This window comes from Pinus tabuliformis, chromosome 6 (assembly GCF_031772625.1).
Source record: "Pinus tabuliformis cultivar Carrire ecotype Pingquan chromosome 6, CPIR1, whole genome shotgun sequence".
Taxonomy (NCBI): Eukaryota; Viridiplantae; Streptophyta; class Pinopsida; order Pinales; family Pinaceae; genus Pinus; species Pinus tabuliformis.
Window position 1 is genome coordinate 918,570,667 of NC_142292.1, and position 144,179 is coordinate 918,714,845.

The 144,179-nt window shown below is 36.6% G+C and overlaps 1 pseudogene; it reads right to left on the reverse strand.

The window, feature by feature from the left end:
• Positions 1-13,281: 13,281 nt before the first annotated feature.
• Positions 13,282-78,273, reverse strand: LOC149261939 (alpha N-terminal protein methyltransferase 1-like; annotated as a pseudogene).
• Between the last annotated feature and the right edge of the window lie 65,906 nt (positions 78,274-144,179).

A 144,179-nucleotide genomic window follows, 5' to 3' on the forward strand; every position in this document is an offset into this window, starting at 1 on the left:
AGCTTTTATGAATACCCTCAGGCTGTCGCCTATATCTTTTAAGGTCTCCTCGTTCCAGTATTCCAGAGGAAGAGAGTATATGCATATCCATACTAGAGCCCAACTGAAGTCTTCTTTGTCTGCGTTAAACCTCTCTCTACATTCTCGAAGGTACAGGCCTGAAGAGTTGAAAAATATGGTCCTCCCTCGAAAACGCGAGATTTGTCCTCCAAACAGTTGAATGTGGCAGTGAAGAAGCCCTTGGGGCCAAGCTGCAGCGTGACTTGTCCTTTGGGCTTCCATTTGGATGTTATCCATCCATGCAAGGCCTTTTCAGTTGGCCAGAATCCGAGAAATTTGCCTATAAGCGCATGATCCTTCATGTATTGGATCTGGCTGTTGATTCTTTGACTGGGGAGATCTACTTTGATTTGTTCTGTAGTCTTCGGGATGCAGGTCACAGAAGACGCCTTTGGCTGTGACGTTGCGGCTTTTTGATCTGTGCCTTTTTCATTGACAGCTGCAGATCCTGCAGCGGAGTTCCCAGCGGCGTCTATGACAGGTTCAGGGTCCTGATCGGTCTGTGGGGGGACTCCTGGATTGTTTAGAGAGTCTGCGTGGCCTGCTTTGTCAGAGGAAGTACTAGTGGGTGGAGGGTGGGATGAGCCTGCCCCTCCCAAGGGCGAAACCATGTTGAAGAGCTCAGAAGGACTACTGAGACGGGGGCGCCAAACGCACTGAGAAAGCTGTTCAAGGGATTGACGATCGAACCCTAGTGCTGACCACATCCAGACCCAGCTCTAGCGCGTAATGAATTCTTTATGTGACTTATAATTCTTATTATTAATATTATTAACCTATTAATAATGATTTAATATAATCAAATGTAGTTGACTAAACCTTATTATTAATAAACATATTAACCTTTTAATAAACATATTAACGTTATCGCCTTTAATATTAATATTAGTAATAAACTCCAAACTTTGTTATTGAACATATTGAATTTAAATATTAATAATTTAGCTGAAATGTAAATACAATAATATAATGGAAAAAATAAATGGATGTCTAAGAGGACATCAAATTTATCACATTGAATATGTTGGGATATAAATATAAAGTTTCTACAATAAAGAACAAAACAAAATTGTGTTTGAAATATAATGGAAAAAATAATCAATGTTTGAGAGGACATCAAATTTATCACACTGAATATGTTGGGATATAAATATAAAGTTTTAGCAATAAAGAACAAAAAAATGTTTGAAATATAATGAAACATAATTAGATGTCTAAAAGGACATTAAATTTATCACATTGAATATGTTGGGATATAAATATAAAGTTTCTGCAACACAGAACAAAAAAAATGTATGAAAGGATTGTGATAATGAAAGAAGTGTAATCGTTAAAGGATTTCACATTCGCATAATACATAAATCTTAATGAAATAATTAAAAAATATTTGGACAAATCCTTAGTAAATCTAGGGATAGTGTAATTTGATATCCATAACAATTAACTCCATGTCTTAAATTTTGTTGAGTTTTCAGTCATCTTCAAGTATAGTTCCATGTCTTAAATTTTGTTGAGTTTTCAGTCATCTTTAAGTATAGTTACCGATCAAATGAGAAAATGAACTGACTCATTTTCCTGAGGTAGCAAAAAATCACCCGATTTTGAAAAGCGGTGATGCCATAATACACTTTTTTTTTTAGCATATTTTTGGCACATTAAATTTTCTTATGTATCAAGTATTAACATTTTTTTTTGGTGTTAGTGATTTTGATTCTGATTTTGAAAAGTGTTGATGCAGTATCAACCCTTTTTTTTAGAGAGTTGATTTTTGACACTTTAAATTTTTTTATGTATCAAGTATGAACACTTTTTTTAAATGTTAGTGATTTTCATTTTGATTTTGAAAAGTGTTGATGATGCATCAACCATTTTTGTTTAGACGGCTTATTTTTTACACTTAAACTTTTCTAATATTAGGTGTCAATATCTTTTTTAAATGTTTGTGATTTTCATGTTGGTAAAAAAAAAAAATTAATAATAATACTAAAAAGAAGAAGCTCAAATAATAAAAAAATATATTAAAAAACAAAAAAAACACATGTAAGAAAAGAAAAAAGAAAATTAAATTGTAAAAAAAAAAATTAAACATTAATATATATATATATATATATATATATATTAAACATTAAAAATAAAACTATATGGACCCCCTTTGGGGTTTGAAACGTTGGCAGAATGAAATGAAAACTGTGGATAATCCGGATCATGAATCAAAAAACTTCCACAGAAGCCTAAAATCTAATATATATATATATATATATATATCACAAAAAACATATAATTGAAAGGAAAAATTTGAAAATTAAACAAACAAAAAAAACACATTTATACAAAAAAAATTTAAGCTAAAAAAAAAAAAATACAACCAAATGATAATAATAATAATAAAATTTAAAAAAAAAATTAATAGTTAACTTAAAATACTAAAAAAATCATAAAAAATTATTAAACGAAAAAAAAAGAAAAAGAAAGAAATTGAAATACAAAAAATTAAAAAATTAAATTCTAAGAAAAACAAAAATCAAATAAAAATCAAACATTTAAAAAAATAAAAAATAAAAAATAAACTAAAAAATAAATTAAAAAATGAAGTAAAAATAAAAAACGAAAAAAATTAATAAATAAAAATTAAAATGAAAATGAAAAAAAAAAAAAAAGAAATTGGGCATGGGTAGCGTGGTGGCAGCCCACCTCCCCACCTATGCTCGTGCCCAATTTTTTTTTGTTAATTAATTTATTTATTTTTTTAATTTAATGTTTAACTCTATGAGAGATTTTTCGGCATAAATCACAAGATATTTCATTTGTCGACGTGCTTCGAACCAGCTAGTGTGGTTCATCGTCAAGACAAGTTGAATGAGCATATCAGGCTTTTCATGTTAAATAGATAGAGCAGACACTCCAATGGCTGAATTCCTAGACCAGGAAACGACTATATAGATAGCGGCTAGATTTGGTATTAGCCGTTATCTATATAGCCGTTACTTGGTCTAGGAATTCAGCCGTTGGAGTGTCTGCTCTATCTATTTAACATGAAAAGCCTGATCTGCTCATTCAACTTGTCCTGACGATGAACCATACTAGATGGCTCGAAACGCATCGACAAATGAAATATCTTATGATTTATGCCGAAAAATTTCTCATAAACTTAATATAGATCACAGAAGCCTCAATACAATAATTTTTAACTTGTTTATTTTTTATTTTTTTTGTTTTCCATTTCTACTTTTTTCTTTTAACTTTTTATTTTTTATTTTCTTTTGTTTTCAATTTTTATTTTTTGTTTTCAATTTTTATTTGTTAATCTATTTTTATTTTTTTATTAGTTTTATATTTATTTTTGTCAATTGTTTTATTATGATTTTTTTAATTCAACTATTTTTTTAAATGTTTTTCTTATTTTAATTTTTAATTGTTTTGTTTTGATTTTTTTTAATTGTTTGTCTTTTTATTTTTATTTTTAATTTAATTTAATTTTTAGTTATGTATTTTTTTATTTAAAAAAAAAAATATTTTTATTTTGTTATTTTATTTTTAAATTATGTTTATTTTTGTTTTTTATAATTATTTTATGATTTTTTATTTTTCTTTTTTTTTTAACTTTTTGTTTAATTTTTTATATTTATAAGTTAATTTTATTTTAATTTTTACATTTTTATAGTCTTTTTTGTCTTTTTTCTTTATAGTTGATTTTTTTTTGTCATGTTTTCCAATTTTTTTCTATGCTTTATTTCTTGTTATTATTTTTAAAAAACAATTATGTTTTTTAATTGTTTTTTCTATATTTGAATTTTTGGTGTCTTTTGTATTAATTTTGTGTTATTTTTACTGTTTTTAATTTTTTATAATATTTGATTTTTTTCTTTTGTATTATTTTTTGTGTTTTATTGCTTTTATTGCTTTTATTTTTTTTCAATATTTTAATTTTTGTTTTCTTTTGTATTTTTCATTTTTATTTCTTTATACATTTATTTTTTACTATGGTTTTTATTTTTATTTTTTTTCTACATGCTCCTTGTTGATGCTTGTCTAGCAACCCAATCCCATTATGGGCAATTTGATAGTTGACTTAAAATTTTTCATTATAATGAATCGAGTCTTCCCCCACAATGTATCAATTTCATGGTTGGTCTTTAAGTTTTCAATACAACAGGTCAAGATCACCTACACTGCGTGTTAATTTGATGGTTGATTTTTAAATTTTTGTTGCAATGTATCTGGTTGTCTTAGGGTAAGATTTTAAAATCGCTATATTTAGCATTTAAAGAATAAATTATTCTTGGGTGCTCATTTTTAAAGTTTTTTGTCATAAAATTTTTCCATAATGTCACACTTGAAATATTTTTAAAACTTGAGATATTTTTGTAGTCATAATCTTTGGTTTTAATTGCATGGTTGAAAAATTGTCAAGATTTTAATGTTTTTCTAAGTCAAAATATTTTTCTTTAATGCTATGGTTGAAAACAATTACAATTTCAAGGTTTTTAGAGTCAAAATATTTTATCTTTAACAACATGGATAGAAATAGTTGGAATTATCAAGATTCGAGACATGATATTTTATCTTTAACATCTTGTCTAAGAATGGAATTTTATAGTTTTTCAAAGTCCAAATATTTTCTCTTTAACTCCATTGCTAAAAAATGTCAAAGTTGTAACCCGATTTTTTTCTTCTTATTCCAGAATAAACACTTTTTTTTAGGTTGTTTTTTCCATCCATTTTTCAAAAAAAAATGGTTTTTACTTCCATTTAAAAAAAATGTTGAAAAATTACCCTAAAAAAAAACATCGTTCTAGCATAAACAATTTTCATTTTTGGTTTGTGTTTTCATGTTTTTTTTGGGTTTTGGAGCTAGAGTACCCATTTTGAGGTAATAATTCTCGTTTGATCCGTAACTATGTTTTCATCATAAATTTATATACTACAATCTAGGTGCTATATTATATTTCTTATATCTCAAATCAAGTCAAATTAAAGAAACATAATCCATTCCCCTTTATAAATATTTGTATTAATAAAACCAATGGGTAGGGTTTTATTATGGATTAGAGAGTTGTTTGACGACCTTGTTGAGAAGCTTTTTCCTTTTTGCTTCTTTCTTGACCCAAGTCTCTAAGATTTTGTTCTATCAACTCATAGGTTTAGGGTTTTTATACATGATAAATCACGATTTACTCCACAATATTGGAACTATGGAATTTATCAGAAAATGATGATTTGTTTGGGCTCTTTATCTTAATTTAGTTGGATTCCATGATACCGAACTCTTTTTTTTTCCAATAGAAAAAACCATGTTTCATTGAAAAAGGGTATTTGAAAAATCCATAGATCTGTGTCTTCAAGGAACCATAGTTCATCATAATATGTCTATTGTGAAGAATTGCTCTTCTTTATGTAGATATGAAACCCCTTGAGATCTTAAACTAAACTCGAAAACCAAAAACTCCCAACAATCTCTAAGATTAAACATTAATCTAACTGCAAACCAAAAAACAGAGCATCGCACCACAATCACAAGGACTAGTATTACTATGACCAAAATGTAAACATAAATTGTTACATACCAACTTACTTATGAAACAAATTACTTGCACTATGTGAATCATGGATACCATCACTTGATTGATACCTTAGCCACCTTCACCTAATTGATACATGTGCGATGAGGGATCCTCTGGAGAGGAAAGCCACATGTGGCACATACCTACGTCCAATAGAAGACCATAAACTGAAGAAACACCATTTTGAAGAAAGAGACCAACATTCTGACCTTTAGAATTTGAAGCACCTAGAGTTGTAAAGGGATCCTTCAACAAAAACCTTGTAGTATATTTTTGTTGAAATTGTAGCTAGAAAAGGCTTCACTGAGAAAAATTGATTTTCCACATCACCAGGATGACTTGGATTGCATTTAGCTAGAGTGACATGGCCTTGTCTCCTAGTTAAGTCAGTAAATTTGATTTTGTAGTCTAGAAGTAGAGTTGTGCATGAGTTGATTACAAAGATCTAACAACCTAGTTGAGTTATTTTTAGTCTAACTCAGTTAACTGAGCTCTAGTCATTAGTTAAGTTGGTTGAGTAATTATTACTATTTTTAACTCATTAATCTCTTATTTAACTAGTCAAACAACTAAAAATAGACCTAGTTATGCATGAAATTTGAATTGCCTAGTTGAGTGGATGCAAAAGGCACATTTGTATTTATAATTACATCGTTGAGTGTACAATTCTTTGGCACTGAGTAGGTAATCAATTCCCTTTGGATTTGCACAAGAAAATAAGGAATTTCCCTATTATTTAGGAGCTTAATTCCTCCAGGATTGTGCAAGAAAATAGGAGGTTGGATGAGGCTTAAATTAGCTAAGTGTTGGCTACAGTAGGTAAAGAAGCAAGAGAGCAAGTTTACAGTGTAGGGTGTGCTTCAAAGTTGAAGAAAAACATTGTCATTGTTTCTCTTTCTCATCTGAATTAATCCAAAGCAATGGAGGGGTTTTTCCCATTTGGGTTCCCCTGTAAAATCGTTGTGTTCCTTGTGATTATATGGTTGCATGTGTATCTATCATGTATTTTTCTTTTCGCAGAATAGTAGAATAAATTTTTGTCTCTTGATTTCAACTCGGTTTCATTAACAGTAGCAATTTTATATTAATTTCTACATGGTATCAAAGCCTGAAAACACAATAGAAACCAACCAATAGATCTTCTCCTTCAAAATTTCGATTTGTAGATTTAGTGAAATAATTTTCCTTCATGTGGAAAAAATTTCTTTCAATGGATTGAGATTGGAGTATGCCCTAGAGGGAACCTTAAAATTCATAGCTTGGAAGGACAGGATGGAAGTTGTACTCGATGATAATGGAGTACTGGAATATAAACAAACTAATATTCCAAAACCAACAACATCAAATGCACACGCACTTGTTCAGTGGAGGAAATACACAACAAGAGCGAGGATGATTATTCTAGAGGGTGCTAGAGAGCATGTGGTTTTGAACTTGCATGGAAAGGAGACTCTTTTGTAATTTTTAAAACTATCATAGATCTTTTCCAGAGAAGTAGTGATTCCATGAAATTGGCATTGAGAGAAAAACTCAGGAGAATTTGAATGTAGAAAAATGAAACCATTCCTTAGTGCCTATCCATATTCACTTAGGTTCAAGATAAACTTGGAGGAGTAGGAGAAAATGTGCCATCATCTGAACTTGTGAGCTTAGCTCTCTTGGCCTTCCAAAATCTCAGCACAACTATCAAGATTCAGTCAATGGAAGAGACAAGCTACGAGATTGGGAGAGACTTTGGTATTATTTGCTGTAGAAGGAGATAAAACGAAACACTAGACATGGTGTCACATATATTATAGATGAGGAAGAAGACTATGCTCTAGTTGGCAAAGGAAAAAAGGCCAAAGGCATGAAGGCTTAAGGCAAGGCGAAATCGAGCTAGAACAATGGCAAGAAGAAGGACTTCAACAAAATAAAATGTTTTCACTGCCATGAATCTGGACACTATGCAACCAAGTGTTTGCATAAGAAATCCAACAAGGAGCCTACAGGAGGAGGAGGAGGAGATGCTCTCGCATCTCAATTTGAGTTAGAATTCACCCTCTTTTCTTGCATGGAAAGCACAGTTAGAGGGAGTGGGTGGTACCAATTTTCTAGTGCCTCTTATCATATGACCAGAAACAAGGAATTCTTCAGTAGCCTAGAAGAGAGGATGTCAAATCACACATAGAATTTGGAGATGATGGGAGGTATAGTACCAAAGGAATTGGTATTTTCACCTTTAAGAGGGAGTTAGGCTCCCATATTCACTTGAAAAATGTAATATATGTGCCTGGGCTGAAGAAAAAAATGATTTTTGTAGTTGTATTGGAGGACAAAGGTTATGATATGGTGTTCAGTAAGGGAAAAGTGGTGTTTAGTAAGGGAAAAGCTTTTCTGAAACATGTTGCTACTGGACAAGTGAAACAAATTGGATTTAGAGTGAGAAATATCTACAAGCTAGAGGTAGATTTTCCCATCCATGCAACCATACCTCAAGGAGTGAGGTGGGGCAATTAGAGCTTTAGTTCCAGAGTTGCAAAGATTTGGGCAGGGTTCAGAGGAGAGGAGTAGTAGTTTCAGTATACTCTTCTCATGGATCATTACCCTTGCTATAGCGGCCCACAATATTCAGTAGAAGGAGGATACGTGTCAATTGGAGCAGTCAGATACTAAGGAGCACATAGAAGTGTTGACAACATAGTAGGAGGCTCAGCAGAAGAGTCAACAACAACGCAAATTTCCCAGTAGATAGTTGCAACTTAGAGACATGGTTGATTTAGTATTTTGGATGCTTCTTAGTTGTAGTTGTTGTAGTAACAACAACAAAAGTGAGAGGGGTTTTTATTATAGTACATTCTTACAGGACCAAGAATGGGGTTGTACAAATCCATTTTCTTACTAAGAGGGAGTGTTGAAATTGTAGCAAGAAAATACTTCAGTTGACTAGTGCCTTAGTTGAATGGAGAAAATTCGATTGTCCACATCAGTAGGATGACTTGGATTGCAATTAGCTAGAGTGACATGACCTTGTCTCGTAGTTAAGTCAATAAATTTGAGTTTGTAGGCTAGAAGTAGAGTTGTGCATGAGTTGATTACTAAGATCTAACAATATAGTTGAGTTATTGTTGGTTGTACTAAGTTAATTGAGCTCTAGTCCTTAGTTGTGTCAATTGAAATTCAATTGAGTAGTTATGATTGTTTTTAACTCGTTGATCTCTTAGTTAACTAGTCAATTGGCTAAAAATAAACCCAGTGATGCATGGAATTCGAATTGCCTAATTGAGTGGATGGAAAAATCGCATTTGTATTTATAATTGTATTGTTGAGTGTATAGTGCTTTGACACTGAGCAAATGGTCAATTCCCCTTGGATTTGCGCGAGGAAATAGAGAATTTCCCTATTATTTAGGAGTTTAATTCCTTCAAGATTGTGCAAGGAAATAGGAGGTTGGATGAGGCTTAAACTAGTTGTGTGTTGGCCAGAGTAGGTTGCCGAGCAGGAGAACAATTTTATAGTGCAGGTGTGCTTCATAGTTGAAGCAAAAAATTGTAATTGTTTTTCTTTCTCATATGAATTAATGCATAGCAGCAAAGGGGTTTTTCTCAGTTAGGTTCCCCTATAAAATCATTATGTTCCTTGCAATTTGATGGTTGCATGTTATTGCATGTGTTTCTATCATGTGTTTTCCTTCCCATAGGAGTAAAAGAATTTTTTGTCTCTTGATTTCAGTTCGATTTCATTAGCAGTAGCAAATTTCTTGATATTTCTACAATTTCGCTTGATTAAGCAGATTGACCTTGTTTGGACAAGAGATCGACCACCATGTTTTTCTCTTTGTATATATGGGGGAAAGAGGTGTGCTTGAAAGACTCTGATACGACTCTAATGTGTTGCATCCAATGAAATAGAGAGGACGACCCAAAACCAGAATGCCCTCGAGCCCACTCAATAGATTTAGTCACGAACCACCTCTAATTCCTCAATTTCCATCCAACTAGTGCATCCAAAACACCCCATAGAGAAAGCAACTATGCTTTGCAATTACTTCCTATAACCCCAAACCAACTCATTTTGTAACAAAACATTGCGCAAGGTTCCCAAATCCCGATTGAGGTTCAAAATGCCATATTTTTGCCATTGTGTAAATGGAATGAAATGGGTTTCTGTAGCTGTGTGTGATAGGGTAGAGTGAAGGCTTAAAACATGAGATTTCATGTGATAAGTCCATGCAAATGCAACACAATTGTGAATGGAGGGACAATGAAACAGAGGGACAAGGGAAGAAGCATGAAACAAAGGGCCTAAGGATCAGACAAATAGATGCATCTATTAAATTTTCTAAATTATCGATAAATTTTTCAACTTTCAAAATGTAATTTTAACCCTTGATCTGTGATGACGACTAAAAATATATTCTCCTCATTGGATCTCATTTACACACCTAATTTTTTTATTTACAAAACAAAATTCTAAAAAACCCATTCTAATCATAAAATAAAGAAACTATAACAGATTTAATGAGCCATCTGCGGTTTCAAGTATGAATATAGAATGCATATCAACAAACTAACACAATTACATTAATAAAGAAAACTTAAATTTAAATTTGTCCCGATTAAATATAATATTCGCATATATTTTTATATTAATAATATTTTGTGGAGGGTGGTGAATCCAAATGTAAACTGTGAAGAGCAGTCAATGCTTCAAAGCATCCAACTCGCTGTCACGGCCACTAGAGGGACTGGTAGCTGCCCTCCCACCATTGTTTCATCACTTATGTTGCGTTTTGAACTTCAATTTACAATCAATCATTCATTATCTGCCCCTCTTTCTCGAGATGCCACCATCCCCTATTGCCACGTCGTTCATGTAGTTTTACACGTAAGGTCAGTCATTTACTTCAACCTCTGAAAATCCACGTCACGTCGGGCTACATACGGCAAGTGGAGCCTTTTGAATAAAGTGACGAGGCGACGTAGATGTGTCTATATGATTGTTAGGCGCAGACTTTGTAGCGAGAGGGACCCGCTCAGATCCCTCACGCAAAATTCGCATGCAATAATTTAACTTTATCTGTTAGTTGGGTTGCTAACGTGTGCATGCATTTACCGGATATTTTGAATGGATTATCGAATTGCTGGCCTACGTGTAAAAAGGGACGTATGAACTTTAACGACACCCCGCGTAACGGTCGCTTTCACATGAACGAAGTCACAAACTTAACCTATGAAGGTGCATATATTCTCGGCGTACAAGAGAAATGGTTGCCTTTACCCCCTATTACTGCATTACGGTTGTAGTATTTTTTTTTTCTTTATTCTTTTTTGGGTCAATTGCACACCTTCAATTCCATTTTACATACTTCACTATTTAAAGATAAAATAGCATACACTCAAAAATATTTTATTTTCTTGCATCAAGGAAATTACATACATATTTATATAAGCAAAAGTCTCAAGATAGGAATTTTATCGTAGACGTACATTAGTGTGGTTGAGAGATTCTCTCAACCACACACTAAACTAGGAGAAACTATATTCTAGCTAATTCCTATTATGTAGGAACAAACTCCTCAAATGGAGAATTACAACCATAGACAAGTAGGAATTAATTATTTCTAACTCCCCCCCTTAATGACTACTTGTCATGCTAGTGATTCACAAAGTCTGGTTGTGGTCAAACATAACAAAAAATATGTTGACGTCCATATAAAGAGCAACCATCCACCAAAATGTATGGGTACCAATCGTTGCAACCGTTAGTCCTGTAGGATGTCCTTTGCATACATGATTCTGTCGAACATTATCACTGCATATATGTACCTACAAATCCACCACCATTGGGCGAATTGCATGTGCAGAACTTCCCAAAAAAAAGAGATTCTGTCGAACATTATCACTGCATATATGTACCTACAAATCCACCACCATTGGGCGAATTGCATGTGCAGAACTTCCCAAAAAAAAGAGAGATCAGTGCCTTTCTGAGCCAAATATTCATGTCCAAATAACAATCGCAAACAATTGCGCTGATTGCGCCTTTCGACGCAACTGTCAGATAGAAAAGTGCGCCGACCCTCTTGTGCTCAGACACACCAATATCTGAGACCGTGAGCCAGGTGTTACTGCAGTCCACCTCCTCTTATGAGCACAAAGCTCCTGTGTACACGTTAGCCACTCAGGCAATATGCCACCACTGGGCAAGTCCGATCTGCCACCACCAGGGAAATCCTGTAGCCACTAAGGCTCTGCCACCACCGGGCAAGTCCGATTTGCCACCACCGAGCAAATCCAGAACTTAAATGTGCCACCTCCGGGCAAATCCTGTAGCCACTAAAGCTCTATGGATGGTTTCTGGCTCACCACCAACCAGCCACTAAGGCAATCCATTACAAAGTGGTTTTAAGATCACCACGAACTTTCAAATACCTTTAAAAGGCTTACATTTCATTCAACATTTTGGAGTTTCTGGGTACATACAATGACCATTACAACAACTGGACTTGTTTATAACATGCTAGGGAGTCTATTCCACAAACCACACTAATTCAAACAAACATCTATTTTGTTGTCCACCATAAATGTTGTTGTTGCTGCTTTACCTCATTTGTTCATTGTTCACATCTTGGGCATCCTTGTCTGTTCAAATAACTTCTTGGAACTCCATGCTTAACCTGTCATTCGTTAGAGTTGCAAATTCTAACAAAATAACTTTGCCTGCATTGAGTTAGCTAGGCTCAATAAGGCTCAATAATATTTAAACATGATTCCAAGAAAATACAACATAAACTCTTCAAATTTAATTTCTCTATCTCTGCCCATAGATGATTATTTTTGAAACATACCAGCAACCATTTTTCACAACCGATACCTGTGAGGGGTCTACTGATAAAGAAACGGATTGACGACTTTTCACCTGGACTCAATGCAGTGCATTCAAACACTGATGATCCAGACATAGGCACACATCCATACGAAGAGAACATAATTTTCCCTTCAAGAAAAATAATCCAGGACTCCACGGTCCATTCCTCTATTGTGTTTCAGTATCTACTCCCTTGGAAACAATGCACCTTCCCCTACAGTATCAAAGCTAGTCACTGCTCTCAAGCATGCTGCCTTATGCTCACTACTTTCCATCACAATCTACTCCCCTGATCACACAAACGCGATCATCATGCAGCTCCAACCACTATTCTTTGATGCCATTTTCATTGTCATGTCATCATCGTATCTGGTAGTAGAACATTCCTGCAAATAAATTTGTCTATTGTTGGAATGGCAAATTCCAACATAGATTTATACTCGTGACAATAGTTTGCCAAGCTAAATGTCACAATAAATAAATTAATTCTTTCAACCAGATTTACATTACTCACATGACCATTCTTAAAACAATATACAACATGACATCATGGCAACACTTTTGATCTGCACCAAACATACTAGTGAATTGCAAACAAACCACGTAGCAGACTGGCGTAGTAGCAAGGCATCAAGAACGTTGAGGAGATTCGCACTCACCAACAGCTCACCAAAAAAAATTTACCCACACTGCTTTCTTCTCCACGCAACAACTCTTGTTGACTTCCCAATGTAGAGGACTCAAACTGCTAACAATTTACTTGAAGTTGATCAATGCCTACACATCACTCTGATTGCATTGCTCTTAATGATCATTGAGCACCTTTCGCAACTAGTCCTGCTAACATGATTGGGGATTTCTTAGTTCGTCTCTTTGATCTTCTTTCATTGGAAGCCTTTTGCACGATTGCAGGTGGCTCTATTGTCAATGCATACATTTTGACTGGATACAATTCTTTGAGGAAAGCCTTTCTGGCCTTCGTTTTGTATATATATAATCCCGCCTTGGCTCGATTAAAAAAATGCAATGAAATCAGCATCTGTAAGGTGACCAATACACCATTGAATCCATATAACATCATATCTACCTTCGTCTGGGGTGAATTCCCGCAGAGAAATACAGTAACAATTCACAAAATGATTTGCCACTGATTTGGACTAACTGCCAACCTTCATCTTTTCAGGAGCACTTTTCCAGAAAATGTGAAACAGGTTCTACCAAATCCACCTCATGAAAATGCTTTAGAAGTCAGCTCTTTGTGACCCTCCCAACGCCTGCTCCACAATCCAAAGCAACCAAATGCCCATTCTGTGTTAAGCGTTCACCAAGAATGTCAACAAGGAACTCATTGCTGTCTTTCATGTCTTGGCCATTGACATGCCCATGGCCCTGACAGGAACTGATCATTCCTCTGCTGGTTGCCCAGAGAAACCAGCGCTCCAACGTTCTCCAATGCTCTTTCCACGGCACTCCTTTACTACCCACTGCAATGGCACAACTCAGATCGTTCAGATTTGGGCAGCATCCATCTCCACACAGCCAAGAACAATACAACAAACAGATCTGCTTCTTGAGATTCGATTTGTGCAGCCTTGTAGAGCTTTTACCAATAGTGCTCTAGGCTCAGTCCTACGCAGTACTAGAACTGCTTTCACGCTACAGCTGTTCTCCACGCTCGACAATGAGCAACGATTCTCATGGGCTCTAAAGTAGAATAAGTAGCTGCGTATCTGGTGATGCACATTGCTCCACTTTGCACCACAGGTGACCTCAACTCCTCGATCATTAGCACTAAGCTCTCTTTCCGACTAGTACGCAGCCTCTAGCAGCTTGATCACAACAAATCGATCTGCTTTCTCTAGCGGCTCGTTGATAACAACAGAAAATATCTATTAGCAATCACCCATGACTGCATACATGTCGATCTCTGACTTTGAAGATGCCACAAATCCAGCAATAGATCTCGAATCCCGTTTTAGCGTGATGCACCTTCCACAATAGATCTCAATTCTTCTAATTCACTTTCCTACCGACGACCAATCTAGCAGCGCAATCTGGCAATACTAGTGCAATCTGGCGATAAAACACGGCGCTACGAGATATTGATGAGATCGACTCACTCATATCAAACACGTCACTGCGAGATATTTGGCGAGACTAGGGAGATCTCTTTATCTAAGATTCACTTAATCTGCCGATATGCCGATCTGATTTCCTTCGCTCAATAAAGACGCCCACAGGTATTTATCAGCAACCAAGTTTAGAACGTCCTGAATACGCTGGATCTATGCAGTGATCCTCTCGGATCTCGCAGATCTCATGATCTAATGCGGGAGCAGTCAGCAGCAAACATGGACCAGAGGATCAGAACAAAGGAAAGTCTTCCTTAAAGCAGAAAATTAGATTTAAAGCAGAAAAAAAGAGCTAAAGCAGATTTAAAGCAGATAAATTTAAAGTAGCTTTAAAGTGGATATGTCTTGAGGAGACTTGCTATTGATAACAGCCATGCACGCTTTTTGAAGAGCTTTCATTGTAGAAAAACTAGGAGAAGATCTAATCGATCCTACCTAATCCATCTTATATATATGTGTAGTGTGATAGGGTGTGATATATCTGTTCAGTGAGGTAATTTGTGAGTGGCAAGATGTAGCCGAGCGTGAGCTCGTTCTTAAGGCTGGAATGCCTTAATTTTGTAACCGTTTTGTTTAATGTATAAACCTGGGTTTTGTATTGTTGCGTTTATATGTGTCTTATAAATAAGTCAAACCTGTGTTGTAAATTTGTTGATCAGCCGTCGATTGCTTCATGGGTCGGTGGAAATCTAAAACTGTTGTTTAATTCTTATATATGGAAATCGATTATAGTTGTGTGTGTATAATGCAGTTTAAGTTAATGTTGAATCGCTACAGCCGAAGGTTTTTGAACAGAGAGACGCTGGATCGACTGAGAGATGTTCACCTTGTAATAGATCTCGGCATGAATGTGATAAGTTCTTGTTCGAAGTTAAATCGGACCCAAGAAATATCACAATACTGCAAGCGTGATCACCGATTGGTATTATATCGATGGATGCAAATGTTAAATAAAGTTTGATTAATGTGGAATCCGAATTAGAGAGTTCGGCAATAATCAATCGCATTGAAATGTCCGACTGGCGATTTTTGTGAATGCCGATTTCTGATTGCGATTGAATCGGATCAGGAGGTAGGAGATATAGATTGGAGCGGATTTTACATGGTTCCCACATAATTGCGTTATGTGTGGCTGTGGGGTATTAAAACTTCACACATATATTGTTTTTATATTGTTTATCTCCAATGCATGGATGTTCCATTTTAAAAGAGATCCACGGTTGAATATTTAAATGAAGACCTATGGTTTAACAGTTAAAAGGTTTGAAGTTCTTTAGAACGCTTCCGTGGGCCATAACCCACAGGCCCAGGATCGAATTTTATTTGGGAATTGGGATTTTGGGCAACCCCCAAATTCTCGTCCCATCAGTTTGGTATCAGAGCGAGAAAAAGATTCTGCGGAAGGAGGTACAGTTCTTGATAAAGTATGTCTGGTCTTTATATTTTGTGTAGGTAGCAATAAAGGAAGGTGAGAAGATTGCAGAGGAAGGTGAGAAGATTGCAGAGGAAGGTAAGAAGATTGCAATAGCCTAGAGTGATTACCAAAAGACCAAGTCGAGAGGAGAGCTTGGTGAGGTAAGAGGCAGCAAGGAGGACTTGCTGTTGTAGAGGTAGATTGCAGCTCACAAGTTAAAGTTATTACGAAGACCAGGAGAAGCATATGACCAGGAGGTCATAAATTTTTGTGCCTCGGGAGTCTGATGCGGGAGCAGTCAGCAGCAAACGTGGACCAGAGGATCAGAACAGAGGAAAGTCTGCCTTAAAGCAGAAAATTAGATTTAAAGCAGAAAAAAAGAGCTAAAGCGGATTTAAAGCTGATAAATTTAAAGTAGCTTTAAAGTGGATATGTCTTGAGGAGACTTGCTATTGATAACAGCCATGCACGCTTTTTGAAGAGCTTTCATTGTAGAAAAACTAGGAGAAGATCTAATCGATCCTACCTAATCCATCTTATATATATGTGTAGTGTGATAGGGTGTGATATATCTGTTCTGTGAGGTAATTTGTGAGTGGCAAGATGTAGCCGAGCGTGAGCTCGTTCTTAAGGCTGGAATGCCTTAATTTTGTAACCGTTTTGTTTAATGTATAAACCTGGGTTTTGTATTGTTGCGTTTATATGTGTCTTATAAATAAGTCAAATCCTGTGTTGTAAATTTGTTGATCGGCCGTCGATTGCTTCATGGGTCGGTGGCAATCTAAAACTGTTGTTTAATTCTTATATATGGAAATCGATTATAGTTGTGTGTGTATAATGCGGTTTAAGTTAATGTTGAATCGCTACAGCCGAAGGTTTTTGAACAGAGAGACGCCGGATCGACTGAGAGATGTTCACCTTGTAATAGATCTCGGCATGAATGTGATAAGTTCTTGTTCGAAGTTAAATCGGACCCAAGAAATATCACAATACTGCAAGCGTGATCACCGATTGGTATTATATCGATGGATGCAAATGTTAAATAAAGTTTGATTAATGTGGAATCCGAATTAGAGAGTTCGGCAATAATCAATCGCATTGAAATGTCCGACTGGCGATTTTTGTGAATGCTGATTTCTGATTGCGATTGAATCGAATCAGGAGGTAGGAGATATAGATTGGAGCGGATTTTACATGGTTCCCACATAATTGCGTTATGCGTGGCTGTGGGGTATTAAAACTTCACACATATATTGTTTTTATATTGTTTATCTCCAATGCATGGATGTTCCATTTTAAAATAGCTCCACGGTTGAATATTTAAATGAAGACCTATGGTTTAACAGTTAAAAGGTTTGAAGTTCTTTAGAACGCTTCCGTGGACCATAACCTACAGGCCCAGGATCGAATTTTATTTGGGAATTGGGATTTTGGGCAACCCCCAAATTCTCGTCCCATCATGATTGGTGCCACATTTCTAGACCTCCAGCTCAATGAACCTCGGAGCACCTCCGCAACCTTCGTTCTAAGTTGAGTTGTCGCCCTATCTCCACATAGGTCGCTCCCACTAAGTGCAGGCCGCTGCAACCACTATACCAATTATTGCCTCCACACCAACTCCAAATCCATGACGTGTATCCCAGCGGCCACACCAGCGATCTTTTACACGATGGGCCACCACTCCAAAAACATAGCAACAACGCTGACAGTTGGCCTCTGCAACTCCTCCATGGATCTGGCAACAAAGATTCTCTATCGAAGCTAAGACCACAAAAAATAGCCACAGGTTTCGACAAATGATGGACACTTAAAAAACTAAAACAAAAATATATTCTCAATTATTTCCCTTAGCCTAGGACGGGGCCGAGACCCAGGCCCTTACGGGCTCTGACGCTCTGATACCAAGATAAAATAGCACACACTCAAAAATATTCTATTTTCTTGCATCAAGGAAATTACACACATATTTATACAAGCAAAAGTCTCAAGATAGGAATTCTATCTTAGATGTACAGTAGTGTGGTTGAGAGATTCTCTCAACCACACACTAAACTAGGAGAAACTATATTCTAGCTAATTCCTATTATGTAGGAACAAACTCCTCAAATGGAGAATTACAACCATAGACAAGTATGAATTAATTATTTCTAACTTTTAAGTGTAAGGAGGTTTATAGAGTGGTATTGCATTATATTTTTTACCACTTATGAGTGCAAGGATAATGATACTGTGGTATTAGATTATATTTTTTCACTATTTATGAGTGTAAGGATAATATATAATGGTATTAAATTATAAGGATGGTGATATAGTGGTATTAAATTAATGTGTAGTGTAATTAATAGGTGTTTATTTTTTTCATATAGATTTGGAGATATAATTTATGTGATATTGTAATATTGTAATTAATAGATGTTTGATCTTTTTCACATAGATTTAGAGATATAATTTTAAGTGAGATTGTAATTTTTTGTTATTTAAAATGTGTTTTTGAATGTATAGTCTTAATTTTTTTTAAGACACTCAAATTTTATATTTTACAAAACTCAAATTTACTACTCTAAAAAAATTATGGTGTATGTCACACAAAACTAGCCAAATAGATACTCAAAAATTTAAAACATCTATAAATTAAAATAAATAAATAATAAATAAAAAATATTTTAAATATAAATAATCAATACTAAAAAAAAATTAATATGACATTTCTATAATTAAAGATTTGTTTGCCTTTTAAAAGTAATTATTTCGTAACTCATTACCGTGTTACGTTAGTGTAACCCATGCACTAGCTTCGCTGGTTTGACCTTTTTAAGAATGGGACATCTTTCTAGAGTTTGAGAGAGAATGGATTCAATTAAATGTTGTTCAACAAAATTGTCTATTAAGGGTATCATTGTCTAAGAGAAAATAATGAAATTGAAGGCACAAAAATAACTATTTAAAGAAATAAGTTATAAAATCAAAGGAACATATTAATAAAAAATTTAAAGAAAGAGAACATTAAAGTGACTTTCTCCCCTTCTAACATATTAAAGAAAATGCATTGTATAGGAGAAAATAATGAAATCGAAGGCACACAAGTAACTTTTCAAAGAAATAAGTTATAAAATCAAAGGAACATATTGGTAAGTTCTTTTAAAGAAAGGGAACATTAAAGTGACTTTCTCCCATCATCACATATTAAGGAAAATGTTGGATACTCGAACATTAAAATGACCTTCTCCCACCTTAACATATTAAAGAAAATGTTGGATATTGTAAAAGTCAACATCGATTTGAGGTAATAGGAAGGATTTTACACCATTCCTTATTCATGTGGTAAAGAGTATGTAGTTGGGACTAGGAGATCATTCAAGTAAGGTATAAAGAATATTATGCAGAAATAGTGTAAATTATTTTAATAAATATTTTTTTGATTGAACACTCTCAAAAGATGAAGTTATATTTTTATATTTATGTAAAAAATGTTAAGAACATTGTAAAACACAAACGAGAAAAAGGTAAGAGAGACATTTGAAATTAAAGATTTAAAATCAATGAAATATGGAAATAATTAATTCATTGTTTAAAAAAAAAAATTCAACAAGAAGACAATTAATATTTTCTAAGTGTTGGTTCTAAAATATAATAGTTGGTGGTAGTGTGAAAATTCTTGGAAGGTGTACTAAAAATACTTCGCTTAATTCATTAGGTTAGAAGTGACCCTAACAACAAGTTGATGGTTGTTGTCGTCTTAAATCTGAAGCACAAATAGAAAACATGTAGTAAAAGAAGATATAACCCAAAACAGAAAGCAACAATATAAATTATCCAGTACAATAATTCAATTGGAAAGACAATTTTAAACGAATTAATATTTTATTGATAACACCTCGTAAAAAAGATCTACATATTGGTTTGTAAGTACCCCTCTGTGGGATGGGTCCTTTGATATCCTTGATGCTTCAGAAAATTGATCTTCTCTCTCAATGTGAAAAACCCAAACAAAAGTGAAGAACTCAAAATAGGAGTTCAAGAAAAATGATGATAATGCTAACGATGATTATGATCATGGTCAAGAATGAATGAAAACCCCTCCTTATATACCAAAGTATGGAGTTAATCTCGAAAATGGAGAATAATAAAATATTATTGACCAAATTCAGTTCTAACTACTTGGAATAATTATTATATTTATTAGAGAGGGAAAATGAATTTAAAATAGGTAAATACCTTTATTTAGAAATAATTAACAAATTAAATGATTTATTAATTATTTCATGAGAAACAAGAAAGGTGTGAATCAAAATAGTTATTAAATAGTGATTTAATAATTATTCTAATAACATAAAGAAGGAAATTCAAACAAATAATGATTTATTTAAATATTCATATAGGATTTAGTCAAATGTGACAAGGAATACTTATTAAATAATGATTTAATAATCATTCTTAGATAAAATTAAATAAATAATGATTTATCTAATTATTCTCATGGGGTTTTTTTATTTAAATCAACAAATAATTGAATAAAAGTGGTTTACTAAATTATTTTCCACACTGAAAGTGATTTTACTATGGTAAAATTAAATCTACATGGTGTATTTTGATACACCTAGTTAGAAATGGCTAGGTGATCATTTTTTGGTGATAACAGATTTCCCCAACACGTATGAGTGTTAGGAGAAATCATATGACCAAAATACATTGTAGATTACATTTCCATGAGACACTAAAAGGGGAGTCAGAGAGAGAGAGAGAGAGATTTGAAGCAAGTCAAGGACAGACAAATAATGGAGGGGGCAAGACCTATAAAACTAATAGAAGTCTCCTTTTATGTGGTAGTACATGATCTCAAATGAAGTAGGGGAGGCATATCCATACCTGCCGAGATAACTGCATTCAAAGAATAATGGTGAGCCCAACAATGTGGGTCTAAGCTACAAAATACATGATATATGATACATGATACACTAACAACAATGAGCCAGAAAATAATACAATGAATCCCATATACAAAATGAGTATGGAAAACATAGGCAAAGACTGAATACAATAACATCTGAGTACATGAGATATAATGCCTGTCAAGCTAACTTGGGGAGGGGGGATCACAACCAAGGAAGACCTGCTAAAGAGGAAAGGGCTTTGAAGATCTGAATGGATCATTTGGAAGAGACATGCATGCTATGGGGGTTGTAATTGGAGGAAACTAAACCCTTCAAATATGTGGAACTTCATCAGAAGATAGATCGACATATGTGATCATCCAGGCATGTGGGGGGCTACCTAAAGGGCCACCCCCTCATGAGGTTTGAAAACATCTCACACACCCCCCAGAATTATTGGGACAATAGTATGGATCACCAAACTATCAAGTGTACAAATCTCAATCACGTGATAAGGAGTTGATGTCGAGCACGTGAGAAACAACCAAGTCAAAGGGCATTGATGAGTCCCTTTACCTAATTTGAGGCACTAAAAAAATATGGAGGCTAGAACCAAGGTACATTGCCCTCTAGACTACTCTTCTAGAATAAATGTGTTGAGGTCAACAAAAGAGAGCATGCTAGAGTTGAGGCAATGAGGAATCCTCAATAAAGGCACGAGGGAACATAGTAGAGTGAATTATGGAATGACACCAGGGATGATGATGGAAGGGGACAAGATGTATGGCGGATTGACGACTTCCCTTGTCAGAGCATAAAAAAAAAATTTGGTTGACCTGGCAACGAATGACTCAATTCCAGAGGGGATGGTCAATGACTCAAACATGGGTTTGGCAAAGACGAAGCAGAAGTACTGGAGGCCAAAGATGAGTAAAATGGGAGAAATGTGACACGAAGACAAATGAAACATAGTAATGAGACTTAAATGGGGATGCAGAACAGACTCCATAAGTACAAGGGTGACACATCTCATATGATATGAACAAGGGTGACTTGATGATGCTACCACGTGGGGGAGGTCTGGTGGGGACCATGAAAACATGAGTAAATGATGGTTACTCATGACGAAACTCGACATGTGAATCAAACAGAACAGTTCATCAAATAGACATATGGTTTGGTTGCAATGGGCAACAGAAAAAACTAGGGTTTTTCCTATAAAAGGGCTTTTTGCCTCCAAATCCAATTTGTTTTCATAGTGAAATGTGGAGAATTTGGATAGGAGGAGAAGGCCCTTAATCTGGTGGAGATTGTAGTGGACAAACCGACCGTCACAATTAGGATCTGCGACTTTCAGGTAGATGGCCTTACTTGTCTAAAAACGACCTTAATACTTCTTGGAAGGTTGGTTCCTCGTGAAGAATTAAGGTAAGAAAATATCACAAGAATGAACTACTAGAGGAGGTATAGAATCATTTCCGCCCACTAAGTCAAACCTGGGGACTAGGTGGTAAGTGTGGCATCACATAGAGCAGAATATTTGAAGATATGGTATCAAGCATCTACAATACGCGATATGTACATGGCTCGTCGGAGAGGTCAGTAGGACAAACTACCCAAGGAACGAAAGGATAATTGACCATACCTAGATCAGTGGGTTCTAGGTCGAGACTTATGTTGATCAAGTGAGAATGTGGCTAAGGCGGTAACCATCATGCCCTCAAGCATGGGATAATGTTGCCCAATATATGTCATGGAGGGGACTAATTTGGTATGCAAAGGTGGGAATGATGCCCCCTAGCATGAGGAGGTTGTGGAGTGTCATTGTGTTCCAAGTGCTCGAATAAGGTATTCAAGCATCTTGGCCCAACTGGCATGAGATCCTCCAAAGGATGATGAGGAGATGGAGGGGCTTGTGTGCCCCCCATTTTGTATGGATAGATGTAGTATGCTATGGGAATACCAGATGTAATTAGAGTAATGGACTCCAAACACATTTGATGATGTCAGTCGCCATTTGTTAGTGTAAAAATTCTTGGAAGGTGTACAAAAAATACTTCACTTAAGTCACTAGGTGACAAGTGACCCTAACAACAAGTTGATGGTTGTTGTCGTCTTAGATCTGAAACACAAATAGAAAACTTGTAGTAGAAGAAGATATACCCCAAAAGAGAAAGCAACAATATAAATTATCCATTATAATAACCCAATTGGAAAGATAATTTTAAACAAATTAATCTTTTATTGATAACAGCTAGTGAATGAGATCTATAGACTGGTCTGTAAGTCCCCCTTCATGGGATGGGTCCTTTGATATCCTTGACACTTGAGAAAATTGATCTTATCCCTCAATGTGAAAAACACAAACAAAATTGAAGAACTCAAAATGGGAACTCAAAAATATCTCATGAATGATGACAGGTAGAGAATAGGAGCAGAACTTTCCATCATCTCAACATTAGGGGGAGGGATCACAATGGGGGTTGGAGAGACCTCCTGATCTAGTGTAGAAGTGGGACCAGAACCCACATGTAAAGGAGAGGTGGAGTCATTATGAGTGGCCTCTAATTCACGAAGCACTTCAAATGTATCTTGAAAATATTCGAGACAGGGACATTGATGGGAATAATGGCCATAGTTATCACACAAAGCACAAGGGTGGTTTGTGCATAACGATTAGATCTTCTTAGTTGACTCAGGTAAGGTGACTTGCACCTCGAGAATGTTAGAATCATGCAAGGTATTAGTGATCACATCCTTAACAAGAGGGAGTTTAGGACAGCTATTGGCGGCGTGACCAAAACATCACACAAAGCACAAGACGAAGAGGCTTCAGTGGCTTAGGAGGAGCTGGAGTTGCAGGGGAAGATTTGTCTTGGGTTCCCTTCTTTTAGGCTTTTCCCCCCTCGTTAGATGCTTTCGCAATAGGAGTATGCTCCTATTGAGGTTGATGAGGAATTGAAGCGAACTCAAGGGTAGGAACAATCGGTTGGACCGAGGTTAAAGTAGTGTAAGGTTTCAATTGATTAGGTGGAGTGTTTGCAGGGGGATATATGTAATAGACTGGGATCCCTAAGGTAATATTGGGTAGACTCAATGTAGCCATGATAGGTGTAGAATAGACTTTGGGAGGTGGGAATAAGAATGGTATTTGACCAAATGGATAATGGCCTGGAGGGGTTTCTCCACAATGGTTAAGGCTTGGGGGAATAGTTTCGGGTGAAAATGGATTAGGAGAGATACTAAGAGAAGGAAGTGATCTTTGAGGAGTTGTACTGGTAGGTGGAGTTAAGTTAGGCATAATAGTTTGTATAGGTGTAGACTGTTTTGAATACATAAGCTCAGAAGGAGTAGGTAGGGGGCCATAGTAAGCACCAAGAAAAGAGGAATCTTTATAGACTTCGGGAGAAATAGACAAGACAGCCTTATTGTTAGCCATGAAATAAATGTTGGTCTGAGGTGAAGTTTAGGCTTTTAGATCATAGTATGTCAGCTGATCTATTGTTACAATCTTTCCATTATGGGGAAATCACATCTTTTGGTGAACCACTGATTCAACAGATGACATGGCGTAAGTATAAATACGACCCAAAAGTATGTTATAGTCTAGGGGAGCATCAATGACTTCGATATCAATACAAATGGTCTTGTCAGCAACTATGATTGAGTAGTTATGATATAAGCCAAGGGGCTATGAGGGGTGACTATCCCATGCACGCAAAGTGATGGTGGATAGAGATAGATCAAGGGAACCAAGTTGTTTCCAAACACTAGTGACCATCACACACATGGATGTGCCTTTGTCAATGATACACCACTGGACAGTGGCATTCTGAATGGAGACTAGAATTTTGAAAGCAACAAATGAAGGTAAGGGAGGGTTATCCAACTTGTCAACATGAAAGACAATCATTTGATCATCTTGAGGATCCACAATGCCTAGAGAAGATAGTATAGATTTTCATTGTGATGGGCATGTCTAGAGAATTTCCAGCATTGACATGGTAGTAGGAGACTGTGCCAAGTCATCTACTATGCTATATTTATGGGTGGCTTTGGTAGAAGCAACATTTCAACATAACAGACCTCTAGGGATTTTAGCTGATCCGAATTGGATCCATGAAAATTATCAAAGTGCTATGATTGTATCAAATCAGACAGACTTCAAAAACTTGTGAACAAAGAGCTATCAGGAAGGACCCCTGAACAGTGGTAGTTTGTAGCCAGCAAGGAACGAAGAGGACCTCAATCAAAGCGCATTGACTGAGGTCCATGGAGATCGCGCAGGACGCAAACTAGTAGTTAGGAAATCCAGAACAGAAAACAGAGGTTGTTTCTAATGCGCGATCACGCATCGCTAGGAAAAACACCTTGAGAAGGAAAAGCCCTGAGCACTTGATCACATGGGAAGCCAGGAAACTATAGGGAAAGCGCTAAAAGCAAAAGGCGGGTCCTGCGCTCAAAAAATGGCAGAATAACGGAGGCACTTTGGGCGGTAAGCAAATTTGGCAGGAGAATGAGTGATTCCACACATTGCACAACTTGTGTCCAATAGATGAGAGAGGAAACTGCCTCTCATCTTGGGCTAATGGTCGAGCAAGTCAACCACACGATAAGAGCGAACATCATAGGATCTGGGGGCTCCAGATCTAATGGTTGAGATTATGCCCGATGAGAAACCAGATCTGGAGGGAGAATTAATTTGTGGCATATAAAAGTATAAAGTCTAATTTGACCGCTGAGTTGGCGGATGAATCATTTCACAACGTAACTGAAATACTGAGCCATTTGAGGAAGAGATGGCGCAGTTTGTGAGAGGACAAGTGGCCACTTCCCTGTGAGACGTTACACAGTGGCGATGACGCAGAGGTAGGGAACTCCAAGCGAACAACAGCAGGCAATCCGAAGAGGCAGAAGAGGAAGCAAATATTCAAGGACGTCTTGGCTTTAAGCCATGAACAGACAGAGAAAAAAAAGAGCGAGTATAGAGAATAAGAAAGAAGAAGAAAACATAGAGCTGAGCTAACCTCCAGAGTAAGGTAGCATCGAGCAGACAGAAGGCTTGAGAGATTCAAGCAATCCCTGAGAGGATATCTGTCAGGAACTGAGTACCAAATTGGACTCACTCCATTCAAGACCAGTTGAGGTCGAGACTTGGTAAGGAAGAATCTGTGCACTCTAGTGGCTTAGGGGAATCCAAGAAGAACCCTACTAAGCATTATCTGTTTCAGGAGACTCAGATTGATCTCCTCATTGTAAAAACTCTGCTTTAAAGACACAATAAGAAAAAGCCACCACTGAAAGCTGGACCGGAGATGTAGCCCAAGAGGATTGGGTGAACTCCTTATTAATTTGTTGTGTTCTTGTCCTTGCTTACTGTGTTTCTCTTACTGTTTTCCATTTTCTAGTGTCTGTGTATTTTGCAATCTGATCAATCTGTTACCTAAGATAACATAGACAAACACCAACAAATGAGTCTGTAATACCTTCATTCATTAATTATTTAACTGAGATCACTCACGAGTGACTTTCAAATCAAGTGGTATTAGAGCAAAAGGTTGTTAAGGTTAGACAACTTTGTGTTGGATTTAGCTGTTGAATGCTAACTAGATCAAAGCTCAAATTAGGAGAAGGAGAGTTGGTCGAAACTAATCCTGAAATTGGGAGAGTCTACCTTAGAAGACAATGTTAGAAGAAGGTTCTATGGGGCCAGACCCTTAATTCATACATAGTTTCCTAGCCATAAATTCCATGGTAGAGGAAATGTATAGGGACTTTAGAAAACACAAGGATGAAGATTCATCAGGCTCCAAACAAGACAAAGGAGAAGATGAGTCTCACTTCCATGACCACTCAAAAGGCAAAGGGAAAGAAGAAAGGCATCTCTGATTAAATTAGATGTTAAATTTGATTTACCTATATATGATGGAGAGTTTAATGCAGAAAAGCTGGACAATTGGATTAGGAAAATTGATGTTTATTGCAAAGTGCAGAATATCGATTAAGACAAGAGTAAGATTTAGCTAGGAAGCCTACACCTTGGAGGCACTGCCTTGGTTTGGTAGGAAGGCAGGACCCATGCTAACCTGAAGAGACATGGTAAGACTATCTTTGTCTGGAGTGTATTTGTTTCTGCAAGCAAAAAAAGTTCTATCCATTAGCCTACATGCAGCAAGCCATGATGAGCTAGCAAACTCTTTCGATGGTTGAAAGGGCAAAGTGTACAGGGATACACTCAAGAATTTATAAAGAGAGCATTGATTCTAGGAATCTCATTAGACTCACCTGAGACTCTATTGAAGTACATTGGTGGTCTACACAGCTACATGAGGCACACTATCCTCATGTTTAATCCCACTGGTATAGATGAGGTATCTGTACAAGCTACTCATGTAGAAGCTAGAGGAAAGAATGGAAGCTTAGAAGTTGGGGGATCATCTCAGCCCACTGCAAGCAAGAATAAGGAGAAAAGAAAGCAGAAATGGAAAGCTAGGAAGGCTAACACTACACAGAAAAGCAAGGCTTTATGCACTCACTGTAAAAAGAATGGGCATGATGATGAGCACTATTGGATTCTGCATCCGGAGTTGAGACCTAAGTAGTTCAAGGGCAAGAAGAAGAAGACTGCTGCAGTTATTCAGAAAGATTTGGGGTCATACTCAGGAGATGAAACAACTATTGCAACCACAGGTATAAGAGGTAAGAATTCTGAAGCATCTACTAGTAATTCTGCACAATCTATTATTGATGAAGAAAATGAGAGAAAAGGATATGAGCTTTTCCATATTCGAGTCATTTCCAAACATCAAAAGATCGATACTTTGTTTGATAGTGGCTCACAAGTAAATTTGATTTTTGAAGCAATTGTAAAGAAGTTGGGATTAGAAACTACACCTCACAAGAAACCATACCCATTAGGATGGTTAAATGATAAAGCACAACTACAAGTGACTAGACAATGCAAACTCAAGTTTTCTTTTGGGTCAGCATTTGTAGATGAGGTTGAGTTAGACATAATTCCTTTGGATATATGTGGAATTTTTTTAGGAAGTCCTTACTTGTATGATAGAAAATCTATTTTATATAGAGTTGAGAACAAGTATCTACTTGTTAAAGATGGAATCAAATACTTTGTAAGAGCTCATAAGCTCAAGAATAATTATACTCTCATAAACTCAGGGCAGATGAAACGAATGATAAATTCATGTAAACAATTCTTACTGATGGTTGTAAAGGAAAGGAAACCTGACAAAACCAATGTATTTGAGGGTTGTAATGCTGAACAACAAGCTGATTTAGAAAAGGTTGTGAACTGAATGAAGCGCTTAGGAGGTATCACTATTTACCTATTAGAAAGACCAGCACTAATGACTTCGTCCCTTACCCTTTACCTTTTCTCCCTCTAACTGAATGGGGTTTCCTTCCTTCCTTTGGAGTATGATATCTTGTTTCAAGAACCTAAAGGTCTGCCACTCAAAAAGGGAATAGTGCATGATCTTGTTTTGCAGCAAGATGTTCCATTGCCTAACACTTGGATGTACAGGTTGTCTGCTTTAGAGAATGCAAAAATCAAGAAGTAGGTGTAGGAGTTTCTCGAGAAAGGGTTCATCAAACCTAGCACATCACCATGTGGGTCACTAATCATTTTGGTGAGAAAGAAAGATGGCTCGAGGAGAATGTGCATTGATTACCAAGCACTGAATAAGATAACAATAAAAAATCGTTATCCCATACATTACATAGATGATCTGTTACATCAATTGAAAGAAGCTGTTTATTTTTCCAAGCTAGACTTGTGCAGTGAATACCATCAGGTCAGAGTTGCAGAACAAGATGCATGGAAGACTACTTTAAAAAAAAAAACAGGGATTGTATGAGTGGCTGGTTATGCCTTTTGGCTTAACTAATGCTCCTACTACTTTCATGAGATTAACAAATGATGTACTTAGACCTTTTCTTGATGATTTTTTCATTGTGTATCTGGACGACATTCTGATATTTAGCAAAACATGGGAAGAACATTTAAATCATGTTAAGCAGACATTAGATGTTTTGAAAAGAGAAAAACTTTATGTTAAACTCTCAAAATGTGAGTTTGGGAAAACATCTTTGAATTATTTGGGACACATAGTAGGGGGTGGTGAATTGAATATAGATCCCTCTAAGGTGGCAATCATTGTAAACTGGCCTAAATACAAATCTGCTATAGAAGTTAGGAGCTTCTTAGGAGCAGCAAAATATTGGAGAAAGTTCATTTCTAACTTTTCCTTAATTGCAGCTCCCTTACATGCTTTAACAGGATTGAACAAGGTGTTTTAGTGGGGAGGAAAACAGCAGAAAGCCTTCGACACCTTGAAAGAAAAGATTACTACAACACTTGTACTAGCACTACCTGATCTTCAAAGACCATTTGAGATCCAAACAGATACCAGTGACTATGCCATGGGAGCAGTGTTGACACAACACGGTAAACCCATATGTTAAAATTCTGAGACATTTAATTCTGCAGTAGTTAACTATCCTACATATGATAAAGAATTGTATGCATGAGTACAGAGTGTGAAAAAGTGGAAACATTACTTAATGGGCAAAGAGACAGTAATACATATTGATCATCAATCACTTCAATATCTACACTCCCAAACTAAGTTGCAGCAATCAAGACACTATAGATGGATGGGTTTTCTACAACAGTTACATTTAGTCATCAAATATAAAAAGGTCATACACAATAAAGTTGCAGATATGTTATCTAGACCCATTATAAATTCATCTACTATACTTAAGCATAATTCTGTGTTACATGAGAGCTACATTGAATAGTATGCTCAAGATATAGATTTCAAAGATGTATATGCAACTTTAAGTCAAGGCAAATGAGTAGAAGAATTGAATTATCATGTAAAGGACCATCTCCTATATCATTGTGGGAAGCTATGCATTCCACAAAATGAAAGAGTAAAGATAATTCAAGAAACACACACTTCTCTAATACCAGGTCACTTTGGGGTAAGTAAAATAGTTGCACAGCTGCAAAGATTTTGTTATTGGCCAAAAATGAACGAGACAGTTTCTAGATATGTAAGAGGGTGTACTATGTGTGCTAAAAGCAAGCCCAGCAATAGAAAACTAGGCTTGTACACTCCATTACTAGTTCCTTCTCACCCTTGGGAAAGTGTTTCCATGGATATTTTCGGAGGGCTACCTAAATCTAGGAAAGGTCATGATTATCTATATTTTGTTGTGGATAGGTTTAGTGAAATGTGTATTTTGATACCTTGTGTTAGTGCTTAAATCTACCTCAGGTTGAAGAAAGGTAGGTCTAGGGTAACATCAAACCACACTTAACCTAGTAGCTAGCCCTACCAGGTCGGGAGAGGGCTCTCTCCTTGTCAATATCAATTAGGATATTAGCAACTAGGGCTTGAGATGACTGAAATAAATGCTGATTTTAGGCTAGGTATGATAGACCAAAGGATTTTGTTTGATTTTGATGATTGGTTGTTGGATCTAATGAAGAACATAGTTTTGGGTCTGGGAAATCAACTCAAATTTGTAGGAGGTTCTATGGGGCGAGGTAGGCAGGTGTTTTGGCACTTTGAATTGAGTGTGATGGTAAGTATAAGACCAGTGAGGAGTTGGAGAGGGCATGCAAGGTTCATGAGTTCTTTCAAATAGTAGAAAACATTAAAAACTAAATGTAACCTCAAGGCAGAGCACTGAATATCAATCAATTCTACCTATTAATCTTGATTCATTTAGTTATGAAGAAAAAGATAGATGCTGGCACATATACACATAAGGGAAACTAAATAATAGAGGAAAAAACAATGCCAAGACACATTACCACAAAAATCCCACAAAATGCTGCAAAACCCTAGTTCATTTCCTTGCCAAACTATAGAAGTGATTTACAATGAAGCTCAAAGCATCCACAAGAGTCCAACCTTTACAAATGACTAAGAAAGTACATAATATAGGCATCAAACCACCTATGCTAGCCATCAGGGGTCGAATCCATGAGTCAAGGAGTTGTTTCAACAACATCTAAACTAGGAACTAGAAAATAGGTAGTGGAACAACTTGCCTCTAAAGCTATGGAAACTAATTCATTCAACCTCAAACCTCCTCTAACTGATGTATCTACCCCCTCAAGTCATTTTTGATCATATTTGCATCATTAACCATTACAAATTTACTAAGAAGAGAAAAAGTCAACTAATAGTCAAACTGGGCGAAATTTTGAGTTTTTAAGCAAAATTGGCAAAAATTTGCCTGACACATAGTGCTAGTGTAATTTACACTGGAGAAAATTTCCTGATGCGCAACGCCGACCCTTCGATGCACAATGCCTTTTTGCAGATGGCTTTTTAAGGCCTTCCTAGTGTCCAAATTGGGTGCAGGATAGCTCGTGGGAAATATTGTTGAGTCTACTTTCCAAAACATAATGAATTTATCAATTTGGAGTTCATTTACCCTATCAAAGGTCAAATCTCCCAAGACTAGTCAAAATGTGCAAAATGAGGCTTCCTAAATGCAGAGTGTTGTTGCAGTCAACTTTTGAAGGTCTTCCTCAAATCCAAATTGAGCTCATGATATCTCATTGGAAATATCTCTCTATCTATATATCATTTAAATCACAAAGCAATTCATTTAAACATCCAAGCTAGGTGAAATCTTGATTTTCCCAAGGTCACTCCAGAAGTGCATCAATCCTCCTGAGGCCAATGATGTTTTTGACATTTCTCCCAAACCATGAAACCTGTGTAAAAACTGAAAGAGATTTTTCTTCTTGGGTCAATGATGGAAAGAAGCCTCTCTCACCTTTGTCAAATTTATCTTTTCTTGCTCAGAAACATAGTTTGAAGAAAACCTATCTCGATATGTGGAATTAGGGATTTGTGGAAATTAAGGGAAATGAAGAGGATAAGGGGCTTCTAAATTCTTGAAATTTTTTTAGGAAGTAGGTAGGGATGTTAGGAATCAAGGGAAAGTGGAATTTCAAAGATTGAGTGAGGGGAAGGGGTCCAAAAGGTCAAAACACGGGCCTAGCCTAGAAAATTGTCAAATTGTAGCAATAAACTAGGGTTTGCTTGAAAATGATGAATTTGAGGGATATGAGTGATGGGAATTGTTTAAGAAGGTATATTAGGGATAGGGGAAGGTGTATGAACATCAGGACACAAATGTTGTTGATCATTTGTCCATCCAAGAAAAATTACCTTCAAAACCCTAAGAGAGGGAAATGAGGCTTACCCAAGTACAACTGAAGCACGATCAAGGTGTAAAAATGACCCATTGGAACCTGAAATAATGATGACAACTCTCCACATGATGGTACACTCAGATGAATGGTGACATGGACCAACATTTGGAAAATTTTGAAAGAAATGAAAACAAATCCTAAACCTAATACCTAATGACCAAATTTTACTTGAAGACTCACTGAAATGACAAAATTTGACCTTGACACCCTAAGACCACTTTGTAAGAGCATGTTTGATCATTGGTGGAAGGCTTCAAAGACTGACACTAACATTGGCTCCAATGGGGATGGTAGCTCCTTGGAGGTGCCAAGAACCACAGATCTTTGGGAAAGCAGACCAGTGCCTTATCCATTAGGCATGGAGTCAAAAACTCAAACTGAAATGCATGACTGAAAACTGACAACTTGACGACACAAACTGACTTGAAACTGACTCAATACTAAAACACAACTGACAAACTGGAAAATATGCTCAAAATGGAGCTTATTCAATAAAACCTACTCTAATTTTTCCATTCATCATCTGATCATGTGAAATGAAACAACCAATGCAACCAAGTAAGCATTCTAGCTGTTGTTTGAATTCCTCGTGAGCGATTTCTTATGAACAACAAGAGAGAACTACTGAAAGGAAACTACCATGAAAACTTGTAAACAGATCCATTGAATAATATGGATCCTCTATCTGACTCCAAAAAGACTACATAAGGATCTTGAAATTCATGCACACTGGGACTTAGCTCATCCAATGGATTACTTTTCTTCTCCTCGTACCATGAATGCAAACTTTCATCTAAGCACTGTGACGAGACTCCTGCTAAAATTGACAAAGAAACTGGTTGCCGGATCAAGTTTGTATCAATACTTGTTTCAATCTCATAGTTAGCTAGTGGAGAAGGACTTTTACTGCAGACATCATCCAACACATCAGCTATTGGATCGTGAAAAACTTGAAAAGACTGTTGCAACCCATTTTCTATTGGTTCTAATGAGATTGCATGATTTTCTACAGGCTGCTCATTTGAAGATATACTATGCAATTTTCCCTTCAAAAACTGAAATGATTCAAAACAAAATAGTATGGAATCATCTTGCATCGTTTGATCATATAGTCCAGCTTCCAAATATTCATTTGCAACTTGACAATCAATGGCATTCGGGGGCTGCAAATCTAGATATGAGAAGTCTTACACAAGGATTTCATTGCCCTCAAGATGGTCCAGATCAAGACTTGTCGATAGTTGATTTCTGATTGCATGAAATTTGTCTCTGATGAACTGAAATGAATCAAAACAAAAAGGCAAATATCCTTCACTTACTTCAAAATTTGCTGCACTTTCCTCCTCACTTCCATAGTTGATATGCATCAGTTGATCACTGTATTCGAGCTGCTAAAAGTGAACTTCCTCCTCCCACAAACTAGCTGCTGATTTGTCTGCAAGATTAGATTTTGTTTGGAGAACATAATCATCATCATACTGATCAAACTAAGGCAAATTGTCAGTAAAAAAAACATCATCAAGCATGCATGTCATATAAACAGATATCTCTTCTCTAAGATGATCTATAAAACAATCATTATCAGGTCTATGACAACTGGGATAAGAAACAAAATGTTTTGTATCAACAACTTGTTCTTCTTCAATCAACGATCCATGGGCTTGAACATTATACTCATTCCTTATGGTGATCCTTTGCATCATCTCTTCCACTGCACTTACCAAAATGTCGAGCTTTACCTCTAAAGATTTCGATTCCTCTGGATCTATGTTTTTCATCTCTTCTTCCTTCAACTTTGCATTTCTGATTAGAAAATTAGCCTCTACATCTACTGCACTGCTCTGCATCTCTTCAAGTGTTGCAAGGTTCCTTTCTCTCAGCTGAAACTCCATTTCCAGATCAAAGGCTTCCGGGTAGTGCAAGAGAGCGGATCCAGGAGGAGGTCTTATATTAGCTGGCATCGAAAAATAGACTTGGTTAAACCTGGTAGAAAACTGTTGTATTATCTCCCCTGTCAATATTTTAGCTGGTTATACTCTTCTATAATCAAGAAAGGGTTTTGTCTGATCATCCACCTGTCGAGGAAAACTTTGACGAACTGCTGGAAATCTGAAATTCTCGCATCAGGCAGGGTTTTGAACCAACTCTTGACTTTGCCTTGCAAAGAAAGAACAAAAAGCCTAATACTGACATCCTCTTCATCAACTTCAAAAATGTCAAGAAAAGACTCAAAATTCAGTACATGTCTCTCAGCAGTGATGTTGTCACATTCACCATCAAATATTGGTAGATATAGGTAACGATTTACAGGGAAAGCATGGGATATAGGAGGTAAAATCAGAGGCTTGTATCTATCTGGAATTTTACAAGGTATAGGGGTATGTCCAGAAGGTATAGAATCAATCTCGATCCCTTGAGGCTCATTAGTTTGAAGATGGTCATCACAAGCTTCAGAAAAAGGGTCTTGATCAAGCTCAAAGGCAAGAAAATGTTTGGTATTCACAATCTTCAAAGGGAAGGAATCAAATGCAGGCCGAGGATCTTTTCTCAAATACAATATACTTTGCAAAGCCTTCTTGACATTCCCGGGAAAAGAGAAGAAATAATTTATAACAAAGAACATAATGTCTTGGATGAAATTCCAACTTGAATACTTGAGCTTTCCATATTGCCCTTTCATGTTTCTGCTGGTTAGGTTCATCCTCCAGTGCCTTGGATCTGATCTCGAAACTGATTTGGAATCGCCAGTTGAATGATTTCAGCCTTGCTGTGTCTAATCGTTGTTCACGATCAACAATCAAATCTGAACTTGATTACATTTTGCTGAGGAACATAAAACTATGTTCCCCAGTATGGTCGCCACTATGTTAGTTCCTAAATCTACCTCAGACTAAAGAAAAGCAGGTCTAGGGTAACATCAAACCATGCTTAACCTGGTAGCTAGCCCTACTAGGTTAGGAGATGGCTCTCTCCTTGTCAATATCAATTAGGATACTGGAAACTAGGGCTTGAGATGACTGAAATGAATGCTAATTTTAGGCTAGGTACGATAGACCAGAGGATTTTGTTTGATTTTGATGATTGGTTGCTGGATCTAATGAAGAAGGCAGTTTTGGGTCTGGGAAATCAACTCAAATTTGCAGGAGGTTCTATGGGGCGAGGTAGGTAGGTGTTTTGGCACTTTGAATTGAGTGTGATGGTGAGTCTAAGACCGGTGAGGAGTTGGAGAGTGCATGCAAGGTTCATGAGTTCTTTTCAAACAACAGAAAACATTAAAAACTAAATTTAACCTCAAGGCAGAGCATTGAGTATCAATGGATTCCACCTATTAATCTTGATTCATTTAGTTATGAAGAAAAAGATAGATGCTGGCACATATACACATAAGAGAAACTAAATAACAGAGGAAAAAACAATGCCAAGACACATTACCACAAGAATCCCACAAAATGCTACAAAACCCTGGTTCATTTCCTTGCCAAATGGCAGAAGTGATTTACAATGAAGCTCAAAGCATCCACAAGAGTCCAACCTTTACAAATGACTAAGAAAGTACATAATATAGGCATCAAACCACCTATGCTAGCCATCAAGGGTCGAATCCATGAGTCAAGGAGCTGTTTCAACAACATCTAAACTAGGAACTAGAAAATAGGCAGTGGAACAACTGGCCTCTAAAACTATGGAAACTGATTCATTCAACCTCAAACCACCTCTAATTAATGTATCTACCCCTTCAAGTCATTTTTCATCATATTTTCATCATATTACATCATTAACCATTACAAATTTACTAAGAAGAAGAGAAAAGGTCAATTGATAGTCAAACTGGGTGAATAATGAGTTTTTAGGAAAAATTGGAAAAAATTTGCTTGATGCGCAGCACCAGTGTAAATTTACACTGGAGAAAACTGCCTAATGCACAACGCCTCTCTGATGCGCAGCGTCGACCCTTTGATGCGCAACACCGACCTGATGCGTAACAACTTTTTGCAGTCAACTTTTGAAGGTCTTCCTGGTGTCCACATTGGGTGTAGGATAGCTCATTGGAAATATTGTTGAGTCTACCTTGCATATCATATTGAATTTCTTAATTTGGAGTTCATTTTCCTTGTCAAAAGTCAAATCTCCTAAGACTCGTCAAAATGTTCAAAATGAGGCCGCCTAAATGTAGAGTGTTGTTACAGTGAATTTTTGAAGGTCTTCCTCAACTCAAAATTGAGCTAATGATAGCTCATTGGAAAGATATCTCTTTTTAGATATCATTTAAATCATCAAGCAAGTCATTTGAACATTCCAACCAAGTGAAATCTTGATTTTCCCAAGGTCACTCCAGAAGTACATCAATCCTCCTGAGGCCAATGATGTTTTCGACATTTCTCCCAAACCATGAAACTTGTGTAAAAACTGAAAGTGGTTTTTCTTCTTGGGTCAATTATGGACAAAGTCCTCTATCACTTTTGTCAAATTCATATTTTCTTGCACAGAAACATAGTTTGAAGAAAACCTATCCCGATATGTGGAACAGGGGATTTGTGGAAATGAAGGGAAACGAAGGGGTTAAGGGGCTTCTAAATTCTTGAGAAAATTTTAGGAAGTAGGGAGGGATGTTAGGAATTAGGGGAAAGTGGAATTGCAAAGATTGAGTGAGGGGAAGGGGTCCAAAAGGTCAAAACACCGACCTAGCCTAGAAAATTGTCAAATTGTAGCAATAAACTAGGGTTTGTGGGAAAATGATGAATTTGAGAGATATGAGTGATGGAAATTTTTTAATAAGGTATATTAGGGATAGGGGAAGGTGTATGAACATCAGGAGACAAGTTTTGTTGATCATTTGGCCATCCAAGAAAAATTACCTTCAATACCCTAGGAGAGGGAAATGAGGCTTACCCAAGTACAACTGAAGCACGATCAAGGTGTAAAAATGACCCATTGGAACCTGAAATAATGATGACAACTCTCCACATGATGGTACACTCAGCTGAATGGTGACATGCACCGACATTCAGACAATTTTGAAAGAAGTGAAAACAAACCCTAAACCTAATACCTAATGACCAAATTTTACTTGAAGACTCACTAAAATGACAAAATTTGACCTTGACACCCTAAGACCACTTTGTAAGAGCGTGTTTGATCACTAGTGGAAGGCTTCAAAGACTGACACTAACACCTTGTAATAAATAGATTACAACTGAACAAATTGCAAAACTATTCTTTCAACATGTATGGGTTCATTTTGGATTACCCACTTCCATTGTATCTGATCGAGACACCCGATTTGTGGGGAAGTTTTGGTAAAGTCTGTGGGAACTGATGGACACCAAACTAAAGAAAAGCACAACTTTCCATCCACAAACCGATGGCCAGACCGAAGTAGTCAACAGGATAGTGATCCAGTTGCTCAGGGGATATTGTAGCAAGCATCCTAAGCTTTGGGATGAACATTTATTTTATGTGCAGCATGCTTACAACAGAGCAAAACATTCTTCTACACATAGATCTCCTTTTGAAACCTGTTTTGGTTGCACCCCAAGGTCTCCTTTGGATTTTTTCTTTGGTTAAGACACCACAGTTGAGGGACACAGTGATGTGGATAGAGCAACTAGGTTCAATGAATAAATCCAAGAAATCCACCAGGGAGTACAGGAACAGCTGGAAAAGAGCCAAGCCAAATACAAGGCAAGGCATGACAAGCATCAGATGGAGCATAGTTTCCAAGTTGGTGACCAATTCTGGCTATATATCAGTAATGACAGGATGCAAGGTGAAGGTAAAAAGCTAAATCCTATCAGGTATGGACCCTTCAAGATACTTGAGAAGATTGGTGAGAATGCTTTTCACCTTGATCTACCAACTTACATGCACATCTACTCAGTCGTAAATGCAGATTGCTTGAGATTGTTTGAACCTTCACTAATTGAAGATCCCGAAGAGTAGATTCAATTACCTTCAAATGATGACCTACTACCTGAATATCTTAATGAATTGCAGGAAGACACAGTTTTGGACACGAAGGTGAGAACGACGTGCATGGGAGATGTTGAGTACCTCAAAATTGGGCTCAAGGGTTCAAATCCGAGCAGTGCAAAGTGGATAGGGATTGGACAGGTGAGACAATTATACCCTCACTTAGTCGATGCTTGAAAACCAACTTTTGGTGGTCCAAAATCTTTTTTAGTGGGAAGGTCGTGATCCGAATTGGATCCATGAAAATTATCAAAGTGCTATGACTGTATCAAATCAGGACAAACTTCAAAAACTTGTGAAAAAAGAGATATCAGGAAGGACCCCTGAACAGTTGCAGTTTGTAGCTAGCAAGGAATGACAAGGACCTCAGTCAAAGCGTGCTGACCGAGGCCTATGGAGACTGCAGAGGATGCAAACTAGTAGTTAGGAAGTCCGGATCAGAAAATGGAGGTTGTTTCTGATGCGCACTAATCGAGCATCGGTAGGCAAAACCCCTCGAGAAGGAAAAGCCCCGAGTGCTCGGTCACATGGGAAGCCGGGAAAGCATAGGGAAAGTGCTAAAAGTGAAAGACAGGTCCTGCGCTCCAAAACCGACAGAATATGGGAGGAACTTTGGGCGGTAAGTGGATTTGGTAGGGGAACGAGTGATTCCACACACTGCATGATTCGTGTCCAGCGGATGAGAGAGAAAACCGCCTCTCATCACCGGTTAACATTCGAGCAAGTCAACCGCGCGATAAGAGCGAACATTGTACGATCTGTGGGCTCCAAATCTAACAGTAGAGACTGCACCCGAAGAGAAACCAGATCTAGAGGGAGAATTAAGCTGCGACATATAAAAGTCTGAAGCTTGATTTGACCGCTGAGTTGGTGGATGAATCATTTCACAATGTAACTAAAATACCAAACCATTTGAGGAAGAGATGGTGCAGTTTGTGAGAGGACAAGTGGCCACTTCCCTATGAGATGTTACACAGAGGCGATGATGCAGAGGCAAGGAACTCCAAGTGAACAGCAGCAGGAAATCCAAAGAGGCGGAAGAGGAAGCAAACAGTCAAGGACATCTTGGATTTAAACCATGAACAGACAGAGAACAAAAAACGAGCGAGCACTGTAAGAAAGAAGGAGATAGTGAGACAGAGAGACAGAACAAAGAATAAGCAAGATTAAGAAAACAGAGAGCCGAGCTAACCTGCAGAGTAAGGTAGCATCGAGCAGACAAAAGGCTTGAGAGATTCGAGCAATCCCTGAGAGGATATCTGTCAGGAACTGAGTACCAAATTGGACTCACCCCATTCAAGACTAGTTGAGGTTGAGACTTGGTAAGGAAGAGTCTGTTCACTCTAGTGGCTTGGGGGAATCCAAGAAGCACCCTACTAAGCATTATCTATTTCAGGAGACTCAAATTGAGCTCCTCATTGTAAAAACTCTGCTTTAAAGACACAATAAGAAAAGGCCAGCATTGAAAGCTGGATCGGAGATGTAGCCCAAAAGGATTGGGTGAACTCCTTATTAATTCGTTGTATTCTTGTGCTTTCTTATTGTGTTTCTCTTACTGTTTTCCATTTTCTAGTGTCTGTGTATTTTGCAATCTGATTGATCCGTTGCCTAAGATAACATAGACGCACACCAACACATGAGTTTGTAATACCTTCATTCATTAATTATTTAACTGAGATCACTCATGAGTGACTTTCAGATCATTAGGTATGACCTCAATCTTAAGTTGATGGATTTGTAAGGTACCGTTTGGTGAAGATAGAGGCTCGATAGACCCTTTGGGTTGGGACTTAATCGCAGACATAGCAGATAGCTTTTCATATCACCGTGATCGAGTCTAGAGGTTGACTTTCTTATTATTTACCTCATCATAATTCATCATGAGAATCTGATAGTCACGTTGACGAGGTGGTGGAGTTGGTTGAGCTTCTTGACCTTGTGTAGGTTGAGCAGTTATGTATCCTTGTTGAGGAAAAGGGTTGGTAAGCACGACCAGTTGGGATGAAGTAGGAGGAGGAGGAGGAGTGATGGGTTGCGATCCTTGAGAAGCTATTTGAGATTCCCATGCTTGCACATCTATGGTAAATGAGGACACTCATAGGTATAATGACCATAGACTTTACAAAAAACACAAGATTTTTTCATATGAATATTCTTGTTCTGCTTGGGTTGACCACCCTGTTTCTGGATTACGGGATTAGGTTTAGTACCCTGAGGGACATTGGGTGGAGGAACCTAGTTTCCTTTATTACCTTGGAACTGATGGTTCCTATTACCCTTTCCCTTGTTCCTTTTCTTGGGGTTAGGGGGATTGGGTCCACTTTGCTAAGAATACACTTGTCCTTGTGGAAGAGGTGGCTGTTGCGATGGAGGGGGAGTAGGCATGGGGGGCTAAGGCACTGGTGCCAAAGGGCATGGAGTATTAGGCTGTGCATATAGATAATAGGGAGATGGGGAAACATCGATATAAGAAGGAGGAGAAATGACTGGACCTGGCATCTGTTGATGCAGAGGGGGATATGCATATGGTGTGTTGGGACCTGGATAAGGGTTTCCCTGAGGAGTTGTGGGGGAGTGATAATTGTAAATTGAATTGTTCCCTCGCTGAGGTTGACCATAACTCATCTAAGGTGGAGCATATGGCTGAGCAAGTGGTATGGTTCCAACTATGCCATCTGCAGCATGAGATGCCCCTGGTGCATTAGCAGCACCAGGCTGAGCCAGATTATGGATGAGAGTGTAAAAATAACCCGACTGGGAATAAATTAGATCAAATTTGAGAGACATTTTGAGTGCTTCTTCCTCGGATTGAGGAAAGTGTGATGTGACATATTTTTCTATGGGGTCCAACAATGATTTAAGAAACCAATCCATGTATACTCGATCTTCAAATTCATGATATCTACAGATACTCCTTTTACGCCATTCTTGAATGTGATCAGAAAGACGGGTGGGAGACGTTTGACAAAAATAAGTCAAAAGTTTGGTAATAGTATTATAACGGAGAGGTAACTGGAAATATGAAAGAAAGGCTATGGAAAGAGTCACTGAAGTGGAATGGGTTTCTTTGGGTTGGTCAACATACCACTTAATAGTATCTCTAGCGAGCGTGCGTTGGAAAAATCGAAGATGAATGGAATCTTCAGTAATAAAATTGGACGAACGCCACATATGGAAGGAGCGAACATGATTATTTGGATCTTCTCTATGATTACGTTAAAACTTTGGGATGTCCAAAGGGAATTTAGTAGGCATTGCAAACGATGTAGGATCATGGAGAAGAGGATCATTGATAAGCTTGTTAAAATCTGGGAGACTTAAACCAACAGCAAAAGGAAGTAAGGGAGTAGGGGTAACCACACTGGTTGGGGTTCCGCTAATGGGGACACCCTGGATAGGACCTGGGTTACCGCCCTGGGTTCCTGCACCCACATTGGTGCTTGACATGATGGTGACATGGGGTTGAGAAGACACGAAATCAGAGGATGAATGAGATGAATCAACATAATCAGAATTAGAATAAGAATCATGGATGGAGGACTCAGAGGATGAAATCAAACTTGATGGGGAGGATTTATATGGCCTAATGGGAACTAAGGGTGAAGCCCTTGAATTCTATGCTACAAACACCTTGGAGGTGCTATGGTATCTAGACTAAAAGATAATTATAGAAATAAAAGAGCAATAAACAACAAGAAAACACCTAGTGTAGTCATGCCAAGTGTAAACTAACTATTTTAATGATGTTACTCTAATACAAGCAAACATGTTTTATAAAAGAAAAATACCTCTATCCTATACGTGATCAAAATCCTCAAACAATCCTAGATCTACTATTTTACATGGCCTTCCAAAGAACTTATTACTTGACAGAATCTCATCGTCGTAAGCAGAGTTGTCCAGAGAAAGGTGGGGTAGAGGACTAACTGCTTCCCACAACCATTCCTATAAGGTGTTTTCCTAAGATTGGTCACTACAGTTACCTTTGTCCCATGGGGGTGGTCGAGTCTTGAGCTTCTTGGTAGTCATCCACTGCATGGAATTCCCTGCCATAGGTTTGGTAGCCCGAGGAGAACTACTCGCACGATGACCTAGCCTAACCCCCTCTGAATTGGGTTTCTGATGCACTCCATCTTTGACCATGGGATGGTGAAGGATTTTAAGCTCCCTAATATGTCAACTTCTATGTCTCAATGAAAAGTGACCGATGGGTGTTATTGGAAGCCTATCCCACTGACCCTACACCTACACTACAAAGATTGTTTGGCCCTAATGCCCAAGTGGGATTAATCTATGTGTGTTGATTTATTAAGGTGTAGTGTTCCATGTCTTGGATTGGTAGTGTTAACGAAGGTCGCATTCATTTAAGGTGTGAGTGTGTGAAAATGATGTGTCAAGTCGATGAGTTAATTAAGCATGTTTCATGATGCCATATGCTATTGAAAGTAAAATGTTGAAATACTATAAATAAATTTGAAATTGATAGAAAAACATCCAATCAAGTACACAGAACCCAAATCACAAGGGCTATTAAGAAGCTAAGCAAGAGAAGGAAAAATAAGCAAATCAAAGAAACAAAGGAGAGTCCAAAAATATATAATGTCAAGGGATTGGGATCTAAAGGCTCTAATCTGCTATAAATGATGCACACAAGCAGCAAAAATTAGAAGTGAAAAATGTTGCAAAGGGCAGGTGTGAAACTTAAATACCCAGGATTCTTAAGGGGGTCCTAAGGGGAAAAAGGAAAACCCAAACTCTAAAGGGAGAAAATGTAAACTAAGCCTATTAAAGAGATATGAAAAGTAATGGATTAGATTGGAAAAACAATGGTTGAAAATGTTGAAAACCCTAGACTCTTCACTCAACAAATCTTTTCCTAATAATGTGGAGGTGTACTCTAAACCCTAGGGGGATTTCTCCTACCTAAAAGAGACAAATCAAGTGGATCCAAGCCTAAAGGAGATTGAAAAGAAGAGATGAAGTATCCAAACTAGTATGCAAACAACATTCTCCATAAATCTATAAAAAATTTGAAAATTGTCTAGAACGTAGTTACTGACTTGGAATTGAGGAAAACATAGTTTTGGAGCGAAAAAGTGTGCTCTGAAGCTCACTTAAGGGGCTGAAAAGTGCGCTCTATTCTCGGGAGTCTCGGTTGGCATATCTCGCACTGATTTTGTCGTCTCCTACTTGGTTGGTACCTGTGACCTATGGAAAAGACCAGAAACCCAACATAATCCAAAAATTTGACAAAATAAGGTTTAATACTATAAATAGAAATTGAGAGAAAAAATAGCTGAATAAAACCTAGATTTTTTCTAAAACTTCAATCACCCAAGAATGTTGTTATTACACCAGTGGAGTCGCCATTTGTTGGATGAAAAATGTGTAACTAAAGACCTAGTGGAGTCACCATTTGTTAGTGTGAAAATTCTTGGAAGGTGTACCAAAAATACTTCACTTAAGTCACTAGGTGACAAGTGACCCTAACAACAAGTTGATGGTTGTTGTCATCTTAGATCTGAAACACAAATAGAAAACCTGTAGTAAAAGAAGATATAACCCAAAACAAAAAGCAACAATATAAATTATCCTGTACAATAACCCAATTGGAAAAACAATTTTAAATGAATTAATATTTTATTGATAACACCTGGTGAATAGGATCTACAAATTGGTCTGTAACTCCCCCTCTGTGGGATGGGTCCTTTGATATCCTTGACGCTTCAGACAATTAATATTCTCTCTCAATGTGAAAAACCCAAACAAAAGTGAAGATCTCAAAGTGGGAGCTCAAGAAAAATGACGATAATGTTGATGATGATTATGATCATGGTGGAATGAATGAAAAACCCTCTTTATATAGAAAAGTATGTAGTTAATCTTGAAAATGGAGAATAATAAAATATTATTGGCCAAATTCAGATCTAACTGCTTGGAATACTTTATTATATTTATAGGATAGGGAAAAGGAATTTAAAATGGTTAAATACCCTTATTTAGAAATAATTAACAAATAAAATGATGTATTAATTATTTTGCGAGAAACGAGAAAGGTGTGAAATCAAAATAATTATTAAATAATGATTTAATAATTAGTCTAATAATAGAAATACGGAAATTCAAATAAATAATGATTTATTTAAATATTCCTAAGGGATTTAGTCAAATGTGACAAGGAATAATTATTAAATAATGATTTAATAATTGTTCATAGAGAAATTAAATAAATGATGATTTATCTAATTATTCTCATGGGTCTTTTTATTTAAATCAGGGAATAATTTAATAAAAATGATGTACTAAATGATTTTCCACAGTGAAAATGATTTTACTATGGTAAAATTAAATCTACATGGTGTATTTTGATCCACCTAGTTAGAAATGGCTAGGTGATCATTTTTTGGTGAAAATAGATGGCTATATTGAATATTCACTTATAAATAAGGTTTGACATTAACCAATTCAAGGTGAGAAATCAAGGCTTCTAATATTGATCCATGGATTTGGATTGAAACATCAAGTTACATCAAAACAAATCCTAAATATCTCCTCTCTTAATAGGCAAGTGCAATGAGTAATCATGTCTTGGCATGTGCAACTAGGGCCTAAGAATTGATTTGCAAATGTTTATTTTTTTTATTGTTTCATGCATCAAGGTTAAGTTTTCATGGAGAATATCTCCATGAAAACGGTGATGGTCTCTCCCTTATTTTCTCCTCCTTCCCTCCTCTTCTACTTTTCTTTTATTGATCCATAAACAAGGGATTTATAGCCCAATTGCTTCACCAACATGGATCCTTGTAGAATTGAATTCTTGGTCATTGCCTCAATTCTATTCTTAAGCTTATATAGAGTTTTTTGTCTCGCATAGGCCACCAAGCCTTTGTTTCTCTACCCTTTATGAGGAGATCTATTCTTCTCTACTCTTCTAATGGATGTTAGGCTTTTTTTCCTCAATGTACCCTCTACTTTGGATGAGTAGCCAATGATTTTTTCTCTATGAATCATTAAAGAATATGATTAGTGGATGAAATCTACTCTATATAACCCATGAAATCTATCCCAAATTCCCCCAATAGTTCTAGAGATGAGATGTGTAGTCTCTAGAAATGTTCAAAATAAAACTTTTCTATTTTGTAGGTAAAAGGAAGTCATCCAAGTCAAGTGGATTCTGACCAAAGAACACATTAATTCAACCATATGTTGTTGGAATGAACCAAGATCTGAATGCAACCAATCAATAATGAATTAGGTTGACTAGATGATGTGAATGTCAACCAAACAATTAACATGTTCCCAAGCAAGTGAGTTGACTAGACATGAAGCTAAGCCGACCAAGAAAGTAAGTAAATTAACTAGGAAAGGTGATGAGTTAACAAGGAAGTGAATAAATTGAGAAACTCATTAATCATTACATGCGTTTTGTACAACCATTGTATGGTTGAGTATAACATCCCATACGATATATAATTGTTTCTTGATTCATTAATTTTTCCAAACAAGAAATAACTTTTATGGGGTGATATGAAGTCGATTGGGCTATAAATGAATTGACAACAAATTAAAGAAGTTGATGAAACTAATAATTAATTTTACCAATGGTAAATTCTAGTCTAGAGAGTTTGTATGGGTGTGGGGAGGATGTAAGGCCAACAAATAAGTGTAGTCAGTTAAGAAAACATGGAATGATAGCATATGGCCCTATAAGTCAACCTAGGAAATGAATAGTCATTCCAAGCAATGAAATTGAAGTATAGTGAGGGAGATACTAACCTCAACATTCAAGAAATCAAACAAAAAAAGCTAGTCAATATGGTGATTAAGTCAACCAAATAAGAATAAATTCACCCCAAGGAGACATGCAGTGAATTAGGTATGAAATAAACACTTAAGAGAATATGAAGCCATCCAGCCAAGTGGGAAATAACCCAACTAAATGGAAAACATTTAGGCAACAAAAATTAAACTCAACAATTAATTTAAGTGCTCAAGGGTATATGAACTTGAACAAGAACGAACTAAAATGCCCCAAGTAAGTGGAAAAAAGTATCGGCCATTAGGAAAGATCTAAATTGTATATAGAGTTTTTCAAACATTGGATTTAATGTCCCAACTATTGAAAACATCCTATCTATATATAGAGTTTATCAAATAGAGATATGTAAATCATATGAGAGATCAAGTTCTCAAACAACCATATAAACTAATTTAAAAATTCCCTACATATTTGCAATAGATAATTTTAAATAGCCATTGATACTGGACTTTGATGGGAAATGGACTATGGACATTAAAGAGTTATTATTGTTCCACAGTTCCATTAGAATTCAATTACAAACAACAATTTAAAACACATGGGAATCCATATTATCTTTGGGATGAAACACACATCAAAATGATAGCTCAACACTTTGAATTCAAACATAAGAAATCACCATGAATTCAAAATTTTTACCCTATAAACCCAAATGGAAAAACCAACTTCAAAATGGGTGCTTAGTCTACCATTATGACAATCTCTAATCTTAATTATTTTAGGGCTTCCTACACCTCGGTCCTCTTCCTCCTTGACCAAAATACCCATTGAGAATGAGAGTGAATAAGGAAATAGGGATAGATGGGGGGGCGGGGGAGGCCAATAGGCATGCCCCTTCACTTCCCATTCCCCAGACTTCTCTCCTATTAAATTTTCTTATTATATTTAATTATTTATATTCTTCTCACATTTTCATTTTTGTCTTATTTGACTTTCACATTTATAATGCTTGCATAGTTTGTTGACCTTCATGAATTGTTGGTTTAATCTTGCAGGTACTGAGTCTTGCACCCATTCATTAGTTCAAATCAATTTAAAATCATTTATTTTATTGCTTTATTGTTGCAAGTTTATGGTTTCATACATGTAGTCTATGGTTTCATCAAGAAACCTCTAAGAGGAAGGCAATGGCTTCTCCCATCCATTATCCTTCTTCCTCCTTTACATTTTATTGATTTGATCATCTTCATTGTTGTTTTACTATTGTAGGTTTAATGGAGAAAGAAAAAATAAAATGGCATCAAGGGGAATATATTTAATGAGTGGATCTAGTTCATAGGTGTGGCATAGGGAAGGTCCTTACATTCTCGTAAAAAAATATAGATTCAGATACTAGAAATCATCTATCTCTCATTACTTTCTTTTCCTTTAGTATTAAATGTTGATATTTATCTCATATTTGCATCATTCACTTGTTTTTGTCAATAGCTTATGCTAGTTTCAATTTAAATTGGCACATTTAATGGCCATTTTTTGTGGGAATGTATCTCAAGTACAATTCTTTTATTTTGGAAAGTGATCTACGTTAAGATCTCAAAATTCCCTTGCCATTTTCGATTTTGGTTTTTCAATATTTACCATTTCCTATTTCTATTTTTGTACACATTAAGGTTCACTAGGTGTTAGGCCCCTATACTACTAGTGTAACCCCTTATTGTTATTACTACAACCCACTTATGATATTGATGTACCCATGTAGTGCCCATATTGTTACTATTGTGCCCCATAGAAGCCCACTATTGTTATTATTGTGCCCTTACATTATTATTGTTATGTCGGCTCTGATTATGTTATGACCCCTTAGACTCCTATATATAGAAAGGAGGTCTTTTCATTTGTATCATCCAAGACTTGTTCATTTATGTAATGTAAAGGAGGTTGCCCCCTCGAATAGGCTGAATTCTAAGGCGTTGATCTATCTTTTCTATCTTTTCTTGAGCTGGTTTCATAACATTTGGTATCAGAGCTTTGGATTCTAGGGTTTCGCTGCTCCAAACAGGTCATCGTGGAATTTTCGCTATAACTTTTTTTCTGTGATGTTTCAGAAGTCGCAAAAAAAAACCCATTTGAGAAGAAATCTCGCTGAACCTTGGGTCCAAATTTCAGATCTTTTCACGCGATATTTTCGGAGATATGATCTGAGGAAGTGGGTCTTTTTGCAGACTCCTGAATTACATTCAAAATAGGTGACCTGGGGAAAATTGTCATAACTTTCTCTCTGGGGATCAGATTGAAATTTCGTAAGAAGGTACAGAAAGAGGACGGACTGTAGTTGCTTTTATATCTTTTTTAGGGCCAAAAGTCGAAAAATTGACACGTGGAACTTCATACAAGTTCGCTCTTCTGGAAAGGTCTATAATTAGGTCATCTTGGGAGATTGTGCATAACTCTTTTTTGGAGAATCCAATTTGGATAAGACTGGTGGCATTGGAAAGAGAACACAGATGGCTACTACAGGTAGCAATAACAAAACTTAAATATCCACAAGTACAGAGTTATAGTTGTTTCAAGTTCGAGCTCCGAAAATCAAGAAAAAGCGAGATGAGGAAGTTTGATGGCAAGGATCCGGTAAATTGGATACTACAGATGGAGGAATATTTTGATCTACATGGCGTACCACTGTTACAAAAGGTATGTATTGCATCTTTATATTTAGAACCGGATCAATTTTTATGGTATAAAGGGCCTTTTTCTCATAAACCGCTTGTTACGTGGTCAATTTTCATGGAGGAAATGATAGCACATTATGAGGATACAAAGAGAAACACCTTGTTTAGCCAATTGATAAATCTCAAACAAAAGTGTTCAATGGAAGAACACATTGAGGACTTTCAAAAATTGAATATAAGGGTAAATGATATTCCAGAGAAGCAAAGGATTGATGTCTTCATAGGTACTTTAAAGGATAACATTCAACATGAGCTTCGTCTTTGGGAACCTGATTCATTGGAGAAGGCATTCAAGTGGGCAAGAAAAATTGAAAGCGAAATTATGGAAACAAGGAATCCAACCACTCATGACTATAATTATGTAAGTTTTCCTTCTCCTAGCCTTCCACAACCTACAAGGGTGACACCACAACAATTGGAAGAAAAAAGAGAAAAAGGGCTTTGTTACAATTGTGATAACAAATGCACTAAAGGTCATAAGTGTGCTGAGAAGAAATTATTTTACATAGATTATGAAGAGGAGGAAGAAAAGGATCAAGAAACATCAAAAGAAGTGTATATACACCAGGAACCAACCATATCTTGTAATGCATTGGCCGGAATTACCACTCCTCAAACTATCAAGATAGAAGGACATATCAAGAAGAAAAATGTTCAAGAAGTGAAAGATCACATCGAGCATCAAGAAATGAATCCGATCATATCTTGTAAAGGATTGGAAGAAATTACCACTCCTAAAACTCTAGAGATAGAAGGACATATCAAGAAGAAAAAGGTTCAAGCAGTGAAAGGTCACATCAAGCATCAACAACAAGTTCTCCAACTTTTAAAGGATAATGCCACTTTGATGCAAAATCAAATGAAACAACAGGTAGATCAACATCGTAGTGAAAAATGTTTTGATGTAGGCGATTGGGTATTTTTACTCCTACATCTCAAGCAAGCTATTTATGAGAAGGAAATGTTGGCAATACTACATTCACTTAAAAAATGGCGACCTTACCGAATGGGAAGACTCTTCAAGGATGAGGATGTGGAAGCATTGTTTTGTGCTATTTCTATTATCGAACTAGATTGGATAAACGAAGCAAGGGATGAATGGAAGAAGGACGAAGAAGTATGGCCACTTATTCAAAAGTTGCAAAAGATATCAATTCAAACAATATTGTCAGAAATTGAAGAGGAGGGAAAAATCATATTGGAACTTGGAGCAATCATAGAAACAAGAACCCGACAACTACGAAATCGATCAATTTCAGAGTATCTCATCAAGTGGAAGAATTTACCCACTGAAGATTCCACATGGGAGGACAAGAATGTTATACAGAACCATCAAGAACTACTCAAGCATTGAGGACAATGCTTTTTGAAGGAGAGGGGCATGTTAGGCCCCTATACTACTAGTGTAACCCCTTATTGTTATTACTACAACCCACTTATTATATTGATGTACCCATGTAGTGCCCATATTGTTACTATTGTGCCCCATAGAAGCCCACTATTGTTATTATTGTGCCCTTACATTATTATTGTTATGTCGGCTCTGATTATGTTATGACCCCTTAGACTCCTATATATAGAAAGGAGGTCTTTTCATTTGTATCATCCAAGACTTGTTCATTTATGTAATGTAAAGGAGGTTGCCCCCTCGAAGAGGTTGAATTCTAAGGTGTTGATCTATCTTTTCTATCTTTTCTTGAGCTGGTTTCATAACACTAGGTATTCTAGATTTAGTTCAAATTCATGCTTTTAATGGCATATTTTTCTAGGAATGTAGCACACATAGAGCTCTTTCTTTGAGAAGTGAACTAGATTCAAACCCTAATATTCCCTTTGTAACACGCCCCCTACTATACCTAGCCCCTACTAAGGGTAGAAGGAGGGAGTTATTATTTATACCCAACCTCCAAAGACTAGTTATGGAAAGGGGTCTATAATTTTTGCTTTGTTTTTCAAACTTTTAAAAACAAAAAACCAATAGTGTCATTGAATTAATCTCATCAAGACCTTTCCAATGATATAAAATTTACCTCGATCTGATTTATAGATCAAAAGTTACTTCCCTTCAAAATTTCATCATTTAATTTCTGGCTAGAGCAATAAGGAGATGCCACATGGCATCCATGTTATCTCCATGTGGCAACCCCACCCACTATTAGTCGACCTTAGCAAATCTTCCAGTGCCATGCAATCATGGCCTAACCACATCATGAGGTTAACTTAAGGTCGGGGTCAACCCCTTTTCAAAAAATCCCAATGGCACACACTCCTGTAGCTCTGACCCCTAATCCATCGACCTCTCAACTAAAGTAGGCTCTCAACTACCACTCGAGTCCCAATATATCGACCTCCCAACATGGGGTTATGTCATGCTAATATCACTACACCACATGACCTCCTTTGGGGGTGTCACACATCATCAAATTTTGGCTTATGTGGGCCTACAAAAGGACCAAATCTGAGTGCCGCATTCCATGCCTACATGTCACCCCCTAGCCCATGTAATTTTTGATTTCACTCCCTAGTCCATGTCATTCATCCACATAGCCTGTATTTCTCTATCGGTTCCTGACCCATGGGAAAATTAATGACCAAAAATAAATGCAGACCCCCCAATCAAGTACTTGTTTCATCGACGATGGAGATTGGAATATTGGATGATTATGATGTCATTAGGTCTTGGATTTGCATAGGGGTTAATGCAAAGATGCACCTTGATATATGTAAGGGTCCAGATCTACTTCATCCAATAGTTGTCAAGCATCATTGGGTCACAACTTGTTGGCCCCTTAAGGGGCTCCTAATGACCCAATAAGATTTGGGATTCCATTTCCTCACCAATTGTGATAACATATGGTTTGGCACATTTAAATCTAGTGTTTCCCTTACCTCCAATCAATCCAACGACAGAGGTGAGTGTCATGAATCAATGACAGGGGTGCAATGTGGAACCCCCACCCTTTGTCGATGTCATACGGGGAAGGTTTTCACATTCAAGGTTCTAGAGCATGGTTCCTATGGTTTCATCCGACGAATTCCATATTTTTGACATCACCCTAACTGATCCATCATTGGAGGTTTCATGCGTACTCCCCCCTCCTCCCTGCTGACATCAAGGGGTGTCCACATTTCACCACATACATTGGATTGAAAACTATTTACAATTGTTGATCTCGGCCATGACTAAGTTTCCAACCCCTGCTTCCGACTCCTGGTCATAGGGCGTCTCCTACATCACATAGTCCCTCGCTCCATTTCTCGACACAAGTCTTCATCATATGTAGTGACCATATGACCTCGACTTGGCACAAAGGGTGTTTACATGATGCCAAAGATTTAACCCAATCCCCTTCCCTATCCCATCCACTAGGTCACATTTCTTGCCATGTAACCTAGGGTTGATCCTAACATTATCTATTTAATATATGTGTGATAATCATATTGGGTTGTGCACTTGATGGAGCATTCGATAACTCCGTTTTGAGGTGAGGGATTTTAAATCCTCGAATCACATAGGTTATATGGTTATAGGTTGACGCATAGCTGTGTGTGCATTTTGAAATCATTTCATATACAACAAGTGATTTAGATAATCCTGAAGGTGGTAATGCATACCATTATTCCCCTAGAACAGACATTACGGTCTCAAACATTTGGAAACTTTAGAGTACAAATTTTGTATAAGCATGCAAGCCTCTAGACTCAAATTTACGATCATATTAACACATAATTAATTTCAATAGAAGGATTTATGCATCCTTCGTGCCCATTTATTAAGGTTTTTGTAAAGCCTTGACATATTCACAGGAAATAAATATGTCCTTCAAAATATTTATACAGAGTATTTGCATTCCTCATTGATGCAGTAAGCCCCATTCCTTATTACAAGTGTAACATTTAACTAGTACCACCAACATGTACAATACATTTAAACATAAGAAGATTAAGTAGATACTTAATTTATACTTCAAAATGGTTTTCTAACTAAGAGTGAGACTTCAACTCTCCACCCAACTTTAGACAAGCTACAACCACATTTACTTGTATTTGTCACCCTCTATCCATATTCTAGTGTTTGAGGTGGAATTCTTTAAGAGGAAATTTAACCAACAATAACAGCTGAAACAAGATGTCACAAGGCCATACTGCCTTCAACCACTAGCTACAAAAACCTTCACTTATATTTTCCAAGCATTACAAACATGATTAACACTCATTCCAGGATATCACAGTACATAAGATTATAACTCCTTTTAAGGAGAAGAGAGTCCACTTATAGGGAAGTTTTCATCAACTGGATAAGTTATTGTTTGGATAGAGATCACCACTCTGGGTAATTCATTAGTGAGTCAAACACCAGAGATTTTCTTAAAAATAGCAACAAGAAATTCTAATTTAATTTTTCCTTGAATTAAATTAGGAATTAAATTGAAATTATATTCTCATAGCAACCTATAATAGTTAACTAAGTCAATTTGACTTAGTTGGCAAAGTGAATTTGAGTTGAAGTCTATCTAGATTCATGTAGAGTGATTCCTAAGTTTTAGGGGTCCAGGTTGGGTTCTTTTGAGTTGTAATTAATTAACTCAGTCTAACTGAGTTATAGTCGGATTAACTAGTTCAAACAGTTAGAGGAACTAGCAGGAGGTCTAGTAGTGGGGAGAAGCTTCAGTGCGGCTTCATTGCTCCACCAATTACTTGAAGATTCACACATAAATAACTCATGAATGTCATTTAAGAGGAATACCTAGTTGAGATTAGAGTACAGGGATAGTGTACTATCTGTTGTATAATTTTCCGAGTTGTACAGATGGTGCATGCAATCAGTAGAAGGCCTATGATGGATTACATTGTTGGGGTGAGGGATTTTACCAATTAAATATGGGTTAATGTAACATAATACCTTTTCCTTGAATTATTCTTGAAATATATTTTGCCAATAATTGAAAAATATGTATCCAAAACCATGCCAAAGAAAAGAGAAGAGGCCATCAACAAAGCTTAATAGTTTGAGATTATTTACACTCAGTTGGGGTACCTTTACTCCCTTCTACCGAATTCTCCCCGATTATAGTCATTTGGACAAGATAATCAAAGAGCATCATTCAATTGGAAACATCACCCAAAATCAACATGGAAACACCTTCCAACATGCTATAAATGTGTATGGTGGACAACCTCATTTCTAATAATTTGGTGGTCCACTCATAGCCCCAATTCCAACCAACATGGGATATTATCCTAATCAACAATTGCATTCTCAAAACCCTCCCACATAGGGTAACCAGTACCCTACCATGCAGATTACTTAATATCCTCCCATGCAAGGTAGCCAGTACCCTCCACATGTCGCAGAGGCGATGCCCACATCCCAAACCACTTACACCAACCTAAGCAAAGGGAACACTTACTACCCTTTTCCAAGACCCAACAGGTTGATCGCACAACTTAGCCTAATGTTAAGGTTAATTTCATGCAACGTTATTTCCCACTGCAATAATAGTCATTCGAACAACTAAACAATGTAAACCTTTCAAATGCCAACAAGAAGAAAGGAAAGAAAAATCAAAAGGGAGAACCTCGGCAGGGGGAACAACCAACAACAACCTTTTTGGGTGTTGGATGTGGGAAATCCCCTTACTCATAACCAAATCCAAAATTAGGGTACAAATAACCCACAAAAGCATAACAAGAAGCCTAATCTATGGACTAGTCATGCTTGCACTATTTGTGGTGACTACGTGATCCAGGTGGATATTGGTGCCACCCACCAAGTCCACTTGGACCCCCACCATTGTTCCTTTCAGCTTTTCAGTTTCCTTAATTGTAGCACAACTTACTATTTTTAGCAGTTTTTCGGGTCCTGAGTAGTTTTTCGGGTCCAGAGTTGTTTTGAGGCCCTAAATGATGTTTTTTGGGAAAAATGGGAGCAACATGGGTCCATGGACCGATGTTTCTCTTCCCAAAGTTGTAGTTCTCAAATAGATATTTCTAACGAGATATTGTATGCGTCAAATGGAGATCGTATGCCAAAGTTACAACCCCGGGAAGTTGATGTACCAATTTACCCAAACGGGGCCCATAGTTTGGTGTTTCATCTTCTATGGTTAGGCTTTTGGATGTTTAGGGTATTCCATTGTTTCTCAATAATAAATAGGCCTTCGATCCTCATTGTAACATAGTTCAGAGACATGTAGCCGCCACATCTCTTCTCACAGATAAGCTACCATTGCCCTAGCTAGTTTATTTCCATTGCTATTTGTAAGCATATTTCAATATTTTATATTAATGAAATGAAGTATTATTTCCACTGCATCTCTCTGTTTATGGTTATCTTTGTAATTTGTTACATTCCTAATCAAATCCGGATCAGTGGTATCAGAGCGGTCTACTTTTTCTCTGTTTTTCTTTGCATGTCCCCAACGAGGCTGGGATATAAGAAGTTAGGGCTTGAACTGGTCGAACCTTTGCAAGACCATCCTCACAAATCCCGACAACCTCCCATGGTGGATGAGAAGAAAGATGAGGTGGCAGGAGATCCTATCAAAATCTTGCTCGAAGAAGCCCTCGAGCGACAAAGGAATGTGGAGATGGACAACTTTGCCCAGATCCTTCAGCGGCTACCCAAAGGCGACGCATCGGTTTCCAACAGCTACTCTAGAAATGCCATGCCATTTAAGGTGCAAGTTAATTTTGAAATCCCCATATTCGAGGGTCAGATAGATGTAGATGCTGTAGATACGTGGTTAAATCTGCTAGAGGGTTATTTTTCTGTTCATGAATTTTCGGGTTGGGAAAATATTGTTTACGCTCTTCTAAAAGCAGCCCCCCACGTCAAGGACTGGTGGGAAACCTACTGCAAGCAGAAGGATGAAAGTATCGGCTCATATTTTAAGTCACACCCACCTAGAATTCATTCCAGGATGCCATCAAGGAGCAATACTACCCTGTCATAAGCTATGAGAATCAATACATAAAGTGGACCATGCTGCGGCAGGGAAGGGACCAAGACATGCCGGAGTTTACCAATCTTTTCCATACCCTTCGCACAAAGTTGGGTATCAAGGATTTAGAGCAGCATTTGATACTCAAATACCATGGCTGCCTGCACAAGTACATCCAGGAAGAAATAGAATTCCTGAATATCTCCTCACTCGGCACAACATACTAATATGTCGTCAAGGTCGAGCATAAGTTTAAATAGAAGAAGCTAGACTTTGGATCTGCGAATCTAAAGCAAGGGAAAGGTGCCCCAAAACCATAGAACAAAGGACAAAGCCAAGGCAGGGCAGCCCAAGACAACCCGCCAAAGCTACAAGAAAAGAATAGTACAACAAAGCCAAAAAAGGACACGGGAAAATGGTGTGAGTTTCATAAGAGCTCCACTGACAACACAAGTGAGTGTTGGGCCAAGCAGTCACTGGTGGCTGAGCTAAAGGTTTTAGAATCAGATGCATGTTCCGACTCTGAGTTAGAATGCGACAAAGGGAATGAAAAAGGGAAGTAGATTAACGATGCGGAGCTCAGTGCCATTGTTGCCACTACGAAGATCCAAAAGGAGGAACCCGAAGATCCAGAGGAGGAGGAGTGTCTCTTCCACTCTAAGATGTGGGTAAAGGGATCCCCGCTACAGTTCATTGTCGACAGTGGGAGCTAAAAGAATCTCATTTCATCAGAGGCCATGAAGTGGTTGGGCTTACCGAACACAACACATCCACAATCATACACCATCAGGTGGCTTCACCAAGGATGGGATATTTGCGTGAGTCAGCAGTGTCGCATTCCATACAACATCAAGCCCTTCACAGATGAGGTATTGTGTGACATTGCTCCCCTTGAAGTGTGTGATGTATTATTAGGACAACCATACTTGTGGAAGAAACATGTTGTGTATGAGTCAAGGCCCCATGCTGTTATTATTACTTTTGGAAATAAGTTGTACAGGATACTGGAGGTAGCACTGCCTACCGCCATCTCTTTGGTTACTGCAAAAAAATGTAGTAAGCTCATTTCCAAAACCGGGAAATTTGTTTTTCTGATGATACGCCCTCAAGGAAATAATAATACGGTGGCCACGACCTCCAGACAAGGTCCCTCGCATGACAATTACAGATGGACAAGGTCGTGGAGGAGTACGAGGACATCTTACCTCCCCCACAGGGGTTCCTCTGCACTGTCAGGTTAAGCACTTCATCGATTTAACCCCAGGTGCGGTGCTGCCCAATGGACCAATCTATTGGTGCTCTATTATGGAGAATGATGAAATCAAGAGGCAGATTCAAGAGCTGCTATAGAAAGGTCACATCCGTCCGAGTTCATCACCCTGTGGGAGCCCGATCGTGTTGGTACAGAAAAAGGATGGGACTTGGATACTCTGTATTGACTATCGGGCGCTAAACAGGATCACTGTCCGTAATAGGTACCCGATCCCATGGATTGATGACCTCCTGGACCAACTGAAGGGGGGAAAATATTTTAGCAAGATTGATTTGAAATCAGGATATCACCAAGTACCAATCGAACCCTCCGATGTGTGGAAGATTGCCTTTAAAGCTAAGGAGGGCCTTTTCAAATGGTTGGTTATGCCTTTCGGATTGACTAATGCTCCTGCAACCTTGATGAGGCTAATGGATGATATCTTGTGGCTATTCACCAACTCATTTGTAGTGGTATAGTTGGATGACATCCTGATCTTCAACCAGAGTTGGGAAGAGCACCTCCACCACATCCGACAAGTTCTCCAAACACTGCGGCAACACAAGTTATGTGCCAATTTGGAGAAATGCACTTTTGGCATGACCTAGGTTTAGTATCTGGGATACATTATTGATGAACAAGGGGTGCATGTGGATCTAACCAAGATCAAAGTCATTTGGGATTGGCTCTCTCCAACCACTCTAATAGAGCTTCGCAGCTTTTTAGGTCTTGCCAACTCCTACAGTAGGTTCTTGTTGGCATTTTCTCATATCACTTGGCCCTTGAGTCAAGTCACCAAGGGAGGAGCGAAAGCAAAATTCCTTTTTCCTGAATCTCAACAGAAGGCATTCACAAAGTTGAAAGATCACCTTTGCTCGGCACCAGTGCTTGCATTGCTAGACTTGCAAAAACCATTTGAGGTTGAGACAGATGCCTCTGACTATGCTATTGGGGCAATCCTTACTCAACACGGGCATCCAGTGGCATATCATAGTGAGACACTTTCAGACATAGTCCGGAAGTATCCCACTTACTATGAAGAGATGTATTCCATTTTGTAGGCCTGTTGACAATGGAAACATTACATTTTGGGGAAGGAAATGGTCATCCACACAGACCACCAACCCCTCCAATTCCTATAGACCCAAGGGAAATTTTAGAATGATCGCCATCATAAGTGGTCCACATACCTGCAACAGTTCCATTTGAATATCAAGTATAAGAAGGGCAACACCAATAATGTTACAGATTACCTCAGTCGACCACCAATCATGGCATTAACCACCATGCTCAACTCTTGTGGGCACGAGACTTCTGATTGGCCACTTCTCTACAAAAGTGACCCAAAATTAGGCCAAACATACTAGACACTCTTGGAGGGTCAGCATGCTCCAGATTTTCACCTCTAGGATTCCCTGTTATGCCACCTAGGTCACCTTTGTGTTCCTTCAAGCGAGTGTGTCAATATGATTTGGGAAGCACACTACAGTCGGGTTGCTTGGCATTTCAGGGTCGAGAAAACGGTGGCAATACTACAGAAGTATTTCTATTGGCTAAATCTTCGACAGGATGTCGGGAAGTACATTAGATCATGCACTGCATGCACCATTGCTAAACTGACCATCAAGAAGCAAGGCCTCTGTACCCCACTTCCTACCCCTAGTTGACCTTGGGAATCCATCTACATGGATTACATGTCAAGCCTTCCTTCCACTAAGCATGGAAATGACTATGTTTTTGTGGTCGTCGACTGGTTCTCGAAGATGGCCATTATGGCAGCCTGCAAGAAGAATATCATAGCAGAAGCCACTGCTAAACTCTTCTTTGAACAAGTGTGGGTACACTTTGGGATCCCACAGTTTATCATCTCAGATCGTGACAACAGGTTCCTCAGTACATTTTGGTCCAGTCTTTGGTCGATGCTGGACACCAAACTCACTAAGTCCACAACCTTCCATCCTCAAACTGATGGCCAGACAGAGGTTATCAACAGGATGATTGTACACATTCTATGCATGTACAACTCAAATCATCCATGCACATGGGACGAGAGCCTCCCCTATGTTCAACATAGCTACAACCAGGCTCTCCACAGCTCGAATGGCCACAACCCTTTTTAGGTGGGCTTGGGATTCTAGCTGCTATGTCCCATTGATGTGGCCATGCCATTTGTAGCTACTCATGCAGATTCGGCTCATGTCCAGTCCTAAACAGATAAGGCAAAAAGCTTCATTAAGCATATCGAACATATTCTCCAGCAGGTCCATGACATTCTAAAGAAATCAAATTCCAAGTACAAGAAGCGACATGATCAACATTAGATTCCACACAAGTTTCAGGTGGGCGACAAAGTCTGGTTGCATTTGCAAAAGGAACGCCTTATCGGAGCCTATCAGAAACTCAGATGACTCCGATATGGTCCTTACGCCATTACCAAGGTTGTGGGAGATAATGCATTTGAGCTCAATATTCCCCTATTCCTTAGCCTGCACCTAGTGTTTAATGTGGACGGCCTTCGGCCATACTTTTCACCATTACTAGACACATCCGACATTGCAGAACAGCTCACACCCACAGAGTTAAATCCAGATTGCATGGAACAGGCTATGACTGATAGGATCATGGACACACAGATCAAGCACACTCACCAGCAGAATATCCAACTATATCTAGTTGTTGAAGCAGGCCAACTCCTTCACCAGGGCAAGTGGCTCACTAGGGACTAAGTTCAGCAGAAGTTTCCTCATCTCATGAAGGAACTCAACGCAATGGGGACCATTGCTTCCTAAGGGGGGAGGAATGATCCAGATGGATATTGGTGGCCACCCACCAAGTCCACTTGGACCCCCACCATTTTTCCTTTCAGCTTTTCAGTTTCTTTAATTGTAGCACAATTTACTATTTTTAGCAGTTTTTCGGGTCCTGAACTTCCGAAGCCGTTTTGAGGCCCTAAATGACATTTTTTGGGAAAACTGGGAGCAACATGGGTCTTTAACATGGGTCTAAAGACACATGTTGCTCTTCCCAAATTTGTAGTTCTCGGATAGATCTTTCTAACGAGATATTGTACGCATCAAACAGAGATCGTATGCCAAATTTACGACCCCAGGAAGTTGATGTACCAATTTACCCAAACGGGGCCCATAGTTTGGTGTTTGATCTTCTAGGGTTAGATTTTTGGATGTTTAGGGTTTTCCATTGTTTCTCAACAATAAATAGGCCTTTGATCCTGATTGTAACACAGTTTAGAGGCATGTAACTGCCACATCTCTTCTCAGAGATAAGTTACCATCGCCCTAGCTAGTTTATTTCCATTGCTGTTTGTAAGGATATTTCAGTATTTTACATTAGTGAAATGAAGTATTATTTCCACTGCATCTATGTGTTTATGGTTATCTTTGTAATTTGTTGTGTTCTTGTTTAAATCCGGATTAGTACGGTCATTATACTCATCATTGTCCTCAACTCCTTGAGTTGAAGAGGATGAGAGAAGCCAATGGATAGGGGGAACTAATGAAAAACCTAAGATTATGAAAAATCCTTTTCCTCACTAAGGAGCAGTTGCCACACTACATGAGGCTTCCTATCTACCCTATGAAAACCCATGTTTTCTTGAGGGGGTTTGGACCCAGGTTCAAAGTTACCTACTCTAACCAACAAAACCCTACACTACTGGCCCTTTCAGCAACAACCCACTTAGCACAGGCTACAGTCTCATCGAAGGCAGTATTGGGGGATGCTAGAACCAAGTTTCTCCATCCAAAAGGCTATGTGACACGGGGTTAGGGCGTTTCTTTAGTTTTAGGCCTGATCTGACCTTGACGAACCCTTATTCATGAAATCCCCAAACTTAAAGTGATTTTTAGTTAAATAGACCTATGAACTTCGCGTACACATCTAGTTATGTATAAAATAACATATTACAGTAGAACAAGATCTTCGTGGAGAATTTAAGACAAAAATATAGATAATGTCCTTCAATTGTGGATAAATATAGAAACACACAATATATAAATTGGACACAAAATATCTTAAAATATTCATTATTACTTTAGATCTTCATTATACAAACTTCCTAGATCTTGCACACACAACTATAGGGGCCCACGCACTCAGCTGCGGACTTACCAAGGTCTCCACACACATAGCTGCAGGGGCCCACACACTCAGTTGCGGACTTACCGAGGTCTCCACACACTCAGCTGCAGGAGAATTCCCCTTCGCCAAAAATATAGAAAGATCATATAGACTCAAAACATATCAAAATCCCATTCTATTGATTGATACCCTTAGACTCGCTAAGACACCCTTTTATATATTTTTTCCTAGTACAATACCATGGTCCACAAACAATGGGTGGATCTCAAAAAAATACAAAAATTAAGGAGGTTTGACCTTCCTAAATCCCCTCAACTCCTAGTGACTTGCATTACTTACGCTCCTCTCCTCAAAATGTAGAGACCTTTACAATATTTTATCAAAACTTGACCCATGGGACCCTGTCGCAATAGGCCCTCAACACAAATATGTGACTTGTCCTCAAGTTACTCCACTGGTATGATTTAGATCTTTTCTTTAAGGCTAGTGAACAAATAATTCACTGGGTGAAGTGCCTCCGTGCATTGTAATGCCGCCTGCCGAACTTCTTTGACCAACTTTTCCGTAGTCGGTCCTTCTACTGCTAGGCCGATGTTTCACTGGGTCTGCTGCATACTCTTGAGTGTGCCTTCCATAGTCTATGAGATTTTACCTACTTCTTCTTCCCACGGCTACATCCATGTAGTGATAATCTACATCCTCTTTCGCAACTCCTCAATCAGTCCTTACAGGGATGTCCCCTCTTTCAACTAGGTGATTGCTGAACCGGGGGCTACTGCGGATTTTTCTATTTTTTCTCTCCTATCACAGAGGCAGTAGGCTTTGGCCTCAGTGACCTGGGTGTTGTAGTAGAGATTAGTCCCATTCACCTTTATGAGCTGAACTGCACCACCATCCTAAATATCCTTAATCATGTACAGTCCTATTGGTCACTTTAATTGCTTATTGACTCAAACAACTAAGTGCTACATAAATTGTCAACCCAAGGAAGTCTGTTTATTTCAAAGGAAACTACGCACTGTATGTGCTCAATCTCAAAAGCAATAGAAGTTGTAATAATAAATAAATTAGTCACACCTTGCTCTAAGCAAACTGAAGCTCCACTTTGAGTTACAGCAAAAACAATCTATTGCAAACAATCACCAAAGAATGCTTAAAAGAGTAATCTAATGGAAAAGGAATCAATCTGCAAAGGAAAGCACTAGCTATGCTATAATAGAGAATAGGACCCTATTCCCAAAGCAGGAATCTTCATCACTTGTTTCTGATTACCATGCTTGCCAACTCACTCTGTAAACTCAATTGCCAATGGAACACTCATGAATTAACTGTAGATGAACTAAATAATGCAACAATCAATTGGAAAAAACAGAGTTCAGTAACAATGCATAAGCACATTCAGTAAACAGAACTTTTAACAAGGTATGGATAGGAAACACACTTAACACACTACAAAAATATAATGGGTGAATCTTGTGATGAAGGTGGTCCTTGTCCCTCTCACAAGATTCCCCAAGAAACAAGAACTAGAAAGAAATGTTCAGAATAGTATTTTATTCATCCATCAAAATGTCATGTTACAAAAAGATTCCAGTTCTTCTCCTTCAGCTAAAAACCTTTCGTAGTCTGTTCGTCCCCCTCTAATGTAGATGTCTCCTCTTTTTAAAGAGGAGACATCTATTTCAATTGATTACATTGTAAGTCCTATCTTTAACCCAATATACCAAAATAGGGAAATCAATTTTCCCATTAAAAAAATGCTGTTACAATGGTTATGGTAATGCTGACTTTGGAATATGGTAGTTACAGCCAATGTAGTAGCTCCTTCGATGATCTTCTTCTGTTGCTGTCGAATCTAGAATGAAAATCACGACTTCTTCAGCCACATGATTTGCTCCTTGTTCTAATTGTTACAGCAACATGACCTGTAATAATAGCCCTACAGTCTTCGGGCTGTTCCAGCAACGTAAACTGCAATGATAACTATTTCAGCAACTATCCGTTTCAATCAATAAGTTATGAAAGTAATGTAATTGTATGTAAAATAAATTAAACGTATAGTAATGAGAAGAAATATTGTATACCTTTGGAAAAGTGGGTTAAAGCAATAACAAGGACTTTAAATATGGGTTGAAAATGGATGACATAATAGCAAAATATATGGTCAAAAAGGGACAATGTGAGGTCCTAACATCCCCCCAACTGAAAGGGTTGCATGTCCTCATGCAACTTTTACTCTGAATCTGAGTCTGAGTACTAGGACTTGCAGTGCAAATTACTTAGGCAGTAAGTATAGAAGGTGCTATCAGCCAAGTCTCTGAAACCATGAAGATTTTATAATCTTTGCCATGCTACTAGCTCCTCCTTTTTGGACAACCTAAGGTAAGCCTTATATTCTTGTGATGGTAGTCATAGAATAGGGAAATGAAAATGATACCCTAACCATTTTTTGGCACACTGTTGAATGCATTTGACATAGTTAGGTAGCCATGAAATTGTTGTCTCAAGATTAAGAGGGTTAAAGGGATGATATTCCTTCCTTTCCTTAGGAGATTGTTCCCAAAATAAGTTGTTTGCATGTAAGGAAAGGGATCCCTTGGCTTTGACATAATGTTGGCAGTATTTTAAGACTGCTGCCTATAACTGTCTGATATGCTCGATCATTCTTGGTTCTTTCAAAAACTGACGATATTCAGCAACGAAAATGGAAGCATTCTATGGCTCGGATCGAATCCACAGAAGGCGATTATCTTCATTGTGTCTTGCTGAAAGGAAGGCATTCTGCCACGTGAGCTGATTGGCAAGGAAAGAGACAAAGGCTCTAATCTGAATGTCACCAACTAGAGGGTTTAGATTGAATTTCCTATCCTCAGGGATGGCTTCATTATGGAGATACAGTGCACAGAGTAAATTTTGTTCACTGGGAGATGCTTCTATGAAGGTTTTCACAAACTGTTTAGGTGTTGATACCTCATGAGGTCTACCATCTCTAATTGCCTTTATTTGGAAGAACGCTAAGTGTTCTGCAAGAAAGAGAGAGTAATTGGAGGATGGTTTCCTGGTGGCCAGCAATCTTCGAACCAAATTAAACATGAGGAGTAATCTAGTTTTTAACTGCTTATTTTCCCTGTTTTGTGCACGAGACTGTTCCAAAACTTCCCAATTTTCATATATATAATTTTTCCATGATAATTTGTGCTCCTGCAAGATCTTTTCTTGCGACATAACATATTCCTTCTTCCATTTATCCATTTGTGCTTGAGTGCTGCTGGTCTGAGTGAAGACAGTTTTTGTAGGCCAGGGTTCAGTCTAAGTAAACACAGTCTTTGTAGGCTGAGATACAAGACTTTCAGTTTTAACAATCACAGTACACTAAGGTATTTGCGGTTTAACCTCTTTTTCAAAAATCTTTGAAGGCCCTGCTGGTTCTTGTGTAACAGCAAGCTGTCACTCTTCAATTGCAACAAAAGCAGATGTAGTGGTGGCCCCAGGCAGTGGAACTTCAACTATTTTATAACTAGCTTGATGATAAATATTACCACATTGGCTGCACATATATTCATTATACCGGTCTTTCTCTGTACTCTTCTCAGCTGCAGATGCTGCATGAGCTAAAGCATATAGATTAAGTTCTCTATCATAGGCTTCCCTTGCAATTATTAATTTTTGTTTATAAGCTTCGAGTTCTGATTTTAGAAACTCGTTTTCCTGTAGAAGGGAAGCCAAGGTGACTGGGCTTTGTGTAGCAGTGGCAGTTTCAGTAGCTAATTCTAGTGAATGCAGGCCTGTTGTTTCGCAGCAGCTTCATCATTTGGAGCCTCAGCAGGTGGTTCTTGTGTGGTAACTACTGAATCATCGGTTGGTTTTGTAACAGCTTCATCATTTGGAGCATCCATATTTTGCATATTAGCAGATGGTTCTAGTGTGGCAGCTGCTGACTCAGTAGCTAGTTCTTGTGTAATAGCTACAGTTTGTGCAATATCCTGGTTATCTATTCTTTTCTCATTAGCAGTTGGTTCTTGTGTAGCAACTGCTGAATCAGTAGCTGGTTCTTATGGGGAAGCTACATCTAGGTCATCTATTTTCTGTTCATCAGCAGTTGGTTCTTGTGTGGAAACTACTGGATCAGTAGCTGGTTCTTGTGGGGTAGCTACATCTAGGTTGTTTGTTTTCTGTTTATCAGTAGTTGGTTCTTGTGTGAAAACTGCTGGATCAGTAGCTGGTTCTTGTGGGGAAGCTACATGTTGTACATCATCTTGGGTATCTAGATTTGGTGGATCAACAGTTGGTTCTTGTGTGACAGTTGTTGAATCAGTAGCTGGTTCTTGTGTGGCAGCTACATTCTCTAAAAGAAATGATGTCACAAAATCCTAGGCATTTTACATTTCAGTACCTGACGGTGAGACAGGTAAAGATTCAGGGCCTTGGGACTGTGGTGGGGTTTGGAGTTTTAGAGTAATAGGTGGGGAATTTTGGATGGTGGTGAGAGTTGTTGCTTCAGTAGCCGTCCTTGTTCGTCTATCAGGTAAAAAGGCAGGGAAAATAGTGGTTTTTCTTTTGTGAATGGGTTTCTTTAGAGGAGGAGAGTCATCAGGGATGGTAGCTTCTTTGGTTGAGGCCCTTGTTCGTCTTTTTGGTAGGGAAGCAGCCTTTTCTTGCCTTTTTCTTTTTAGCTTAGTAATGGGAAGGTTATCATTAGAATCATCACTAGGAGTGTGGACGGTAGGAGTGGATGATTCTGCTAAATTATGGGATGGAGTTAATGTGGTGGGAGGGTCAATTGGATTAGCTGATGCGGGTGGTGGAATTTCTGGGGGGTCAGAAATGCTTCTGTTGGGTTGTGTTCTATTCTTTCCATGACTAACCTACGTAGTGAACCGGGGGGTTAGAGGGGGGACGGAGCCCCCCCTTCGTTGCACTGATTGCGCAGTGGGGGGGTCATAGGGGGGGCGGGTAGCCCCCCTCTACGGGGTCCGAGGCAGCGCCCCGATTTTTTTTTTTTTTTTTGGACCTTATATTAGGTTGGGTGAACCTACCTATGGTTTTCGGTCCATGGTTTTGGACGTGATGGTTTTCAGTCCATGGTATTGGATGTTTCGGCATGTATAAATATGTATTGTAACATTGAAAGGAATATAATGAAAAATCAAGCTGGTAGTCCTGGTTTTGGGATCCAGGGGAAAATCTCTGTGTATATGTGTTTTATGTGTTATGCTCTCGCATTGTTTATTTTTCTTTGATTTAGAATTCGTATGCAGGTAATTTATGTACGGGGTTAAAACCTACATTTGGTATCAGAGCTGTTTTGGCTTCAAGAGGACGCCTTTGTTGCTGAGGGGTTTCGCTCGGGCTTGTGGTAAGCTCTGTTCAGTGGGAGATCTGCAAGATCAATTCTGGTGGTGAAAGAAGATGGTGAGCAGTGGAAAGATAGAGATCGAGAAGTTCAATGGTCAGATTTTTGAGTTGTGGAAACTCAAGATGGAGGATCTGTTGGTGGATAAAGATCAGTGGATCGCAGTAGATCCAGGTACTAAAACAACGGGAGTGACCGATGAAGAATGGAATAAGTTGGATCGGAAGGCAAAGAGCACAATACAATTGTGTTTCTCAGGTTCAGTATTGTTGAATGTATCAGGGGAACCTACGGGAAGGCTTTGTGGGACAAGTTAGGGACTTCGTACCAATCTAAGTCTCTGGTGAATAAACTGTTCCTGTGGAAAAAGCTTTATAACCTGAGGATGAAAGATGGAGACTCGGTGACAGAGCATCTGAACGCATTTAATACTATGGTAAGTCAGTTAGCGTCTGTTGATATTAAAATTTCAGATGAAGATAAGTGCATCAGTTTGTTGCGTTCTCTACCAGATTCGTGGGATAGTCTAGTTATTGCAATAGGTAGCAATGCAACTGCTTTGCAGTTTGATGAAATAGTCTCAGCCTTGCTGACGGAGGAGATGAGACAGAAAAATATGGAGAGCCAGAATGGTGATTCCTTGTTTGTACGAGGACGGTCCCAGAATAGAAACAAAAATAAGTCATCGAGTGGGAGATCTAAATCTAGAGGGAGATCTAAATCTCCAGGAAAACCTGTAAAGGTGGTGTGCTGGAAATGCGGAAAGGAAGGGCACTTCAAAAGGGACTGTAAATCTAAAGCTCCTGATAAAGGAAAGGGATCTGATGATGCTCCTTCTGCAGAGGCGAAAACCACCTCAGATGAAGGTGGGGATGTGTACTTGGCTTCTTCAAGTACACATGTAGATCATGAGGCATGGTTGATTGACTCAGGTGCATCCTTTCACTTCACTCCCCATAGAGAGTGGTTCTGCGAGTATGAGAAATACGATGGTGGTGATGTCTTCTTAGGAGATGATAGGAAGGCTAGAATCATTGGTCGCAGAAAAGTAAAGTTGAAGTTGCAAGGTGGAAGGGTTAGAACACTTCCGGGTGTTCTGCATATTCCTGCATTGGCCAGAAATCTGATTTCTGTAAGCAAGTTGGATGATGCAGGTGTAAAAACAGTGTTCGAGAAGGATACTTGTAAGATGGTTTGGGGAGCACTGGTATTGATGCGGGGAGTTCGGACTAGAACTCTGTACAAGCTGAAAGGTAGCATTGTTGTTGATGGGTGCAATAGTTCTGTGGTTCCTGAAAGTGGAGCTGAAAATCTAGTGGTCTCTGGAGAGAAGACCATGCTGTGGCATCAAAGGCTTGGACATATTGGAGAGAAGGGCCTTCGAATACTTCATGGTAAAGGTATGGTAGAAGGTATGAGTAATAGCTCTCTAGATTTTGATTTCTGTGAAAATTGTGTATATGGGAAGCAGAATCGAGTGAGGTTCCCCTCTGGTGCTAAGAGGGCGAAATAGATATTAGAGCTTGTGCACAGTGATGTGTTTGGACCTGTGAAGGTTCCATCACTGGGTAAGTCTGTGTACTATGTATCATTTATAGATGACTTCTCAAGGAATACATGGATATATTTCCTTAAGAAGAAATCCGAAGTCTTTGACAGATTTAAAGAATTTAAGGCTCTGGTGGAAAATCAGACAGAGAAGAAGATAAGGTGCTGAGGACAGATAATGGTGGGGAGTTTTGTGGCAAGGAATTTGAAGAATTTTGTAAGAAGTGTGGTATAGCATGGCAGAAGACTACTCCATATACACCTCAACAAAATGGAGTCGTAGAAAGAATGAACAAGACGTTGATGGAAAGGGCAAGAAGCATGCTCAGTGGTGCTGGGTTAGGACAGGAATTCTGGGCAGAGGCAGTGGATACTGCATGTTACTTGGTCAACAGGTCACCTTCATCAACGTTGGAGGATAAGACTCCACAAGAAGTATGGACTGATAAGAAACCCTCTCTTTCACATCTGAGGGTATTTGGATGTGATGCATATGTACATGTTCCAAAGGAGAAACGAACCAAGTTGGATAGTAAATTTGAAAAGTGCATCTTTATTGGGTATAAGGATGGTTTAAAGGGTTATAAGCTTTGGAACCCAGTCACATAGAAGGTTGTGTAGAGCCGAGATGTGGTGTTTAGAGAGGTAAAAGATGTTATTAAACATGAAGTCCAACCAAAGGAACCTGAGAAGATAGAGTTTAAGCTAAAGGAGGAAGAATTAGACTGTACAATAGAGGAGTAATCAGAAGATGAAGAGCCACAAACTCTGGCTCTGAGAAGATCAATTCGAGAAAGAAGGCAGCCACAAAGGTATAGTCCATCTGCTTTATGTTCAAATTTTGCTTTGTCTGTTACTGATGATGATCTCAGAACTGTGAAGGAAGCAGTGGATTCAGAGGATGGACAACTCTGGAAAGAGGCCATGGTTGATGAAATGGCATCTTTGCACAAAAATGAGGCTTGGGATCTGGTGGAGTTGCCGGCTGGAAGGAAACCCATTGGCAGCAAATGGGTGTTCAAAAAGAAGACAAATGCAGAAGGGAAGGTGGAGAAATACAAAGCTCGGTTGGTAGCAAAAGGTTATTCCCAGGTGCTGGGAATTGATTTTGGTGATATTTTTTCTCCTGTTGGCAAGGTAACTTCTATTAGGTTACTTTTATCTGTTGCTATTGCTTTTGATTTTGAGGTAGAACAGATGGATGTGAAGACAACATTTCTTCACGGGGATTTGGAAGAGGAAATCTACATGAAACAACCTGAAGGCTTTGCGGTGAAGGGTAAGAAAGAACTGGTATGCAAGTTAAAGAAGTCTCTGTATGGGTTAAAACAGTCACCAAGGATGTGGTATCAGAAATTTGATACATTTATACGGGGACTTGGCTTCACGAGAAGCAAAGCAGATCACTGTGTGTATTTTAAATTAATTGGTGACCGTGTTATTTATCTGGTCTTGTATGTGGATGATATGTTGCTGGTTGGAAATGACAAAGAAATTATCCAGGATTTGAAGACCCAATTGTCCTCCAAATTCGACATGAAAGATCTTGGTGCTGCAAACTATATTTTGGGCATGGAAATTAAAAGAGATCAGGAAAAGAGGAAGCTCTGGTTAAACCAGAGGAAGTATGTCGAGACAATACTGCAGAGGTTTAATATGCAGGATAGTAAACCGGTGAAGGTTCCTATTCCTGTAGGTGTGAGGTTATTTGCTGAACAGTGTCCCAAGACACAAGAAGAGGAAGAGGACATGTCCCGTGTTCCATATGCGAGCGCAGTCAGTAGCCTGATGTATGAAATGGTCTATACTAGACCAGACATTGCACATGCAGTGGGAGTATTGAGCAGGTTTATGTCAAAACCAGGGAAGGAGCACTGGACAACAGTGAAGCGGGTTTTCAGGTATTTGTGTGGCACTAGTGATTATGGTTTGTGCTACCAAGGAAGACCAGGATTGGACAGAGTGTTGGATATTCATGGCTTTGTTGATGTAGACTAGGCTGGAGATCTGGATCAGAGAAGATCTACAAGTGGGTATGTGTTTAACTTATTTGGAGGTGCAGTCAGTTGGATGAGTAAGAAACAATCTGTAGTGGCACTATCAACTATAGAGGCAGAATACATGGCAGCCACTCATGCAAGCAAGGAAGCAGTTTGGTTGCAGAGATTGTGTTCAAGTATGGGGTTAGTACAGGGAGCTATAAGAATAGATTGTGACAGCCAAAGTGCAATTTCCTTGGCAAAGAACCCTGCTTATCATTTAAAGACAAAGAACATTGATGTTCAGTATCACTTTGTGAGGGATATGATAGAAGACAAAAAGGTGTTGCTGGTAAAGGTGGACACTTTGAAGAATACTACAGATGCATTGAAAAAATCTGTGAGCTTTGAGAAGTTCTCTTGGTGTAGAGAAACAATGGGCATTTCAGGGCTGGAAAAATGACTAAGCTCTCCTGTGGCCCCTTGTGGAAAGAAAACAACAAGTGGGAGATTGTTGGGTTGTGTTATATTCTTTCCACGACTAACCTACGTAGTGAACTGGGGGGTTAGAGGGGGGGTGGGTAGCGAGGGGGTCACAGGGGGGGTGGCAGCCCCCCCTGTCCGGGGGGTTTGAGGGGGGCGGGTAGCCCCCCTCTACAGGATCCGGGGCAGCGGCCCGGGTTTTTTTTTTTTTTTTGGACCCTATATTAGGTTGGGCGAACCTACCTATGGTTTTCGGTCCATGGTTTTGGATGTGATGGTTTTCGGACCATGGTATTGGATGCTTCGGCATGTATAAATATGTATTGTAACATTGAAAGGAATATAATGAAAATGAAGCTGGTAGTCCCGGTTTTGGGATCTAGGGGAAAATATCTGTGTATATGTGTTTTATGTGTTATGCTCTCGCATTGTTTATTTTCTGTGATTTAGAATTCGTATGCAGGTAATTTCTGTACGGGGTTAAAACCTACAGCTTCCTGGTTGCTATTCAGAAGGATTTTCAACTTGCTGAGGGATTCTAGGAGTTTGTTGAGGAATTCTAGCTGCTGTTTGAGGAATTTCAGTGGCTTCTTCGGGAATTTCAGTTGCTACTTGAGGGATTTCAGTGGCTTCTTAGAGAATTTCAGCTGCTGTTTGAGGAATTTCAGTAGCTTCTTGGGGAATTTCAGCTGCTGCTTGAGGAATTTTAGCAGCTTCTTGGGGTTCTAGGGGTGGATTGTTAGGTGGGGGAGGGTTCTGCTGAGCCAAACCTCTTTGAATTAATAACTGGACGAGACGATGATGGGTGAGGGAAAGGAGAGGGTATTTTACATGCATACAGTAATGTGACATATTCTTTAGACACCCAAGTAGATAATACGACATATTTAACAGTCGACCATGTCTCAAATTATTTAACAGGACAAAATCATGCTGATAGACTACCTGGTAGCAACCTTCGCAAGTGAGATAGTTCTTGAGAAATTTGGCAACCATTGGCCATGGAAGTGGTAATGAATGAAGTGCAACACCCCTGTCTTTGGCCTCGACCCGCTCTCCTGGTAGAAGAAATTCCTACTGTGTATTAAGAATGATGTGTTTAAGACTAATCCATCAAGTGCCAGCGGCTAGTAGGCCTGAAACTTGTGCTATATCATCCTCTAAAACCAGAATTCGAACTCCTTGAATGGTAGAATAGCCATCCCGTAAATTACGTGCAAATTCAAGGACTTGCTGTGGATCAAATCCCTGGAGTCTCCAAAAATAATCTACCCAACTAGTGCACTGAAAAATCTGATGTACCTCTGGGTGTAATTCTAATAAAGCTACCGAGCTAGGCTCATATTGAATAGCAGGTCCTACCATAGTTACCAGCTTCAGTAGAATGCACAGTGACAAACCGAGTTACTGCACCCGAGACAGAGTAAATTTGCAAATGAGTTCATTGAATAATAAGACAGAGATGGGGTGATGACACGTAATTGTGGGTAAAAAATGACGGTGATTGGCTTGTTGTGAAATGATGGCGTGATGATTTGATATTGCCCCCAACTACAGCTGGAATAATGAGTTTTAAATGTACGACGATCATGGTAATAATGTTGTAATCTTCTCATTTGACTATAGTTTAATAATATTTAGACATACAAATACATACCTCATGTTTTACCTTTGATTGATATTCGGACAAATATATAGTATGCATCGCTAATATATCATCAATGGTTATGGAAAAGGGGTTTTGAAAAATGAGGGTAGTTGTATGAAAGGCCTACATAATGATAGGAGAAGGTAGTGAAAGAACAATGCAATAGATGATTCTCACAACTGAAAGTAATGTATATTCATTCCTTGAGAAGAAATGGTGTTTCGGCAATAGGGAAAATGGTAAGAGTTAGTGTTTCAGCAACGGGGAAAATGGGGAAAGGTTGGTGTTTTAGCAATGGAAAAATGGATGTAAATTGGTGTTTCAGCAATGGGGAAAAGAATGTTGCTGTAAATGGGAGAAATAAGGAAAATGTTGCTGAAAAATACTTATGATAAGAATGGGAAAGATGTTGCTGAAAAATAATGGGGGGCATAAGGAGAGGAAAAAGGAAGAATGATCAAAATGGGGGAATGAATTGTGAATTGGAGTGAGATAACAATGCTTCACAAGATGAAGCTTAAATCTGCTTGCAGTAAGATTGTTCTTTTCAACCAACCCCCCTACGTCTGAGATCTGAAAAATAACCAGTAGTAACATGGAAACCCTTGATAGGGATTATTAGTTAAGAAATCTAATCTAATACTAAAAAGAATACAATGCAGAAATTAAATGCAATGAGGGGTAGCAGGCTCCCCCAAAAAGATGTAATGTAAATTTTCCATGCAGGTAGCTTTAAAATCATCTTTAGAAATGGGTTGCTAGTAGGGACGAAGCCTATACCCATTTACTAATAATGGTGTTCTAGAATCATCAATTGTTAGGAGCCTTACTGTTCCATCGAGAAAAACAATATCTATTTCATAAGGTCCCAACCATCTTGTTCGTAATTTCCCTTGAAAATTTTCAAACCAAGTCATACAATAAAGCCCAATTACCTTTTTGGAACTGCTTATGCTTAATAGTTTTATCATGCCACCTAGTTCTTTGTTGTTGAATCATAGTTATTTGATGGATGGCATCTAACCTCTTTTCATCCAATTCCTGAAGCTGCTGCAACCTGGTTTTCTGTGCATTAGTCAAATCAAGGTTAACATCTAAAGTAGTTCTTAAGGTTTTAATCTCAAATTCCACAGGAAAAACAACACTTTTACCATAAACCAATTCATAAGGAGAAAATCTTGTAGTGTTCCTCCAGGTAGTTCTATAAGCCCATAATGCCTCAGGCAGCCTTTGAGACCAATCCTTCCTATTTTCCTTCACTGTTTTTGTTAAAATAGCTTCTATGACCTTGTTTGTACTTTCCACCTGACCATTGGCTTGGGGGTGGTAAGGTGTAGTCATTTTATGATGAATATGATATTTTTGAAGCGTGGCTTTAAAACCATGAGAATTGAAAGGAGGTCCTCCATCTGTAACTAGTTCTCTAGGCACTCCAAATCTAACAAAGATTTCTTCAAATAGAAAAGTTAAAACAACTTCTTCATTAGCTCTAATAAGTGCCTTAGCTTCCACCCATTTAGTCATATAATCTGTACAGACCAATATGTAAACTCTTTGACTGGATGGAGGATTGATGGGTCCTATAAAGTCTAGAGCCCATCTTTCAAAGGGTTCAAGTATCACCTAGGGATTCTATGGCATTTCATCTCTACGATTAGGTTGACCCATTCTATGATAGCTATCACAGGCCCTAACATATTTCTTTGCATCCTTGAAAAGTGAGGGCCAATAATAAGCCATTCTGAGAATTTTACGTGCTGTCCTCTTATCAGCAAAATGCCCTCTGCAAGGGCCATCATGACAAGCCTTCAATATATCATAAACCTCATCTTCTCTAATGCATCTTTGGATTTCATGATCAAGTCTTGTATGGAAAAGACACCCACTTATCCAGCTATACCAAGCACTTTGTTGAATGATCTTTCTTTTCACTTGATGTGATAGGTGTGATGGTAGCTTCCCTACAACCAGATAATTGGCAATGTCTGCATACTAAGGTGAGTGAGCAAATACTGCAAATAAATATTCATCAGGAAAGGAATCATCTACTAGAGTGTTATCATCAGTTTCTATCTGAGAAAGGAAATCAGCAACTACATTTTCTTTACCTGGTTGATCTACAATTGTAATATCAAATTCTTGTAATAGTAATAACCACCTGGTAAATCGAGCATTTGTGATAGATTTGTTCATTAAATACTTAATGGACAAGTGGTCATTATGAACAAAAGTAGGGTAACCAGTAATATAATGTCGAAATTTATTAATAGCATAAATTACTGCTAAAAATTCTTTCTCAGTTACTATGTAATTAAGCTCAGCAGAGGTCATATTCTTACTAATGAAATAAATAACATAAGGAAGATGATTTTCTTCTTGTCCCAAGACAGCTCCAATTTCAGTATTCGAAGCATCAGAGGATATATGAAAGGGAAGTGCCCAATCAGGTCCCCTTAGAATAGGAGTTGTAGACAACTGATACTTAAGTTTGTCAAATGCTTTCTGGAAAAGATCAGTCCACTTAAATTCAACATTTTTCATAAGTAACACAAACAAAGGAGAAGCTATTTTAGAATTTTTTTTGATAAATCTCCTGTAATATCCAGCATGTCCTAAAAAACTTCTTACATCAGTTTGTGTTTTAGGGATAGGAAGGGTCTAAATTACCTGTACTTTGGATGGATCTACCTGAATCCCTAGGAATTAAATGAAGTGCCCTAGTACAATTCCTTCGTTCATCATCATATGAGGTTTTCCAGTACTCAAGGAAAGGTGAGCTTGTATACAAAGTTTAAGTACTTTATCAAGGTTTTGTAATGCATCTTCAAAGGTCACACCATAAGGAGTAAAGTCATCCATAAATATCTCCATAGAGTCATTAAGCATATCAGAAAATATTCCTATCACTGCGCTTTGAAACGTTGCTGGAGAATTACATGGTCCAAATGGGAGAACTCTATAAGAAAAAGTTCCCCAAGGACTAGTAAAAGTGGCCTTGTCTTGGTCTTGGGGTGCAATTTTGATTTGGTTATATTTGCCAAAACCATCTAAAAAGGAAAAGAATCTCTTCCCTAACAAACTGTCTAGAACCTGATCAATGAATGGCAAGGGGAAATGATCTTTTTGAGTGGCTTTGTTTAAGGCTCTATAGTCTACAAACACTCTCCATTTCCCATTTTTCTTAGGTACTATCACCAATGGAGAAACCCATTCACTCTTAGATATGGGGTATATAAACCCTGCATTAAGCAATTTTTGAAGTTCTTCTTTAACAATTTCCTTCAAATTGGGATTCATTTGCTGCTGGGGTTGATAGACTGGTTGACACCCTTCCTTGATATAGATATGATGAGTACATAATTCAGGAGAGATCCCCTTCATATCTGTATAGTCCCATGCATATGTTTCCTTGTTTTCTCGAAGTAACTTCATTAGTTGTTGTGTTTCAGAATCTGATAAGTTGGGGTTTATGTTCAATGTTTTACCAGGTTAGATTTCTACTATTATGCTTTTAGAGGAGATAGTAGTTGATGTTTGAGATGAATTTTCAAATTTAAGATTTTCCTGAGTTTTAGGTTCCAAAATTGCAGTCAACTGGTTATATGTTTCAGAAGTGAACGAGGAGGGTTCAGAAATAAAATTACTAATTACTTCATCCTCCGTGGTATCTTTAAGAGTTAAGGCTTGTCTGATAATCAAAATAGGTTGAGTAGCATTATCATCATAATCCAACCATACATAATGATCATTATTAATCATAGGTGTGGCATGAGGATAAAGAGTAAGCTGCTTAGTTTCACATCCATTAGAAATTTTCATTGAACCTGGTCTACAGCTGATAAAAGCATCTGCTGTAGCCATCCAGGGTCTCCCCAAGATTAGAGGATGTTCCCCCAACTTTGTTTTAGTCTGTAATACAACAAATTTAGCTGGGTAATTCCAAGATTCAACTGAAATGATTAGATCTTCAATGACCCCTTCTGGTTTGATTGTGGAACGGTCAACTAACTCCAGGATGGTTGGTGTCTCTCTAATTACATTCTTTAACTGTAATAGTTGTGAGGTTTCAAGGGTCATAATATTTATAGCAGTACCTAAGGCTACCAGAACTCATGAAACAATAGTTTTTCCAATCTGTACTGTAACCGTAGGATGACCGGGGTCACCATATTTAACAAGGGGAGTTTTTTCGGACATTAAAGCAGCTAGATCACCCATCACATGAACTGTAAGGGGATCTTTAGCTTTCCTACTAGGTTTCTTAATACAAATGTCTCTGATGGTTCTGGCATAAATTGGTACATCTCTGAGTGCTTGTAAAAGTGGGATTTTAACATAAAGATTCTGCAATTCCCCTAAAAGATTAAAAGTAGGCGGCTTCGGTCTCTTAGTGAGAGCTAGACACTCAGGGAATGGTGGCTCTGCTATTTCAGCACCTTTATTAGAGGGTGGCTCGACTGTTTCAGTACCCTTATTAGGTAAATTATTCTTTTCTGTCTCTTCTTTGTCAGAGTCAGAAGAGGTAATATCATCAATAATCGGCTCAACTACTCTCCCAGATTGTAAATGAATATCATTACACTGCACAGGGTAAACAGGAGATGTAGGCAGGTTCTGAATATCGATGACTTGCACAACTTTATTATTATTAGGGTTAGGGTTCGGTTGTATAGGCAGTTGGGGTCTTATTGTCTGATTATTTGGTGGAGCACCTAACGGTAGAGATAGTGGTTGCTGAAACCGAGGAAATTTGTTTGGGAACGAGATTTGTTGAGCTCTCCAGTTTGGGTTCCATTGATTAAAATAAGATTGCTATGGAGGCCAAGGAGTCCACATTGCAGGGTCTACAAAGGGAGGGTTTGTTTGTTGCATGGGTGGGAAATTCATTTGATTAAAGGGTGGGTATTGCATTTGGTTGAAGGGCGGGTAGTTTTATTGATTAAAAGAAGGATAATTATTGCAATGATTAAATGGCATATTAGAGTTCATACCTTGTCCTCGTGGTTGCCATTGCCTCTTTTGTGTCAGCAAATAAACTGCTTCAGCTTCCTCCTCAGTTGGTTGCAACGCTGCTTTTATTCCTAGTAAAGAAGGGAATTTTTTAGTTTCATGGTCCTTCTCACAAATGGTGCAAATTGGTACCTTGTCCAATGAGCATTCCCTTAGTGGATGTTTTTCTCTACATTTAGGACAGAAGATAGCCAAAGCAGCTTCTGCCTCTGCTTTTTTCTTCTTAACCTGCAAGGTATCAATCTGTGAAGCAAAAGAACTTAACATTTTAGTTTTGAATTCCTCAAGTAGATTACCTATTTTAGCTCTTGTTGCTCCTCCACTGGCTGATTTTTGGACTCTTGAATATGTATTATCCCTGCTTTTTGATCTATTTGCAGTTCCTCTTGAACATCTCTTGCAGAGGTTGACAATTTCATTGTATGATTCTTTAGATATGTCCCCTTTACCAAGCATATTTAGCATGTCTAAACAATCATCCCTTACCCCTTTCAATAATATTGTCTTAAGAATATCCTTACTTACATTGGGGTGATCGGATCTCAACAGATTGTATTGTAGTCTTTCCACAAAGTCCTCTAGATTTTTGTCATCCTTCAGAACCATATTAAATAATTCCTCCCTTTTTTCTCTTGTCTGGCAGTAGTCTTGATATTTGGTCAAGAACTTCTCCTTCATTTGTTCCCATGTCGTGATACCCTGACTTCCCAGACTCATAAACCATCTTAGTGCATTTCCTTTTAATGTTGCTGGAAATAGCTTCAATTTCTGAGCATTAGTAACATAATCATAACTTCTACACAATATATCAAACTCAAAAAGAAACTCATCAGGATCCTCAGAAGATAAACCATGGAAGTTAGGTAAGGCTGAGAGTGGGATATTCTTCATAGGAGTTGCCCCCCTAGGAAGATCCCCAATAGGAAATCCCAACGTAGAGAGAGAATTTTCCCCTCTTCCTTCCTGTCTTCCATTATAGAATCCTTCATTATTCTCTTCCATTGGTTTCTCTCCCACTGCACTTGCTCTGTCTTCAATGTTTTCTGTTAGCTCCTCAACGTCCTTAACTGGTTCCTCAACGTCCTCAATTGATCCCTCAATGTCTTCAGCTGGTTCCTTGAAATCTTCTGCTGATTTTTCAATTTCTTCTACTATTTCCTCAACTTTTTCAGGACCCACAACTTCCTCTATTTCATAGTTTGTTTGGAGGGAGAGCTGAGGCTTGGGCTTCCGAGAGCTCAGCCTCTGAGAAGTTTCAACCTTTGATATAATATCATCAATAAAGGTCTTTCTTCCTCCTCCTTTACCCTTGCCACCTGTATGGTTTTTTTTCTTGCGTCCTCTCATGCACTCTGCATATCTAAAAGAAAAACGTTAATTCTTTTTGAAATCTACAATTTCCTTCCCCAGCAACGGTGCCAAAATGTTGGTCACTTTAATTGCTTATTAATTCAAACAACTAAGTGCTACATAAATTGTCAACCCAGGGAAGTCTATTTATTTCAAAGGCAACTACGCACTGTATGTGCTCAATCTCAAAAGAAATAGAAGTTGTAATAATAAATAAATTAGTCACACCTTGCTCTAAGAAAACTGAAGCTCCACTCTGAGTTACAGCAAAAACAATCTATTGCAGACAATCACCAAAGAATCCTTAAAAGAGTATTCTAATGGAAAAGGAATCAATCTGCAAAGGAAAGCACTAGCTATGTTGTAACAAAGAACATGACCCTATTCCCAAAGCAGGAATCTTCAGCACCTGTTTCTGATTACCATGCTTGCCAACTCACTCTGTAAACTCAATTGCCAATGGAACACTCATGAATTAACTGTAGATGAACTAAATAATGCAGTAATCAATTGGAAAAACAAACTTTAGCAACAATGCATAAGCACATTCAGTAAACAGAATTTTAACAAGGTATGGATGGGAAACACACTTAACACACTACAGAAATATAATGGGTGAATCTTATGATGAAGGTGGGCCTTGTCCCTCTCACAAGATTCCCCAGGAAACAAGAACTAGAAAGAAATGTTCAGAACAGTATTTTATTCATCCATCAAAATTTCATGTTACAAAAAGATTCCAGTTCTTCTCCTTCAGCTAAAAACCTTTCGCAGCATGTCCGTCCCCCTCTAATGTAGATGTATCCTCTTTTTAAAGAGGAGACATCTATTTCAATTGATTACATTGTAAGTCCTATCTTTAACCCAATATACCAAAATAGGGAAATCAATTTTCCCATTAAAAAAATGTTGTTACAATGGTTATGGTAATGCTGACTTTGGAATATGGTAGTTACAGCCAATGTAGCAGCTCCTTCGATGATCTTCATCCGTTGCTGTCAAATCTAGAATGAAAATCATGACTGCTTCATCCACGTGATCTGCTCCTTGTTCTAACTGTTACAGCAACATGACTTATAATAATAGCCCTGTAGTCTTCGGGTTGTTTCAGCAATGTAAACTGCAATGATAACTGCTTCAGCAACTATCCGTTTCAATCAATAAATTATGAAAGTAATGTAATTGTATGTAAAATAAATTAAACGTATAGTAATGAGAAGAAATATTGTATACCTTTGGAAAAGTGGGTTAAAGAAATAACAAGGACTTTAAATATGGGTTGAAAACAAATGACATAGTAGCAAAATATATGGTCAAAAAGGGACAATGTGAGGTCCTAATAGGTCCTAGCCAATGCATTTGAAATTTCCCCGAAATTTGGTAAACTTGTGGTCATACATCAGGACCAAATCACCATTCTTTAAAGTGCACTACTTAATGTGATGATTGTTTCATGCCTTTTCTCTAACTTTCTATACCTGATGATGAAATCCAACCAAAAAGCGGTCTTCCTCTAAGCAAGCAGCTATGCTAGGCGTTCCTCCATTACGTCGTGATCTTCCAACTCGGTTACTGCTACGAACTTGAGGCTGGGCACTATGTATTCCATCAGCATTACTGCTTCTTGTCCGTAAACTAGTCAAAAGAGTGTTTTCCTAGTCAATTTATTATAGGTAGTCCTATATGCCCATATAACCGTTGGTATGCACACATCCCAATCATTCCTATTAACATTATATACCTTTGTGAGGGCATTCTCCAAGATCTTGTTGAAATCTTCGATAGTTCCATTCGCTTGGGGATGATATGGCATACTCTTCTGATGGTACATCTAGAACTCTTCGATTAAAGTTGCAATTGTCTCGTTCAGGAAATGTGAACCTCTATCACTCATCAGAATCTTCAGGCATCCAAACCTTGACAGAATAATCTCAAATATGAACTTCAGAGCAGTGTCTGCGTTGCAATCCTTCACAGGTTGTGCCTTAGCCCACCTGGTTAAGTACTCCATTATAGTGATAATATAACATGATCCCATCTTCTTCCCTGGTGGCTAAATAGGTCCAACAAAGTCAATTTCCCATTTATCAAATGCTTTTAGTGTGACTTATGGATTTAATGGAAGTTCATCCCTTTGCGATGGTCTCTTGGTCCTTTGATAAATATCACACGCATTGTAATATTCCTTGGAATCTTATGTACTGTCAACCACCATAACCCTACTCGTACGATCTTCTGCGTAGTTGTATTATCTGCATAGTTTCCTCTAGTGACACCACCATGTGTTGCAGCTAGAATACTATGTCTTTCATATCCAGGCACATATCAGTGTAAAACTTCATCCGACCCCATCTTATATAATTGTCCTACAATCACAGAAAATTTTTTAGCCCCTACAACTAATTCCTTCTTCTGTTGTGTCATATAACCTTTAGGGGATAGGCAAGTAGCTAAAAACTAAATAATCTCTGAAAAATGGTCATCGGCAACCTTGATAGCAAAGAGTTGCACATCAGGTAATCCTTTATCAATATTTGTAGGTTCTTTACCATTTTCGATCTGAGAAAGGTGCTCTAGTCTAGCATTCAATCTCCCAACTTCATCACCACTTCAAAATCATATTCTTGGAAAAGGAGAAACTACCTACAGATTCCCCCCCCCCCCCCAAAACAGGCTTATTGACCAGTTACTTCAATGAAAAATGGTCCATGTACATCTTAAAGTGCACACCTAGTAGGAAATGCTTGAATTTTTGTAGTGCATGAACAATGGCCAATCCTTCATGCTCTATGGTTGATTAGTTCTTCTCAGCCTTAGATAGTTTTTTACTATCGCACCGATCTACACATATGCCTTAATAATAAACTTCCTATAGTACCCAGTATGACCCAATGTTGAGCATAGTTGCTTTACATTCCTAGGGGGCTCCATATTGATAATTACAACGATCTTAGCAGAGTCTAGCATCAATACCTATTAACACACAACATGGCCTAACAATATTCCATAAGGTACAAAAAAAATTCATTTATTCAAGTTCAAGGATATCTGATACTTCCTACATGTATCCAACATCAGGCGCAAACTAGAGACATGTTTCTTGACGAACCCAAACACTGTCCAGTCATTGAATTATACATCCAAAAACTTATGAATGAATTCCTTGAATGTTGCGACAACCACCCTTGAGAAAATCGCAGGAGCATTTTTTAGTCTGAAGGACATGACTATATATTGGAACGAGCCTGATTCTATAGCAAAGGTAGTCTTACTTCTATCCTACGGTGCAATCTTAATTTGGTGGTATCCCGAGAATCCATTTGTAAATGAATAAGCTTCATGTTTGGCATAGGGAATGGGTCATGTATGCATGCATCTTTCAACTTCCGTAGATCATGATATCACCCTTCATTTTCCTCTCTTGGACCACCATAGGACTGACCCATTCAGATTCTTCTATAAGCTCAATTATTTTGGCTGTGAGCATATTATTGAGTTCCTCCCTTACCTTTTCATTGTATCTGAGATTCAACCGATATGGGCATTGCTTAACTAGCTTTGCATCATCTTTTCGATTGATCGTCATCATACTCAAATCTCCTACTATCCCTTTCAAGTCAGAGAACTTAGTTGGAAATAAATCCTGATATTCATGTAATAATTCAATGACCTTATCCACTGTATCTTCATCCCAATAGTCGCCAATGTTCACAAATTTTGGTTCTGCTTCTGAACCAATTTTTACCTGTTTTGTGCATACCAGTTGTGAAATATTAGGGATCTTTGCATTAGGTCCACCAACTTCGCGTTGTCCCTCTAATTCAGGGATATTAATATTATGTGGATCCTCATCACCTTCCTCTACAACGACATTTTAGCATTCTAAAGAATGTCTTAGCTGTGTACTCCAGTCAGGATGTACCCATGTGATAGGATCTATGGGTGCTTGGAAGATTGTTGCCTTAATTTCCTGAAGTGCTTCATCAATGCATTCGAACCCATCTTCAAAACTAAAAGTTAGCAAGAAACTTTCCTTCATCCCAGTGGTCTCGTGTCGCAACTCCGTCTCTAAATATAGTTCCTTGGGATAACATCCAAGGTATGAATAATGATATGCACCCACTCAAGTTGAGGTATCTCACCCCATGCCTTAGTCCATTGCACCAGATGTTCATGCGGATCATCCTTCCCTATGTATTTTTCAGTGATTTGGGTGTTCGTGTAGCCAAACATTGATCACATCATTCTACGATATTCCTTCCAGTTGAAAAAATTATCCTTGTGCGTACCCCACCGTCTTGCAGATGTAGCTATTAATGCTAGATCTAAGGCTTGGAACCGATGTTCCTCTGGTATATCCATTTCAAAATTATCAAGAAATATATTGACATCATCCAAGCCATCATAATAGGGTAACTTATGTACCTCAGTAGATACACAATTTAGCGACTTTGTAAGCCGATTACATCACAACATAGATACCTCATGCAACCCATTATGCCATTTTTTTAACTCTTCGTCTAAGTCTGATTGGAAAGAACATTCCTTCTCCCAATTGATCCTTCTATCCGTAGTGGGATTGATCCAATCTTCATTTCATGCAATTAGCTTATATATGTGCTCAATTTCTTCATCTTCATAATAGTCATGGTTCGGTTCTATGCATCGCTCACCTTCAGTTGGATCTAATGGGACAATTACTCAAAGCTCATTCTTTTCAAATACCATGCTTCACTTCTTTAAGTTAATGATTGCATTCATGTCAAAGGCCCAATCAATCCTGAGCAACGCTGGGTATGGATTACTATCATCAATGATCTCAATAACTTCAAAATCAGCCACTGCTCTTGTGCCTTCAATATCTACAGTTACTCCATGCAGGCACCCCATTGGAATTATCTTTTGCTGATTCGCCATGTGCAGCTAAATTGGCGACCACTGTAACTTAGGCTTTCCCATATGTTCCCAAGTTTTATTCGACGGTACGTCAGAATCAAAGCCCAAGTTTAGGATTACCTAATCCATTTCGAAATCACCAATCTGTGCAATCAACCACATCTCCCTACTAGTTGTCTTCTTTCTTTGATTCACCTTATTGACTACGCATTTTTCTGGTAATGGCTTATCCTTGTTGGGAGAGTTATCTATTAGTTCTTGCAATCCTTCTACTGCCTTCTGATCCTGTAATAACTTCATGCAGGTTTGTTGAAATGATTTGACAACATGTGATCTGAACCCTATGTCATATTATCTTCTTTAGGTTTCTCCTTTCATGAGACTATCAACATCTGGTTCTGAGACTTAGGAGCACCTGGATCCATAAAACTCTTTCTTTCCTCCATGAACATCTCTTTTTCTCTATGTAAATCAAACCCAAAATTATTCTCACTGACTTTTCGAGACCATGAATCTGATTCTGGTTGTTTGCCTTTGACCTTGTCTTCACCAATGGCTACAATGCTACGAGTGACTATGTTGATAATGGGATCATCTTCACGTGGCTCGAATCTCATCATCTAAATATTCTATGTCAGCTATTGGTTCTTCTTCTCCTGCACATTATTGACAAGAAGGGTGCAATTGATTCTGACAGTCACAGGCAAAGGGTCCCTGTTCTATGCAGTTGTAGCAAATAATCTATCCTTGACCTCTTCCAACTCCTCCTCCTTGTCGTCTTCCCCATCCCAGGAATCCTCCCGCGAGCTGTAGGTGAGCCTTGATCATTCTATGCGTAGTTTTTAGCCTGCATTCTATACAGCAGAGTCATGTCCATCATTAGTTCATAGCTTTGAAAATTCCTTTTATCATGACCAACCAATCTACAAAAGTTACAAAAATTAGCTTTGGAGATATATAAATTTTTGTAATAGGGAGCAATTATCTATCAAATGTTGTCCTGATACTTGGTAGATGCTACACCAAGTACTTCCACCGGTGCTTGATCCAGCGGAATATTCTGGCTTCAGCGGGTTAGGACCTCTCGCGTCTGTGTAATCTCGAAATACAGGGCACTGATCCTTATGACGAACTTCAACCTTGCACTTTGTGCACTAAACTTCAGAACATGTCTCAAACTTAATCTCCTTTCCCTTCTTCAGATCTTGTAGCTCCATATGCAGCCTTTCTAGCTACGATTGGATTTGCTAAACTCCTATATTTGTATACTAGATCAGCGAAGCTTCTAGCTTCATCACAATTTCCATCGCCTCGACATGAGACCCAATCTTCTGTTGAGATACTGGCAATCTTAAGTGAGGTAATACCGAAGCTATATACTAGTCCCTGTGTTCATCTAAAATCTGAAGGTTAGCTTAACTCAGTAAGCACTTCAGTCACTGATCTATATCCCACACAGACTCATTAACCCTATGCTTGATCTCCTTGATTTCGGTCACACACTGAGCTTGCGACTTCGACTTCCTAAATTCCACATTTAGCGCATCCTTTATGTTATCAAATGAAGAAGTTGGATGAGTTGTACTATAGCTGATGTACCAGGTAAGCGCTCTGTCCTATAGTGATATAACTAGTTGCGCTTTCATCATGTCATCATCGTTGATCTACTTTGCTTTCCACAAAACCTCTGCAATGAACCAAAACTAATCGGGATCCTCTGATCCATGACCCCTGAATACAAACATTTTCACTATATTCGCCATACTGAATAGTGGTGGTGAAGGTGGAGGTGGAGGTGGAGGTGTAGGTGTAGGTGTATGAGGCAAAGGCAAAGGTAAAGGTGGAGTGAATGGATGTGAAATTCTAGAAGTAACCTGATCTACTATCTACGCCACACCCCTGGGCGTACTAGGGATATTTCTTTCTTCCTCACTTTCAGATTCTCCCAATAAAGGGCTTTATTTGCTTTCGATGAATTTGTCTAGATCTACTATGAATCACTTTCCACTTCGTGTAGATCCAGTCTAACCCCTCTACAACATTAAGGTAAAGGCATAATCCCTTTTTCACACAAAAGAATCTTAGTCCATGTTTTTAGCAATTTTAAGTACTTACCTCTCGGACCCTTAAAGAACCACCATTCAACTTCACTATAAGACACAGATATATCTATTACAAATTTAGTGATGAAACCTACCCAAGATACTATTAATCCAGTAATCAGACACCCTCACAACCTTATGACCAGATCCCTCAAGAAGTTTGACTAATTCTGGAGTCCACACTATAGGATCATTAGTGTTTCCAAGTAGGTTCGCTATTCTCTAATTTGGACAACCACTCATGTAATTCGCAAGGGAACGTCGAAAAGAAAACTTCATGTACTTCTTTGTAGAGATACCTTTATAACCACTTTTCTTTTGACAAAAGTAGATTCCTATTCTCCTAAGCTGCAAACTCATGCAACTTCTGATCTATCCACTTCTCGATTTCCTTCTTAGTTGGTATCCACTTATTCCACATCACACGTCCCTCAGATAGATCCCAGTCTTAGAAACATAACCATTTGTTGGCTTGAGGAGGTTTGGACCCAGGTTCAAAATTAGTTGCGCTTACCAACAAAACCCTACACTACCGGCCCTTTCGGCAACAACCCGCTTAGCACAGGTTGTAGTCTCACCTGAGGTAGTATTGGGGGATTCTAGAACCAGGTTTCTACATCCAGAAGGCTATGTGACATGGGGTTAGGTTGTTTGTTCAATTTTAGGCCTAATCTGACCTTCACGAAGCCTTATTCATGAAATCCCCAAACTTAAAGTGATTTTCAGTTAAACAGAGTTATGAACTATGCATAAACATCTAGTCATGTATAAAATAACATATTATAGTAGAATGAGATCTTCATGAAGCATTTAAAACAAAAATATAGATAATGGCATTCAATTGCGCATAAATACAGAAAACACACAAGTATATAAATTGGACACATAATTGATTCAAATATTATTTATTACTTCATATCTTCCTTATACAAACTTCCTGATCGTATGCACACAGATGCAGGGGCCCGCACACTCAATTGCAGGGGCCCGGGCACTCAGATGCAGACTTACCAAGGTCTCCGCACACTCAGCTGCAGGAGCCTTCCCCTTTGCTAAAAATACACAAAGATCGTACATACTCAAAACATATCAAAATCCCATTCTATTGATTGATACCCTTAGACTCCCTAAGACACCCTTTTATATACTTTTTCCCATTACAATACCATGGTCCACAAACCATAGGCGGATCTCAAAACAATACAAAAACTAAGGGGCTTTGACCTTCCTAAAGCCTCTTGACTACTAGTGACCTGCACTACTCACACTCATCTCTTCAATATGAAAAGACTTTTACAATATCATATCAAAACTTGACTCAGGGGACCCCGTCCCAACAACCCAACAGAGGGCAATTCTAATGATGTGGAAAATCATGAAATTTATATGGAACATATTGATGTCATTTTATAGACATGAAACCGCAACTATGGAACCCCCCCAGAAACCAATCCTTTCACATTACCTAATGTAATAACTACACCACCTTTGACGTTGCCACGACGCCCTATTGAATCAATCCCAAAGATGAACAAAGGGCCATTGCATCATGCAACGCATAATTCAAAGGGAGCTCATAGCTACAACATTATTGATGACCTAGCATAATCACCTTCTATCATTTCAGCATTAAAGGTCCTACATACTTTTCCAACACAATAGAAATCTCTTCTTTCCACTTTAGGTGTGATCAACCCATATGACTCACAATTAACGACTTTCAATTTGGATAACCCACAACTGAAAGTACCATTTGTAGTTGCCTTTGGGATTCTAGTCATTATTCGGAATATCACTATCCATCATTGCATTATTGATGAGCTGGCATCCACCTGTATCATGTCAAAATTAGTTTGGAAAAAACTAGGATCCCCTTAGCTTACTCCTTCCCCTAGCACACTCATGCCATACGACGGGCACACCTTAGCCCTCATAGGACCTTTCCAGAATGTCCTAAAAGAGCATTTTGAAACACATATTCTCATAGATATCGCAGTCCTAGATGCCCAACTTGATTACAATATCTTGTTGGGCCATAGATATATGTACACCATGACGACGGTAGCATTATCATTGTTTTGCATCATTATGTTCCAACATAACAAGACAATTGTCACCATAGACCAACTAACACATTACAAGACATGAACATCTCCATCCCTTGATGGAGTTCTACCTTGTGTTGGGTCTCATAAGGAACTGGTCCCATCCCTAATAGACATTGATCCAGGGATGTTCAGTGCCTCATCACTCCTTGGAACATATCTAGGAGATCCTCCAATAGTCACACCAGTGTCCACAACACCAATATGCATGATGAGTTCATAAAATACTACCTAGTATCAGGAGGCAATTCCAAACACCCCCAACGGTGTTACTACTGAGTCATCATTCCTACCATATGCAATAACTCATAGACCTTTTTTATCTTTCACCCAGTTTTTTATTGCACCAAGTGATAAAAACTCTCATGTTTCCCAATATGGCTCTTGAAATTCCTGTTTGGTATTTCCCCCCCAGGCCATGTCAGCAAACTTAGGTATTACTTGGCCTCCCCTCAAGAAACCACACCTCAAGGAGTCATACCTACGTTGACACCAAAAGGTGTCACCAAAAGGGAGAAACAAAAAGGTAAGAAGGTTGAAACTTCAATTAACACTTCTCCTAGGGTGTCACCCCCATACGCATTATGTAATGTAATGGGACACCCTACCAACCAATATCAAATATTGGAAGTACTGAAATCCCTTCTTCATGCCCCAAATGCAACAGTAGCACCACCTCCACCATTGGGAGACAAGGATACTCCATATTGCAGTAAAGGACTACAAACTAACCATCCATGGGCTATTTTCACACAACATGGTCACTGCACCCACCATTTCCCTAATCTCCCTTGCTATTGGGATGCATTGATGGCCCTCTATCTAACCAACATTGTGACACCATCACTACTTGCCAATTCAGCTAAATACGATGTATCTTAGACCATTTATTGTGTCTACGGGGAAGAAAATTCACACTTGGTTCATCCTTGTGTCCATTTCCATTCTACTTCTCACTTAGTGTTAGTCTCCACTAGGATGGGAAAGTTTCCTAAATCATCCTTGCCAAAACCTACCCACACATGTGCCCTATATGACAGACTAGGGCATATGATTACTCAATTCCTAGATTTGAAAAGAATAAGGGACCTTTTCCTCTCATTGGTCAATCTTCCTCAACCTATTCATTCAAATAAGTCAAGATGCAAGAAAAAGCATTGTCACATTTTTTGCTAAGTCCATGATACACGAAACTACCCATACATCCCTTAATTTTGAGAGGTAAGGGTCGCCTTGTGAGAAACTAACATCAGGCCCTAAAACCATTTCCCCACTATCGACGCTAAGATCAATATGTGGCACATAACTTCAACAAGTTCCCTATCTCATGGCCTCATCCACTAGTCATCATCACAAACTATGAGGGATGTTGTTACAAAAACCATTTATTACATTGACACATGACCTGCATTAAATTTAGTATATCCTTCTGGAATTTGTACCCATACCTTTCACAACTCAACAATATGGACAATGTTTCAAACAGTTGGACAACTTAACATCTGATGGCACCCACTCCATGTAATTACTGAAAAAGATCCTCCCAGAGATGAATATTCCTTAGCTCCAAGGACCCTGACGCCTCCCTGGGAACCTTCTCCCATCCACCATTAGGAAATCATCAGGGAGATAATCCAACCACCTGGTGTCAATGCCACTTAACACCACATACAGTTCATATCCTCATTCGTAGGAACCTTGATTCATGTCATCTGCTCATTGTTCTTCAGTTTCGAGACCACTTCACTCATTACGAAGGTTGCACCACCCATGACTGTGTAAACCCATTCTATCTGTGCATTGCCAACATCATTGGGTTCTAAAACAATGAAAACTAAATCATTTTCTTGCTTTTCAACCAGCATCATTAGGTGCCAATCCTAGCCTCATGACCTCTCGCAACCTCTATCACCATTAGAGAACATTTTTCATTCATATGAAGATATTTTAGAGGCCACAAAAAAACCAAAATGCCCTTGGGATGCCATGCATCATTTCTCTTTCATTTTACTAGAAAATTAATTTTCACCTACCAAAGCACCATGCCACAATATTTTCATGGTAGAAATTCCTACCACCATGACAAGTAAATTGGATCAAGAACCCCATCCTTACACCATATGCATTCAAGGAAGGGAACATGTCCAATATCTCAGCTACAGTCAAGGTAGATATTTCCACCAAACCTGGTATAGTTGAAGAAATCTCATTGAGGGCATCTTGTTCTCCAGAAAAATTTCCACTTATAAAGACCTATTTCAAGAATACATGGATATTTTCGCATGGTCGTATTTGGAAATTCCAAGTATACATCCCAAAATTGTGGAGCACCACATCGACGCATGGCCTAATGCCTACCTAGTTAGGAAAAAGCAGTGTCAGCTCCACCCTTCCAAGGCAGAATAAATTAGACAAGAAATATACAAACTCCACAAAGCCAATTTGATATAACCCATCTCTTACACATCATGGGTTTCTGACCATGTACCTATCATGAAAAAATAAGGCACTGTTCAGGTTTGTAATGACTTAAGAGATTTGATAAAAGGCTATCTCAAAGACAACTCTCATATGCCCTTCATTAATCAAGTAATCGATGTTTGTGTTGGGCATTAAGCCTTATCCTTTATGGATGGAGTCTCAGGGTATAAGCAGATTCAAATATTCCACACATATTAGAACAAAACAACCTTTAATACTCCTTGGAGAACTTTCACCTACCGTGTTTCCCTTTGGCCTAAAGAATGTTAGCACTACCTTCCATCGGACCATGAAATTGTTGTAGTGGCTACAACCACCCTCCAAAATTTTTTCTTAGCCTGTTTTGGAGCCTCCCTATCAACCTTACACAACACTTTGTCTTGATTCTTCAAGTACTGAAGCTTTAGTGCTTTCCTCACTCAAAGGCATACTGTCAATCACAATTGATCCATTCCCCTAATAGGCTGCTCACTCAGAATTGGTCTAGCTCCAGGCTGAGCAGCTTCCCCTTGAAAATTGCGCATTTCCGGAGGGAAACCAGCCTTCCCTCTCTCTAACAGCCTGTTGGGCTCTCGGATTATGCAATCCTGCCAGCCAACCCTCCCAGCAGGATTTGTGCAAATTTTCCCATCAGAAGGATATTTAGCCTAGGATTTGGGCAAATTTGGGTAGTAGTCAGTTGGTCTACCTAGAAATTGCACAAATCTCCTGGGCAGCTAGCCCAGCTCCCAGCCAGAAATGAGCATTTTTCTCCCGCATTCAAGCAATCTCTTGCATGTCCAGCCAAGTTGACCGGTTCCCTCCGGGACGAAGCAAAACAAACTTGCGTGCATCGGTTGCTTCTCCCAACGAAGCATGCAAAGAAATCCCTTGTTTCATGGATCTATGTTTAGCAGTTGGAGGTTACATGCAAGGAGCAATTCCGAAACCTCCCACAAAGTGTCACTTCCCCTAGATTCATGGCATGCACATCACAACCTCGATGTTATCAAAAAATCATCAACCAGACATTGTAGAGCTCATTCCTCACATCAACCCTGCAGCTCTGACAAACCACATCACATCTACGAGTAGTCGACACATTCAGCTCAGCTGTTTTGAAGTAAGCCCGCTTCCCATGCCTTGTGCTGCATTTCTATTGCTTTTTGTGTTTTTTCTTGTGGGAGTGTTGTTTTCTTGATTTCTTTAAATGCTTGCTATTGTTTAGATATATACTAGCTTGTTCTAGCTTTGTTTCAGTTTTCGTTGCTATCTCACTATTATCACATGCATGAAACTGTTTTGCACGGACATTCACCCAACTGGCGAACTGCGTCACCCACATGCATGTTGATCTATTTGTTGAATCTTTCATTCATGTTTTGCATGCACTGTATCACTCCTACTATCACTTAGTGTCACCATGCATTCACTGACTTACTTTCTTTTAGTTGCCCGTCGGTGAGTCGAGCCAACCTTGGCACTAGCTCTACCTTCACCAAGGCTTCATTGCACAATCTAGGGAGGGAAGGCTCACCTTCCTCTCCATATTTGTGCATTGCTGCCCAGCACTGGCCTCTAAGATTGTTTTGCGCATTTATGGAGGATGATGGCTGCTTGGCCCAAGAAATTGCACAAATATGTCCCTAGGCAAGCAGTCCTTCCTAGCTGGAATTGTGCATTGCACAATCCCATCAATTAGCAGCTAGATTGGATTGTGCATTGCGCAGTTCAAGTAGTCAGTAAGTCTCCCAGCATCCCAGACTATGCCTTGAGTAGTCTCGGTAGTCAGTCTCCTGACCTCCCAGCCAAAATTGCGCAACCTTCATGATCATTTACCTAGGTATGTTGGAAGTTAGTCTCATGTTCATTTCGGTTTTTGACTGAAAGATTGCTTGCTATGAGTGTTGCCATGTCTCCAAGTATCGTAAGTGTTCATGTGCCTCTCAGCAGTACAAATATAATGGTTTTTAGGAGAGCAGAGCTGAAGACACCATTTAGAGCACGCTTGGGGATGCCGTCAATCAAGTGTCTATGAGCTTACCTACTCATGAAGACATCAAGTTATTCATAGACAAGGACATCAAACAACAACATCACAACAAGCAACAACATCACAAAAAGTAGCATCAAGAGCAATAGCTGAAGGAAGCATATCAAATGTAGTGAATGTAAGAGGAAGGTTGTTGACAACATAGAGGCAGAACAAGGTTGCAAGCTCAAGCAGGTCCATTGATGATGAAAACAACTTTGGAGATTCCGGTTATGAAGTGACGGCACGACATGAAGATCACGTGAAGGAATAATATGGAACAAAGAAGGAGTTTCATGTACTGAAGAAACAACTCAGGAAGAACATGAAGTTGTGTAGATAGACGAATGAGTTGCAGCAGGAATAGGAAGAATAGTGGGCACAACATGCACTCGCAGATGAAACTGCACCCATACAGTTTAAAGATCCATCCCAACAGCTAACATGGAGTAGACATGGTGAGCAGTGTTGTTGATCACATGCAAGGTATTCAACAACATGCATATCCTTATGCGCAGGCATGCAACCCAACACATTTAGCACACTCACCAAGGCGAAGACAAGAAGCAAGTCCAACTGGAGCTGAACATGTACTTCGGCAAGTTGATGTGTATGACCAATAGCAAACACTTGAAGATAAACAAAGACACTATGCATCAGTTTGTTTCTGGTTCAGCCGCACCCAAGAAGACCATGCGCATGATAACATACGAGTTGGATGAAGGGGCCAAACTAATGCACTGGTTGCAACGGAGGCAAGAGTTCGTTTCAACAAGATGTCACCATGAGGTGCATGCACACCATCACGGATAACCAAGCTTGGCATCATCTCACCACCTTCACCATCACAAGCATGTCAAAGAGTTGGTACCACAATGGACCGAGTGTCAGTGATGTCTTGCTTGGTTTCCTCAAGCCATGTTGTCTCACATGAGTACATGGGCATTGTAATGTTGCATCATGTCAAGTGTAAGTCAAGTGTCAATAGTTGGACGTAATAGTCATAGAGTAGGTGAAGAGTCATGAGGGTAGTTGAACTGTCACGAAGCGAAATGTCAAGGATCACCCCACCCTTTGTTATAAATAGTCCATCATAACTCATTGTAAAGGCTTTTGGTCAACCAAGCTTCTACTAAGACTATCCTGAAGAAGGCTTGGACAATATTGTAACATGCCTTGGCTTCTCCACTGCACAAAGCTAGTACATCTCTTTGGAGGAGTAGGTGGATGTGGCTATAACATTCCACTGTTGGGTCTAGCAGGTTTACATGGATGTATTGTATGATTGTGACTTACATTTCTTTATATAATAAGGGCCAACACATTTTCATGCATGTGTTGTTATTGTAGTTGGAAGGCTTTGATTGCTTTAATGATATATTTTGTTTAACGTATGTACTTGTGTATGAACTGATTCACATGCAATTATATGAATCTTGTTTTTAATGTGTTTCATATGTTGTTAATGTTGTCACGATCTGTGTCAACTGCTTTTCTGGACATCAAACAAACCTTTCACTTGAACCTTGTTATAACAATTGTCGCAGTCGTCTCAGACTGATCCATGAGTTTTGCACATGTTATCTTACCTTGTATGATGTGATTGCCGCATTTGAGTGGACTGCTCCACCAGAAGCTGTGCATGTCCTTTGTGTTGTGTGTTCCTAGCCGACTTGGGACTAATCCCTTTCAAGCTGGAACTCACCTTCACCTCCTTCCCCTTTTGAAGTGTTAGAACCTCTCATACGCCTTCCTTGACTCACTGCATTAGTCACACCCTTCCTACTAAGAGAGTTATCTTACTTGCCACTATGCGACATCGCAGTCAAGGCATTACCTTACAACCCACTGTTGGGACTCCTACACCAAACGGTGTGAGGTCTAATTGGGACTTCTTACCTGGGAGATCCCCTTGACATGTTGGCAGGTCCAACACTATCAATAGAACTATATATTCCATTACCTAGCTCATATAATCCTAGCCTATTTAGATGACCTTACAATTCGATCCAAAAATCATTCAGACCACCATGAAGATCTCCACTTGGTATTTCAAAGATGTCAACATAGAACCTTTGCTTGAACCCCATCAAGTGTGTATTTTGCGTTAGTGCAGGAATACTATTGGGATTCATTATTTCCAAACAAGGAATTAGGGTCGACCCTATGAAGGTCCAAGATATTCAAGAAACTACACCTCCAATAACTTTAAAACAATTACAAAACATACAAGGTAAGGCCAACTTATTACACCACTTTGTCCCCGATTACGCAACTTGTGCGCACGAATTCTTGAGCCTTCTTCATCAGGACATTCCCTTTCATTGGGGTGAATAAGCTCAAAAATCATTTGATGCCTTGAAGAACACATTATCACCCCACCACCACCCCCCAAAAGATTGTTTCCTCTACCTTTCATCATTAGAGTTAGCCATCGTCAAGATATTTGTCCAATAAGGCAATGATAATAGGGAAAATGTCATCTATTACACAATCAAGAACCTCACCATGCCTTCTTTAAAGTATGAGACAATAGAAACAACAACCTTTTACCTCATACACACTATGTAGAAGCTTCGACATTACATCATCCTATGAACCACCATCGTAATTGCAAGTACTAACCCTGTGATATAATTTCTCACTCATCGTATGATGAATCATAAGTACGCCTGATGGATTCTAATTTTCCAAGACTATTACCTAAAATTTTCTTCCTTGAAAAGCAAGAAAGACGTTATTCTTGCAGAATTAATCATAGACCTACCTTCAGACTCACAAGGGTCCCCTGTCAACGATGCTTTCCTTGACAAACATCTATTTATCATATCCACAGATGACCCTTGGTATGATGATATCCTGATTTTTATTCGAACTTAGAAGTTCAATCCAAATCACTCACATGACAATCAAAGGTGCATCCACCACCTCTCCCCTCTCTGGGGGAGCGCCTATCACTAGCCGTTCCCTCTGCGCCTAACACTCCTCTGCACCACCCTCTATCCAACGACACTACCCAAATACAGTGCCTCTCCCATTAGCCGACCACCGATCATCATCTGTGCCCACAAATCAACCTTGCGGGTGCTCGTAAGGACCCATATATGCAAGAAAAAATATCAAATGTCAAATGCATAGTACATCATAAGTATCATGTATAAAATCAAAATGTAGAAAGTAGATTAAAATCGAATTCATACATACATGTGGGTCCCCAAGCATCACCTAGAGGCAACCCCATCTCTAGGTCACCTCTAAAGTCCATTACTACATACGGGAACTCTATTATCAGTTGAGGGTTGGATATGAACCAACCCTCTTCAGTGTCAGTCTAATATCAACCCACCTCCCTTCCTCTAGCTAGAGGCATCATGGGAGTCCATCTCCTAATCTGTGGCTGTCTCGGTAGGCGAGTGTCCACCTGTAATACTGGTTACAACATCACCACCCTCTCATACAGAATGTTGTAGAGGATGCTCCCAAAGTGGAATCTTTGGACCTCATAGCTCACCTCCTACGAAAATTGTGCCACCATGCTCCAATGGAAAAACCCCACCCAGTTGAAAAAGGTGCCTGCACATCACCCTCTCCAAGACAGCTAGCTGAATACTTATAATGTAATGTGGTGCTACAATCCCCGTAAGGTGTATGATCATCGATGTTTCCACTTGCATAGACAGGTCCATAATTGACGATATATGAATGCCTCCAACATCAAAGGAATTCCTCCTATAGTACTTCCAAGCACATGGCTATAACCCGACCGCTCCATGGGGCAACCCTGTTGGTAGTACCTCCCCATGAGGTACTAGTCTTGTCACAAAATATACATCCACCTCAGCATTGAATGGTAAGTTTGTATTCCTGGTATCACACACATGCCTCAAAGGCTACCACCAGCTAATCACAAAGTGCAGAAACTCCTCCTGCGATTGCAACAACAAATTTTTAAGGAAATTTATAAGTCACCACTGAATCAACTACATCTAAACCTGAGGGTTGGATGAAACCTCCACTTGGAGATCAGGCCAATCTCGCTCTATCCACAAAATTATCTTGCAATGACCCCCATGAGGTCAATCAAGACAGAAAACCCCAAGAATGGGCACAAGCACCAAAATTCCAAATTTTGGTGGCCCACACGATTGTTTCTCAAACAATCATGTGGGCCTCACATCTGTTTTGGAAACATGTGTGGTTCCCCATCATGCTTGAATTTTTGATAGCCACACACATCACATAATTGAATTTTCTTAGCCCATGAGGCCTTGCCAAATGAGGCCTTGCCAAATGAGGCCTCGTGCCTATGTTTTTCATAGTCACACTCCTTGTTCAATTATTTTCCCTTTATTTGTGAGTTTGTCATGGTTGAGAATCCATTTCCCACGCGACTACATGCCACTTTTAGCAAGTCATACATGCAGGTCAAGGGATTTTCCTAAAAAGGCCTATATAGGACACCTTGTATGACCTACCTACCCTAGACTACTGTATTGACAAAGGGGGTTTCATGATGACTAACCTGTCTCTCCTCATGTGAAACCTAGGTATAATGGCTAATCGCAAAGAAAGAAAAAGCTCACGTTCTCCACACCAGAGTACACATAACAAAGTACAAATGAGGTGTCCATATGGGCCCCATGCCCTTATATATCACCGTTTCTATCATTTTCCAAAGGTTTGTTCAGGGGCCCATGAGCTCCTTCCAAAAAACCTTCAGAGGCATTGGAATTAGGACATCTTCATCTACATCACAACAACCCCCATTCAATTCACCAAAAGTTCTCATTTTCAGGCCCTTTTCAAGTTTCAGAGACTGCTTCAGGTGTACCTTACTATACTTTTCATACATCTCATTCATTACATTATTGTTATCATTTTATTATACACAGATGTTTTCACTTGAGATAATGGCTTTTGAATTTGCAGGTTATCAATATTTTCACCGTAAGTCTTTTCCCCGGGTGGTAATTAATAATTAAAGTATTTTTCTCCACTTAACATGATAGTTTTCCTTAGAAAATTTATATATCCTAACATCATTTCTCTACAATAAACCATAGGGTCCCCCATCTCGACCACATTTACAATCACCTTCCACTTGCACATGGTAAATTTCCACATCAGTTGATAAATCTTTACCCACATGGATTACCCCAACTCATAGTTCCCTTCACACTATAAATATCCATGATCACTCTCTCAGTCCCATGAGCCACTTCATATGCTTATTTAGAATATAAACCTCATACTGCTCTTCTTTTCTCATTGCTTACCAACCCCACTCTTGGGACACTATTTTTTGTTTACTATTGGATCAAATCAAATGCACCACCACATTCTACATTTGGCCTTCCACTCATCCATATTGCAGTAGACCATCCACGTCATTACATCCGTACCACCCACCTCACACTGATACCAACCAATGGGACCCCCTCCCTCAATAAAAAACCCATCTATATCATCACGTATTCCACTATTTGCTTGGGGTACCCATCTCCATGTTTGTACATCCAAAACCAATTTTTATATTCTTTTGGAAAGTGTACAAATATTTTTTAAGAAAAATTATTCTTACCCACATTTTTGTGTCAGTTACCTAGCAACAGTCCTTAGTCACCCTTCGTTGGAGCTTGTTTTTTTAGCTACACCATTACCAATAATGTTCTCATTATTACCAAGACAATCAGAGCATACATATACCTTCCTTGTATGTCCTACTGACTCCAAGGACATACCACAATATTTTTTTTTTACTGCCACCACTTGCATTATAGCACCAACCTTGGCCAGTTTTTTCTATCTCCCCATATCATCAGCTCTCACTATCATGCCTTTTGACCCATCATATTATAACCATCTACCTCAATTTCACATAGATTTCCCAAGTCAATCTTCAGATGGTTGGTGCTTCTTTCTTGTCAACATCACCACTCATCTTCCAGGATTGAAGCAATACCTTGGTTGTTTCCCCTCTCTTTAGGACATTCTTAGGTGGCATAGTGGGAATAATTATTTCCTATTGATGTCATTGTACTTTTTGACCATTTCATTTCTCTCATTTAGTCGAAGACCCATGCATCCCATAACACCTCATTCGACAGAGCTTTATGTTTGATGCATGGGGGCACCCATTTCAGCCTATTTTTCAGAGACTCCCCTAAAGGCAAAACTAGTTATCTTCTTCAGCCATCATCATGTCAACCACAACAGCACTAAATTGATGGGACCTTTCCTGTATGATTGTAATACTTAGTCATAGTCATCATAATGAATATGGGATATGCCCGCCTTATAGAGACACTTTTGTATCAACATTTCTTCATAGCATGGTTTTATTTAGTTCTTAGTTAAGGATCCATAACCATCTCCATAGTAAGTTTCTCTATCTCTAAATAATTTAGAAAGTCTCTCATTCAAATCAACAAAACATGATGTATCTAATCTATATTCTTGCTCCTAACATCACACATCAGAGGGCAATTGTTATCATGAGAAAATTGTACACTCACATGTACATAGCAAAAGACACTCAGAGTCAATGATCAACACATACAGAAGTTACTTTTTGAGTTCGAAACACAATGAAGACCCAAAAATAAAAATCTTTCCTAAAGTTGACTTAAAAAATCAACCCTTGTGGGTGCACCATAGCTTGAAATTAACTACCTCATGAATTTTTCTTTGATAACCATGAGGGTCATAAAAATCCCAATCATCACCTCGGGACGAGAAATTTCTTGAATAAAAATTCACCTATTGAAAGGATGGGCTGACAATTCGAGCCTTGAGACCCAAGAAGCCTTAATGAAAAGTAGATGGTGCCTCTCATCTCATTTATGAGGCAAACAACCACATTTATGAGCCAAAGGAGGGTAGGAGTGGTCAAAGTTTCTATAAATACAATTCTATGGAGAGCCAAAAACAAGAACAAGTTGTGCATTGTTATGTTGCAAAAATTGCTCCTAAGCAATCGAGCATACCATTGTGAGAATAATTCCACAATTGTAGAGAGTTTTCTATTCTTATTTGAGATAGAATCATCTTGGATAAGAGACTAAAAAATGGAAATCCTTGGTGAGATCTTTTGAGCACCATTTCTCAAACAACTCTCTTCAAGTTCCTTTGATAATTTTATTGTAACTCTTCCACCACTAGCAATTAATAAGGAGGATCCTTTTCCTATTCCTTTGTTGATTTGTTTTTCTTCACAAGATTTTTTTTGTTATTTAGTTTAGTTTTAGTTTTATTCTTTTTATGCATTGTCTCCATTGTTTTCAATGCTTTATTTGTCCATTTTCATTTACTAACTCGTCTTATTTGCTTGTGTACTCTTTGTAGGAAGAAACCAACTGCAAAGAAGGTGTTTTTGGGACTCACATGAAACCAAACAAACCACACAAAAACCTTGTTCCATTCTACCATTGCTAACCTAAAACATATGATATGGATTTTACATGAGAATTTCAAATTACATATATAAAAAAACAAAAATAATTGCGAAGTTTTGCATGTGTAATTGTCAAATTGGATATTGATGTTTGTTGTCAAAAGTGTTGCACAAATTAATATATAAAATCATTTAGATATAGATATCATCGCTTGCATCTCTGCATATCAGTGTTCAATCTCATTGAAATTAATGTTAGAAATTTATCATTATAATTTCATTGTCAATAAGGTTATTAAAATTGGAATTTTTTGAGGTATTTCCATCAAATTTCAGAATGGAATATGTATATCTCACCACATCTAAAAGTAGTACAAATGTTTAGAAACCATTTGTAATTTGCGAGCAATGTATTTGGAAAAAATCTTGACCAATTAACATCCTGGAAGGGGTTGAATTCATTTTGATCACCGAATATGTCCCACCATTCTTGTAAATTACCTCATGGTTTTCATATATTAGAGAACAATAAAAATCTTGTTGTAAAGATAATAGTTTTGAAATGCTAGTTTTTAGCTTAATGTGAACCAATAGAAACCATATTGAGTCAAGATACAAAATTGGCTCACAAATTCAGTTAATAATCTGTACTTATTTTTCATCTGATAAACACGTAAACCAAATTTTTCATGCCGCAAATTTTAACAATCCAAAACTACTACTTAATTGATTTATGTATAATATTATGCAAAACTAAATTGTGTGGATGGAGAATGTATGTGGGAATGCAAAACATTGCGAAAAAAAGTTTGTGTTGCTTTCTCTGCATACATGTTTTCCTGCAAAACACTTCTTCCTCACACGGATTAGAAACAAACTTCATTTACTATTGGATAGTATATGTTTAATTGACAAATGTGAAACTACTATTGCAATTAGTATTCAGGAAATGTTAATACCAAGTTTTTCTCACTCTATTATGATAGTAAAACATTGGATGGTACAAAAACAAACTAACATAGTAAACATCATGAATACACATTGATTCACTGAATAAATGCCGAAAAGACTTGTATTTTTTGGCAAGAAAGATTTAGTTAATCGTAGCATTAAGCTAGATTGAACATTGGGTTTGAACTAATACATAAAATAACATTTCCATAAATCAGTAGTAACCCATTGTAATAAAATCAATGTTTATGTGTCACTATATCACTACATAAATCAAAATAGAATGAGAATTAGGATATTAATAAAATAGTATGTTGATATCAATTTCTAAAGTGTGCCAAACACAACAATCATGAAACAAAATCCTATGAATTGGACTATCTCGAGTGGGAATTTAAGAAAAATAGATATGGTTTAAAGTAACCGATTCATAACAATATTTTTTTATTATAGACTAGGAAAATCAATACTAGCCAGATTGATGACGATCAGTGGTCAATGAATACCATTAAAATTGATAGTAGTTAAATGTCCTTTAAAACTTTGATGTAAATTCTTGATTTAGATGACTTATGGCATCTAATGCATTATATGTAGGCTTGTTGGCTCTAAACTAGTTTCTAAAAGCTACGAGAAAGTGATTTGCCAATGTTCATTTTGTTTCCCTACATTTGGTGGAGTTTCTAAAAGCTTCTAAAAGCTCTAGGCAAGTGACTTTCTTCGTTTCTTATGAAACTGATAAGTGTTATAAGGATTTTATTTATCATTTGTCTATATTTTTTGAATTTTATAAGTCTTGTTGGTATCATCGTTGTCAATTTTTTTTCCAGTAAAGTGCTTTATGAAATTTATTTTGTTTTAAGCCAAAATTAATTTAAATGGAGACTCTACCATGAATTTCAAAGACGATTTCGATATTCTTGGCATTATTATTTTTGCGTTGCATTAGACTATATCGTCCTAGTTCCAAAGACCTGGTAAGCCGAACATAATAGGAGGAAAGGTGGGGAGAATGTTGTCTCTTAGAATATTGTGGTTTACATGTACCTATTGCAATACCAAAAACAAGACAAATGGTAGAAAGAAGCAATGCCAGAAGCATATAGTAAGAGTTATATGAAGTCAACCAAGATATCTTAATGCTTAGCCAATATTTTTAATGCTAATGAATAACATATTGGAACTTCAGCAAATGCTTGGGCAACTGGAAGATGAAGTAGACATTGTAAGAAAATGATTAGAAGAGCTCTTGTAAAACAACAATGGAGGAATCAAACCTTCGTTCTCACATCATAGTCAATAGATGCATCAACCTCTAGGAACTATGGTTGATTAATAAAGAAATTGTTACCAAATTTTCCTACTTGCTCAACCAAATTTGAAATTTAGTAGATTCTAAAGGCTATATATTGTGATATTCTTAGCGTGATAAAATAAATGCTTTTTTGAAACATATAGTAAAATTTTGTAATAACATTGCATTACCTATATGTTGATCATGTTTATGGAACATAAATTTTGTGAATTATGCCAAATTGGATCATCAGAATAATGTATATTTTGTGTGAAAGTGTTTGCTTTTGATTTCTAATATAATATGTTCTCTAGTATTGTTTGAGTAATTATAAAATTTTCAAATTTGATATATCAATAAAACAATATAAGAAATCACATTGCAAAAAAGGAGACTTGGCATAGCACTATGATCTAGCTACATATGACAATCAAAACATAGTAAATAATGTTAGTAAATAACATAGTACAAAACATAGATGAAATTAGATCCCAACCATCCAACACACTGAAAAAAGTCTTCGAAAATGCTCGAAGGGGTGGGGGAGGTGGGTTTTGAACAAATTTCCATAACATTGATACCTTGACATGAAGTGCGGAGGTGTGGAGGAAAAAACAAGGGGGCGATGAACAAATATTTGACTACACCTCCGCATAATGTATCAACATTAATAGTTGTGTGGAATATGCAAGGTGATTGAAACGATAAAGAATATTTGTTAACTTGACATGTATGAAGATTTGAAATTGTTTTATTCATTATTTATTGTAACCTCGAGAGATTGTACACTTTATTTACATGTCTTACCTTTTAAATTTTGGGAAATTGAAAATGAAATAATAATGTAACATTGGTAAATTTGGTTTTGTCGTATAATTTTCAGACACTTGAGTTAAATTGAAAAATACGATGATCATTGTCAAACATTATTAAACACAACTTTTTCCTTCTAGAGATGCCAAACATGTATTAAGGATTCATGTAATATTTAAATCTTGAAATGTAGAGACTCCTTACACAATTTTTTCTCACTTGAACATTATTAGGAGAGCTCTTGCAAAGATGAATGGAGCGATTAGACCTCATTTCTTGCAGCACAATTAGTACAAGCTCAACTTCCAGGAACTATGGTTGATTAATAAAGAAATTGTTACCAAATTTTGCTACTTTCTCAGTCAATGTTAAAATTTAGTATATGGTAAAGGTTATATATTGTAATTTTCTCGGCACAGTAAAATAGATACCTTTTTGAAGCATATAGTAAAATAATCCAATATCATTGCATCACCTATACTTTGATCATGTTCATGGAACATACTTATGTAAATTATACCAAATTGGATCATCAGAGTAATGTAAATGTTATGTGTGAAATTGTTTTCTTTCATTTTCTAATATAATGAAATTGTACAGTTGCAAGCAAGCAAATCTTGTTGTATCCTTTAGAAAAAAGTTACATGCTAATATAAACTACGTGCGAAGGAAAAACATTTTTATAATATTGTTTGAGTAATTATCGGATTTCCAAATTTGATAAATTAATAAAACAATGTAGGAAATCACATTGTAAAAAATGAGACACAACATAACACAATGAACTAGCTACACATTACAAAAAAAACATAGTAAATAATCTTAGTAAATAGAATAGTACAAAACATAGAACTTAAACAAAGAAATTCATTGAAATATGTTTTTGTACAATATTAATAGCTACAGTTTACATCACAATAAGATGAAATCATATACCAACTATTGAAAAAACCAAAAAATCTCTTCAACAATGCTCAAATTCTCGAGCTAGAAAGTAGAAGATGATGTTAATATTGGAATTATGGACATGAAGAGTTGTAGAAATGTAGACACCCCCCATGTCTCGCCAATAGTGAATGGGAATTCAATCTTACTAGTTATAGGTAACAAGGATATCTGCACTCTCAATATAACATTTCTTGGTTTTGACAAATTGACAATAATACTCTCTCCAGAATACCAACAGTAGATTGCTTGATAATGCAAGAAAAGAGAACCATGCCATGATTACAATCCTCAACAATGTAAACAAATACAACTTCCATTATATATGCATAACCACGTTTTGATGGTGTACTATAAATGTACCATGGATCTAAAAATAAGACAATAAATCAATAATTGTTTATTTATCCACACACTGTCCCTAATAGGAAACTTTCACCGATCAAGTATTACTTTCTCTAGTTCCATGCCTCTTAGAACACAATATGTTGTATTCTTTTTGATTGCATGTATGATACAGTGCAATCGATGGAAATAATCAAAGCGCTAGTTTTTCTTGAAAATCGTACAATAAACCATAGTTTCATCCATAGTTCTAACAATTGTAATTGGACAACTACATTTCACACATACAATCTCAAAGGGATTCGTATATGCACTAGTTGTTGTCAGTAATCCTTGCAAGTGCTGCAAAATTGATAAATAAAATTGAGACTTAGCAACTTGAAATCAAATCATTTTTATACTCTCTCTCTCTCTCTCTCTCTCTCTCTCTCTCTCTCTCTCTATATATATATATATATATATATATATATAGATATATATATATATATATATATATATATATATATATATATATATATATATATATATATATATATATATATATATATATATATATATATATATATATAATAGAGGTTAGCGTACATACTCCACTCATCGAAGAAAGTAATTTTCTCATACTTGGGCCACTTTCTTTTCTATTTTTAATGAACACATGAATGTGGATTGTGAAGTTCATAAATTTTTTCTTGTTTTTAACTATATTTTTTAGCAGGATGAGTGGAAAAACGTTTTCTTGCAATTGTCTTTGGATTGAAAGATATGTTGAAAGAAGTTTGTCGTGTACTTGAACTTGTCACATATGAAATATTTGTAAAGTAATGCATGTAAATCATATAAAAGTCAGACAATAATTTGTTTTCCTTGAAACATTTAAATAAATATAACCTCACCATTTCCCTGTCATTATCTGTATTCCCATCTTTGATTTCTAGTACACATTGCATCCCTATCTATGTTGCTGAAATTGCAATGGCACTAATTGTGCCAACTAGAAATGCATCTTCACTACATGACATTTGCAGTCATGATATTTGGGAAAAATCGATACTCTTTGTAAATAGAGAAATTTTTTTCTACAATGCTAAAGCTATTTAGTGCAATAGTTTTTTCATAGTCACCACTATCATATTTGTGCTTTGGAATTATTTCAAAAGTTCTAATAGAAATGCCAACTTTTGCAATAAGTTTTTCCTCATATTGTTCGATAAAATGTGATGGAACAAGAAATGTTATTGTCATTTTGGCTTTCTTATTTGTCAAATCTACATGGAGTATTGGATTTTTCTTATTTTATTTGTCCAAAAAAGTTCAATATATAACTAACACAATGCCATGGAAAATGTTTCATGTTATATTGTTATTGATATCTTCAATCAATAATGGCATAGACTCAATATTTTTTTGCCTAGTCATTAGCATTGAATTGAAATTAATTCAATGAAACAAAAAGGAAATATGTTTTACAGTTAGCTACTTTGATAAAACTACCTTTCTATCTTTGTTTCTTGTCTACTTTTTGCACCTTTCATTTTGTCTCCTGCGATATCTACTTTTGTAATTTTGTCATCCTTGTCTATCATCACATCATTCACCGATTCAAAATATGATACCTTTTTCATGTTCATAAATATTGTACTCAAATCACTGCTTAAAAGAACATTATAGTTGATACCAAGTAAGAATTCAAGCATGAAGACAAAACCATATATTTCATATAGGTAAAATACTAAACAAATTTTAGTTTCAAAGTTCCTTGTTACATATATTAAAATAGAAAATTAATAAATGTATAAATGCACAAATGTTTTATAGAAATATTCAAAGTACCTTTTTTCTTGTAGTTTTTCTCCTTGATCTGAATCTCTAAGTGTTATATGTTTCCTGGAAAGAAAAGTGCAAAAAATCAGAGATCTATATAATGTAACAATCAAATGACAATAAATAGAACAAAAACACACCTCTTAGCAAAGTTATCAAAATGTTTAAGTGTATATGTTCTATGTGTGTTTATCTTCCCTATTCCAAAGATATGAATTAGATAAAATATACATAAATAAGAAAACAAAAGAGATTCTAATTTCATAACATGAAAACAATTTAGTACTAAAAACTACATGACACTAGTTTATACAATATAAACATTTTTTAGCACTTCCATATTATCTACTTTTTGAATTCACACCCAATTGCTACAAGGTTGTAATGTATATTTATAAATACTCAAGTACTCGTACATAAAATAAATGATGCACAACTTACCTAAAAAAAGGTTACACATTTTGCACCTATGTTCAAAATTAGCTTGTAGAGAAAACCCCTCACATCATGCAACTACTAGAACAACCACTGCACAACCTAGAGAACAAATCATTTCGTAACAAACTCCCCCAAGAAGTAATCGAACATGTGTTAGAAATGTGTATGCTAAAAACTACATGATAAACACTTGGTTAATGCTTCTACAGACAACATAACTAGAACTGGTGGTTACAATTGTCTCATTAATTTTTAAATTTTCAACATATGTATTAGATAATAACTAAAGAAAATATGATATGTTATTCATGATATCTTATTTTGAACATCTTACCAATGCACTTATAGGGACAATAAATGCATTTATGATTTGAAATTTGTCAATCAAATGCAGGTTTTAACCTTGTACAAAGAGTACCTACAAACAAATTCTTAAAATGGAAAGATATACAATGGTGAGAACATAAAAAATATACACATAAATTTTCTCTTGGAATCCAAAATTGGGGAAACCAAACTGATTTTTCATTATATTCATTTCAATGTTACAATACATTATATACATGTCGAAGCATTCATAAACCCTAATCAATTAATCCGGTATTAGAATATAACCATACTTCGCTTGACCAAATCTACAAAATATCATGGGAAAAAACCATCATGACCAAAATCATGCACAAAAACCATGCACAGAAAACCATGGGTGTGTTTTCCCACCATCCTTGTGTCCGCATAAAAAAACGTTTCCCGAGGCGCTGCCTCAAACCTCGTGCAAGGGCGTGGTATCCCCCCATCAAACCCCCCAACAAGAGGGGCTACCACCCCCCTATGACCCTTAGGTTACGCCTGGAGCAATGTAATATCACATGGCACTAAACGTGGAAAGAATATAACACATACCCAACATCAAATAGTTATCATTCAATATTAAATGAAATGTTTGTAATGCATATCAACAAACACAAGGACTATTGTGTGGGAGAACAGGAGTACTAAGCGAGTAACATAAAATTACCCCCCTCCACATGCTTCTAGAAATGGTCCCTCACACTTAATATAATTTGAAATCTACAAAACATTATGTAATATATAAAAGCTCAAAGAAAATTCTCAAAAATACGCTTTCAATAATGTTTTTTGCATAACGTCTCAACATTATTATTAGAATTGGTAAACAGACTCATAGTTTGAACACTGAGTAATTAGAATTGAGATGAGAATTGAATACAAAGTCATGGTCTAAACAATAATATTTGTTGCATAAATCACTTATCAAAATCTTGATACTTAAATTTTAAAATTAAATGCATCTGCCCTAATGGACACTAGAATTAGGCTCTCGTAAACCATAATGCCAAAAAGGCATATGCAACGAAAGAAAAAGAAACTACATCCAGGAATTAGATTAGTTCATGATAAAATGTCCAACACACTAGTCTTTGAAATAAGGGTGGTTTATCTATGTCGACATGGGTGTGTTTTATTTGATATTGAGATGCAAACTAGCTCTGTTGAAATTGCTTTGTAGGTAATATGGTGTTTGGTTCTCAAAATTACGTTATGTGGCTCTCAACGTGCAGATGGGGTTGTTCGCATGTATGAAATTAGCATAATGAAAGCTTCTTCCGCACCTTTGCATCAATTATTTAAAAAAAATTGTTGTTCAGCTAAATTTGATATTAATTTATTAAATTTTAAATATAGTCCATGCTATGTAAAATTTTAAAAGATTACATCAATATAGTCCCTGTTTTATAACAAACGCCCCTGCACATAAATTATCCACACAAAATTTATCCTACACTTCCTTCACACCTGATTAGTTCGCATGTTGAGCATGATGTCCTCCATCTTGATGAGAGAAAATATTCTCAAGGAATTCACTTCTCCATTGATAGCCAGTGCAAGCACCTGTCTACAGACACAATTTCTCCTTCACATACACCCTTTCTCCTTCCTACATATAAGAGCTTTAATGAAATCACTTTGTGCAGTGCATCGAAGAATCATAATGAAAGCTTCTTCTACACCTCTACATTAATTATTTTAAAAAATAATGTCATCAAACTGAATCTAATAGTTAGTTGAACATATATTACCTTATATTGCTAATTCTTAATTAATTTTTTCACTTTACCATCGATTGCAGTTCCGCACTCTGCAAAATCAAATACGTAGGTGTATGATAGATTTACATGGGAGGAGAAAAGTTCCCATTCTTTGTTCATGAAAAGGGAATCCTTGAACACTCGAAAACATTAGAAGCATTTGTAAATGAAACTAACTATCAATTTTTATGAGCAAGTTGTGATGTGCAGAGAAATTTCTTAAATTTTAAAATATACATTGTTGGAGTGCGAAGGAAAAAATGTGACTCAATATAGTCCTTGCTCATTAACAAACTCCCTCATACACAATTTCTTCGCACACCCTTTCTCCCTCACTTCTCGCACAACCTTTCTCCGGACAACAAAATAGTAACAATTTCATAATATATTAATATATAAAAGTTTCATCTGCATATTTGTTCAGAACACCCCCCCCTCCCGGCTTACAAAATAGACCTACAATCTCATCAGTTCTAACATCATTGTGCAGAGCACTCACTAACAAAATTAGACTTTTTTGTCCATTCCTCGACTCTACATATTAAATTAGCCTTGTGGAGAGGATGAAAGCTTCACTCGATATACCCCCTACTATTTAACAAACTCCCTCGCACATAATTTCTACACACAACATTTCTCCTGCACTTCCTACACACCTTTTCTTTGCACAAAAAATAGTAGTACTTTTATATTAAATTAATATATAGTAACTTCATCATAATAATTTTTCAAAACAACCCCCTCCCCGCTTACGCAACAAACCTACAATCTCGTTAGTTTTGGCATCATTGAGCAGAGCCCTCACTAGTGAAATTAGATTTTTTTGTCCATGCCTTGAATCTACACACCTAATCAATTCCCACACTAAGCATGACGTCCTCCATCTTGATGAGAACAAATATTCTCAAGAAATTCACTTCTTCATTGATAGCCAAAGAAAGCACCTGTCCACACACACAATTTCTTTTCACACCCTTTCTCTTTCCTCCACATAAGAGCTCTAACGAAATTGCTTTGCCCAGTGTACCAAAGGAGCACAATCAAATCTTCTTCCGCACCTTCGTGTTAACTATTTTAAAAAGTAATGAGTTGTTGGGATATTTCCTATTTTTAATTATTTTTAACCTTACCATCATTTGCACTTCTACACTCCGCACAATCAAAGAGATAAGTGTACAATAGATGTATCTAAGAAGGGAATCCTTGAACACTCAATAACTTTGGAAGCAAACTACCAATTGTTATGAACAAGCTTATCAAACATTGAGATAGATTGGTTTCCATTTGATGTGTGGAGTAATTTTTAAAATTTTAAAATATACATTACGCTGAGTGTAGAAGAAAAAAGCGTGACTCGATATAGTCCATGCTCTTTAACAAATTCCCTCGCACACAATTTCTCCTCACACCCTTTCCACACACAACAAAGTCTGCATATTTGTTCGGAACACCCCCCGCTTAAGTAAGGGACCTGCAATCTCGTTGGTTTTGGCATCATTGAGCAAAGCACACGCATATTAAATTAGCCTTATGTGGAGGAAGAAATCTTCACTCAATATAGTCCCTGCTCTTTAACAAACTCCCATGCATACAATTTCTCCACACACCCTCTCTCCTGCACTTCATGCACACCCTTTTTCCTTCATCTGCATATATTTTCAACCACCCCTCCCCCCTCGCTTATGTAAGCAACCTGCAAACTTGTTACTTCCGGCATCAAGCAGAGCAATAGTGGTGTCAGGCATAATAGTGTCAGAGCACTCACCAATAGAATTGCCACTAATAAATTAGTTTTTTTTTTTTTAAATGATTTGTTAGGCACTGATAAATACCAAAAATAAATCTTCCCTCCACTAGGGGAATTATGTCTTATCATAACTTGCTCAACCAATAAAAAATTAGAAACAAAAATTCCACAAATTAGAAAATTAATTTTGAATTTAAAGAAAAATACAAATATTCAACATTTTCCCGAAACTTTGGTTAAAATTGCAAAAGCATAATAAAATAATTGAGAGTCAACGTACTTTGACAACAAGGCAAGTGTTATAATCCCTGACAAGACTAATAATCTTTTGTTAAAAGCAAGCCTATATTTCAATACCAAATGCACAAAATCATTTACTTATACCAAAGTTTGAAGTTTCTTAATTAAGAAGGCAGGTAATGAATTTGGAAAAAAAAAGAAAAAAAAAGAAATAGGAGTATTGTAATATCCCTATCATAATAACTCAAGGCAAATCAATTAGTTATGAAATAGTAACTTTAAAAGTTACGCATCAGTTATAAAAACTGATTCTTGATATTGGAAACTGAATGAGAAACGAATGGAAAGGGAATGAGCGGTTGCTGACAAAAGTAGAAGTTCGAGGCTGCCGCCTGCAGGCCGGAGGGGAGAGCAGTGACTCGGTCATTCTATTACCGCAGGCCCCAAACCTAGACGGTCAAGCAACTGTTGGCTTTGTTGCTTGTGGACATTCTACTGAGCTTCTCGTGAAGCCTGGTAGCAACAAAACAAGTAGAAGCGGGGATTGTTTCGTGAGTAAAGAAAGCTGGAAAGATCCACAATGGAAAGTATCGTTGTGAATTTAATTCATAACATTTAGGCTAAATGTTTTGTTATTTATCGCGGTGCTTTGGCTTCAAAAACTAATAGTTTCATGAGAAAATTCTGTTGGATTTTATCAGAACTTGCATTCCGTGCACAATGGATTTGGGCGTATGCCATGTTCCATAAAATCCCCTGCTACATGAAATTGGATAAAATCAATGCTCTTTCTTTAAAGGAAGATCATTTGCTACATGCAATTGATCTGATCGATGCTCTTGCTTGACTGTGTTATTCATCTAGATAGCAGCTATGTCCCTTTGTATATATTTGAGTTAATTCATTCTCAGACTTGGAGTAAATTCATGCCGGCCTCGCTTTTCTCTTTTGTTATGATTCGATGACCAAGAACTGCCAGGGGGAGAGGCCTTTCAAGACATAGTTCTGACAGGTGATGGAGGCAAGGAGGCTGCCAAGGATAAGATAAGTAACTGCATTATTTATAGAGAAAGTATTTTAATGCATGCAGTAAAAGATTGAATATTTTATATGTTTTCTTGGTAAAGAAAGTATTTTAATGCATGCAGTAAAAGAATTATTATTTTATATGTTTTCCTGGTAAATGAAATATGTTAGTGCATGCAGTTAAAGATTGAATATTTTATATGTTTTCTTGGTAAAAGAAAATATTTTAATGCATGCAGTAAAAGATTGGTTATTTTATAGGTTTTCTTAGTAAAGAAAATATGTTAACGCATGCAGTTAAAGTTTGATTATTTTATATGTTTCTTGGTAAAGAAAATAAGTAGTTCCTCTTAGAAAGACTACATGTGAGTCTTGTGTGTGAAATGCTTGTGTCACTTGTCATTTTCTTGGAATAAAATCCTTGCTAAATATATCTGAAATATCTTCTTGAGAAAAGATGGTGAGGCATATAAACTTCTTGAGGACATAGTGTGAAAAGTGGCCAAGTTTTCTTTGAATTAGAATATGTATTTTTAAGTTCTTGAAAAGGGATATATGCTAATTGCATAGTGATTCTAGCTAGTTTCTAAGTTTCTAGTGAAATAGTTATGCATCACATGCATGATAGAAATAGCTAATGATGTGCTTCTAGGCACATAGATATTCATTTCTAACTTTGTCGAAGAAAGCGTATGTTTTATATACACATAAATATAGCCTCCTTTTAGGAAAAGAGTGCATTCTTCATGCATGAAAATAATGACTTTATGGGGAATATCTTGAAAACAAAAATAGAGATTATTTCCTTAGAAGACACATATGAATAGTGTTCATAAAAGAACCAGAATCCATACTTGTTCCATGAAAAGATTATGTGCATTGAAGTAAAATTAATTGTGTTAGGAAAAACACAAGTTGCATGCACATAAGGGTAGCTATTGTGAGTTTCGAAATATGATTTTGTGTGTACGTAGAGTGTTATGAAACCAACTCAAGAAAAGATAGAGAAGATAGATCAACGCCTTAGAATTCAACCTCTTCGAGGGGGCAACCTCCTTTACATTACATAAATGAACAATTCTTGGATGATTCAAATGACAAAACCTCCTTTCTATATATAGGAGTCTAAGGAGTCACAATATAATCCAGCCGACCTAACAATAATAATATAAAGCCACAAAAATAACAATAGAGGGATTCTATGGGGCACAGTAATAACAATATGGGGGCAATAGGGGCACAACAATATTAATAAGGGTATAAATACAATAGTAATGGGGTAATCACTAGTATTATGGGGACCCGACATGCCCCTCTCCTTCAAAAAAGTGTTGTCCTCAACGCTTGAGTAGTTCTGGATACTTCTACATAAAATTCTCATCCTCCCATGTTGAATATTCAGCGGATAAGTTCTTCCACTTGATAAGATACTCTGAAATTGATCGATTTCGTAGCTGTCGAGTTCTTGTTTCTGTGACTGCTTCTGGTTCCAATATAATTTTTCCTTCCTTGTCAAGTTCTGGCAATATTGTTTGAACTGGGATCTTGTCACCTATAACCTTGTTTAAACATGAAACATGGAAAACTGGGTGTAATCGACAAGCTGCAGGAAGCTCCAATTTGTATGCCATAGTACCAATCTTTTGCAGCACCTTGTATGGACCATAATACTTTGGTGATAATTTATTATCCTTCTTAGCTTGCTTGAGGGACATTTGCTTATATTGTTGTAGCCATAGGAATACCCAATCACCTACATCAAAACTCTTTCACTGCGATGTTGATCTGCCTGTTGTTTCATTATATTCTGTGCCAACACGAGGTTATCCTTTAAGAGTTGGAGGACTTATTGTTGGTGTTCAATGTGATGTTCCATTTCCTGAACCTTAGAATTTTCTCTTAAATATGATGTGATGGATGGTGGTTGATACCCACAAAGTGCCATAAATGGGGTCATTTTTGTTGCTGTATGGAAGGAAGTGTTATACCACCATTCAGCCAGAGGCAACCATTTGACCCATTGCATCTATTTATCAGATACAAAGCAACGAAGATATCCTTCCAAAAATTGTTTACTATCTCAGTTTGCCCATCAGATTGAGGATGATAAGATGAGCTATGAGCTAACTGAGTAGCAAGACAAGAAAATAATTCTGTCCAAAAATTTCGAGTGAAAATGGGATCTCTGTCACTTACAATAATCTTTGGGTTTCCATGTAGCTTTTGAATTGTTTCCATAAATGCAGTAGAAACTGTACTGGCTTTAAATGGATGTGATAATGCACAAAAGTGTGCATACTTGGTAAGTCTGTCAACTACCACCATGATGACACTCTTTCCCTCAGACTTGGGTAAACCTGTGATAAAATCCATTGAAACCTCCTCCAAACGTTGGCTTGGAATGGATAAAGGTTGTAATAGACCTGGTGTCTTAATTGTTTCAACTTTATTTTGTTGGAAAACCAAACATTCCGCCACAAAATTTTGAATATCTGATTTAAGGCCATTCCAAAAAAATTCCTTCTTAACCCTGTGGTAAGTTTTTAAAAATCCTGAGTGCCCTCCTAAGGGAGAAGTGTGCAATTCCATAAGAATCTTTTGTTTTAGTTGGGAATTCTTACAGAGGTATAAGCAATCTTTGTACCATAACGAATCATTTTGCCAGCTAAATGTATCAGACGTACTGGAATCTTGTTGTAACTTTCGAATAAGTGCCCACACTTCTTCGTCATTCTTCCATTCCTCCCTTGCTTCATTTATCCAATCTGGTTGGATAATAGAAATGGTGCACAACAATGCTTCCACATCCTCATCCTTTCTTGAGAGTGCATCTGCCACCACATTTTGCTTCCCTTTTTTGTAGATGATTTCAAAGTCATAACCCAACATCTTTGTGACCCACTTTTGTTGCTCTTCAGAGGATAATCTTGTTCTAAAAAGTATTTAAGGCTATCATGATCCGTTTTTACCTTGAAGTGTCTTCCCATTAGGTAGGGTCACCATTTCTTAAGTGCATGGAGTATTGCGAACATTTCATTCTCATAAATAGCTTTTCTTAAAAACACTCCCTTGATTGGAAGACTTTCAAAAGCAATGGGTCTTTCATCTTGCATTAGAAAAGCACCAATTCCATTTCTTGAAGCATCACATTCCACAATAAAGGTTTTTGTGAAGTCCGGTGTAGCTAAGACCGGTGCTTGGCACATTGCCTCTTTAAGATGTTCAAAGGCCTTTGTTGCTTCCGGAGTCCATGAAAATGCATCTTTCTTCAATAATGTTGTTAGAGGTGCTGCTATTCTCCCATAATTCTTAACAAACTTGCGATAATACCCTGTCAACCCGAGAAATCCTCGCAGATGCTTTATGGATGTGGGGATTTTCCATTCCTTAATGACTTTAATTTTGCTAGGGTCTACCTTAACTCCTTCATGAGATACAATATGACCCAGTTATTCCACCTCATGGACTCCAAAGAAACATTTGGATCTTTTTGCATATAATTGTTTCTCCTCCAATAGTTGTAGCACCCTGTCAACATGTTCAACATGATCCTTCCAAGACTTGCTGTAGATTAGTATATCATCAAAAAATACTAACACAAATTTTCTAAGGAATGGTTTGAAAATTGAATTCATCAAACCTTGAAATGTTGAAGGTGCATTGGTAAGGCCAAAAGGCATGACCAAAAATTCATAATGACCCTCATGAGTTCTAAATGATGTTTTTGGAATGTCTTCAATCTTCATTCTGATTTGATGATATCCTGAATGAAGATCCAACTTGGTGAAGTAAATTGATCCATGCAATTCATCCAGTAATTCATCAATGACAGGAATGGGGAACTTATCTTTAATAGTGAGCTTGTTGAGCTCCCTATAATCCGGACACATGCGCCATGATCCATCCTTCTTGTGCACCAATACTACTGGAGCAGAGAAAGAACTTTGACTCGGTTGAATTATACCAGCCTCTAGCATTTCTGCAACCATATGTTCAATTTCACTCTTTTGGACATAGGGATATCTGTACGGCCTGATGTTTGGAGGAACACTTCCTGGAATCAGATGAATAGCATGATCATGATCACGCATAGGTGGGAGACCTTTGGGAGTCTCAAATACCTTGGAATGATTGTCCAGGACTTTTTGGAGATCTGGAGAAATAGATGATTCCAATGTGGAAACATCTAGCGAACATAATTGTGCAATTACACCTCTTTGCTCCTTTTTTAGAAGCTTTGTCATACCATTAGAGCCGATTATCTTTCCTGGTTTCCCTGCAATACCCCTTAATTCAACTTCCTTTCCTTCCATAGAAAATTTGATGAAAAGTTCTTGAAAATTAAAAGCTATTGTACCCAAGGATTGTAGCCATTGGACTCCTAGTACAACATCAGCACCTCCCATTGGAATGGAAAGCATTGGGCTAGTCAATACATATTCTCCCATGGATAGCTTGATATTATGGCACTTTCCAGAGAAATTTATTGTTCCTCCATTTGCAATTATCACTTGACACTCTGGTGCTGGATATAGGAAGCAATTCAATTCTTTTGCTACCTTACAATGAATAAAATTGTGGGTGCTTCCTGAATCAATCAACACTATTACCTTTTTCTTCTTGATTTGTCCTTCTATCTTGATGGTTTGAGGAGTGGTAATTCCCGCCAATGCATTACAAGATATGGTCGGATTTATTTGTTCTTCATCTAGGCTTTGTTCCTGGAGTATATCCTCTTCTTTTGACCTTTCTTGCTCCTTTTCTTCTTCCTCTTCACAATCTATGTAGAATAATTTCTTCTCAGCACACTTATGACCTTTAGTGTATTTGCTATCACAACTGTAACAAAGCCCTTTTGCTCTTTTTTCTTCCAATTGTTGTGGTGTCAACCTTATAGGTTGTGAAAGACTAGGGGCAACAACACTTCCATCTTTATAGTTGTGAGTGGTATGCTTCCTGGTTGCCATAATTTTGCTTTCCATTTTTCTTGCCTTCTCTAATGAATCAGGTTCCCAAAGGCGAACATCATGTTGGATATTATCCTTTAAAGACCCTATGAACACATCAATCCTATGCTCCTCTGGAATATCTTTTACCCTTATGTTCAATTTTTGGAACTCCTCAATGTGCTCCATTATTGAACCCTTTTGTTTGAAACTTATCAATTGGCTAAAAAAAGTGTTGCTTTTTGTATCCTCATAATGTGCTATCAATTATTCCGTAAAAATTTCCCAAGTGATAAATTGTTTACAAGAGCAAATCCATTGATACCATACAAACTGATTTGGTTCCAAATATAAAGTTTCCATACGTACCTTTTGTGTGTTTTTCACATTATTGAGATCGAAGAATTGCTCCATCTATAATATCCATGTTGCAGGATCCTTGCCATCAAACTTCCTCATATCGATTTTTGGAATATGGTGGGTCTTGGATCCAACATTAGAGTCTATGGAATCATGATTAACATTTCTTTTGTTCTCATCATGAGTTTCCTTTACTACCCTTTCACCATTAGTGACCCTTTCTTGTAGCAACTTCTTCAATTCTTCCATGTCTGTGTTCAAATCTATCTTCAAATCGTCCATCTTAGCTTCTACGCCTTTCTTTAAACCATCCATCTTAGCTTCTACATCTTTCTCTAAACCATCCATCTTAGATTCTGTTCCTTTTTGTGCAAGTGAGACTTGTTGCACTTGGTCTCATAATTTTGCTATATCATGTTGCATTTCTTCCTCTTCTTCATAAGTCATGCTAGAGCTTTCAGGTTGCTTACTAGGTGTTTGCATTTTATTTCCTCGGGGCATCAATTACCAATAATAATGCTTTACTATGCCCTTTGAATTCCTTCAAACCAAGCTTACGCAAAAATTAAAAAAAAAACTACACATCTTTTTTCACCTTGTAGAAGCCTGATATTGAATCTGATGTATCTCTGTAATTTCGAATCATCCAGTTCTAAAATTGTGATCTGTAGTAGCCCTCTATGTCCTCTTTCTAATGCCACTAGTCTAATCCAAATTGGATTCTCCAAGAAAGAGTTATGCACAATCTCCCGCGGTGACCTGATTGTAGACTAGTTCAGTAGAACGAACTTGTATGAAGTGCCACGTGTCACTGTTTCGACCTCTGACTCTAAAAAATATATACAAGAAAACTAAAGTCTGTCCTCTTTTTGTACCTTCTTATGAAATTTCAATCCGATGCTCAGAAAGAAAGTTATGACGATTTTCCCCAGGTCACCTGTTTGGAATGTAATTCAAGAGTCTGCAAAAAGACCAACTTCCTCAGATCATATCTCCGCAAATATAGCGCGAAAAGCTCTGAAATTCGGACCCAAGGTTCAGAGTGATTTCTTCTCAAATTTTTTTTTTTTTTTCGAATTCTGAAACATCGCAGAAAAAAAGTTATAGCGAAAATGCCACGATGACCTGTTTGGAGCAGCGAAACCCTAGAGTCCAAAGCTCTGATACCAAATGTTATGAAACCAGCTCAAGAAAAGATAGAAAAGATAGATCAACGCCTTAGAATTCAGCCTCTTTGAGGGGGCAACCTCCTTTACATTACATAAATGAACAATTCTTGAATGATTCAAATGACAAAACCTCCTTTCTATATATAGGAGTCTAAGGAGTCACAATATAATCTAGCCGACCTAACAATAATAATATAAAGCCACAAAAATAACAATAGAGGGATTCTATGGGGCACAGTAATAACAATATGGGGGCAATAGGGGCACAAAAATATTAATAAGGGGTATAACTAAAATAGTAATGGGGTAATCACTAGTATTATGGGGACCCAACATAGAGAAAGTGATTATGTTAACTTTCTTGAAAATAATAATCTCTTGAAAAGATTGTCTTGATAGATGAGTTGTGTCGGTTTCTTGATTTTAGTGCATCAAAGGTTAAGTTAACCATGTTATTGTTTCCTAAATTTTTATGCATAAAGATGGAATCTATAATAATTTCTTGAAAGGGAAGCATGAGGAACCGAGGGTATAATGACTTCCTTTAAGAAAGAAGTAAGTAATTTGTTACATGAAATGATGGTAGTATTCTAGAGAAGAGAATATGAGTTGCATGCATTTAAGAAGGGCTATTATGATAATCTATTATATGCACAAGAATAGTCAATGTGATATAGAGATAATTTCTTTGTATGATAGAGAAACTATGTTGAGTTCCCGAAAAATAACTATGTGAAAAGAACACATGTGCATAAGCATAGGAACAACAGTTTATTACATGTATGAAGATATCACGATTGTGTTATACATTTTAGTAGAACTAATGGGTTAGATCTCTTAAAGAGAATTATGCATTAGTGTGAATAAACATTGTGGAAGTAAAACAAGTAATTACTTGAACATATGTACTAATTAATTAGTATGTTATGCTTGCTCATGCACATGAGTAGATGTTAAAGGATCACTTTTAGAGGTTGCTTATTGATTGATTAATATTGTATCTAACCTTGTTTCCAAAGCTTGTTGACGACTACATTGACAGGAAACGATGGCGGTTGGTGCCAAAGAAAAGTGAAGTTTAATGTTGTGACAAGAAAAGGATTAATGGTCCATGCAGATGAGTTTGAGTGGCAGGATCGTACATTGGTAGAACAATCATGCCACAAGGAATGTTGCATGCGGCGGTATGTAAGTAAAGGGTTTCATGGAAACTGTATTAGCTTTTAGCTAGTTATGTGACAACTTAATGGTAATTCATTGTAATATTTTATAACAATGGTTAAGGGATGGAATCCCTTATAAGCCACTGAGTGAGGGGTGAAAACCCTCACGAACGTTTAATAATAAGATTAAACGTTTGCTGGTTTTCACCCTACGGGCTTCTAGGGTATATCGGTGTTCAATGGTGTGATTGCCTTTTGTGTTAATTTGTTGATGTTGAATCCTTGATGATGATGGTTCTTTATTTGATGGGATAATCATAATGTTCAAGTATGTGATTAATTAATATGGTTAAGATAATCATGAAATGGATGCAAGGATTTATGAGATAGTTTATGTTATTACGCTACCACAGTGGTGGTTAATGGTTATGCAACTTACTGTCTTTTACTGCAATTTACTTGACGTATTAATGAACATTATATCTATTGGTTAATGAGGAATTGAGGAGTTGTGAATTGGATAATTACTTTTGGGTAATTGTATAAAAAACATTCTAACTCCCTACTTTTACAAGCGAGGTTACCGGGGTACATTACAAGTACAATTTTCATTTGCACCACCTAGTGCATAAGTTCGTGTTTAGCACTTCGATAATATAAATCTTAATTATGTTAAGAATGGAATACACACATATAAAATTTAATGATTTAAATTTGACACGGGAACACCTTCAAACTTACTGGGTTTTTCGCATCGTATTAGTATTGTGTGGTCAATAACTTTGATACAAGTAAAATACCAAACATTAAAATGCAACATTGGTACCCTTCGTTTGCTTGTTTGTCGCATCAACTGCAGCATTCTTGTATTGAGTGATATTTCAAATATATTTTTTATTTTTAATTGGAAATGATAAAACTTAGTGTAGATTTATCTTAATTTCAAATTTTTAAGTATTTGGAAAGATTAAATTTAAATTTTTATGATATGTAAATTTCTTTTAGAGTGCAAAGCTAAAAAATAATTTGCATTTTTTAAAATTTGATCTCTTTCTAAAAATTAAATTCGTAAAAATTAAATTGAATTTACATTTGATACACACTGGTTTTACAAAGTTCTTGTACTAAGTAGCATTTTAAATATATATTTTAAGTAACTTATTTTTAATTAGAAATGATAAGAATTAGTGTAGATTTATCTTAACCCTAGATTATTAAGTGTCAAGAGGGATCAAATTTCTTGAGGTGAATTTTTTTTAAAGCTTTACATTCTAAAAAGGTTTTTATATATGAGATATGTCAACTCCATGCTAAGCATGGAAGCAATTACATATCCCATCATTTTAAAGCACACCATGGATATACTAACCATTCTTTTTTCTTTTCTTAAAAAATTCAAAATTCAATTGTTTTATAAACAATATGCATAGCTGAAATATAATTAATACGGCATTCAAATATTTTTGCACCCTCTACAACCTAGTATGGGAGAGATGTTGTCAAGTAATGTTACATTTAAAAATAGTAAAATAATATTTCTAAATTAACAAATTAAAAATAAAAATAATAAAAAATTAATGTCGGCCATAATTAAAATACTTCAATTTGCATCTTAATTTTAAATAACTTTATATAGAGATATAAAGTAACTGAAAGTAAAAAAAATAATTTACCTTTTAGTATGAGGAATAAATGTAATTTCTTCACTATTTAATATGGAGATGAGAAAAAATAAATAAATTTACCTTTTAGTTTGATGGAGAAATGTAATTTCTTTACTGCTTAATATGGAGATGACAAGAAATAGTATTTTTGATATTACATGATGTGTAATTCATTCCGTGTTGTGTTCAATTTAAGTGTAACATTTAAAACAAAACAAAAGCTATTTTACTATCAACCATAAGTAAAATATTTCAATCTCTATATTAAATAACATAATTTTATACCTATTTTTGATAGAGAAAAATAATGTAATTTAAATTAAAAAAATTCTTATATTTTCACTTTCCGTAACTAAGGAGATGAGTAATTTATTTCATTTTTAATATGGAGTTGATATATAAGATTTTAACTTGTGTTAAAATAAAATATTTCAATACCCATGTTGAGTAAAAGATTTGAACATGAAACATATATAGAGAGAAAGATTGAGAGAATTCTTATTCCATTAATAACTACTTTTGATGTATTAGGGAGGTTTGTAATTCTTTCAAGGCTTAATATGGATTTGATATGTAATACTTTAGAAAATAATAATAATAAAAATAAACAAATGTATGCATAATTAAAAAATATGAGGGAGCATGTTTTAACATTTTAATGTGGAGAACTTGAATTTAAATAAAATGTTTCAATGTCAACTCCAAGTGGATATAAATAACACTTCACGTGGATATAACAGTAGATTTTGGAGTGTCCTATGGGGGTATTATTAAGACCACTATAATAGCAGGATACATGATTAACATGCCAAACAAACGAATGGAGTGTGGGTTGGTGGCCTTTGGAACGAGAGACACATGCTCCACATGTCACCTCTTGGTACTTGTGTGGCACATTTTTTGTTCAGAACATTGGGATCACCTACGTTGGTCCTGTCGTATTAAATTCTCATAGGTGGTAGCACTTGCAATAGAGTACAAAATTCTCTCTTCTATCCATGATCATCACTTAGTGGTTGATATGGTTAGGATTTCGTTGGGTGGATTAACCATGTTTGGAGGAGACCTTGACATACAATTCTCAGTGCTCATTCATGAGCATATGATTTATCGGTGGTTTGTGGTTTTTAAAAAGTGTGTTAGGTCGAACACTTGTCCTTCCTTGGACCTCACACAGACTAGTAATTACCCTCAGAAGTTGGGTCCTCTCACGTTGATGGCCCTTTATAAATGCTTGGGCATTTTCACAAGGTGGAAACATAGTTATGTCAATTATGCTAATGAAGAGGGTTCCTTGTTTTCATGTGGCTCTTGGTTTCAATTTTTGATACCCTCAAGAATTTGGGGAGGCTTGTTTCTTTACCGTTATCATCCATATTATAGTTTTTATCCATTGTTTCTGAAGCAAGTCTTTTGGTACTATCTCTATTGCTTTGGGAGTTTAGGTAAGTGTCAATGTTTTTGGTTGTCTTTCTTCATAACATAGTGATTAGTCCATCCTTTGAACTAGTGGTAGTTCTATCCACCTTGTCGCTTCATGGTTTTGATTCTGGGGGTATTTCCTTCAATTTTTCTAGTTTTGGTTTGCAGGGTTTAGTACCCAGGTACCTTTTCCATTTGGTTCTAATAGTTTTATTTGTTTGTCTAGTATCATAGCTTGTTTCAGCTCTTTGGTCACCCATTTTTTTTGTCTCTCACAACTTGGGATATATTCAGTGTTAGGGTTGGTAAACTTGTTGAAATTCGGGGAAACTCTGCTACTTCTAATCCCTCAAACAAACTCACTTTCCCTGCTTTATTCCTTTGTTGATGATACAATTATTGTTTAGCCAGCCACCCCCTACTTGAGATTCTATCTCTTTCTTTTTTCGCCTTAGCTTTTTTGTTCATTTTGTGTATCAATCCCTTAGCAAAGGTATTATGGCTCCTCAACATAGAATGCCTAGTTGTCGAGGTGGTGTAACTAGCTTATCTTCCTCTCATCGACAGTTTTTTGGGTGGGAATCAATGGGAAATTATTTGTACTCAGTGACTCTTGAAGTTGGGAAGGATATTCTCCTCCTAGAGTTGAAGGAGTTCTATGACAAGACATATTTCTGTCATTATAAGGTCAGAGACAGTCACCTCAAATGGATTCCTGACCTAGGAAAGTTCAGGAAACATCGACTCCACTTCCTTCACTCTTTCATAGTGTAGAAACAAATGGAAACACTACTCCACATGTTAGTTTGAGATAAGCAAGTAAACAACTATAAACTATTTACATGACAAGAGGACATCAAGCGAATTCTTTGGAACATTTGTTTCAAATTGGATGATATTGTGACTAAACTAGAAAGGCTGGAGAAATATGTCATCTTTGACTTGGACACTTAGTATGAGGAGATGAATGAAGCTCTGACAATTATTCATTCTCTCCCACTCAATGTCTCTTCTCATTTTGTCATCTCCCCACAGGGGAACTCCTCTCTCGTGTCTCTAGTTATTATCCCAGATTAATGGAATTCGATGGAATTTGATGGTTTTATGCACACGTCTCTATAGTTGGTTGTCAACATGGAACTATATAATGTAGTTGGATTTTTTCTCTTGGCTCTTCATGATCACCATAGTTTTGTATTTCCTTGTTGTATATTTAATTTGCTTTCAGTTGGTTGCCAAAAAATGCACTTCTACACTACTTGTTATATCGTTATTTTTTTTCAAAGGTTCAAGGGCACCAGTGGACAAGTTTGGCACATTAGTTGGGTCTCTTTATTTTTGTGGCAATCATAATTTTTGTTTCTTATTTTGAACTGGTAGTAATGGTGCTATTTTAAATACACCTGGTTGAAGCAATAGACCCCTAGGGTAGTATTTTTGGAATGTGGAACATGAAATGATATCAATGTAATATCTTTTTTTATTAATGGAAATCAATTGTCAAATCTTAAAAAAAAACAGTAGATTTTGGAGACTCAACTTGGATTTGGTGGTGTTCCTATTACACATACATAATCAAAATGGGTGGAATAATTTAATGAGTCTATTTTGATCAGTATTGTCAAGGTGGTATGCTTATAAAATCTCTTCCTTATCATATACATTATGCACATTAAAGAATGATTCATATTCTATGTGATGATCAAAAATTGGTCTAATCCCCAAGGCCAATTGAACGGGTTATTGTCTTTTTATGTATCACTTTCACGTAATTAGGTTTTATTTTTCCCAAAGATGTAGTTGTATGTTATGAGATGTTATTAATGATGAAACCAATGTTTCAAATTCTGAGACTTCTATTGGTATGTATCATGAACACTTTCCTCCTCTAAGTAGGAACCCCTCTATTCCTACTAAACACCTTCACCCTTTAGGCTTTGAAACTTGCCTCAATATTCTTTTAAGAATTTTTGGTAGTCTTTTGACATCATTTTTCACATCAAGCCTTTTCAATTATTATGATTCTTTAATCCCCTGAGGAAGATGCCATGATATCCCCCTTGTACAACTCATCCCCTTGATCATTCCTATAAGGACTCCTTAAATCTCCCCCCATTCATGTCTTTCATTAGTATCACATGTTGGCTCCACATTCCATGGATCTGAACTCTTCTTTAAAAATTGTGACCATATGAAAGAAAAAGTATAATAAGAAAGAACTTTCCTGTGAGGGAGCAATCCAGGGAGGGATATTTAAGGAGACCACAAACTCTTGCAAAAACTATAGGGAACTTAGAGTAGAGAAACTCTCAAATGAGTGTTCACCATGATCTTGATGTCTTATAATATCTAGGGTGTCATAGGCCCTCCTAAAAAGTGTACTTTGAGTACATTGATTGGTATACACAAACCCTCCATAATATTTTTTCAAGAAACTATGGTGTCAGGTGATAAAGCCAGGAAGGAACTACATAAGATTTGTCCTTAGTGGTATATCTACTCTATGGATATTATGGGATTCTCCAACAAGGAAAGGGTGCAGTAATATGCCTCCAACCGCACATGTAGGCATGCTTCCATGTAGTTATGGCCTAATTTCCCCAGTTCAATGCCTGTGATCCTGAGATCTGAACCACTTTTCTAGAATAATCTCCATATCACTACCCAAAAATTTTGGCAAATTTACATAATCATATTTCACATAATGAAAATGATAAACATTCAAACTTGAAACTAAAACTTGACTTAGAAAACCTAGAACACACTAGACATTTCGTCAAACATATGGTAAACATGTGAGTTACAGGTCATGAATACATATATGATCTTAAATATTAGAACTTCATCTAAAAATCATTGAGAAGGTATAATTCCATCTTAATTAGCTGCAACAACACTTGTTAGCCCATGCATTCATCAACCATTCAAATACTTATCAAATCATGAACAAGAGCCATAACTAGAGCACATCATAGAACCATGCTTATAAACAACATATAACTAGAATATTAACCAGGACATAAAAACCACCAAATTAACATAATAACAAGTATAAGTGCTAATATATTACAATAGGAAAATATATCTTATCAACTTATGCAAAATCCAACCAAGTTAGCATAGAAATTATGATGTATATTTTCATCTTCTTATGAAGTTTTAATCAAAATCATAAGACACAAACAAACTCTACTACTCTACAGACATTAATTCACAATTTAGAACAAAAATCTCAGACATGAAATAAGAAATCACACACATGCAAATATATTTTTTCCTAGGGAAAGCAAACTGATAAAAACCCCAATGCCTGCTTGCATTAATATGATGAATATAGATGTATTACAATTGCTTCTCTCAACTGGGCACAACCTACAAGTGCATAACCTGTCTCTCTACTCAATGAGAGGCTATATCCTAGACGTAGTCAATTCAGCCTCTACTTGAGCTCCTATTTCCTTGCGCAATTCCTTGAGAAATTAGGCCACCATTATTTAGGAATTTCTAAAAAATGGATTGTATAATTCCTCAGGTTAATAATCAGGTTGCATTCAACACTTGTACACTCCAGAATAGAATACAACTGATGTTACACTGCCTTTGAATCTCCACCTCAACTAGGTAACTCAAATTCTATGCATGCACTATCTATTTTGGGCTAATTAATTAGTTAACTAGATGATCACTGAGTTTGATTGAAGTCTTGTTGTACAACTGACCTTCCACTAGTTCCTCTAACAGTTGGAACTAGTTTAACTGAAAACAACTTGAGATAACTGAAATTGATTACTATAAATTAGCAATCAAACATGCTTAACTAAACTCTAACTCCTCCAAATCAAATTTACTGAGTAAAATAGGTGACACAAGCCATGTCACTCAAGTTAACTGCATCCAAGTTGTATGTTAATGTGGAAATTCATTTTTTCTCAATTTAATCAAGGCAAAATCAAATTGAAAATTTCTTGTTGTATTTTTCAACATTCCCTCTTAGCAAGAAAGGGATTATCAACAACCCCTATCCTACACCTATGGAACTTGAACTTCCCTCTTGACAAGGCCTTTGTCAAAATTTCAAGAGCTTGTTCCTTTGTGAGTATGTACTACAACAACATTATCTGCCTCTGCACACAGTATCGTAAATGGTGATATTGGATATCTATATGCTTAGATGGATCGTGAAAAATAGGATTCTCAAAGAGCTTGATGTAAATATGATTATCATAGCAGAGCATAGCTGGATCCATCATTTGACTAAATAATATAACAAGTATCTTACTCATCTAGATCACCTCAAATGTTGCTTAACTTGCAGCCATGTATTCTGCTTCTGCCAAGCGAAGCACCACAAATATTAATTTCTTGATGTTCCAGGAAACAAATGTGAACCCAAAAATGAAAATTCCACCTGATGTACTTTTTAATTTTGATGGACTTCTTTCCCAATCTGCATCTGTGAAGCCATACAACTTCACTCCATCTATCTGTTTGTACCATAGTCCAAACTGGGTAGTACCATTGAGGTACCGTAAAACATGCTTAATTACCTTCCAAAATAATTTGGTTGGCCTAACCATAGCTTGGCTTAGTTAGTTGACTATATAGTACATATCTTGTCATGTGTTCACAAGGTACATCAGTGAACCCACTAGCTGTTGATAAATGGTAGCATCCACTTCTTCACCTGAAGTGGCATCCTCCTTCCTTCAGTTGGTCGTTAGAGGTGTCTCCATGGGTTTGCAACTATCCGTGCATAACCTTTGTAGTATCTCATTTACGTACATTCCTTGAGATAGAAACAGTTCCCCATCGCCTTGTAATACTTCTAACCTAAGGAAGTAGTGCATGAGACCCATATCCTTCATTTCAAACTAGGCTTGCAAGGTCCTCCTTGCAAGATATGATCAACTGCTCATCACTAGTTAAAATCAAATCATCAACATATAAGAAAATAGTAAGAAAGTTACCTTCTACCAAGATATGATAGAGGTTTGCATTCGCTTCACTTTTGGTGAAGCCCAAACTGGTGAGATAGCTATGGATCTTGGCATACCAAGCACATGGTGCTTGTTTGAGACCACATAACACTCACTTGAGTCTGCACACATGAGACTTTTCATCAAAAGTCTCAAAGCCTTTTGGTTGCTCAATGTACACCTCCTCCTCAATAAATCTATTGAGGAATGTTGTTTTTACATCCACTTGATGGATACTCCACCCCATATGCACAACCAAAGAAATAATTGATCTAATGGATGAGTACCTTGCTACTAGAGAAAAGGTATCCTCATATTCAAGCCCTTCAACTTTAGAGTACCTCTTAGCCACAGATCTTCCCTTATACTTCTCTATGTTTCAGTATATCACCTTCTTCACCTTGAAGATCCATCTTGAACCCACAATTGACTTATCTGTTGGTCTTGGGACCACTTCCCAAACACTTTTCTTTGTAATGGATTCGTATTCCTCCACCATTATATCAACCCATCGAAGTTTCTCTACTACTTCCTTGAAATAGGATGGCTCATTCTCTACAAACTCAATCATTAGAGCCATGTAGCTAGTGTACCAATAAGGTGAGCTTCTCTACCTGTGCTGATTTGAAGGGGAACCCACATTCTCCCTCGCATCCCGCATAAGTCTCTCAGCTTCCCTGGTTCTTTTCTTACATTCTCTAGATGGTTGTGCTTGAGTGGCTATCTCCACTCTCTGCTCCTCAATTTTTGGTTTCTCCACAAATTCCTAAGGTTTCTATTTTTGAGGTAAAATATCCTCTTCTGGTTGGATCTGAAGCTCCCTCTTAAGATAGAACCACATGGCTTTCTCCTCATCAAATTTTACATCCCTTCGCAAAAATGTCATTCTGAGGGATAGAAATTACACATGGTAGTTGCGGGGATTTTCTATGTAACCCATAAATACCCCAAATTTTTTGTTGTCTCTAGCTTCTTACTTTATTATTTGGAGATATGGAATTAAACAGAGGCTCCATAAATCCTAAAGTATGAAACATCGGGCTTCCTCCCCAAGAAAGCCTTCTTTGGTTTAATCATGCTAAGAATTTGATGAGGACTTCGTTTATGCAAATAGACTATTGTGTTGCATGCCTCAACTCACAAATTCATAGATAGGCCTTTGTTAGGTCCCTATACTGCTAGTGTAACCCCTTATTGTTATTAGTACAACCCCTTGTTATATTGTTGTGCCCATGTAGTCCCCATATTGTTATTATTGTGCCCCATAGAAGCCCACTATTTTTATTAGTGTGCCCTTAGATTATTATTGTTATGTTGGATCTAATTATATTATGAGCCCTTAGACTCCTATATATAGAAAGGAGGTCTTTCCATTTGTATCATCCAAGAATTGTTCATTTGTGTAATGTGAAGGAGGTTTCCCCCTCGAAGAGGCTTATTTCTAAGGCATTGATCTATCTTTTCAATCTTTTTGTGAGCTGGTTTCATAACATTTGGTATCAAAGCTGTGGATTCTAGGGTTTCATTGCTCCAAACACATCACCGTGGCATTTTTGCTATAACTTTTTTGCTACGAAGTTTTAGAAGCTAAAAAAAAAACAATTTGAGAAGGAATCGGTCTGAACGTGCGTCCGAATTTGAGATCTTTTCTTGCTATATTTTCAGAGATACGATCTGAGGAAGTTAGGGTTTTTGCAAGCTCCAGAATTTCATCTCAAACAGATCACCATGAAATTTTCGCTATAATATTTGTTCTAAGAAGATTCAGACTCTAAAATTAAAACCCCTTTGAACTGAAATCATGGTGAAGCTCGAGTCCGAATTTCAATCTTTCTCGCTATATTTTCGGAGATATAATCAGAGACATTTAGAATTTTTGCAGGCTCCCAAATTACATCCTAAATAGGTGACCTTGGGAAAATCATCATAACTTTCTCTCTGAGCATCAAATTGAAATTTCATAAGACATTGCAAAAAGATGACGGACTGTAGTTTTCTGTTTGTTGATTTCAGGTCTTATGGTTGAAATAGTGACACGAGGCAACTTGTACAAGTTCGATCTACTGAACGATTCTATAATTAGGTTATCATGGGAGATTTTACATAACACTTCCTTACAGAATCCAATCTTGATCAGAATTTCGGGGTTAGAAAGAGGACTCAGAGGGATACTACAGGATCAAATTTCAGAACTTGGAGATTAGAAATTACAGAGTTACAGTCATGTCAAGATCGGGCTCCTAAAATCAAGAAAAGGCAATATGAGGAAGTTTGATGGCAAGGATCTGATAAATTGGATACTACAAATGGAGCAATATTTTGATATACATGAGGTGAAATTGTTACAAAAGGTATGTATTGCGTCTTCATATTTAGAACCAGATCAATTTTTATGGTATAAAGGGCTATGTTCTCGTAGAGCACTTGTCACTTGGTCAATTCTCATGGAAGAAATGATAACACATTATGAGGATACAAAGAGTAACACCTTCTTTAGCCAATTGATAAATCTCAAAAAAAAGGGTTCAATGGCATAGCACATTGAGGATTTCAAAAAATTGAATATAAGGGTAAATGATATTCCAGAGAAGAAAATGATTGATGTCTTCATAGAGACTTTAAAGGATGACATTCAACATGAGGTTTGTCTTTTGGAACTTGATACATTAGAGAAGGCACTCAGGTTGGCAAGAAAAATTGAAAGCAAAATGATGGAAACAAGGAATCCCACCACTCATGACTATAATTATGGAAGTGTTTTTTCTCCTAGCCTTCCACAACCTACAAGGTTTACACCGCAACAATTGGAAGAAAAAATAGAAAAAGGGCTTTGTTACAATTGTGATAGAAAATACACTAAAGGTCATAAGTGTGCTGAGAGAAATTATTTTACATAGATTATGAAGAGGAGGAAGAAAAGGATCAAGAAACATCAAAAAAAGAGGATATACACCAGGAACCAACCCCAGAGAAAGAATAAATGAATCCAACCATATCTTGTAAAGAATTGGAAATAATTACCACTCCTCAAACTCTCAAGATAAAAGGACATATCAGGAAGAAAAAGGTTCAAGAAGTGAAAGATCACATCGAGAAAGAAGAAATGAATCCTAGCATATCTTGTAATGCATTGGCCAGAATTACCACTCCTCAAACTATCAAGATAGAAGGACATATCAAGAAGAAAAATGTTTAAGAAGTGAAAGATCACATCGAGCATCAAGAAATGAATCCGACCATATCTTGTAATGCATTGGAAGAAATTACCACTCAAACTATCAATATAGAAGGACATATCAAGAAGAAAAAGGTTCAAGCAGTGAAAGATCAAATCAAGCATCAACAACAAGTTCTCCAACTTTTAAAGGATAACACCACTTTGGTGCAGAATCAAATGAAACAAGAGGCAGATCAACATCACAGTGAAAGAAGTTTTGATGTAGGAGATTTGATATTTTTACGGCTACATCTCAAGCAATATATTGATGAGAAGGAAACGTTGGCAATACTACATGCACTTAATAAATTGCAATCTTACCTAATGGGAAGACACTTCAAGGTAAAAATGGATCATGATAGTCTGAAATACTTTTTAGAACAAAGATTATCTTTAGAAGAAAAGAAAAATTGGGTAACAAATATGTTGGGTTATGATTTTGAAATCATAAAGGGAAGCAAAATGTTGTTGCAAATGCACTCTCAAGAAGGGATAAGGATGTGGAGGCATTTTTTTGTGTTATTTCTATTATCCAACCAGATTGGATAAACAAAGCAAGGGGTGAATGGAAGAAGGATGAAGTGTCACCATTCATTCAAAAGTTGCAAAAGATCCTTGTTCATACAATATTGCTAGAACTTGACGAGGAAGGAAAGATCATATTGGAACCTAGAGTAGTCACAGAAACAAGAACCCAATAGCTATGAAATCAATCAATTTCAGAGTTTCTCATCAATTGGAAGAACTTACTCACTGAAGATTCCACATGGGAGGATAAGAATTTGATACAGAAGCAACAAGAACTACTCAAGCATTAAGGACAACACTTTTTGAAGGAGAGGGGCATGTTAGGTCCCTATACAACTAGTGTAACCCGTTATTGTTATTAGTACAACCCCCTTATTATATTGTTGTGCCCATTTAGTCCCCATATTGTTATTATTGTGCCCCATAGAAGCCCACTATTGTTATTAGTGTGCCCTTATATTATTATTGTTATGTCGGCTCTGATTATATTATGACCCCTTAGACTCCTATATATAGAAAGGAGGTCTTGTCATTTGTATCATCCAAGAATTGTTGATTTGTGTAATGTAAAGGAGGTTTCCCCCTCGAAGAGGCTTATTTCTAAGGTGTTCATCTATCTTTTCTATCTTTTTGTGAGTTGGTTTCATAACATTTGGTAAACAGCTATGAAATCGATCAATTTCAGAGTATCTCATTAAGTGGAAGAACTTACTCACTGAAGATTCCACATGGGAGGACAAGAATTTGATACAAAAGCATCAAAAACTACTCAAGTGTTGAGGACAAAACTTTTTGAAGGAGAGGGGCATGTTAGGTCCCTATACTACTAGTGTAACCCCTTATTGTTATTAGTACAACCCCCTTATTATATTGTTGTGCCCATGTAGTCCCCATATTGTTATTATTGTGCCCCATAGAAGCCCACTATTGTTATTAGTGTGCCCATAGATTATTATTGTTATGTCGGCTCTGATTATATTATGACCCCTTAGACTACTATATATAGAAAGGAGGTCTTGTCAATTGTATCATCCAAGAATTGTTCATTTGTGTAATGTAGAGGTTTCCCCCTAGAAGAGGCTTATTTCTAAGGCGTTCATCTATCTTTTCTATCTTTTTGTGAGCTGGTTTCATAACAACCTTGGTCATTGAAAAATCGCCCTTGTTGCTCCTGCAATGCTACAGTTCTTTCTCTCGGCCACCCCATTATGTTATGGGTTGTGGGGTGTTTTAAACTCTCGTCGAATGCCTTCTTTTGCACAGAAATTTTAAATTCATTTGACACGTACTCACCTCCATTATCACTCCTGAGAGCCTTCACCTTATTACTGGTTTCTTTCTCAACCAGTGCCTTGAATTCTATGAACTTGGAGAATGTCTCATATTTCCTCTGCATGAAGAAGGTTCAACACTTCCATGAGAAGTCAATAATAAAAATGAAAAAATATTTGTGCCTGGCAGTGGAGGTTGTTGAGAAAGGTCGACAAACATCAAAGTGGATGCTTTCAAGGAATGCATGTGCTTTGTTGTCCTGATCATGGAATGTGGATTTTGTGTACTTCACCAAAGTACATCCTTTGTATGCATCCTACTACTCAAGTGATCCTTTGGGGAGGCTTGTAGTTATTTGCTGCAAATATTTAGGGTGTCATGATGCAAATGGACAAGTCTTTTGTGCCAAACTTCACGAACATCGCAGATCTACACCTTCTTCACCTTTTTGCTTAATACAACACAATCTTCCACATCTAGATTATACAAGTTCTTTACACGAACCTCGATCAGCTTCGCCCTTCTCATGGCTATGTGCCTTAGGAATGCCTTTCCTTTGTTGAAGATCACATCATAACCATGGTCTTCCAAAACTACAACAAATATGAGATTTTTCTCTAGGCCTGTAATGAACATGACATCCTTGAGCCTAGGGGGGGGCCTAAGCCCCTCTAAAAGGTGATTGTCCCAATCTCGATTGCTCTATACCTTTCATTTCCCCCCATCTCAATGTGCATTTGCAAATATTTCTCCTCTACGTCACTGAAAAAGTATCTACACCCTGTCATGTGGAACGATGCACCTGAGTCTAAGTACCACAAGATCCCCATAATAGTGCTAGCCATTCATGCAATGACGGTAAAATCAAGCTCGAACTATGAGGCCAAGGCATAATCATTTATGAAAATAACGGAAATTAGGAGAAAAGGGAGGTGAAAGGTCACGAGTTGCATGTGTGGAGGAAATTGAAGGAAAATAATGGAAAATGAAGAAAATAGAGGTCTCATTCATAGAAATGCTTCCGAGGATCGGTTGGTAATCTTTTGTTAGTTCAGTTTTGGAGCTCTCTCATTATTATTTCTCTCTCATACTATTGGAGACTTAGAGTTTTATTGGAGCACTCTTGGAGGGTGTGGCATACTTGGATTGTTGGAGAAAGAAGGAAAAGGAAGAGCAAGAAAGCATAAGAAGACATCGGGATCAACAACTACATCAGATTTGCATGTAGGTACCGAGTTGCATGTATGTTTCCTTCACTAGTTTTGGCATGCATGGCATATGCATGTGGATTTTTGGTTGTGATCTGCCATTGACATGGAGGATGGTCGGGATTGACAGTGGATTGCCTAGCCTTGCCATTTCCTGGGTAGCCATGGTGATTGTGGGTTTATTTTCATTGTTGTGTTTTTCGTTCTTTCTCATGTTTCTTTAGCTTGGGTTGAGTTACTAGTCCTGGAGCCTTGGTTGGACAAACACTAGAGCCTTGGAACAACTTGGGTTGTGTTACTAGTCCTAGAGCCTTGGTTAGATAAAAACTCTGGAGCCCTTGGTGGGTTGAGTTACTAGTTCTGGAGCCTTGGTTGGACAAACTCTCTAGAGCTCGGTAAAATATGTGGGTTGAGTTATTAGTCCTAGATCCTTGGTTGGATAAGTGCTCTAGAGCCCTGCAAGGCTTGGATAGAGATCGATCCGATGATGGTTTTCTGATGTTCGACCATGAGGTGGAATTATTATTTGATGGGTTGAGGTGGATGGCCTCTAGAAGCCCTGGATGGTTTTTTATTGATGTGTTCTATGAGATCCCACATTCATGCTTGGAATATGGCATGCAGGTGAATGACTAAAGAGGATTTGGCTCAACCATTCTATGGTAGGGTGGAACATGGAAGTCTCATCTTGGGTTTGGATTTTGCATCACTAATGAAAGGTTATTTCTCCTAGTATTTCTATGAGTATTATGATGGATTATATGTGGTGGATGTGGCTATGATTTCATTGGTATTTCTATCCCTATTATGTTGGTTATGTATGTATTTTATGACAGAAGTTATGTATGGCTGTCATTATGTTCTTACTTGTTATTTAATATTCAATGTATCTATGACCTAATGAATGAAATGGTAGCCAATGTGATAAGGAGACAATGCTTCATAGCGAATCTCAGATTAGTATGAGACCCCTATGCTAAGAACCGTTAATTACACCTATAGATTACACATTTTCAATATGTTTTACGAAATTTTTGTCATGGTTAGTAGGGGTCTAGTTAAGGTCTTGAACAAGTGACTACTTTAGTACTATAATTTCCATGTTATTTTTTTGATTTGATGAGATGGATCAATTATGGGTAGTGACTTGGGCTTTGGGCCTACAAAAGTGGCTCAAATCCCAGAGTCGCTGGCGTAGCACTGGAAACTCTTTTCTCTGGTCACTAGCAGGAAAGCTTCTGAGAGCAATGTTGGGTTTCTAGTCACTCCCTTGCGCATATCATCAGAGTGACTGTGGCCTAAGAGATCCAGAACATCGGTGGGACCTAGGGACAGGCTACCTGAGTGGCTGGGATGTCTCCTGAGGATAATAAAGCTGATGTTGGATGTCCGTGTAATAGATCTGACCTGCAAATATATGATAATAGAAATATACCCAAAAATAACAAGATCTGAATATAGAAATGCTTCTCTTTATTAATCAAAACCCTTGAGGTAGGGTAACACCATACAACTACTCCTTAACGAAGGAGAACACTCCACAAGCCATATGCTTATTCATACAACATTCCTTGACATCTCTCAATGGGGAGTCTCTAGCCTCTATATAGGCCTCATACATACAATACCATGGGTCATTACCATGGTTCCCTCGATACCAGCTATCTAATACCATGGGCTTTTCACATTATTGCTAACTAGTTATCATCCCTTACATGATGTGGTTTAACCACTTTATTTATTAACCATGGTCCATCCCATTATTACATTATTCCCTTGGGTACCTCCCTCTGTACCCCATACTATCCCCCCTAGGTATACTACATTCCACCCCCCTTAAACATGTTTCGTCCCCGTAACATAAGAAGAACACAAATAATAAGATCTACTCAAAAGAGTAGTCCACTATTACCATGCACGTGCATCTAGCCATCCAAGGGAAAGGTGAACCCTCGATCTAGTTGGTGCCTCGCTCACTTGAGATGGAAGTTGACCCTGGTGCTCTTCGGTGTTGGTGTGTTGTGGGTGGATCGCCGCCCCTCTCTATTTGTCATGTGGTGGTTGTTTTCCTTGTTGCTAATTCGTTGACATCTTGAATATTGAATATTAATACTAATATTTAATAATTATTAATATATATTGAATATTAATACTAATATTTAATATTTATTATAATAATTTTGATTAATTATTATTTGGATCTACTATTGAATCTATTAACTAAATTAAACCCTTAATAATAAATTTAAACATTTAGTAGGAAATATTGATGATAAAGATTAAAATAATCAAATTATTTATTATTATATTAATAAATAGTTTTTTTTTTTAAACACTTTAATATACCTTAAAAATAATTGAAAATAAGGATAATAATTCTCTCCATAATATTAATTTTCAATACTATTAGGTATGAATTATAACATTTACAATAATAATTTTGATAATAGCTACTACTATTATCATTAATTATTATTATGAAATGTTATTATTTTTTATTTATTAAGAACTATTAATAAATCTATTAATTAAATAAACTATTAATCAATATTAATAAAAATTAATCTTTAGCAGTAATTATTAGAATTTGATATTAAATATTAAATATTAATTATTAATTATTAACTATTAATATTATTTATTAGTTTTTAATTATTAATTATTATTAATACGTTAATATTATTATCAATTATAGTATTATTATTATTAATATATTTTTAGTATTTATTTAACATTAATATTATTATTAATATTAATATATTTATAGTATTTATTTATTTAATATTAATTTTCTAATAATAATAATTTAAATATTTATATATTCAGATATTATTATTAATATATACTGAATATTAATACTAATATTTAATATTTATTATAATAATTTTGATTAATTATTATTTGGATCTACTATTGAATTTATTAACTAAATTAAACCTTTAATAATAAATTTAAACATTTAGCAGGAAATATTGATGATAAAGATTAAAATAATCAAATTAATTATTATTACATTAATAAATAAGTTTTTTTTAAATACTTTAATATACCTTAAAATTAATTGGAAGTAAGGATAATAATTCTCTCCATAATATTAATTTTGATAATAGCTACTACTATTATCATCAATTATTATTATGAAATGTTATTATTTATTAGTTATTAAGACCTATTAATAAATCTATTAATTAAAGAAACTATTAATAAAAATTAATCTCTTAGTAGTAAATATTAGAATTTGATATTAAATATTAATTATTAATTATTAAATATTAATATTAATTATTAGTTTTTAATCATTAATTCTTATTAATACATTAATATTATTATTAATTATAATAATATTATTAATATTAATATAATTTTAGTATTTATTTAACTTTAATATTAATATTAATATTTTAATATTAATAATTAAATTATTGACTGTTAATATAAATTATTAACTATTAACTATTAATATTAATATATTTATAGTATTTATTTATTTAATATTAATTTTCTAATAATAATAATTTAAATATTTATATATGGTATTTATATATTCAGATATTATTATTATTGAATATTAATACTAATATTTAATATTTATTATAATATTTTTGACTAATTATTATTTGGATCTACTATTCAATCTATTAACTAAATTAAACTTTATTAATAAATTTAAACATTTAGTAGGAAATATTGATGATAAAGATTAAAATAATCAAATTATTTATTATTACATTAATAAATAGTTTTTTTCTTTTTTGAAAATACTTTAATATACCTTAAAATTAATTGAAAATAAAGATAATAATTCTCTCCATAATATTAATTTTCAATACTATTATGTATGAATTATAACATTTACTTGATAATAGCTACTACTATTATCATCAATTATTATTATGAAATGTTATTATTTATTAATTATTAAGAGCTATTAATAAATCTATTAATTAAATAAACTATTAATAAATATTAATAAAAAATAATCTTTTAGTGGTAATTATTAGAATTTGATATTAAATATTAAATATTAAATATTAAATATTAACTATTAATATTAATATTAATGATTAGTTTTTAATTATTAATTATTATTAATACATTAATATTATTATTAATTATAATATTATTATTAATAGTAATATATTTTTAGTATTTATTTGACATTAATATTAATATTTTAATAATTAAAATATTAACTATTAACATTAATTATTAGTTTTTAATTATTAACTATTAATATTAATATTAAGAATTATAAGTTTTAAATTATTAATTGATGATGATGATGATGGTTAACGTCCGCTGAGACCAAATAATGGTCTATCGGACCTAAAGAAACAAATTATCTATTTTGGTTTAAGATTTTATTCCTATGCTCAAAAAGCTTGGAGAGAAGCCTCCCGAGCTCACTATAATTTTGACAATGCAAAAGGCTAGGAAGGTTAGTATTGTAACAAAGATTGTGAAACTGAGATCTAATGTGGTTATACGCGGGGCAATCTAAGAGGAAGTCGTTTTCATCCTCGATGTTCCTATTCTCACATATATGGCAGATCCTTTCCGTCCATGGCGTTTTAGGAACTGTCCAATGACCTGTTTCACTATGGAGCTCATGAGAATTCGTTCTAATCTTTGCTATATTAATTTTCTTCTTTGAGCTAGTTAAAATAGAGAGATACTTTTGATCTTCTAGGGTGGGGTTGATGACCTTCTTATAATAACTTAATTTTCTTTTAGCCGCTAAGTCTTTCTCACACCACATTTTTTCTTTGAACTTAGAAGTAACAATATCTTTAATGTTATTTATGTTTTGCAATGCATCATTTTCATTGATCTCCCAATAGTTTAACCAGGCCCTTGTGTCTTTATGCCACCCTCGATTAAGCCTTAGGTGGTTTTGGCTAGAATTTAAAGCTGGCTTAGGAAGTCTATGATCGTCTATGTTACTGATTTTGTGCTTGTACAACAGAAACCTAAGCATAGCTGGGCTCTCAATAGGGGGAAGACTTGCTTCTATAAGGAGAATAGGATAGGGTGTATTACTTTTAATTTTCAGGTTATAAGTTATAAAACGCTTCTGGATTTGTTCAATCTTTCTCCATGATTCTCTGGAGATGCTGCAACCCCAAACCTCACAGCCATATAAGATAACAGGAGTGACTAAAGTTTCAAAGAGGAACTTCTTTTTATCCCACATTACAAGGTTTGCTATTTTACAATTATTTTCAAGACCAAAGTAAGCTTTCCACCCCCATTAATACATTAACATTAATATATTATTAATATTAATCTATTTATAGTATTTATTTATTTAATATTAATATTTAATATTAATTTTCTAATAATAATAATTTAAATATTTATATATTCACATATTATTATTAATATATATGGAATATTAATACTAATATTTAATAATTATTAATATATATTGAATAATAATACTACTATTTAATATTATTATAATAATTTTGATTAATTATTATTTGGATCTACTATTAAATCTATTAACTAAATTAAATCCCTAATAATAAATTTAAACATTTAATAGGAAATATTGATGATAAATATTAAAATATTAAAATTATTTATTATTAATTAATAAATAGTTTTTTTTAATACTTTAATATACCTTAAAATTAATTGAAAATAAAGAAAATAATTCTATTCATAATATTAATTTTCAATACTATTAGGTATGAATTATAACATTTAAAATAATAATTTTGATAATAGCTACTACTATTATCATTAATTATTATTATGAAATGTTGTTATTTATTATTTATTAAGAACTATTAATAAATCTATTAATTAAATAAACTATTAATTAATATTAATAAAAATTAATCTTTTAGTAGTAATTATTAGAATTTGATATTAAATATTCATTATTAACTATTAATTATTAACTATTAATATTAATTATTAGTTTTTAATTATTAATTATTATTAATACATTAATATTATTATTAAATATAACATTATTCTTAGTATTAATATAATTTTTATTTATTTAACATTATTTTTAATATTTTAATATTAATAATTAAAATATTAACTATTAATATTAATTATTAGTTTTTAGTATTAATTATTAGTTTAAATTATTAATTATTATTATTACATTAACATTAATATTATAATTAATATTAATATATTTATAGTATTTATTTATTTAATATTAATTTTCTAATCATAATAATTTATATATTTATATATTCACACATTATTATTTATATATGGAATATTAATACTAATATTTAATAATTATTAATATATATTGAATATTAAACCCTTAATAAAAATTTAAACATTTAGTAGGAAATATTGATGATAAAGATTAAAATAATCAAATTATTTATTATTACATTAATAAATAGTTTTTTTTTAAAATACTTTAATATACCTCAAAATTAATTGAAAATAAGGATAATAATTAATGAATTTAGGCTTCTGTGATCCAGATCAAATTTTTGAAGATTCTTTGGCAAAAATCAAATAGAGATACTTTTGTCGACGCGTTTCGAACCAACTAGTGTGGTTCGTTGTCAGGACAAGTTGAATGAGCAGATCTCGCTTTGCACATTAAATAGACAGGGCAGAATATCCAATGACCCAATTTTACTAGACAAGGTAACGGCTAAAATGACAACAGCTAGATTTGACTGGAAAACGGCTAATTTAACTATGATAAGGGGTAGCTATAATTTTCAATATTATTAAATATGAATTATAACGTTTACAATAATAATTTTCATAATAGCTACTACTATTATCATTAATTATTATTATGAAATGTTATTATTCATTATTTAATAAGACCTATTAATAAATCTATGAATTAAATAAACCATTAATAAAAATTAATCTTTTAGTAGTAATTATTTGAATTTGATATTAAATATCAATTATTAATTATTACCTATTAATATTAATTATTAGTTTTTAATTATTAATTATTATTAATACATTAACATTAATATTATTATTAATTATAATATATTTTTAGTATTTATTTAACATTAATAATAATATTTTAATATTAGTAATTAATATTAATATTTTAATATTAATAATTAAAATATTAACTATTAATATTAATATTAATATTAATTATTAGTATTATTTATTAGTTTTTAATTATTAATTATTATTAATACATTAACATTAATGTTATTATTAATATTAATATGTTTATAGTAATATTCATATTTAATATTAATTTTCAAAAATAATAATTTATATATTTATATATTCACATATTATTATTAATATATATGGAATATTAATACTAATATTCCATATATATTAATATGGAATATTAATACTAATATTCCATATATATTAATATGGAATATTAACAGTCTAATCTTTAGCATTCACCGATTTTGAATGTGATGACCCGCGCATTTTCCTTGCATTCCCTTTTTTAAACCGGCATTGATTTCTTGGCCTTGTTAATATGACAGTTCGTTCGGTCTCTGCGGTGTGATCTGCCGTCTCTGCGGTAAATCTGCCGGTGTGGTCTCTGCGGTGTGGGCATCAGCGCCCAGGTCCCAACGGTCATTGTGTTGTAGTTTTATGGTCGAGAGACCATTCTTATCCGCGCCAAAGGGTCAAGATTATTCTTGGAGGCGTCTTTTATCAATATTCAAATTCTTGAATGATCACGAACGATGATTATATATACGGTATAGATCTGCCGTCTCTGCGGTGTGATAGATCTGCCGTCTCTGCGGTATAGATCTGCGGTGTGATAGATCTGCGGTGTGGTCTCTGCGGTGTGATAGATCTGGTGCAGATCTGCGTAAAATATGGCTCCGAGCTTCGCAAAAATAACTGGTGGCTCGTCCGCCTCTGGAGGGCAATCTCCTGCCCATATCGTAAGTGAAGCCCCAGCTCCCACTATCCAAGTGGTCCAGGACTCACTCGATGAAGCTTTGAAGTTCTCCGAAAGTGCCCTAATTTGCCGGTTCAATGGTTTTTGGCCGCGGCTGATAGCACTCCACAATTGGATCTCGAAGGTATGGAAGCCTATCATTTCTGATGAAATTAATATCTACCCCTGTGCTAGAGGTTTCTTTATAGTAGATTTTGAAAATCCTGAAAGCAGACAATGTATTCTAGATTCCGGCCCTTGGTTTTGGGAAAAATCAGGCCTATTCATGAAGCCATGGGACCCATCATTCGATCCCTCTACAGCAGTGATAGCCTCAGCACCAGTTTGGGTGAGATTGCCAAGCCTACCCTTGCATCTCTGGAATCTCTCCTCGCTAAAAGCCATCGGAAATGCAATTGGGAAATTTTACTGCAGGTGCCCAGAAACAGAGGAATATGCCAGAACCACCTATGCACGCATCTGTGTGGAAATGGATTTCAGCGCCGGATTCCCAGCTGAAATAAACCTAACAAGTAAAGACTATGTGTGGAACCAGAAGCTTGATTATGAAAGTGTCCTCTTCAGATGTCGATCGTGCTTTGAGACGGGGCATCTAGCCAAAAATTGCCCAAAAACCTTTGAGAAAAATTTTGCTAGAAAAAACCATCACAGATCTACATGGTGGGAAGGAGCACAAAAAGAACACTACACTGTCATCAAAGAAGAATATTCTAGAGAAAACTCTGAGTCACAAGAAATCAAGGAAGAAGGAAACAACTCTCAAAGCAAGCAAGGAGAAAGCCCGCCCCAACAAATCAACAGCTATGAGGATTTGAATACCGCAGAAAATAAATCTTCATTTAACAGCAAAGCAGATCTCCTAAACCAAACTTCTCCGACTATAGATCGCGAAGCTAAGACACCAACGTCCCAAGAACCAGAAGAGATGAAGGAGATGCAAGACAAAGGAAGTTGGAAGACCGTAGAGAAAAGAAAGAAAGCTACAACACCAATCTCGCCAAGAAAGACGAGGAGCCAGACAAGTAAAAATTAAGAAAATTGTAGGTCCGATAGACCAATTTGGTCTCAGTGGACGTTAACCATCATCATCATCATCATCACTAATATTTAATAATTATTAATATATATTGAATATTAATACTAATATTTAATAATTATTAATATATATTGAATATTAATACTAATATTTAATATTTATTATAATAATTTTGATTAATTATTATTTGGATCTGAATCTATTAACTAAATTAAACCCTTAATAATAAATTTAAACATTTAGTAGGAAATATTGATGATAAAAATTAAACTAATCAAATTATTTATTATTACATTAATAAATAGTTTTTTTTATAGAAAATACTTTAATATACCTTAAAATTAATTGAAAATAAGGATAATAATTCTCTCCATAATGTTAATTTTCAATACTATTAGGTATGAATTATAACATTTATAATAATAATAATTTTGATAATAGCTATTACTATTATCATTAATTATTGATGATGATGATGATGGTTAACATCCACTGAGACCAAACATTAGTCTATCGGACCTAAAGAAATAAATTATTTATTTTGATTTAAGATTTTATTCCTATGCTCAAAAAGCTTGGAGAGAAGCTTCCCAAGCTCACAATAATTTTGACATTGTAAAAGGCTAGGAAGGTCAGTATTGTAACAAAGATTGTGAAACTGAGATCTAATGTGGTTGTACGTGAGGCACTCTATGAGGAAGTGGTTTTCATCCTCGATGTTCCTATTCTCACATATATGGCAGATCCTTTCCGTCCATGGCGTTTTAGGAACTGCCCAACGACCTGTTTCATTATGGAGCTCATGAGAATTCATTCTAATCTTTGCTATATTAATTTTCTCCTTTGAGCTAGTTAAAATAGAGAGATACTTTTGATCTTCTAGGGTGGGGTTGATGACCTTCTTATAATAACTTAATTTTCTTTTAGCCGCTAAATATTTCTCACACCACATTTTTTCTTTGAACTTAGAAGTAACAATATCTTTAATGTTATTTATGTTTTGCAATGCATCATTCTCGTTAATCTCCCAATAGTTTAACCAGGACCTTGGGTCTTTATGCCACCCCCAATTGAGCCTTAGGTGGTTTTGGCTAGAATTTAAAGCTAGCTTAGGAAGTCTATGATCGTCTATGTTATTGAGTTTGTGCTTGTACAACAAAAACCTAATCATAGCTAGGCTCTCAATAGGGGAAAGACCTGCTTCTATAAGGAGAATAGGATAGGGTGTATTACTTTTAATTTTCAGGCTATAACTTATAAAACGCTTCTAGATTTGCTCAATATTTCTCCATGATTCTTTGGAGATGCTGCAACCCCAAACCTCACAGCCATATTAGATAACAGGAGTGACTAAACTTTCAAAGAGGAACTTCTTTTTATCCCACATTAAGAGGTTTGTTGTTTTACAATTATTTTCAAGACCAAAATAAGCTTTCCACCCCCCATTAATCCTTTTCTCAATGCTATGGTTCCAGTTGAGCTTGTGATGAATATCAATTCCTAGGTACTTGTAAGAATACACTTCCTCCAAGTTATTATTGTCATACATAAAATTAGCGTAAGTGCCCTTCTTGGATTTGATAATCATAACTTTTGTTTTGTTAGTGTTAAAAGTCATACCCATGGTAGAGTAAAAATATTTAAGAAGCCTGAGTTTCTTATCAAGATCAGATGGGCACCTTGCCAAAAGAACAATATTGTCAGCATAGAGAAGAAGGATGACGACTATCCCAGCTAAGATCGTGCCATTACATCCCGCTTCCTCTAAATAGCCTTCAAGCTTATCGATGTAAATGCCAAATAGGGTAGGGGAGAGGGGGCAACCTTGTTTAACTCCGATGTTACACTTAATATCTTTCGACCACCCCTCATTGCTCTTTAGCTTGGCAATTACATTCTCGTATAACCTTATAGCGGCAACTCTCAACTCGAGAGGAACCTTTGGCTCTTCTAATCTATTCCAAAGGTTGTATCTAGGAACCGTATCGAAAGCCTTTCTAAAGTCCACAAAGCAACAAAATAAATTGGATTTATCATTACGACATTCCTCCATAATGATCCTAAGCATAATGAGGTGGTTTGTTGTTGAGTGATGCCTTTTGAAACCTGCTTGGCCTTTAGCCTGCTTACCTTCACTTTCAAGCCATATGCTTAACTTCTTTTCCAAAATACTACCATATAACTTGGCTAAGAGAGGGCTGATCATAATTGTCCGATAATTAGAGGGGTTATTTGTATCCCCACTTTTAAAAATAGGGATAATGAGGCTCTCAGTCCAAGGTTTAGGGAACCCTTGCTTGACTGCTTGATTGAAAAGCTTGTG